Here is a 144,179-nt window from a genome sequence, read left to right on the forward strand (position 1 = left end):
AAATAGAAACTGTAGGAAAAGGGGACAGAAGGGGATTAAGAGATTCAGAATAAGTCTGGAGAAAGGGAGGAATAGAAAGAAACAGAGAAGATTCGTTTTTTTGTACCTTTCTTCTTCTAAATGAGGATTCTCAACCTCGGAACCATGGAGAAATTTCAAGGGGTTCATGAGTTGGGATTTGAAAAAATTACATACTCGTTTTCTCTCGCTTCCCACTGAAATTTGGCATTTTCCTCAACCGTAACTATACGCCAGAAATCATTGTAGTGTTAGCAACATGTTATTTCTTTAATAGAAATAACAAATATTTTCATATCACAATGGAATTATTATAGATATCTTGAAATACTACTTACATTCTCAACTACTTCGAAATTACAGTATTTACTAGAATTGCCTAGGTCTTCTTTTTTTAATGCTTTAATAAAAAGCACATATACTATATCATACATTAGGTTTTTAAATATTTTATAACTGTATTTCAATATAATCAGTTTCCTTTTCAATCATTTTCAATTTTATTTTATGTACTTAAAAATATTATTCTGAGTCTATAGACATCACTGGATACTAAAAGGGTCTATGGCCCAAAAAAGGTTAAAAATCTCTGCTGTACAGGAAAACTTCACACGTGAATAGTTCATAGCGTGCCTGGGATGTTTATGCTCTCAGTCTCCAGGGTGGCAGGTCCTCAAACAGCCTTGTCTGTACAAACATTAACTTTATGTATACTATGACATAAGAAAGGTTGGGGAACACTGATCTAAATTACTAAAGAGTGATTTCACTCTTTTAAGACTCTGGTCGTCTGAAGACATCTCAACTCAATTATAGCAGACATGGTGCTCGTGTGGGTGACTGTTGAGGACAGATGGCCGGTTATCCATGTAATCTGTATATCTCATAGAGCGTAATGCTACCAGTCTCTGTAAACATAGGTAGTTACAAAAGGGGTAATTTCTTATTAATGCACAAAACTTTTTGTGAGAGGTTTGGTGACTTTCTCTTCATGTAGTTCCCCCCCCCCTTTTTATGTAATACGTAAGGTTGAATTTTAATCCAGAGTCACACTCCAGATGTCACTTAGTCGTCTCTAGTCTAGAAAATGTTTGCGGCCAATGTCTCCTCAATTTTTGAACAATGAAATTATTAGAAAAAAGGACATTCTAGTTGATTAGATCGTTGGGTCCTTTTATGGGCTCCTGAATTTTTCTCTGTGCCACTTGGTGTCTGAGTCCCCAACTTTGCCAGTGAAAGGCTTTAAATAAAATGGAATTTTTTTTCCTCTTTAAACCGTAACCAACAACGATAGTCCAAGGACTGTACCGAAAGTGTCATGCTCAGATGAGCAGTACTGAAGTGTAGAACAAGATCACTAACTGGCCATCGATGACATATCTTGTTTCTTGGTATCTAGGAGACTGAAAATCATTTGGTTTGCTTTATCTAGGCCACAGCTGTCTTGGGCCTGATTCCAATCATTTTGATCTGGTGAGGATTCTTGTTGGCAACATAAATGCAGTTGAAGAGGGGCTGTAATGACACGGTAGTGACAGCTGAAATGCATTTCCTCATTTTGATCTACGTGAATGTTCTCAGTAGTATTGCTGGAGACCATATGCTTATTCCTCTCACACGTCTAGGAGAAGATTTTTTTTAAAGGAACCAAAAGGTATTTTTTTTTTCTTCATTTAAACTCTGGACAAAGAGCAGTTGTGAGCCAGTGTTGGTTAATCCATCATATTATAAAGTATGAAAATCAATAAATAGAAAACTTCAAATGCCCCTCTGTGTCTCCCCTTCCCCATCTCCAAGGATTTCATTCATCAGGAGAGGCAGCATCACAGCAGATTTGTTAGCCTAATTATGATGTATTTTCTTTTAACCAGTTTGTATGCAATAATTGATCAAAAGTCTTCATAAGAGGCTTCCCAGAGCAATTCATTAGTTCAGTAAAACAATGTGAGGAATAGTTGGAACATGCTTGCTTCATAATCATTTTGTTAGGGGGAAAAAAAAACCCATAGCAGCTGTAGTTCAGTGTAGATGGCCATCAGAAACAGTTGATTTATCAAAATGAATTGATCTTGGCAGTTTCCATTCTGGGGCTTAGATAGAGCAACACAATTAGAGTTCAGTGCTGTTCACATAGCCAGAACAAAGTAATGTTGGCTCATTTTCCACTACTAACATTATGGGTTACACCATAGATTGAAAATTCAGAATTTATCCAGCTGTACAGATTAATCCACAGAGCTAAGTGATCAATAAATGGAGTAAAAGCATTCCATGCTCACCTTCCTTTAGAAAATGGCAGGTCAATATCTTCTTTTAAACCTGGACCTGCTGTCTTATCCCAAAGCACAGAGCATCAATAGTGATGTAACATACCCTGGCATACCAGGAAAACGATGGATTGAGACAGTTGAAGCTAAACTTGCAAAATGACTCCCCACAACATTCCCCCAGCCTCTGCCCTGGAAATGGATTATTGCTCTGACCCTCCATAAGATAGGGTTGCCCTTTGGGAAACCCTCAATTAATTAGTGCATATAATCCTGATTTTTAACCATAGATCATAGCCTTGTACAGTTGCATGCATCCATAACTTCTATCCTTTTCCAATACACATACTCTCTCTTCTTAAGAACTATGGTTTGATTGATTTGGTTTAGCAGCTGCCTCCTTACAGCACTTGCCTCCCAGATACACAGATTATATTGATAACTGGCCATCTGTGCTCGACAGTCACCCACACCAGCTCCAAATCTTTTTGGCTTCTATTTCTAAGCTGTCAGTGGGATGCTTGACCCTCAGGTACTGGGAAACAGTCAGAGATGCAAAGAGCTTTGGATTACACACAAGGGATGCAGAGCTGAATGATGCCATGAAAGTAGCCTATATGGTAGTATCACCCCCCCCCCTTAAAATGCAGATAGATTCTGCAAATATGTTAAACTTATTTTCATATTACCTACCTTGTCTTGCCTAAGAGGAAGCAGATTTTCCAGGCCAATGCTCATTTGTTGTTGCCACCAAGCTTTTAAGATCCAAATCAGGCTCTCGCTCACACTGCCAGGAAGAATGCTCAGCTGAATATATTATCTGCTTCCAACATTTCCTCATTCTGGAGACTTTGTGGTCTGCCTAACTGTGTTGCCTTGGGTGCCAAATCTGTTCTGTGGAGACCAATTGGGGAACTTAGCAGAGAGGCAGTGAACTTACTCACTAGGAAAGTCATAGTCACAGGGCTAAGGGAAAACAAACCAAATTCCCACATCCCACAGTGAGAAGTCTGTGGCTTGCTGCTGAAGGCAGGAGTAAAAAGTCTTAGCCATGCTAAGACTGCTTTGAGGTTGGTGTGACTGAAAGAAATTTCTTGAAGGTCCAAGTCTGCTGAGTAGTCCTAGGCCCTGCCTTGACATCCATTCTACTTCAGGTTAAGCAACATTAACTCCCAAGAGCTGCCAAGTTCTTATGATCAAATGTATTCATGAACCATATTGCACTGGAAATACTATCGGAGATAAACAGAGTAAAGTCTAGAGATTTGATTTGTATACTTTTACTCTGTTTTCTGTGAGAAATAGCCATTATGGCACCTTTCACTGTGCAAAAGGCAGACTGATTAAACAAATAGTTGAGGACTAAGAACCTAGGCTTGGAGTCATAGCCTGCCTCCAGAGCTAATCTGGGATATCAGCCTCCTCTTTGTCCATGTTCTTAGGATATGGTACACAGGGATTGGTGATTACTGAGCAAGGATGAATTCCTCTCCTTAAAAGTCTTCAGATCATATGATTTCAGGGTATTTTCAGCATTTTCACCAAATCCCCTGTAGTTAATTAGTAGCTCTTGTTGCTGATTCTCTCTACTCATGCCGTTCCCCAAATTGAAATGTCCTCATGGATCTTGTTTACCACATATATAAAGACGTCAGTAATGTCCACCAGAGGAAGGCCAAAGGGAGATAGTGTGGCTTGGGGACAGAGCATTGAGTTGAGGGCAAGATGCAGTGGGTAGCTTCGCGATGTTACACAAGGCACTTAACTTTTCTGAACACAGTGCGCTGCTCTGAAAAATGAGAGGCTTCTTTTGACGGTAAGGTCCTATTGTGACCCTTAGAAAAAGCAAACAATGCCTGAAGCTTCCAAGCACATATAACAAGACTGCATTAGTGTTTGTAAATATAAACTACACCTGTTAGTACCAACATGGTATAAATAGAAAATAAATAGTGTATCTTGCTTGGCACATATTTAAAAAGTCAGTTTACTTTTTTTCAAACATTTTCCCATGATACTTCAATTTATAGTTTTGCTGTGCTTCAGGAATTTTGAGGATGTTATTTAAAATTAGCAAGATTTGGACATAATTGGGCATTTGTAGTATGGTTGTCTTTAGCAGTTTATGAGAAGCCCTGTCCCCAGTGATGTGCTTCTGATGTTGCATTCTCATCGTAGCCCAGGGCTTTTCCTCACCTCGTCTGTTTCCTTCTCCCCAGAGCCCTGTGTCAGAGGCAATGAATGCTTAAGTAGGCTCTGTCAGGAAAACTCTTGGTGACCTTGGAAACGCTATTTAACCTTTCCATGGATCAGCATCCAAGTTGCAAAGCAAAAATGACAGAAACTGCCTCTTTCAAAAATCTATGAGTTATGACTAAGAAAAAGGATTGTAAAACACTCTGCAAAACTGAAGTGCGACAGTCACGTCTGGTAATGTGAATAATTTACCAGCTCATGCCTGGCAGCCATGACCGGACCATTATAGCAGGTTGCTTTGTGGAAGTCCAGGTCACTGCCTACTGGAAATGGCAAAAAAATGGATGACAAAAACTTTCACCAGCATTAGATGATTGTTAACAGGAAAATTGTGGATATTCTGAAGTTTATGTGAGGCATATCAGTGCTATAAGAAAGTGTTTCTTCTGTGGTTATGGTCAAACACTGTTAGTGTGGCTTCTTTCTTTATAACAAAGTTTTTTTTTTTTTTTAAGAGAAGAAAACAGATTTTGCGTATGACGTATGACAGCCACAATGAGGCTTTCTTATGTATGAAAGACATTGACAATCAGCCCCACGGGGTTTATATAATTTGAGAATATAGTTTTAAAAATCATATTACAGGCGGCAGTACTTAAGATTAATACAGAGGCCATTTACCTTTTTTATTACATGTTTTAGTAGCACTTAGCAGCTTGGTTTATGAAAGAAAAAAATTGAATATAATGTGTCAAAAGAAAAAGTCTTTGCTATAAAAATTAACATAAGAAGGTGATACTACACTTCTGTTTTAGGAGAGAAAGTTGTAGAAAGTTTTCTGCAGAGTGTAGCTTATCATCTGAGAGTTGATCTTCTGCGAGAGGCTACCTAGAGAGGAATTAAGAAAGAACTTCTCTGGAAGTGGCAATTGTGGGAAGGCCAAAAGGAGTGTGTTTATAACGGGGTGTGGGGAGACCACTGGGAGACCAGTGAGAGACCAGTTTACAGAGGTAACAGCACATGCAAAGGCCTCAGACGAGAGAGGTTGACATGTTTTGGGAGCTGGTCGAATAGTGTGGCTGGGGCATCATCCATAGGACGGGGCATGGCAGAGTAGAGTTTAAGAGGTATACGGTTAAAAATTAAAAAAAATAGTTTGTAAAGTAAAAACTTAATTTACTTATTCATGCATCAAAAGTTATTGTGTCTACAATAATCTGCATAACTTGAGCCACAGAACTGGGCAGGTATGTAGTATGGATTGGTGAACTGGGGGAGAAAAGCCATGAAGGGTAGGGAGCTATTTTTGGAGAGAGGACAGAAAAAGGGGAAAGGGGGGTGCAGCACACCAGGTTCATGCAGGAAAAGCACTGGAGAGAAAGAGCAAGAGTGGAAACACTCACAAGGGACTGAACAAGAGGTCTATTCCCGAAAACCATTGATGGGTAGAAAGGAGAGGGTTTCAATACCACTAAGATTCTATAAATGGTGGAGCACAGAGTAGAAATTTCAGAGCTCAATACCTGATGGTGCACTGTTGAGGAGCAAATCCCCAGGAGCAGGCAGTGAGGTCTGAGGGTCTGTGGGCCACACAGGGAGAAATGTTCCCCTGCTTGGAGTGCATTTGGTTGAGGCCATACGGCCTCACCACAGGCAAAGGTCCCAGCAGACCCCAGAGAGCAGCCACATTTGCTGGTATTGGGACAAAGGCACCAGAGTGCAGTGAAACCTGGTGCTGGCTGTGTGTTGTGATTTACCATAATCTCTGAACCTATGCTGCTGCAAGATCTCATGAACGTTTTCTGGGGCAAGCTGGCACCAGGCCATTGCTTAGTGAGACCCTTCCCCAGAGAGTTGGAGCAGGTCCAAGCCACAAAGTTCTCTGAGATGAGGGGTTTGGAAGCACAGCCCTATCTGAGATAGAATTCGGGAGGAAGGTTTCACCTGGCAGGCTGACAGCTTGGACACAGATAGAATAGAAGTGAGGAATGGATGGAGATAAAGAAGGTGTGCTTAGGGTGCTTGATTGCAGGTCAGTGAGAACGCAAAGTTCCTGTGCCAGGGAATAGGGTGCTGAGTGAAGGCATTTCCACCACTCCCGCACACGTACATGCATGCCACAGAGATCCACTCCAGTAAGCTAAGCAGTGCCACCTAGTGGAGAAGGAGCCATTACACCAAACCCCGCCCAACTGTTACCTCCAAGCACATCTCCCTAGAAGACCAGCACAAGTCACTCCACCTCCTTAGTGTACGGAGTGTAGAGTGCTTTATAGTTTGGGTTCTAGGGGAAATGGGATATAACTTCATTTGGGTTTCATTCTATTTGCTCGTTCATCTATTTGTTTTTGTTTTTTTTTCCTTCCATGTTTTTGCTTCTGTGTTTAAATGTTGTTTTTCCCTTTTTCTTGGATACAGAAAGAGAAAAAATTTGTTTTTATTTTCTTTAAAATTTTTTTTTTAAATTCTTTTTACTATGTTTTTTATTTTTTGTAAATCTTTTTATTCTTTTTCACTTTCTTCATTTATTTTATTCTATTTTATTATATATGCTTTTTTTACTTTTTAAACTTTCTCTTACTTTTCTTTTCTTTCTCCCCCCACCTTTTTCTCTATTCTATCAAGCTTCTTTCAACAACCAGATGAAAACACACCTAGAATCTAGCTTCCTTTATTTGATTTTTGTGTTGTTTTTGATTTTTAATTTTATTAATTCCTTTTCTTCCTCTAAAATGACAAAATCAAGGAATTTACCCCAAAAGATAGAACAGGAAGAAATGACAGCCAGGGGCTTAATCAACACAGATATAAGCAAGATGTCTGAACTAGAATTAAGATTTAATTTTTAATTCTTAGCATTAAGAATTCTAGAAATAGAATTAGATGGGGTTAAAAAAAAACCAGAATCCTTTTCTGTGGAGATAAAAGAAGTGAAATCTAGTCAAGATGAAATAAAAAATGCTATAGTCAAGATGCAATCTCGAATGGCTGCCATGGTGGCAAGAATGGACAAAGGAGAATAGCAAATCAGCGATATGGAAGACAAAATTATGGAGAATAATGAAGCAGGGAAAAAGAGGGAAACTAAGGCAAAAGAGCATGATACAAGAATTAGAAAACTCAGTGACTTATTAAAAAGGAATAACATCCGAATCATAAGAGTCCCAGAAGATGAAGAGAGAGAAAAAGGGGTAGAAAATTTATGAGAGCAAATTATAGTGGAAAACTTTCCTAATCTGGGGAAAGACACAGACATCAAAATCCAAGAATCACAGAGAACTCCCAGTAGATTCAGCAAACACCGATCATCAACAAGGCACATCATGGTCAAATTCACAAAATACACAGACAAGAAAAGAGTTATGAAAGCAACAAGGGGAAAAAAAAAGTCCTTATCCTATAAGGGATGGCAGATCAGGTTCACAGCAGATCTATCCACAGAAACTTGGCAGGCCAGAAAGGAGAGGTGCAGGATATATTCAACATGCTGAATCAGAAAAATATGCAGCCAAGAATTCTTTATCCAGCAAGGCTGTCATTCAAAATAGAAGGAGAGATAAAGAGTTTCTCAGGCAAACAAAAACTAAAGGAGTTTGTGACCACTAAACCAGTCTTGCAAGAAATTTTAGGGGGGACTCTCTGAGGGGAGAAAAGATGAAACAAAACAAAAGAAGGCCAAAAGCAACAAAGACTAGAAAGGACCAAAGAACACCATGAGAAACTCCAACACTACAGGCAACACAATGGCACTAAATTCATATCTTTCAGTACTCACTGTAAATGTCAATGGGCTAAACACTCCAATCAAAAGACATAGGGTATCAGAATGGATAAGGAAACAAAATCCATCTATATGCTGTTTACAAGAGACCCATTTTAGACCTAAAGACACCTTCAGATTGAAAGTAAGGGGATGGAGAACCATCTATCATGCTAATGGTCACCAAAAGAAAGCAGGAGTAGCCATATTTACATCAGATAATGTAGATTTTAAAATAAAGATGTAACAAGAGATGAAGGACATTTATCATAATTAAGGGGTCTATTCACCATGAAGATCTAACAGTTGTAGACATTTATGCCCCCAAAGTGGAACACCCAAATATATAAATCAATCACAAACATAAACTCATTGATAATAATACCATAATAGTAGGGGACTTCAACACTCCACTTACAACAATGGACAGATCATCTAAGTAGAAAACCAACAAGGAACCAGTGGCTTTGAACGAAACACTGGACCAGATGGACTTAACAGATATATTCAGAACATTTCATCCTAAAGCAGCAGAATACATATTCTTCTAGAGTGCACATGGAGCATTCTCCAGAATAGATCACATACTGGGACACAAATCAGCCCTTAACAAGTATGAAAAGATCAAGATCATACCATGCAATTTTCAGACCACAATGCTATGAAACTTGAAATCAACCACAAGAAAAAATTTGGAAAGACCATGAATAATTGGAGATTAAAGAACATCCTACTAAAGAATGAATGGGTTAACCAGAAATTAAAGAGGAAATTAAAAAGTACATGGAAGCCAATGAAAATGAAAACACAGCAGCCCCAAACTTCTGGGATGCAGCAAAGGCTGTCATAAGAGGGAAGTATATAGCAATCCAGGCCTTCCTAAAGAAGGAAGAAAGGTCTCTGATACATAACCTACAAAAAAATCAATGATATTGAAATCAAAAAACAGTAGAACAGATCAATGAAACCAAGAGCTGGTTCTTTGAAAGAATTAACAAAATTGATAAATCCTAGCCAGATTGATCAAAAATAAAAGGAAAGGACCCAAATAAATAAGATAAATAATGAAAGAGGAGAGATAACAACCAACACTGCAGAAATATAAACAATAATAAAAGAATATTATGAGCAATTATATGCCAATAAATTGGGCAATTTGGAAGAAATGGACAGATTCTTAGAAACATATAAACTATCAAAACTGAAAGAGGAAGAAATAAAAAATTTGAACAGACCCATAACCAGTAAAGAAATTAAATAAGTAATAAAAAATCTCCCAAAAAACATGAGTCCAGGGCTGGATGGCTTCCCAGGGGAATTCTACCAAACTTTTAAAGAAGAGTTAACACCTATTCTTTTGAATCTGCTCCAAAAAATAGAAATGGAAGGAAAACTTCTAATCTCATTCTAATCAAGGCCAGCATTACCTTGATTCTAAAACCAGAGACCCCACTAAAAAGGGGAACTACAGACCAATTTCCCTGATGAACATGGATGCAAAAATTCTCAACAAAATACTAGCCAGTTGGATCCAACAATACATTAAAAGAATTATTCACCACAAACAAGTGGGATTTATACCTGGGATGCAGGCTGGTTCAATATTCACAAATCAAACAATGTGATACATCATATTAATAAAAGAAAGAATAAACACCACATGATCATCTCAATAGATGCTGAGAAAGCATTTGACAAAATACAGCATCCTTTGTTGATAAAAACCCTCAAGAAAGTAGGGATAGAAGGATCATACCTCAAGATCATAAAGGCCATATATGAAAGACCCACCCCTAATATCATCCTCAATGGGGAAAAACTGAGAGCTTTTTCCCTAAGGTCAGGAACACAACAAGGATGTCCACTCTCAACACTGTTATTCGACATAGTGTTGGAAGTCCTAGCCTCCTCAATCAGATAACACAAAGAAATAAAAGGCATCCAAATTGGCCAGGAGGAAGTCAAACTGTCACTCTTCACAGACGACATGTTACTCTATGTGGAAAACCCAAAAGATTCCACAAAAAAACTTCTAGAACAGATCTGTGAATTCAGCAAAGTCACAGGATATAAAATCAATGTACCGAAATCGGTTGCATTTCTATATACCAATAATAAAGCAGCAGAAAGAGAAATTAAGGAATGTATCCCATTTACAATTGCACCCAAACCCATCAAATACCTAGGAATAAACCTAACCAAGGCGGTGAAAAATCTATACACTGAAAACTATAGAAAGCTTATGAAAGAAATTGAAGAAGACACACAGAATAAGGAGAAAAACATTCCATGCTCATGGATTGGAAGAACAAATATTATTAAAATGTCGATACTACCCAAAGCAATCTACATATTCAATGTAATCCCTATCAAAATAACACCAGTATTCTTCACAGAGATAGAACAAACAATTCTAAAATTTGTATGGAACCAGAAAAGACCCCAAATAGCCAAAGCAATCCTGAAAAAGAAACCAAAGCTTGAGGTATCACAATTCCTTACTTCAAGCTGTATTACAAAGCTGTAATCATCGAGACATTTGGTATGGCACAAAAACAGACACATAGATTAATGGAACAGAATAGAGAACCAAGGGACTCACAAACATATGGCCAGCTAATCTTTGACAAAGCAGGAAGGAATATCCTATGGAATAAAGTAAATGGTGCTGGGAAAGCTGGACAGCGACATGCAGAAGAATGAACCTGGACCACTTTCTTACACTATACACAAAAACAAACTCAAAATAGATGAAAGACCTAAACGTAAGACAGGAAGCCATCAAAATCCCAGAGGGGAGTGCAGACAAAAACCTCTTTGACCTCAGTCGCAGCAACTGCCTTACCAGAGACAAGGGAAACAAAAGCAAAAATGAACTATTGGGACCTCATCAAGATAAAAAGCTTCTGCACAGCGAAGGAAACAATCAGCAACACTAAAAGGCAATTGATGGAATGGGAGAAGATATTTGCAAATGACACATCAGATAAAGGGTTAGTATCCAAAATCTATAAAGAACTTAACAAACTCAACACCCAAAAAACAAATAATCCAGTGAAGGAATGGACAAAAGATATGAATAGAGACTTTTCTAAAGAAGACATCCAGATGGCTAACAGACACATGAAAAGAAGCTCAACATTGCTCATCATCAGGGAAATACAAATCAAAACCACAATGAGGTACTACCACACATCTGTCAGAATGGTTAAAATGAACAACTTAAGCAACAACAGATGTTGGAGAGGATGCAGAGAAAGAAGAACCCCTTTGCACTGCTGGCGGGAATGCAAACTGGTGCAGCCACTCCAGAAAACAATATGGAGGTTCCTCAAAAAATTAAAAATAGACCCAGATATTGCACTACTAGGTATTTATCTAAAGGATACTGGCTGGTCCTTTAGCACTGGTGTGCTATTTCGAAGGGGCACATGCACCCTGATGTTTATAGCACCAGTATCAACAATAGCCAAAGTATGGAAAGAGCCCAAATGCCCATCTACTAATGAATGGGTAAAGAAGATGTGGTATATTTATATACAATGGAATATTACTTGGCAATGAAAAATGAAATCTTGCCATTTGCAACAATGTGGATAGAACTAGAATGTATTATGCTAAGTGAAATTCATCAGTCAGAGAAAGACAAATATCATATGACTTCACTCATATGTGGAATTTAAGATACAAACAGATGAACATAAGGGAAGGGAAGCAAAAATAACACAAAAATAGGGAGGGGGACAAAACACAAGAGACTCTTAAATACAGAGAACAAATTGAGGGTTGTTGGAGGCGTTTTGGATGAGGGGATGGGCTAAATGGGCAAAGAGCATTAAGGAGGACACTTGTTGGGATGAGCAATGGGTGTTCTATATAAGGGATGAATCACTGGATTGTTTGTTCTTGCTCTGTAAAGAATGCTGGTGTCATTTTGATAACATTTCAATTTTTAACTTTTTTAAAAATCTTTTTTTAAATGTTAATTTATTTTTGAGAGAGAGAGAGATAGACAGACAGAGTGGAAGTCGGGGAGAGGCAGAGAGAGAGAGAGGGAGACACAGAATCTGAAGCAGGTTCCATGCTGTGAGCTGTCAACACAGAACCCGATGCAGGGCTTGAACTCATGAACCATGAGATCATGGCCTGAGCCAAAGTTGGATGCTTAACCAACTAAGCCATCCAGGCACTCCAACATTTCAATTTTTTAAATAAAAAATAACTTCAAAACTAGGGAAAACTTTTAAGAATAGGATAAGGAACTTTTTTTTCCTGACACATTTACGAGTAAGTGATACCGTATTACATGATTATTTCAATGTGTAATTCTTATAGACAAGAAAATTCTCCTCCATAATCACAAGCAACCCAACCATCAAAATCAGGAAATTAACATAGATGCATTACTACCATCTAATCAGACTCCATTCCAGTTTTGCCAGTTGTCTCAATAATGCCCTTCTAAAAAAAAGTTTATTTATTTATTTTTGAGAGAGAGAGGGAGAGAGAGCAAATGCGAGCAGGGAGGGCCAAGGAGGGAAGGAGACAGAGAATCCCAAGCAGGCTTCATGCTGTCAGCACAGAGTCCGATGCAGGCCTCAAACCCACACTCCATGAGATCATGACCTGAGCTGAAATCAAGAGTCAGGATCTCAACCAACTGACCCACCCAGGTGCCCTGATAATTGCTGTTTATAGTAAAAGGGTTGAATGTGCAGTCATGTACTGTGTACAGTTTTCAGATCCCTTTAGCCTTCTTGAGGTGGAACAGTTCCTCAGTCTTGCTGGACTTTCATGTTGAAACTTTTGAAGCTTCTAGTCCAGTTATTTTGTGTAATGTCTTTCAGTTTTGTGTCTATGATGTTTCATCATGGTCAGGCTTATATGTATTTTGATAGGAGTATCACAGAAGTAATACCATATTCTTCTCATTGCATCTTATCGGGTAGCAAGTGGTTTTGATTTGTCCTGTTATTAGTGAATCATGATCATGATTAAGGTGGTATCTATCAGGATTTTCCACTGTTAAGGTACTGTTTATCTCTTTGTAATTAATAGGGATTTTGTGGAGAAATACTTTGAAACTATATACGTACCCCATTCTTCATTAAACTTACACCCAGTAGCTTTAGCCATTGATGTTTCTTGGCTGAATTAATTATTACTCTGATGGTTATGAAATTGTAGCTTGCTGATTTGTTTATTCTATCTCCATTTATTCATTGGATGTCTACTGTAAGGAAAAGCTTTATTTTTTTCCACATTTAGATATTCAATTATTTATAGCAGTATAGACTCATGAATTCTTATTTTATTCTGTGGATTATAATCCACTGCAATAATTCTTTATTTTGATGTCAAAATTGTCCAAAATTTGGCTAGGAATTTCTTTACACTGATGTCTCTGTCTTTGTTATTTCCCCATGATTCTTTGAGCCTTTTCTTACTTTCTGTCCTAAAGATGTTCCAGACTCACCTTATACTGTTTTTTGCCATTGTCCTTGAAGCAGCCATTTTTCCAAGGAACCTGGCTCCTTTCAGTGGAGAGTGGTTATTTAGAAACTAAGATCTGAGTGTTAGGTATAATCATTGCCACTATTCCCAAGTTCTATCACATTCTCTCTCTCTGTCTCTTTGTCTTCATTCTCTGTCTTTCCATGTACATAAATCAACATATGTATACATACTTCTATATTTACTTCCCAAATTGTCTATATTGACACCAAAGAGTTTCACTGATACCTTCATTTTCAATACATTTTATTTTATTCTCTTTCCGCATTTGCCACTACATTCTCCAACAGTGAGGAAACTGACTCCCATTATCCTCAATATATTTATTTATTGCACCAGTCTTACCTGTATGTAGCCCATTTCTCATTGTAACTGTGCCCTCCACTCAGTGACCTTTCACAGACACCCATTTGCTCAGCTGCACTGACTTTTGAACTGAAACATTAGCACTTAAAAAAAATTACATTCATCATATATTTTTATTCCTAGAATCTCTTTTTAAAAAATCTCTTAAAAAATCTGTGTGTGTGTGCATTTAGTTTATTTAAAGAAGGGATTCTTAGGAATGGGTGTGGGGGCACTGGGGAGACCAACAGGCAGAATGGGCAAAGATCTATTTCTTTGATCATTTGAAACTTACTTTCATATTGATTTGCAAGTTTATTATGGACTATTATCATCTGTTCTTTGGGTTCAGATTATCCCATTAGTTGCATCTACCCATTCTGCTTCAGCGTAGCTCATGTCTGTTTAGGGCTTATCATTTTTACTGTCAGCAGTTCTTTAATACATTTTGTTCACACAGAAGTCCAGTGTCCTGGGTTGTGGACTTGTTCCTGTGGAGTCATTCCTATGGAATGATTTTGTTTGTCTCTTCCAAGAATTTATGAGTTTTACAGGTTGGGACAAAGTATTCTAGTTATTTCTCATATTGGGATTTCCATACCCAGAGAATATGACCCTCATACCCATGAGTGACACAGCTTTGGTGTTCTGCTTTCCTGCCAGGGGTTCCTTTTCACCCTTATTCTACATGCATGACAAACTTCCTTATAGCTCTCTGAGGCTGGCAGGCAGAACTTGTAGAATAGAAAGCACAGCTGGGGTGGCTGGGTGGCTCGGTGGTTAAGCATCCTACTCTTGATTTCAGCTCAGGTCATGATCTCATCATGGTTGGTGAGATCGAGCTCTGCACTGATAGCATGGAGCCAGCTTGAGATTCTCTCTCTCCCTCTCTCTCTCCCCCGCCCCTGATCATTCTCTCTCTCTCTCTCTCTCTCTCAAAATAAATAAATAAACACTAAAAAAAAAAAAAAGAAAGAAAGCACAGCCTTTTATGGCTCCTGGTTTTATGCAAAGCTTAGTTCTGACTCTTGTGGGTTTGACTTCTCCTCTCCTATCTCCTAACATGTTAAATTCCAGCTTCCAGCCCCTATAGCCTATATCTGATTCTGATACCCCTGGTGAGTGGTTTCATCTCCTCTTTATCCTTAGTAGTTTTAGTTTTCTCTTTGGTTCTGGCACCTAGGAATTTTCCTATCTTGTATACTTGACTATGTATTAAAATAGCTTTATATTTTGATTTTTTGTTATGTATTAGTACACATTTTAATGTTTTGAGTAGGGAAGTCTGTATTGTTTTCAGTAATGAAATATTATAAATGGCTGTAAAATGTTTAACAGTAGTGGACTACTGAAATAAAGTATAATGTAGTTGTAAGATGAACTAATACATAACTATTAAAAATAATGTAGTTGAAATACAATAAAGTAGATAGGAAATGCTTATAATATTAGGTTAGGAAGCATGATATAAAATTATAGGATGTTAATTATGTAAAACAATAAAAATGTGTAAGACAAATATCAATAAGAACATACTAGAATGTTAGTATGGTTTTTGGGATTTTTATTGAATTAACTTTATTTTATGTAGAGATAACAGAAAAGTAACTTTGACAAACATTCCTAAAAATTACATAGAATTCCTTAATAATAATAATAATAATAATAATAATAACAACAACAACAACGACGACGACAACAACAATACTGGTGGTACTTTATGACTCTAATATTAGCTAATTATCTGGATATTGGTTAAAATAAAATACTCTGATGTTGAGGACTAGGGAAAACTAAGCAATTAAAATTGTGATTTCGGAACTAACTGATTTTATTCTTTCAGTTTTGATATTACTTTAAAAATAAAGAAATGCAAAGAGTATTCAAGGACTGTGAAGACTGTCTTGACTGGCTATACCTTAAAAGTAAAAATAGTTTTTAGGAGGCTTAATTGAATCATTTTCCCTATACATCTGGGATTGAATAAAAAGTTTTGAAAATGAGGAAAGTACTTTGATTTCCAACCATTGTAAACATTCTCAAAGGTATTTTGCTGTTTGAATTAGAATTGAATATTAATAAGAAATAACCTTCATATGATTATCTAAATTAAGCGTAAATAAAATTCTGTAACTTAGCCAATCTTTTGTTTTCCTTAGTGCCCCAAGGACTAAAATTTAAATTTTATACTCACTAAAATAATAAATACTACTAATTATCAGTTCATAGAATAGTATATATATTTGTATTCAAGCAGATTTTTATAGTTACCAATAAAAAAATAATGCATTTTAAAATCTGGCTGTGTATATAATTAAAAGCTGGTTAACTGTGTCCGGTTAGTGGTTTCATCTTAGGGTACATTGAAATATATGCAGTTTTGAGTTGTGTAGTTGCAAGAAAAAGGTCCAAACTGAGCCAAACCAAAATATGCATCGGCATGTATCCCAGATGCAGACTTTATAATAAAGTTGTTGTTTCAGGCACTTTACCATCGTTAGACCATTTGATGTACTTTTATGCCTGTTTAACTCTTCACCCCATTATTTTGTCTGGAAATGCTCACAACTATAAGTTATATTTCTAATCGTTGTGTTCTTTTGAATTGGCTACATCTCTATCATTACTTGCAACTGGTTTTCCAATGACTTTTTCTGCCTTCTATTTCAAATCAGTCTTCTCATCAATGTTTCTTCCATCTTCACTGTTGTTGTTTTGATGCTTTCCCATCCTTTCTCATTCCTAGAAAATTATAGAATTTTTACACATTGGGGAAACCAGCAAGGTTGCTTGGTCCAGTAGCCTTGAGGCTGAGAGGCCACTATCTCAGATCACCTGTGCCCTGCTGGCACACCTGTACCCTTGGAAGTGGCATGCCAATTGGGCAGCCTTGCATTATTCTATCTTGTCTCTGTTTCATTAGGATTTCATCTATAGGGTCTGAAATTCTCATATACTTCAGCTCTTTTCGCATTTATTAAAACTTTTGAATGAGTGAACCAACACTTAAAATGTATAAAATTATTTGATTAAGTACTGAAATCCTCAAATGCGTATAGCTCTTAAGAATGGTCCCAGCCTGCATGTCACTAGTCCTCATCCATGTTTATAAGCAAATAAGTGTGGCTTTTCTGGAATCTCTGGGTGCTTGTGGGTGAATTGTCTTGAGTAGTTAGGGGGGAAATATTGTCAACTGAATCTTGAGATCTTGAGGAAATTTATGTACAATTTTATAAATATGCACACAGGTGCTGATTTTATACAATTATATTCTACTGTCCTCTCCTTCCATTCCTTTCTCTCCTTTTCCTTTCCTCTTTCTCTTCTTATTTAAAAAAAATTTTTTTTAACATGTATTCATTTTTGAGAGTCAAAGACAGCATGAGTTAGAGGGGTGAGGAGTGCAGAGAGAGTGAGACGCAGAATCGGAAGCAGGTTCCAGGGTCTGAGCTGTTAGCACAGTGACCAGTGTGGGGCTTGAACTCACTGACCTAGAGATTATGACCTGAGCTGAAGTTAGATGCTTAACCGACTGACCCACCCAGGTGCCCCATCCTCTTTCTTTTCTTAAATCTAGTCCTTTGAGCAATTTAAGGTTATTAGGAATTTATCCCTTATTTTTTGAATTTTGTCTTACATATAGGAGTTAATTTACTTATTTTAAGGAAAGAACTGTGTTCAGGAACAATTCCCTGGAGAAAATAGTCTCAAAACCATATTATTTGAAAAAGGGATAGTACTCTTTAATCTTGAATTGTTGTGAAATAGGGAAAAAAGACTCTTTTAAGGGGAGGCAGGAAGAAGTTAAACGTTTACCAAGCAACTCATTTTATGCTAGGCACTACCTTAGCCTTTCATATATATAATATTGAACCATATATGTTATATATAGGCTCTTCTCTTCACATTATTATATAAGATATATTGTTATATGCAAATAACACTTTCTATTTTCCTTTGCTGCCAAAATGGAGCCGATAAACAAGTACAATTATGATCTTTTCTTTAGTCTCCCGATGATCTCTTACCTTCCTCTATGTGGTTCTTATTTATCTCTTTATCTTTAGTGTTCTAGTTCATCTGTCTTTTTTGTATGTTCTTTCTTTCAAATCCTTTTTCTGAATAAACAAGCATGTATCAATAAAATAAGGATTGGGGTAGATGATTGTGAAGGTACCTTTCGACCAGGAGTATTCTGTTCCTTTTTAGTGAGAGTAAAAAAAGTTACCAGATATTCAAAATTCTCCTCTTCATCTTTCAAATTGAGGGTGATTTCTCCAGTTCCTTATATCTGAATCAAAATTCCTACCAAATTTCTGTTCCTGTGAGATAATTTCACTTCAACCTAGAGAGCATCTAATTTAAGATTTTGGCATATAATGAGCATTTCACAAATTCCAAGATCTGTGGGCGCATTTTCTTCTGAAGGAAAAATATAGTAATTTTTAAGAAATAATGCTAGATACAATTTGGTAAAGGAAAAAAAAGTCTTAGAGAAGATCTTTGTTCCTTGCAATGTTTTTGTTCCATCTTAAAAAAAACCTGTGCATACCCTGGCTGTGAAATAAGATCTTGGGAAATCAATTATTTCTTTTTGGATAAAAGCAATAAATTATAAATAGTGGAGGGAATAATAGACTGAGTGAGGCACAGGGAATAATCTGAGGTGTTTGGAAGAACATGGACTTTGGAGATAGAAATATATGGGTTCAAATCCCAAATTCCCAGTTTACTGGCTACCTGGCTTCATGTAATTTCCATAACTATTGACTCTGATTTTCTTATCTATGAAAAGAAGAAAATAATACTCACTTGGGTGGGTTGTTCTGAGACATCAAGTACCTACTTCTGTGCCTGGCATCTGGTAGGCACCCTGTAAATAGTACCTGTTATTATTAATAATCAACAAAGCCCTGGTTTAAGTTCTGGTCTTGGTGCTATGTGATCTTGGGCAAATCATTTTGTTTCCCTAATGAAGTTTATAATTCTTGGCCATATCTCCCGGGGAGAATGTTGTATGATGAATGTTGAGAATCATGGCTCTGTGTGGTACATCCATCTTTAGTTATGGTCAAGAACACCTTGGATGAAACTTGAAGCTTGGCTGTCTGGATTTGAATTTGAACCTCAATGCTCACCAGTCATTTGACCTTGGGCAAAACTGTTGGTTAACTTGTTGGGTCTCACTCAGTGTTCACATTTGTGTTATGAGGATGACAGTAGCACCTATTCCACAGATTGTTGTAGGAAATATATAAGTTAATGTATGAAAACAGCTGGCATATTATAAATACTTAGTGAATATTAGGTATTAGTGATATTTGGGTCATTTTCAGAATAATATTAATGCTGATATTGAAATGAATCACAAAGAAGTATGGTTTAGAGGAGGGGGGCATGAGCTTTGGCATGAGACACAGTACAGTTCAAGTTTTTACTGTTTTCCAACCTTTCAGAGTTTCAGTCTTTTAAATGTAAATACTATTATTCACCTCTTATGGCAGTTGTGAAGGTTAAGTAACCTCTTGACTTCTTATTATTAGTGGCGAGAAACTTAGTAGGGGGTAATTCCATTTTCCTGGTACTGGAAGAGTGCAATGGGGATAGTAAATCAACTAGGAACTCATGGTGACGGGGGCTGTTTATAACCCAGGATTGATCTTTAAGCTCCATAAGACCACCCAGGGCTGGACATTTTATTCTTCCATTTTCTCAAGTTGAGGAACCAGGAAGATGCTCTCTTTTGAATCTCCCCTCTGGCACTCTTGCTTGAAACAGACAGATATCATTGATATTACTAACATTTACTGAGGGCCTGATACCTACCAAGTTCTTTGCTACACATTACTTCGCTCTACCTTTCCGATAACTCTGAGGTTGAGCCAGTATTTCTGTTTGACAGATGATTAAATTGAGGCTCAGAGAGATGAAGTGACTTGCTTTAAGAGTACATGACTCATGGCAATTGAACAAAGACTTAAACGACCCATTCCACTGCACCCAGAGTCCTCCCTATGAACCAAACATGAACCTCTCACTGTACCTGTGGGAAGACTGTGTCCATCAGTTGAGCCTGCCAAGATAGAAAAATGGAACTCTTGCAATCCACTCTAGCTTGAAGTACACAAAATTGCCCTTTAAGCTTGGAATCTAGACAGCAGGTTTGCAGAGGCAGACCCTTGATCTGGTAACATTTTTTACCTTGACCTATTTCAATCTGTTCCCATCTGGTTCTGGAATAGAACTAATGGCAAGAGTAATCTCCATGGGGGCTGCATGCCTCTGTGGTATCCAAACCAATGGCTGATGAGATAGTGGAAACAGAGGTTACAAATTCTTGATTTATACAGTCAGATGTCTTCCCTTTAGGATAATTCTGTTAAGTTTTACCATAGTATACTGTTGATACTGTTTTCTGAAGCAAAACTTGCATTTTGTGCATGTGTATTGGGTAACTGATTCTTTATCTGCTCAATTTGCATACTGGCATTTTTATGTGTAATAGACATGACTGTAATACTCAAGAATACTCACGCAATTTCATAATATGGGATTATGATAATAACACAAATGGTAGACCTTTTTGGCTATGCACAGAGTTTTGCAAATAGTGACTTAGGAAAAAGTGTGACTTTCAATGACTTATTATTGGTTGAGACATCTTCCACAGAAATATTAGAGTAGAATAATTGGTGATTTATCTTAGGTTTTCTGATCTACAGATTGCTGAATGCATATTTGTGATATTATTTATTTTTAAATACAGTTTTATTTATTTTGAGAAAGAGAGAGAGAGAATGAGAATGGGGAAGGGGCAGAGAAAGAGAAAGGGAGAGAGAGAATCCCAAGCAGGCTCCATGCTGTCTGCATGGAGCCCAACATGGGGCTCAGGGCTCAATCCCACAAACTGCGAGATCATGACCTAAGCCGAAACCAAGAGTCAGATGTTTAACTGACTGAGCCACCCAGGTGCCCCTGTGATATTATTTCTTAATAAGACTATAGGTATATTCATGTGTACTAAGACAGGCATAATGAGGAATGCATTTATGATACAGGTTTACCTTATGTCCCATTACTGGATTCCTTGAAGTATACTCTAAATTCATGTGTTCATAGTTTATGTCATTATTTTGTGAATAATGTAATTACTGCATTTCCTTGTTCTTATAAGGATTCATTTACTAAATATAATGCTTTAAAATATACCACAAACAAAAAGCTGGTTTGGCATTTTTAAATTTCAAAAATTAGGTGTCCTGGATTCCTGAATCCTGGATCCACATCCTAGTTTCCAGAACCTATATTCTTATATGAGAAATATATTACCTTACATAGCAGGGGACTTAGGATAGCAGATAGAATTAAGGTTGTTTATAAGCTGATGCTGACATGGAGATACAGGATTATCTGGGTGGGCACCATGTAAACATATAGGCCCTGAAGAGTGGAAGAGAAAGACAGAAGAGGTCAGAGTGATGCAGTGTGAGAAAGACTCCACCTGTCTGCTAGCTTTGAATACAGAAGAGGGGGCTACAAGCCAAGGAATGCAAACACCCTCTAGAAGCTGGAAAAGGCCAGGAAACAGATCCTTCACAGCTCTCATAGAAGAATGCAGACTTGCTGACTCCTAGATTTTAATTTTAGCCCAGTGAGACCTGTGTCAGACTTCTGACCTACAGAGCTGTAACATAATAAATGTGTGTGGTTAGAGCACCAAGTTCATCGTAATTTATTACAGCAGCAGCAGAAAACCAATACAGCATTTAGTATAATTATTGACAGGTGAGGGCTTGTTTTATTTATTTTTCTTCTGTTGGTTCTATGTTTTTTATTTCTGCTTTCCTTGACTTCTGTGGACTATTTGCACAGTTTTTAAGAGTTGTATCTTATTTATGTGTAGTGTTTTTGAGTGTATCATATTGTTTAGTTTTTTTTTAATGGTTGCTGTAGGTACTATATTATATGTACATAAGTGCTCACAGTCTACCCCTAATGTCCTTTTACCTTCCTCCATTTATAATTGGCTTAATATTTCCTCTATGTACATTTAGGGCCACATCAGACAGTTTTATACTTTTTCCTTCAACAGTCAAACATAATTCAGAAACCTTAATAGAAGGAGAAACTATATTGTATTTACTTACTGTTTTTTTTTTTCTTTTTTTTTTCTTACTGTGTTTTCTTACTATGTTTTTTTCTTCTTTTATGAGATTCCAAGTTTGTTCCTTTTACCATTTCCTTTCTGTTCAGAGAACCTCCTGGAGCCATTCTTTTAGGATAGGTTTGCTGGTGTCTGTAAGTTTATCACTCTTGCCAAAATATGGAAAGTGTTAAGCCATTTTGTCTTTGAGTACGTTTTCAGCTCTGCCCTCTCTCTTTCTGGAGCTCTGGTGACACGAATGTGAAATTTTTTAAATAGTCTCCCAGGCCCCTGAGGCTCGGTTTGTTTGTTTGTTTGTTTGTTTGTTTATTACCATCTGTTTTCTCACTTTTTCATATTGGGTAAGTTCTATTGTTCTTTCATTTCTCTGATGCATTCTTATGCCCCCTTCATTTTGTTGTTGAGATTATTCGCTGAGACTTTTATTTTGGTTATTTTCTGCTTCTAAAATTTCCATTTGGTTCTCCTTTATATCTTCTATTCATTTGCTGAGACTTTGTTCCTTTGCTGATGCTTCTAATTTTTTTGTTTTGTTTTGTTTTAGGAGTGTTCATAATTACTCAATGAAACGTTTCTATACAAACTGCTTTAAAATCATTGCCAGATAATTCTAACATCTTTGTCATCTCAGTGATTTTCTTTTTCATTCAATTTCAAATTTCCTGGTTCTTGGTGTGATGAGTGATTTTATATTGGAACCTGGACATTTTGAACATTATATTGTGACACTGTGGATCTTACTTAAGCCTTCTGATTTACCTGGCTTTCTCTGACACTACTCTGTCAGGGGAGGGGACAGTGCTACCTCATTGCTGCCAGAGGGAGTTAGAAGTTCAGGTTTCCCACTTAACCTCTTCTGGCACCTCAGTGGAGGGGTTGTTCTAACCTTACTGCAGGGAGGGATGGGAGTTCTGGCATACCATGTGGTCTCTACTGAGACCACAGTGTAGGTATAGTGAAATTCCTTACTTTCTGCCAGGCCTTCTGATGCTACCCCATTGGGGAGGAAGTGAGGGGGTGCCTTGTTACTATTGGAAGAAGGTAGAATTCCAAGCCTTCCAGCGGTCTTTACTGACCTTATGGGAGGAACTTATTTCTGGCCAGAGGAGATGAAAGTCCCAGCTCACTACTTGATTCTCACTGACTCCACCCTGGCAGGGCTGTTGGGGCACCTCATTACAGCCTTATGAAGCTGGAAGTCTGGTGCTCTATATTGTCCTTTGCCTGGTGTGTATGGGAGTGAGGTCATAGTTTTTTCTATGGTATTTATCTGGAGTAGAGCAGTTATTATCTAAAAGCATTATTTCTAGGCTGCCCTTTTCCTAGTCCTTTGATTAGGGAGAGCGAGCTTTCATTGGGGCTTATTTTGTTTGTGTCCATGGATGTTTCTGGGTTGTCCTATTATTCAACTTCAGAAAGAGAACCCAGGGACTCACCATCCTATCTTTCTAGGGTCCTGAAGTCCTTGTGCAGTCTGCTGCCTCTCTCCATCTTTCAGTCTTCTTGTTTTTATCTTATATATAATGTCCATGGTTTTAGTTGCACTTAGTGGGAGTAATAGGGAAAAGCACCCCTATTCCATCTTCCCTGAAGTGAATGTCCTCAGGGGCTATATTTTTATTATTCCTTTGGTATCTCCAACTGTTCCAAATGCATATATAGAGTGCCAGACACTTTTAGGAAAAAAAAATATATTTAGGAAATAATTTTTAAGAAACAATATTTGATCTCTTGTGAAGCACTTATCTATGTTCATTCATCGATTTGACAGATATTTTTCTAGGTATAGAGGCCACCACAGCAGCTTCCTAACTGGTCTCTCTGTGTCTACCCGTGCCCTCCCTAACATTTATTCTCCACATAGTTGCCAGAGTGAGCCTTTACAAAAGTAAAGCAGATCATGAACTCTTCTCCTTAAACTGCTCATGATTTCCCACCATAATCAGAATGAATTGAGAGTGTTTATTATGATTAATTCAAGTAAGAGAAAAATTCCACAGTGAGGACCCCTGGAGTTTTGACCTTGGCTCTGCCACCCAGATAAGGGTGTGACCTTGAGAAAGCATTTGATCCCTTTAGGGCTCCTTTCTCGGACTTAAAAATCAGGGAGTTTGGTGACCCATCCCAAACTTCCCACTATCCTTTAATATTCTGTGAAGGTAACAGACATGAACACTTATGTACTTATGTATATAGGATTTTTCATATTTGTGTAGATGTATATCTCTTCTTGTTTCAGAAGGAGTCCAGGAAGATTGTACTCTGATGTCACTAAGAATATAACCCTTAAATAACCTACATAACCATTGCAAACTTTGCGCATCTTCCCCACTTTGATTTGCCATTCTTTCTGCCTGGAAGGCTCCTCTCCCAGATATTACTGTGACTGACTTCTCATTACCTTTGTTCAAGGTCACCACCACAGTGAGGTCTTCCCTGATACTACCCTATTTGCAGCAGAATCCCTGTCCTACCTCTAACCCTGGCAGTCACTATCTTTTTGTCTCCTTTATTTTTCTCATAGTACTTACCACCTATATGTTCTATGTATTTTACTATTTACCTATATTCTACTTATTTTACTTACCTATCCCATTAGTTATCTTCTTACTTCTAAAATGTAATTTCTTTTTTTTAAAAAATTTTTTTTAACGTTTTATTTATTTTTGAGACAGAGAGAGACAGAACATGAACAGGGGAGGGGCAGAGAGAGAGGGAGACACAGAATCGGAAGCAGGCTCCAGGCTCTGAGCCATCAGCCCAGAGCCCGACGCGGGGCTCGAACTCACGGACCGTGAGATCGTGACCTGAGCTGAAGTCGGACGCTTAACCGACTGAGCCACCTAGGCGCCCCTCTAAAATGTAATTTCTATGATGACAAAGGTTGTTTATTATTTTTTAATGTTTCTTAAGTTCTGTATATCCAACAATTTTAGGAGTGCTAGGTGCTCAAAAATATTTGTTGAATGAATATTAAATTCATGTCTGGTTGTGCAGTTTAACTCTACTTTGTCATTAACAGTGACAGAGAGAAAGAGTTGACACTCTCAGATTTTTCTTTTTGTCAGCCTTCAGCTTTGCTTTCATAGATCAGTTGCCCAGTACGCTGAACCAGGCTTCTAAAGGTACATTTCATTTAAGTGCAATATCAAATTATTGCAAGGAATCAGATTTCAGCACCACTTGGAACATGTGAGAACAATATTTAGGCCAACAAAATGCACAACATACTAATTGTCTACTGAACCTATCAAGATTGTGTATGTTGGAGTGTGGTCTCACACAAACAAAGGCATTGATTGACACGGTGCGTAGTATTGTGATCAAGACTGACTCAGCTATGTGGATATTTCAGCTTGTGATTACTTTGCTAAGTGCAGATGCTGAGCTATGGCTGGAGATGTGGGTGGGCTTGTAGAGTCCTTTTCAGCATGTACATACACACCTGCATTTTTATGGACCCCGTCACCGTAGGTGGTGTCCTATCTGCTCTTTTGCATCTCCCCTTAGAAATGATTTTCTGGTCTGGGGAACAAGAATGGCTCAGAGGAAACGTTGGAATTATTATCTTCTTAATTTGCTTTGAGGTGCCATTAATCTTTCTATTAATAATGCTAAAATGCCAAATGAAAAGGAGCATTTTGTTTAAAAAACTGAAGACATACATGTTCAAGTTTTCAGTTTGGCCACCAACTTTGAGTCTGGTGAACATCTAGCTTAAGAGTGTAAGGAAAAAAATCGCTTTTAAAATAATAAATCTTGATTTTTTTTATGCCAGTATTTTTTATGGGCTTAACAGTCTTACTTAGCAATGACTAGCCAAATCCTGGGTCTTATTCTGAAGATGCGTAGAAAAAATAAACAACCCTGAAGGAGAATCTTCAGTTTATTTGGCGCCTGCACCTTTGGCCTCCTTCCAGTTATTCTGGGCCTGTGTAGGTTTCTGCCGAGTTTTCAGTAACAAGTGGGGCCTGACATTTCCTTAGCTTATTCATGAGGTCAGTTTTATTTCTCAGGCAGACTATTTATCTTGTTCATTACATTAACAAACTATTGGGATAAGAAACAAACTGGCCTGGACAGAGGTGACTTTCTTAATTCATGTTAGTTTATGAGACCAAGATTGCAGCATCGCCACTCTGTACAAAAAAAAAACCACAAAAAACAAAACGAAAAAGCTCCAACCACCCACCCACCCAACCAAGAAAACTAAAAGTCTTCTCAACGGACTTTGCAGAATCTCCCAAGTTGTTTTATGCTCTCCCTCAGTCAGAATGATTTTGCTCATTATGCATTGTAGATGGTGAAGCTGTTGGTAAGATTTACCTTCTTAGGTTTTTTTATTTTATTGAGAACCAGGGTCTGCACAAAATGCTATACATCATTTGAAAGAAGATAGATTGGAAATGGAAGCCATTACTAAGTCCTGAAACATGAGATCCTGAGCCTGAATGGTGGCTTAACAATTCATTCCCTCCAAGATAACCTGACTTGATAAAGCTAGATTGGTGAGAATCTCATGTACGATACGGTGTGTTTATAAAGTTACAGATCATTTCCTTTACTTTCCTGAACATGTTTTTCACATTGGTTTCAAGTTGGTCCAGCTGCCTCTAGCAGAGTATCTCAAAGGCATAACTGCCCTAAATATGATAGATAGCTAGCAGCTGTTGTTGCAAAACTGACACTGCATTGGAATGGGCTCGACAGTGAAGCTGTGCTTTTGCAGAAGCCACACACTCTGAAATACTTGTCTTTGTGATAAGCTTTTGCATGAAGTCTGTCTTGATGGTAACAGTGAGAATGTGCATCCTGCCCTCTTCGGATTTTGTTATAAATCTTTCCAAAAGAGCTAAGTAAACAAAGATGTTATATACATTTATCAACTGAGATTCAACATTTTCTACGCTGATTTCACACGTATTTTTGTTTCCTATACCCTACACCACAAATTGGACTCTCTCCCCCTTAGCCATTAACTATGTACATTTGGATTTACTTTATGATTTTTGCACTGATGAATGCATTATTTCCGTGTAGGTAGAGAATATGGCAATACATAATGTTAAGTGGGTCTTTGGGGAGGAAATGGAATTTGTAAAAATCATCTAATCCATGTGGGTATTTTCCAGCTCATCTCGGTACTCTTTTAATTCAGGCTTTTTCTTAAATACTGTATTTGCAATTTAAGCACTGCCACATGCTGCCACTGCCGTTACAAAGATACATTAGATCGATAGAATGATGCTGCATTCTTTATGACTGAAGAAAATAATGACTTCCTCTGTTCTCTCTAATCATGCTTTTATGGTTCGTTTTCCAAAATACTGCATACTTGACCTTAAAAGGGGAAAAAGACTGCACATTTCATTTAACGAGTAATAAAAAGTTGGGTTCTCATTTTGCGTTTAAACCTATGGGGAATACATTTTACTATAAGATATTTTCATCGTGATCTCTAGGTCTCAGGCAATTCTGGCTGACTCTGACTGTTTGAGGACTGTATGTCTCAATAATTGAAAATAGAGGCAGTGGACTTTGACCTATTTTACTTTCTGTGTTTCTAAGTTGAAAACTACTTTTCAGTCTTCCATGATATTTTAGGAAGCCACTCTTTTTAAGTAAGAGGAAAGAAGAAAACAAAACTCAAACTTTATCCTCTCTTCTTCATCATGAACATTTTAATGGTGCTTCTGTTACAAATTCTAAAATAAAGGGTGATAATGATATTATCTGTCGCACCTTATTTAAAAGGCAGAGCGCTTCTTACGCGCTCCTCTGAGAGAAGTACATTATTTGAACACTTTTCTGATTTAAAGAATACATTTGAGAAACCTGTTCCCCACCAAAGCTTTAGATTTCTTACATCAGGAAATATGTGTCCACCATCATTTACATAAATGGGAAGAACCCCCAAAGAACACTAAATATAGTTAAAACTATTTCAAACATAATAAAAAGTGTAACTACTGCTTTCCTTTGGAAATGAAATAGCATTGTAGATAAGATAGAAAGTTAAATTGGGACTTTCCCTTTAGTTGGCTAAGAACCCAAACTCCCCCAATTTTGGTTACATAGACCTTACTCTGAAGTTATGAGGTTAAGGAATAGCATAAGTCTTTTTGGCAGTTTCACAAAATTTCTACCTGTCAGTTTGGGCCAGGGAATTTAAATAAAAGTGCATACTATTTGTGTAATGCAGTGTCGAAAGTACTTCAGTAATGCTGGTTAATTTAGTAAACTGCAAAATTACTCATGACGCTGATAGTCCATATAGTTTAGAATTTTTACTTTCGTTATTGATAATTATACAATATTCATCTTTAAGAAGTCTTTGGAAATTTCAAGTAATATATTTTAGAGAATACATTTCAGGGAATCTGTATGCTTTATTTTATTCTGGCCAGCACTAAGTGAGTAGCAATTTGACAAATCTATTTGTTTTCTCTTGGGCTAATTGGAGAAAGATGCTCAGAGATTCTGTTAGTCTCATTATGCTTCTCTAAGCTTCAGTAGAGTATTGAATCCATGTTTCATAGCCTCCTTTCAGAATGAGTTATTAGTTTCAGTGAAACATAAAATATTCACTTAATTCATTTACTGATCATTCAAGAATTTGGTGTTCTGTTGCTAACACCGGGTAGAAAACATGTTTCACTTATCATTAGGATTTATTTGATGAATGTCAACTTGCAAAATATCCAAGTGAATCGGCATTAAAATTTAATCAGAAATTAGTGTCTAAATTGTCAGTCTATACATAATCCAGACAATTTACTGCCACTTGCTAAATAAGTTTTTCAGATTTGTTATTTTCAGTCTTTATAATTGACACTCGTAATTACAGACGCTCACTCCATAAAGGAAGGCAAACAGCAAAACTTGCTTGGAGGTTTATGTGTATATAGGAGTGGCAATGGTGGGGGGTGATTTTGCTGAGTGTCCGCTCTGCACTGAACATGCTAAGTAATTACACAGGTCTCATTTTTGTGCAATTGTATGTTTGGAAAGTGAATCACACCTTGACCATTGTGCACAATTTTAGTTCCTCAGCTCTGTCTACTGGTTTGTCCTTGCTTGCAGTAAAATCGGAGTGGGAAGCCATGGAGACTTTCTTATTCATCAGCAACAAGATTTACTTATGGGATCTTAGAGCTGTTAGAGACTTTGGAGCTCATCTAATTCAATCCCCTAATTTTATGGGGGAGGAAACTGGAACATGGGAGGTTAAACAACTTTCTCAATATCCCACAGTCACTAAGTTGTGGGCTTATTGTACTTCTGGACCATTTCCATGCATTCCAAGTCTGTGGTATGTGGATGGGCTTTCTTAGGCCTCGAATCTCTGAATTAGATGGATTTCCTTATCTGGTTTTATCTTACTATTTATTTTATTGTATATTTATTTTATTTCATTGTCTACCTCTGCTTTCAGTGCCATCTTGTTCCATCTCTTTTTGTGGTATCTGGATCTTTGCAAATATCTTACTGTTGCTGTGTTGGGCTTGGGGATTCTGAGAAATCATGCCAGAGTCCGACATTATGGGGTTTGAGTGAAAGTAAATTAAGACTTATCGAGATGTATATCAGGAAGCTCAGTCGCAAAGCTGATGGAAAGACTAAGCCTGAACATACAGCTCTTCCCATGTGTTACATGATGCATTCTTTGGTGCCTGCATTACCTATTAAACTTTTATAAGCGTTTTGTTGTTGTTGTTGTTGTTCAAGCCAGTACTAGAAGAATGAGAAGTTTACGGAAGGATCAAAGCATTTATTCCTCAATTTCCTTGAGCTGTAGTACGAATCCCTTGACATTGGTGAATCTATTCATAGAAACATGTGTTTGTCAGAGAAAAAGAAGTCACTCAGTATCCGGTCAGTGAAATACTCATTCATTGAGTGGTGTGTGTGTGTGTGTGTGTGTGTGTATGTATCAGGGTATGATAGATTATTATTTCCACAAACCTATGTTTTCTTTGGGCTGGCAAGGGGATATTACTCAACAAGTTGCTTTGAATTCATTGTGAAAATAATTTTCCCCAAACTCTCTAACAACTTCGGTTTGCAAGTTTTTCTTCAATAATTATAAATGTTGAAGATATAAGACATTTGTTACAATAATTGAAAATAACCTTCCTGGCTCCCAGTTTTCATCTTCTTGAAGCTCTTTTCTCAATGATAGTCTCAGGCATGTTTGCACCATGGTAAGGAGCGCTGCCCTCTAAAGTGTGTATTGATATACTCAGAGATGGTTTTGGTTGACACAAATTAATTAGAATTGTAAATTATTACATAACACTTCCATTCTTCATTGGGAGCTGTAGTTAAAAGGCTGGCACTGCCTAATTAACCGGCTCGATCCTGCCTTGTCAGTGAGGCTGGTCCATAAAGAATTTGATGCCTTCTTTCCTGAAACAAACAAAAATAGCTTTGGAACTGTCAGGAAAAAACAGCAGCTCTTGAAGGCTAATCATTACCAGCTTTTGTCATGTGGTTGTAATTGTTGCATGAATTCTGCTTCAATCAGGGAAAAATATGCTTAAGTGCCAGTAAAAGTTTTTATGCTGCTATGAAATTTTGCAATTTATGGCTTTGTACAGATCAGCCTGTGTTACTAGGCAACACTGTATGTGTCGTTGACTCAAATTATTCCTTAATCCCCGGCATTGCTACAAACTCCAGCTAAAAAAACAAAAAACTATAATAAACTATTGTAACATAGGGTTAAATGTGATGACAGAATTGAAGTGGAAGTTATGAAGCTGAAAAAGAAGCAGTATTTTTTTTAAAAAAATACACTGGATGGGAAACAATAAGAATATTTAGAGCTTAACCGTAGTCACTTCAGGAAAAAAAAATAGTAGTTCAAATGAATTTAATGATTATGTAGTTCTCTGATTGGCCATTAAGCCGGCCAGGTTTTTGGCACTTAAGCAATCATATTTGTGATGCTGGTTTTAATTAAGAAGTACACTGCAGGATATTCAATGACCAGGGAAGTGTGGTATTGCTGCTTGCTTGCTGTGCATCCATATGCATTTGAGAGAAGATAAAACCCTGAAAGAGATATAATGGCTCTTTCTCTCCATCTTTAAATAGACAGTCTGCTTGAGACATTGCTGTGCAGACTGAGTCTTATAATTTACATGAAGTCTAAGCATTGCCACTTAACAGGCAAGAAATCTCAACTTGTTCCTCGAAGTAATACCAAATTAAATGGCAAGGACAGAGTCATAGACACTTCAGAGATGTTTGATGACTCAGAACAAGGTTAGGGAAACCGGAGAATCCGTGTGGGAGAAGCCATAGTAACCTTAGTTTGTGGTTTGAAGTGTTTTCTGATTTGAATGCATTTAGTGTTTTGAGTTTCTCCTATTTTATTTCCCAAACAGCCTAAATGATACTTGATAGATAGTTACTATGTCAAAAGTAACAAAAGTCCAGTTTCAAGCAGAAGCTCCCCAAGGTTCATTTTTGTACACTCTCACAATGTAGGAAATGCTTCCTAGATGACAGCATGTGGCTTAAAGACCTAGGAAATAGGAAATTTAAGCTCAAACTCTGGCTGAACTCTGACCTCCCATGGTGGATCTTCACCTACAGTTTGAGAAGATAACACTTCTAAAGTAAGGTTGGATTCCTCCCTGTCACAGTCCCTTTGCTTTGCAGGTTCAGGGTCTCAGGAGCTGGGAATCATGACCCTGGGGCATGTGGAAGTTGTCACTATGAAGAAATAATGACAAGCTGCTGCTGAGCTGGGTTTGGCTTATTTGAGCAGCTTCCACATGAACCTAGGCTTCTCCTTCCTAATTACCTGCAAACCTAACTTACCTTTTCCCCCTTCCCCAGATTCCCTGGGGGGTGACTTGTCATTTCCTCTAATTGCCTTTTCCTATTATCAGGGTTGACCTATGGTGTGATTTTAAGAGTCCTAGAAACATCTTCTCCAAAGTTCTCTCCCTTCTGTCTGATATTTAAGAGTTGGAATCCCATTTTCAAATCCCATTTCTTGTAAGGCGTTGTCCTGTGTTAAAGCAGAAAGCCTCCAAGAGGGCTAGGTTTACCTTTTAGGTAATGAGGGGTTGCAGAAGATTATATTCAATGACTTTTCCTTTCCTAAAGTTGATAACGTGTGAAACTTTATTAGATCCTTTATGGTGAAACCGATAATGGACAGGGGAAGAAAATTTATAAGAGTGTAAGGTATTTGGGAAGTAAGACATTAGCCCTGAAGGTTATGAAAAGAACATATAGTTCAAGGGGACAAAAATTAATCTTTAACTTCAGTAAAATTAATCACCTGCCACCAGTATTTTTTAAAACGTGAGGTTGCATTAACACTGATAATTTTTAAGCTCACATATGGTAAATTGAGACTATTTTACTTAGAATGTGTACATTTAGGTATTAGCTACATAATGATTTATATTTTAAAATAAAGATGATGTCATTTAAAAGTTTTCAAGCAACTGTAGAATATGAGAGATCTTAGAAACTAAGCCCAGTAGATATGTTAAATGGATATAAGGGGAAAAAGGTTGAGAAGCTGGTTCTACTTAAAAATCCACTGGATGAACCCCAGGAGTGTACCTTCATGAGTGGATGTCCACACAGATCGTGAGGGCACTTCCATATACAAAACAGTAGATAGTCCCTGGCAGGTAGGAATAGCAAGAAGTGACATATCAGACTGGCAGAAAAATATGAAGATTGGTGGAGGATGAATCCTGAATAAATAAAATTATGAGACCCTCTGTTCCATGAGGAGTTTTTCTGCTTTCCACCATTTCAGACTGGTGCTGATATTGAGCATCATTAAACTATCAGTAATGGGTGAACAATTGTCTTAGTTGTATGTGTTAGAATTTCTCTAAGGAAGTATTCTGACGATCCGCTTTGGGGAGAAGACGACTCTCTGCTTCAGGTCTGGTTGATATTCAGCAGTGGGGAGCTGTTGGGATGAATGGCTAGGCTGCTTTATGTGAGAAAATAAGGGCAACTGGGTTTGCTTTCTCAAGGGAGGTGGTAATAATAGAGGAAAGTGCCGAGAAAGAGAGGGTTGTGGGTGAGATGGCATGAGGCTGCGGACTACATGGGGTCTCGGGAGAAACGTCCAGAGGGACGGAGGGCTCTTTGAATCAAAGGTGTCCTTTAATGCCTATGAATGTGGTGCGTGTGTGTAATTGGAGCTGTTTTACATGTGTATCACATGGAACAGGGGCATCCTACAGCCTGTATGGAATAGTGAGATGATGTCTAAACTGAACTGGGGGAAGCAGGTAGATAGAATGAGACCATGGAAATGTAAACTTCACAGACTTCTGCAGAAAATTTTGGAGATCTTCAACTTCCTCATGGAATGAGTCAATCTTATCTAACATTTTAATGGACCCAGAGGTCCCCACTGACATCACAAATCCATCACTACTCCTGACAAGCACACCATTGGATGACTCTTATACCACAGTACTGGATACCCTCATGTCACCACCTTCCTTGAATTGCTGGTGTCATGCTCTTGGTCTTTATGGAAATGGTACAAGACCAATCACATAAAACTCAGGGCTAAATGAAAGATGCTGCTTGAAAATGATCCATCATGTGGCTTTTTATCTGCATCAACAATCCTCTGTGAGAGATTCCCTTAAGGATTCTAGTGTCAGGAAGACTCCGCTCCATTTGGGAGCCTGGTCTGCTGTTAATAACAAGAACTGGAGGTGTTGTAATGTTCTTCTTTTCATCCCAGCTGTGAGAAGTTCAGAACCCAGTGTTTTCTTTTTCAGTCACAACTACTCTGTTAGCCTGCATTGTCAGTGGTTTTGCTTTTTCTCTTCTGTGGCCCTTGTTTCTGGTTTCTATGATATCACCCTGTTTTACTGTGCTGTTTATTGGAAGCTGCTCAAATCCTCCGTGGAAATATTTAGAGTAAAAATAAAATACACCTTTGATTTTGTTCAATAAAAATTTTCATTAGAATCACATCAAATGCTAGAAATCCTATAGAGTGCCCTGGAAGAGCTACCAGCTGTCCTGTCGTGCCCACGTCTTTCATTTTTGCACTTGGTGTCTTCTCTGAGGATTAGCTGCTCAGTGGGACCCACACCTTCATTTTGTCTCCCATGGAAGTGGAAGTGCAACCACAGGCTTTACATCTTGCTACCAGCTGCCTTTGTTCCCCACATTCATGAATGAATTTAAAATATAAAACATTTTGCACAAGCCTAATAGATTTACCTACTTAGCCCCGGAAATGATGCTGCATTTTCTATTACAGTTTTTCCACCAAATAGATTGTTTGGATGAAGTTCATGTGCAGTGCAGTTTAGAAGGTGAGTGGGAGCACATAAAAGGCGGGGGAGAGGAGGGGAGAAGCATGTAAAAGAGAGGGGGTCATAAAACCTGGGAGACCAAATGCTTTCTTATTTACCCCCATATATGGCTGCTAATACACACTGCTTGAATGGTGCTCTTCCCTTCCTTCTTGATCCCAGGGGTTCTCAACCTCGGCCCTAGTGACATTTTAGAGTAGATAATTCTTTCTTTGTGGGACTGTCCTGGGTGTTATGTAGCAGCATCTGTAGCCTCTCCCCACTGGATGCCAGTAGCAGTTTCCTCACTTGAGTTGTGATAACCAAAATTTTTTCCAGACATTGCCAAATATGCCCTGGAGCACAAAATCATCCCCAGGTGAGAATCAGTGATCTACCTCTATGCCCTCCTTTCCTATCATGATAGGTTTCATTATTACTTTCTGATTCATCTTGGCTGCTGGAACTTTCATCATGTCATGGTCATTCTTTCAGCCTGTGGCCGAATTGCCTTGTTTTTTAATGTTTCGTATGTAACTACTGCTTTCTGTCTGTCCTGCAGCTAGAAGCAAAAGGTGGAGTGGTGAGCGTGTTTTGCCTTAACAGTTGCAACTCTCTTATCTCTCAGTTTTAAGTACTATCCACTTTGTGGCGATTTTCTGTCATCCTCCTAGAACTGTCCTCAGGACTCATGGCTGTGATCTTATCACCTTTATCCTCCCATTTTCTGGGCATAGTTGAAATAAATCATACTTTGTTTTTATCCAGGTGTATTCTTCATCTAAATTTATCGTCAAATCTTAACTGTATACCTTAAAAGAAAATCTGTCTCAGAATGTAATATAGTTTCTCCACAATGCTTTTTTTTTTCTTTTCTCTTTCCTTATCCTTTTTCTTTCTTTTTTTTTTTTTTTTTTTGAGAGGGAGTGAGAGAGAGCGAGTGTGCAGGCACACATAGGGGTGGGACAGAAGAAGAGAGAGAGGGAATCCCAAGCAGGCTCCACACCCAATGTGGAGCTCAATGCAGGGCCCAATCCCATGACCCTGGGATCATGATTGGGGCTGAAATCAAGCATTGGGCACTTCAGCGACTGGGACACCCAGGTACCCCCATAATGTTTTTTTTTTAAACATTATTCCATTAGGTTGTAAGAAGGTGAAATTTGTGATGAAAATTATTTTAGGAATTTCCTTACCCCTCCCATTTAGGAAATGCTATCTAAAATCTTGGATACAGAGAAGGCCAGAGAGCACTGAACTAATTACTGTGACGGTTAGCAGTCATAGCCTGCTTATTTGCTAGACCCAGGATAAGCTCATCCAAAATCAAATTACAATAAATGTAAAATCCAGTGTTATATTGTATAAGGTCAATTAGTACTTTCCATTAATGAGCCCAACTTTCAAGGACAAAGACTATTGAAATTCTAGCCTGAAACCCAGTAAGTATGGGTTTAAGACAAAGTAAAATATTACTTACATTGATTTTGAATAAGTAGATGTGGGCAATATTTTGGAAGGTACCTATATGATTTGTGTTTATGATGCCCCCCCCTTTTTTTTGGAGGGATGCCACATAGTTTAGTAAATATGAGCATAGATGGTGAATTCAAAATGACTGTCTTAAAATTTCAACTCTAGCAGTTAACAGTCATGTTATTTTAAAATGACTGATTATACAAAATCTCTAAGCCTCTTTTCGTCTCATTGGATAATGATAGAACTGACAAGATTGGTTGTTGTGAGGATTAAATAATATAATACATATAAGCAGAGATCTCTGACGGTCCTATGTAAGCATTTGATAAATGGTGGCTGTCATTTCGATTTTGCTGAAGATTGGATTTTGGTGGATAATTGTGACAGCAATCCCATTCTCAGCTGGTTTAAGAGAAAAGAGAAGTCTGTAGGGTAATGCTATCTCCTGGAACAGATAGCGAATTTTAAAATGATGTTGTCAGGACTTGGTTTCTCTCCATTTCTTGGTCTAGACTTTCATATGTTGGTTTCATACATGGACTTTGTTCTTAGGCTTCCTGTGAAAATGCCAAGAAATTCTCACCTCTCCCTTTGGAATAATCAAATGGTTACAACCACTCCTCAGGCATTTGGCTCATAGCTCCTTTGAAAATCAGGAAATTGACCTTGATTGAGATTATTTAGGTTATGTGCCCATCCCATTGCAATCAGAGGAATATGATGGGCAGATTTGGTTAGGCCTTCTCACATTCCCCATTGGGTATACTGGCAATGGGAGTAGAGCCCTAACCATACTCTGGACTAACTGTGGGAAGGGGCGGACACTGAGTGGAGATAGGGGGCTGTTTCTGGAAGAAGGTGGAACAGATAGGGGGACTCAAGGAACAGCCATAAAAGTGATATCAGTGGAAAGTTTCCTTCTTTCCTCCCTTCCTCCCTTCCTCCCTCTCTCTTTCCCTCCCTCTCTTTTTCTTTTCTTTTCTTTTCTTTTCTTTTCTTTTCTTTTCTTTTCTCTTTTCTTTTCTTTTCTCTTTCCTTTTCTTTCTTTCTCTTTCTTTCTTTCTTTCTTTCTTTCTTTCTTTCTTTCTTTCTCTCTTTCTTTCACTTGTTCTTTCTACTATCCACTTGCTACACGAATGAATGAAAAACACAGTTACTTATTTGTAAGGGCATCAGATTATGTATCTGGGGACTCTCTTCTTCTTTGTTGGTGCATATCTTCAATGATTGAAATTGAGATGCAGTTTTAAAGAAATGCTCACATGTCCTCTGGCTAATATACTTTGCTTTGTGTCCATTCAATACTCCTTAGAAATGTGGCTATAACAATAGCAGCCAGGAGAATGCCAGATCAAAGAGAATCCAGATCTGTGGTCTTTCCCATCATACGGTGCTGGCTGATTCATAGCAACTCTGCCTAGGAGTCTGCATATATGATGTTCTCCTCTCTGTGGTGAACTCTATGAGGGCTTCTTTCTGTTGGTGAACCCCAGCATGCTTTCAATCTGCCATTTAGTAGAATTGAAGCTTATTTTGTGAAAATTATCATTTAGCAACTGTGTATACTGGATGGTACAGCAGAACTTCGTCAGGCATAGAGGTTCTGTGAGATAGATCCCAACTCATTGGGAGGGTCAGCTAGGATTACTATTTGTCATTTTGTTCAGTTTTTCAAAGGAAGCTTACTAGGACATCGAAAGAATGAAGAAATGGGCTCAGAGGCATATATGGCTCCTTACCGTTTTGATATTTGAAGCAAAATAATTATAGTAGCAAACTGGCTTTTAATAGTTTCAAAATTAACATTCATCAAATTTACATCTCTTGTGCACATAGATAAGTATTTTTCAATCATTCTGCTTGAAGGGCAAAACTTAGGGTATTTAAACTCGTAGAGGGTTATTATGCAGAGCTTAGTTGTGTATGAGTGATTTAGAATTAAACACTATTAGAGCTGAATTCTCTTCTTCTAACTTACAGTCTTTTGAAAAAAAGATAGTAATCTAATTCTGGCTCTTTCTGATTGTGAAAATTTATTCCTTTGGACCTCATTTACCTTATTTCTCAAGTAAGTTAGATCAACTCACTGAACGAAGGTCTTGTCCATTCATTGGATTTAGGGTAGGAAGTGGTACTCAGAGGTTCGATGAGACTTAGAGAACATGCAGGTCATTTGAGCTCTCAGGTGATATGGGGTGCTCATTTCCTCTCTGTACTTACCATTTCACATGGTCTAGATCATATAATTGTTTTGGCAACACAAGAGTGTTTTATCAGTGTGCCGCCTCAGGGGGAGATCTCCATTTACAATAATGTATAATAGTAAGTACTATCAATAAGTACCCTTAGTTCCATCCAACTGCAAATCCTTCTATATCACCACACCTCTTTCCCTCTAACATACACACTACGCTGGATGTCCTGTCCCCACCCTGTCATGAGGAGACCTATGAAAGAGGGACAGCCCATATGACCCCTTACTTTTTAAAATGTTTTTAAAGTTTATAAATGTTTATAAATGTTTTTAAAGTCTGTTTATTTTGAGAGAGGGGGAGAGAGCAGGGGAGGGGCAGAGAGAGAGAGAGAGAGAGAGAGAGAGAGAGAGGGAATCGTAAGCAGACCCCACACTGTCAGCACAGAGCCCCACGTGGAGCTTGAACTCATAAACTATGAGATCATGACCTGAGCCGAAATCAACACCAGATGCTTAACCAACTGAGCCACCTAGGTGCCCTATATGACCCTTTAAGTTAAGGACCAAGAATATATTTTGGGACCTAGACTGGTATCATTCCTGCTGGATGGCAAATGAATGATGTCCTGGCTGCTACAAAAAAGAAAAAAATACATGTTTTTAATTAAGCATTTTTTTAATTTTTAAAATTTATTTGTTAATTGAAGTATAGTTGACACACAATGTTACGTTAGTTTCAAGTGTACAACATAGTGATTCAGTAAGTCTATATGTTATACTGTGCTCACCACAAGTGTAGTTACCATCTGTTACCATACAACATTATTACAGTACCATTGACTATATTCCCTATGCTGTACCTTTTATTCCTCTGACTTATTCCATCACTAGAAACCTGTATCTTCCACTCCACTTCACCCATTTTGCCCATCCCCCTACCTACCTCCCCTCTGGCAGCCATCAGTTTATTCTCTGTATTTATGGGTCTGTTTTTCCTTTTTGTTTGTTATTTTTTAGATTTCACATATAAGTGAAATCACATAGTATTTGTCTTTCTCTGTCTGACATATTTCTCTTCGCATAATACCCTCAAGGTTCATCCATGTTGTTGCAAATAGCAAGGTTCATTCTTTTATGGCTGAATAATATTCCATTGTGTGTGTGTGTGTGTGTGTGTGTGTACACACATATATCAAATCATCTTTATCCATATCACTGGACACTTGGGTTGCTGCCATATCTTGGCTATTATAAATAATGCTGCTGTAAACATAGTGGTGCATATATCTTTTTGAATTAGTTTTTTTTTTATTCCTTTGGGTAAATTCCCAGGGGTTTAATTACTGGATCATTTGGTATTTCTATTTTTAACTTTCTGAGGAACCTCCCTGCTGTTTTCATCAGTGGCCACACCAATTCACATATCCATCAGTGGTACATGAGGGATCCTTGTTCTCCACATCCTTGTCAACACTTGTTATTTCTAGAATCAAAAAGATTCTAGCCATTCTGATAGGTTTAAGGTGATATCTCATTGTGGTTTTGATTTGCATTTTCCTAATAATGAGTGATGTTGAGTATCTTTTCATGTGTCTCTTGGCCATCAGAGAGGAAATTCTTATTGGTCAAGCAGGAAGGAACACATATAGATATTAGCTATGCACGCTGGTTCTGAAGTATGACATGGGCATCAGACACAGGTAGAATCAAGGACTCAAGCATCTCAGGACTTTTTGTCTTTTCTGTTAACTTCACTCTCACTGGGGACATGGTTACTAATAGATTCCAAACTTAATTTCACAAGTTTCAGCAGTGGGGAAGGACCAACTGTTCATCAGTATCTGTTTGAAGGATTCTTAGGGAAAAATATATGTAATTGGTTCACTTCAAGCCTGGGCCAATAAATGGTGGTGGTCCTGTCCTTGGGTGAGGTGGGGAAATTCCTATGATAAAGGGTGAAGGCACCCTGTGTAGATAGTTGCACAGGTGTTCACTACACAAATATATCAGACAATGGTGAATATAGTTACAGAATCATATTTTAACTTTCAAATTTTTAAATTTTAAAAATCTGACTCTCTGACCACTAGCTCAAATATTCCACCTCTTCCATTTTCTTATTCCCATTACATTTATTTTTCAGTCTTATCAAAGCCTCCAGTCTGGTTCTAGAGAGGACCTTTTCCTTCCTAACATGCAGCCTGAAATAAATAAAAATCATACAGTTGAGTGTTGCCCCATACTATTGTCTACTGTTTATAACTTGCCTCCCTCCTTAATATTTAGGTCTCATCTTCTGGTTGGTCTGGGTCCGGGGGATACAACATGGCTCTGGGGACCTAAACATCCCTATGCACCTCTTTTATGAGGGTTGCATCCTGACCATTGAGGCAGTGGGTGGCTGCCTCCAGACTTCTTTTCACTCCTCAGTGTCATCAGCTCCTGATTTATTTCCTTCTCTACCCTCAGGGAAATCACCTTTTGTTCCAATATCCAAAATTCCCTGGGACTCATTTGCTTCATTCACTTCACTTTTGTGATTTGTCTGAATCTGTTTTCTCTTGTCTGGTTCCCCATTTTGGCATGTTTTCTTGGGGGAAGAAAAGTGGCCCAGTGTATAGAGTTATAAAACTGAGACTGTGGTATCAGATCTCTGTGAGTCTTTCCATGGCTGCCAATCAGGGTACTTCACACTTGGCTCGATCTCATACTGCCCATGGAAGCTGATTGAAACGTTTGCTGTTGGACTGTACATGGGGATGGGTGGGCACCTGTCTTTCTGCATAGTTTTATTCCTTTATGCTTAAATTTTAAAATATCCCAGAATATGTCCATGAAGCGTAAATTATGGCATCTCATCCTAACATTTTGGTAAGTGGAGTCTCCACTTCAATATTAAGTTGTTCTTACTGAAGAAGCAAGATTAATCACTGAAGTTACCAATGTCCATTTCACAAAATGGGATTGGGAAAAAAATCACAATATAATTTGATGAAATTGAAGTGAAAATGAGGCTTGGAACATGTTATTCATGCCAGTTAATAAATACATGAGATAGAGGGTATCTAAATATAGTTATCTGCCAGAAATCTTATCAACTGTAATTTATCAAATGGTTCCGCAAGTTTGAAGTACTTGTAATCACTTAGTTTGGGATGACTATTGAATAAAAAAAATGAACAGTCATATGTTTGATTTGGAGGGAATTCAAATAGGATAAGTTTACACTATAATTTGGGATGAGCTAGAATTTATTTTTTAGAGGTAATACTTTGTGAAAATAGTAACAGAACTTTGGAGAGTTAGCGGCTGGTATTATATTAATGAAATTAAAAACAATGTAAAGGGAAAATAATATGAGACATATGTAACCACACTTATTCTCAAAATAAATTCTCTGTCCTTTGGAATGTGAATGTAATAGGCTGCTTTGTGGAGATTCTGGCCGGCCCACTAAGGGCTCTCTGAATGCCCCCCCTTGCCTGTAGCTTCCATCAACTATTTCATACATCACCCCAGTCTTTTGATCACTGTTCATTGAGTCAGATAATCACATCAGCCTGTTCCAGGTGGACTCTAAAGCCAACGATGCCTCCAGTGAGAAAAAGTAGGCAACTTCCCAAGGGGAGCAGAAATGTTACTGTACTTTCTTTAGGGCAGGTGCATCCCTGTTTGTGCATGTAGAATGTGGATCCTTACAGTAAATTTTACTTTTCTGTTTAAATCTAGTAAATATTTCATGCTGCTGGGACTGTGGTGAGATATGTTCAGACATATAACAATTGTAAATTGTTATAAGGTTTCTGGAAAATATTTGATAAAATGTATTAAGAGTATTAAAAATGTTCATAAAGTTGTACCACATCTAGAACAATATGAGGAATTTATCACGTTCATTACTTGAACATTTACCACAGTGCAATTTATAATACCGAAAAATCAGAAAAAGCTAAATGTCCCAATTTGAGGACTAGCTAACTGTATCAGAATGTGTCTTTCTCTATTTTGTAATGTTATGCAATTATTAAAATATCTTAGGAAAATATTTAACGGTGTAGCAAGCTACTATGCTATGACATTATGGGAAAAATCTGTATACAAAGTACATATTCTGACTCCAATATCATAATTTATGTATGGATATGTGTATAATGAATACAAAAATGTAGAAGAAAATGCACCCCAATGTTAAAGATCATAATTTTTAATAAGGAGAACTAAATATAACTTATTATTTAATACTTTCCTTATATCTTGTACATTTCCTACAATGATCATGTATGTAATCAGAAAAGTCCTACTATTAAAAATATTATGTGGGGGTGCCTGGGTGGCTCAGTTGGTTAAGCGTCTGCCTTCAGCTCAGATCATGATCTGACAGTTCATGGGTTCGAGCCCTGTGTCAGGCTCTGTGCTGACAGCTTGAAGCCTGGAGCCTGCTTTGGATTGTTTCTCCCCTTCTCTCTTTCCCTCCCCCATTTGTGTTCTGTCTGTCTCTCTCTCTCAAAAATAAACATTAAAAAAATTAAAAATAATTATGTGTAAAATAATGTTTTATTTTAGTGTTATAAAAATTAATTTTTTCTTTGTTGTATGAAAAGCTTTGAAAAACTCAAAAGGGTCTATTTATTCCATGCTGTGGATATAAAATCTATAAGCAATAGTATTAAACTATCTGTTGTATTAAAAATTTAAATGGAATTGGGTTCATAATTACACTTGTTTGAAAAATAAATCAGCATATATTTTAAGCATTGAAGATTAAACACATTACAATAACAGTATTTTAATGTAAATATAACTTTGCCAGATTTTAATCAAGTAGCAACAGTTTAGAGATATAGAATACATATACAAGTAGAACATATACTTTCTAAAACATAAGGCATACTTTACGGTATACAATCTTTTTTTTTTTTTTACCACAAAATATCTATACTTCTCAGATATGAAACAAAACTCATATGACTGGGAAGACACTACTGCCTGGGACCGGAGTAACACTTTTACAAGTAGTTTAACTTTAATACATGACTTTAGTAATATCCGTATACAAATAGGCCAATTAGCTGGCGTGTTTCGGCCGTGTGAATCTATAAGACACTAGCTGAATTTCGCAAAAGTGTCTGAAAGTTGACAAGTACTGCTTAGCAAGTCTCTGCACAAAAAGTGCAGTGGCAGGTCCAGGTGGGCCACAGCTGCTAGTAACGCCATAGGCACAAAAAAGCTTTACTGCCCCTTGGAAACTGGGCAGAGCAATCTTAAGCTCTGACCTCCTGTCGCTCCTCTCAAGGTTGAACACATTCCAAATACCTTCATGTGGAAGAGTCAAAAATAACAGAACAGGAGCCGGCTGCGGAGACGGCATTTCTGCCAGTAAAATTTTCCCAGTGAACACATTCATCTAGCTTCTGACATCATTCTTTGAGTGGCCGTCGTCTGTCTGATGCAAAATGTGGCAAAATGTGGCTTCACTTTATGTTTTGTTGCACAGGGAAAGAAAAGGTTTTGTTCAGAGCTTTAGAAAGGTTTGTTGAGACCACATAACCTTTTTCTTCTTAAATTCTGGAAAGTAGCTAATGTTCCTTTGGTAGTGAGGTGCCGTAGAGGAATGTGTTTCTTGCTTCTCCTTTCACAGGATTACTTCACAGATAGGCTTCAAGTGTGTGACTCAACCTCAATACATGAGGCAGGCTTCTTGGCGGATGTGTTTCCATTATCTGAGGGGCGGTAGGAAAGTGTGCTCATTTTTGTTGATAGGTTTGAGTGGGATTTGGCCTTTGGAGGGATGTATTTCAGAAGCTGGAGAAAATATTTTTTAAATTTTTTCCCCAGAAAGCCATAAAAGAGAGGATTCAGGCAATTGTTGAAATAAGCTATGCAAATAGTGATGGGCATGGCGGTGTCCACAATATCTGCAATTTTACAGTCATGTATGATGCCCAGCTGAATCAGTACATCCAGAAAAGTGAATATTTGGTGGGGAACCCAGGAAAAGAAAAAGAAAAGCACAATTGCCATAATTATCTTGAAAATATCATCATTTCTTGGCTTGTTCTTTTGAATCTCATAAGCCCTCTTCAGAGTCTTCCAAATAAGAGTGTAACTTGTAAGAATGATCAGAAAAGGAAACAAGAAACCCAGTATATTCTTAGTTAAGCCCAGCCCAATGGGGAGGGTTGAATTTTGGGATTCATAATGGAAAGCACAAACCGTGATATTGGTGTTCTCAACGAAAAACACGTTTCGGTGGATTATAGTTGGCAAACTGGCCAAGCCAGCCAACAGCCAAATAATGATGCAGGTGACTTTGGCCATAAGCATTGTGCGCCGAAGGCGGGCTTTCATTGGATGAACAATAGCCAGGTAACGGTCGATGCTTAGACATGTGAGTAGAAACACACTGGCATAGAGGTTGAAACTGACACTGGCTGAAGCGATCTTGCACAGGTAATTGCCAAAGGGCCAGCGATATTCCATGGCAGTGTAGACAGCCCACAGTGGTAAGGTTAGTAAAAAGCATAAGTCAGCCAGTGCTAAATTCAAAAGAAAAACACTGGCCACAGTCTTGAGTTTCATGTAAAAGTAAATGACAATCACTACCAAGCTGTTTCCAAATATTCCCACCACAAAAATGATACTGTATAAAGTAGGGATCATGACAAATATGTAATTGTGCCTTCCGGCTTTGGGACAGTCATCTTGGATTCTTTTAATACCATCTTCAGTGGAAGAGTTGAGGATCATTTTGATCTCCTGGGTTAATTAGTCTTAGACACTATGCCAGATGCACCTGGAGAAAATAAAAATGAAAAGGTAAAAAAAAAAAAAGAACTTTCAGTTATAAACAAATAGTTTTATTTTTCAGTCATAAATACAGTAACTCCACTTTAGTCTTAGGAAAAAATAGATCATATTTTCTGGAGAAAAACTGAACCAAGAAAGGGTAGGATTACACATTTAAATTAATTTTTAGAACATATTGCTTTTCTAGAAAGTAATAAATATCCTCCAGGTAAACAGAAATGCGGGTGCTATGTGAATAAACTTATCTAGGTTCTTTGCATTTTTTCTAGAAGTAAATCCTAGCTTCCACATTGATTAAGAAAGCATAGTCTGAATCTCAGAAAATGCTACTGAATTAAATTAGTTATTCAGGAAGACTTGAGTTTTTCCAGAAGCTTCTGCAAATATTTGCTTCAATATTTTACATAATCAGTAAACAAGCTATTCACTTACATGATTTAGAAAATCAACATACTCTCCCCTAGCAGAGTCCATCAGAAAACCCTTGGGAGGGAGGCTGAGGATGCTGTGGGGGTAACATCACAGGATGAGGTACAGGCCTACTCTGAGGTAAAAGCTCAGCGTATGCCATAGGCAAGTCTGTCTGGGCAGGGCACGGGTGCTGGGTAAAGATCCTCTTGCCACCCCAGGAGCAGGTCCCTAGATGAGCATGGCTGTGCATTCTTTTTGTAGGAAAGTGTCCCGGGCCACATGAGGAACAGGAATAAGACTTCCCAGGATAGCTACGCTTGGCATCCAGGAGAGCTGCATGAACACACACACCTAAGGTAGTGTCCATCTTGGTGTAAAGTGGTGCTGTGAGAGGGATGAGACTCAGGCAGCCAGGTTTTAATGTTTCGAATAATCTCATTTACTAATGTAGGCCCCAGCCAATTCCAGGGGACAGATGATACACGTCTGAGGAATACGACAGCCAATGGATGAATGAATGAGTAAATAGCATATAACTTCAAAGCTAGGAGTATAGCATAATGAGACTAGTTTCTGTGGGGCTAATAACACAGTTTACATTTTGCTCCTGAGAGGATCAAGATAGAAAATAGTCATTGTTAACCTAGGCTTCACCTTGGATTAAAAAATCGAAACCCAAACTAAGCAAAACAGACAAAAAAATCCTTGGTACTTTTAGAAATATGTGGTTTCTAAAACAGAAGATGAAAAGAGGGAATAATATAATGGAAACTAGGGCTAGGCTCTCAGGGAGATATGACCTATTTCTTTCTCACCCAGAAGGATTTCCCTACATTTTGCTGATTTTTCAGTTTATTTTATTATAGTTATTGAAATTATGCCAGTTTAGAAGTATAAATTCCTTTAGGTAAACAAATATTCTCTATTAAAAACTAAATACTTCATGAAAGGTTTATGTGCTAGCAGTCATTTACACCTTAATGTGTATTAATTTACTTATTCTTCTTCTAACATCTGGTTGATTTCAGTTGGATTTTGCCTAGGAAAAAAGTGGAAATGTCAAGGTTAAAGAATCTCAAAGATTAAAAAGTAGCCTGGGTGAACTGCATAACTGAAAACCAGGGCAGAGGTAAATATTTGTTTCAGCTTGGGCACAAGGACGCTACTAACAGATAGGAAGGGATAAACTTAATGCATTGGAATCCCTTTGGTGCCCTGAGCTTGAGTGCTTGAAAGCAGGGAGGAAATTCTCCTCTTTTTCTTCTTTTCTCTCTTGAGCCTAACTCTAAGACTATATATCTCAGGCCGGTTCCACTAATACTGTATCTGGAATGAGTAGAATTTTATTGACAAGGCGAGAATTGTAACCATCATTTATTAAAAAAAAAAATCCATGGGAAAAAGTTTGCATTTGAAAGGACCAAGTTTTAAACATAGTTTTGGACTCCAATTCCATCACAATCTGAGGTCAGTTTCTTCTTCAGTTCCCATTGATCCATATCGACTAATATGTAATACATAAAAGGTTGCTCTGAACATCTAGGGGAGCATCCCTGCAAATTTTAGTAAGGAATTTATTATTTAAATGAGAATATCACTGGAGAAACTCTGGACGTCACATTAAATATACTAATAATACTTTACACAAATGTTTATATAAGTAATGACCAAGACTTCCTGCCAGGAAAGGAAACAAATTCTCACATACTGGAGGGTAGAAGAAAGGGGAGAGGAATTTTAGGTTATAGGACCAGTGGGAACAAGCACAGGGAAGCATATAAATGAAAATAGTGCATCCAGTGGGCTGTCATCCATTTATCCCATATTCATGGAACATCTACTAGGTGCTGGAGTGAGGGATGCAAAGTGAAAAAGTTCACAGTCCTTCTCCTCCTTTGAGGCATTTGAGTCTAGTTGTGGGGGGACAAGAGCTTTAAAGGCAGAATTACCTCCAGTGTTGAATACTATACCATAACAGGGTCATGTGGAATGTTCTGTATTTATCATTGACCCAGTTTGTTGGTGGGGGACTTGGGTAGTGATCAGGGGCACTTCCCAAAGAAGATGGCATTTGGACTTTGGAGAATACATGGAAAACAAAGTGGTTAGAACTTAAAGGCAACAGCTGGCCAGCTGAGGTAGAGTAGAAATTGTCATCACTTGAACTTCTCTCTCCTTACAGATGTCTGCAGCATCAGCTATGGGAGGCTGCTCTTGTAAATTTACAGATATCGCACAACCCTCTTGGCAGTGGTGTGGGGAAAATGGAACCCTTGTGACTGGTAGGCACCTATGACTGATGCTAAGTGAGTGGGAAAGAGTAGGGTTCTTTTCCCTTTGAAGCTGAAAGGATGCTGTTTTGATGAGCTGAAGGAAAGAGATGTGATCTATTAGGAACAGCAAACTTATGAGTCCCAGAAAGCAGCTACATTTCATTCTTCTCCCAGTAGAGTTTTAGGCAGGGAGGATATACTGATCAAAAACACAGGAGGATCCACCTCTCCCTATTTTTGGGTCTCACCATAGCTTTTACATAAACTCTGTGGCTTATATGAATTCCATAGCACCATTTCTTCTTGGGGAAAAGAAGGTGGGATTTGGACTCAAAATACTTATAATAGACTCTTTCTTTGCCAATTACAAATATGTATGGCTCTGGGTAAATCACCCCATTTCTCTGAACATGAGCCTCAGTTTCCTTATCTGTAAGAAGTGGGAACAGAGATTTTTATTGCACATGATTGTTGTAGGAATTAAATGAGATAGTATGAAAGTATTGGGCATATCTTTCAAAAAGTAAGTGTTTAATTAGATGTGTTTTTTAAAAATCTCTATTATTTTTTGAATGCAAGTTAAACATTGACTTAGCCATGGCTTAAAAAAACATGAAAGATTTTTTTTTTAAGGTTTATCATTGGTAAGCTCCTTCTTGTGCCATTAAAAGGCCAAAAATACCAGGATGTTGTTCTTTCAAACTGTGAGTAAAAAAATCATCTTAAGCAGCTGAATACATTGGCCATGAGTCAGGTGGGAACTTTCAGTCTGCTGTAAACACAAGGTTGGCTCCTGGTGACTGCACTATTTATCCACAGATTGCTTTCATACCAGATACCTTGTATTTCTTGACAGCTTCCCTCATTCTTAAAAACAAGCCTAAGAAAGAAGATCCCTCCCTCCCTCCCTCCCTTCCTTCCTTCCATCCATCCATCCTTCCAAGAATATTTCGCCAAGACTTTTGATTAGAATATTAATACCTTCTTAAGCTTTTAGGCAAGCCAAAACCAATCTAATTAAATTGTTCATTACATGCTCCTTTTTTAATGAGTTTGCAATCTAAGGAAAAAAAATACCACATAGTTTCCTATGATAATAAAGAGAGAACTAAAAGACAAAGTAATTATATTTTAGAATAATCTTCTATCAAAGTATCTTTCTCAAATATCTAAAAGAGTAGACTAGTGTTTGTAGGTCATTTGCTTGTAGTGCTGGGCAGCGCAATAAACCATCCTGTTCAAAAGTCATTGTCTTTATTGCTTTTATTTTATAATTCAGACTTTAGAAAGCAAGTGTTTCTGTTCCTGTGTGTTTTTCCCCCTCAGTAATGAATGAGGCATTCTACAGGGAGCAACTGTTAGTATCCATTTGTGAATTCACTGAATCATAGAAGTTGGCAGTAAAATTTTTATGGTTTCTACTTGTTTCTTTTTCAAATTCACTTGTTCTTATTTCTTAACCTTCTGTTCTTATTTTATGGGGTCTATTTGTACCCTTTTCTCTTTAAACATGTTGAACATCTGTATGTTAAGAGCCCCTATCAATTGCTTTACTATTTGTAGGTTGTAGTTCTTGTATGAATTCTATTTGTTTCATCCGTGGACACTCCTTCTTGGCATTTGCTTTCATCTTGGGTTTTATAATCTTTGACTACGAGTTAATCTGTAGTGGGAATTAACTCCTTTAGGAGGCCTGGCATCTGGATGGTGGTGGCCTGTGAAATTTCTGCTTGGGCATACAACACTCACTTGATCTGGAAAAGTCTTTAATGCTAGTTCTCAGCCTAGTTTCCAATGCTGTATTTTTTCTTCAGATACTGCAAATGAGGCCCCCACCCATTCTCAAATTTATGTGGTCTGCAGAAATTATCTAGTCTTTGGTCACAATAGGCAGTGATTGTCCAGTTTCTGGCTTTAACCAAGAAAGCCAGTTTCATTTGTCTTCAGTATGCGTGTCTAATGATCTTGACTTCCATCCTGGTAGACTTGTTGAAACTTTATCTTAGCTGTGTAACTGGTATTGGTTCTTTTCTGGCCCATGTGGTCTCAATTCTTATTCAGAGCTGTGATTTTCTATTTTATGTGTTTCGAGAAAGAAGGGTAGTGTTCATTATGCTTACGTTCATTGTCTTCATCTTGACTGGAATTTGTCCTACACATTATTTGGAGATAATGGTTAAATTGCTTGGACCCCCAAATCTTTAGATTATAGTCTCGCCCCTATTCATGCCCACCCAACCCCCATCATGCCTTTCAATGAATAATCCAAGCCCTTCTGGTGGTACTCTCCTCCATGGTGGTAATCCTGGCAGCCATGAAGAAGAGAGCATGGCAGAGAGCTTGGCACCATGGGGTAAATGACCAGAACTGCTTTTAAATCAGATGCATGAGAAAATGGCTGGCAATCCCAACCTAACTTCTCTATGTTGTTTTATTTTTAATTATTTTTTCATGTTTACTTATTTTGAGAGAGACAGGCAGAGAGTCAGAGAGAGAGGGAGGGAGGGAGGGAGGGAGGGAGGAAGGGGCAGAATGAGAGGGAGAGAGAATCCCAAGCAAGCTCCACACTGTCAGCACAGAGCCCAATGAGGGGCTGGATCCCATGAACCTGAGCCGAAATCAAGAGTTGGACGCTTAACCGATTGAGCCACCCAGGCACCCCTAATCTATGTTAAATACTTTTCTTGGAGCTGATTTTGCTCACCTGTGCAATTCCTAGGTGAATGTTTCTCTTAGCACACACAATATATTTGATTACAATTACTAATGCCATACTAAATAAGTACTCAAGATTCAGTGTCCTTAATGAATGGCTGCATGATATGTGTAAGTGGTAAACGGTGGTATCTGGCCCTCTTCCCAAGTCGACAGCATCCACTATGGCCTGCCCTCACAGGAAATGAAAACAGCACAAGCTGCCATCTTATTTCTACACACACCAATTGTAACCACCTGTGGTGATGGTGGTTCAATGTCCTGTCATCCTCAACTAGCCCCTCCCCTTTGCTTTCCAAAATATCCCCCAAGAATAGGAAGAACTTAGCTTTATGAAAGGAAATTCAGTAGTTCCTTCCAAGTTAGGGTATACATTTCAAGGAAAGTAAATTGTGATCCTAAATTTTTGCTTGTTAGAAATTATTCAATACTTTAATATCTAGTAATGTAACACTAAATTACAATTAAATTTCTCTCTGCTTCAGAAGCTTCTACTTATCATAAGTTATAGTTTAAGCAACCTACTTGTCATGAATATCCCAAGCCCCCAAAGAGCTCCTTTCATTCCTATGATATTTCTTCCCATTCTTTTCTATTCTAAACTCTTGGCTGTTTTTGTTGTATGCTTTTTTTTTTTTTTCCCCAAAAAGAAAAGAGAAGCAGGCAGGGATGAGATATATGTCATTAACTCTAATCATATGCTAGAAATCTTCCTCTGACATATTGGTGTTAGTAGAAAATATTGTTATGTTCAATATAGAGGCCCATTGAAGGCTTTAGTGAGCCTCAAAAGAGCTGTGCTCTGCAGACTAGGAGAAAAATAAAATAAATATAACTTGGAAAAAAAGCTTGTATATAAATAAACTCTTGTCCTCTTATACTTCCAAATTCCTCAAACTTAGGGACTTGGAGAATTTCCTCAAGGGAATTATAACCACATTTTAAAGAATCAGCATCTCCGCCATTCATCAAAGGGGAGGAACCATAATTTTTAATAATATGGCTCTTGGAGACTGTTCACAAGCTTTTCTTTTTCAACAGATGAAAAAGGCAGCTTCTATGTGGGCATCTCAGTCAACAGCTGTTTTATCTGACTTGTGAGCAAAACCCACAATTTCATATGTTAAGCCACTGCATATTTGCTTCTCTGAGACTCTAGATCAGCAGCATAAACTGCTTATCTCATTTCAGATTCCACTTTAAGGGGTATGAGGGAAGTTACTGGGAAGGAGAGGAAGCACCAATTAATTTATATTTTTAAGAAATTATGAAATTTTTATAGAATTTCTATGTGTTATGAGCTTTATGTTAGAAATTACTGGCCACATGACAATTCATTTCAGATTAAAGTTTTTAACATTTTGGAGCCCCTGGGTGGCTCAGTCAGGTACGTGTCCGACTGTAGCTCAGGTCATGATCTCGTGGTTCATGAGTTCGAGCCTTGCGTCAGGCTCTGCTGACAGCTCAGAGCCTGGAGCCTGCTTCAGATTCTGTGTCTCTCTCTCTCTGCCCCTCCCCTGCTCATGCTCTCTCTCTCTCTCTCTGTCTCTCTCTCTCAAAAATAAACATTGAAAGAGTTTTAAAAAATAAAGTTTTTAACATTATAGAAATCACATAATCATAAATTTTAAGGGGCACCTGGGTGGCTTGGTCGGTTAAGCGTCCGACTTCGGCTCAGGTCACGATCTCGCGGTCGGTGGGTTCGAGCCCCGCGTCGGGCTCTGTGCTGACAGCTCAGAGCCTGGAGCCTGTTTCAGATTCTGTGTCTCCCTCTCTCTGTGACCCTCCCCCGTTCATGCTCTGTCTCTCTCTGTCTCAAAAATAAATAAACGTTAAAAAAAAAAAAATTAAAAAAAAAAAAATTTTAAGTGAAGCTAGAAGGATCAAATATTCCCTGTATTATACATGTTTCCCCCAATTGCCCAACGTTCAAATTGGTCCTACGCAATGTATAAGGAGACTAGGGTTCTAATTTTGGTTTTCTTATTCACTAGCAAGGTGACCTTGAACCAGTCACTTAGCTTTTCTACACCTCTGCATTCTCAGGGAGCTGACACATGGCTAAAGAAATCTCCTGAAACACTGAAATTTTATAATCTTTTTTTTGGAATAGGTATTTATCTTTTGAAGATAAAGGCAATGATGGCTTGACAAGTAGAAATGACCTGATAAATCATTAAATCAGCCAAAATCTATCAATTGATATAGATGTTATTAATGCCACAATGATTTAATAACATTCTCTAGTTCGATACAAGAAGTCTTTTTCTTAAAAACAAAATGAATTTTACCTTTTACTGGGGATAAATAAATTCCACATAAGAGTCCACGTAAGAGTATTATATTACAGTGATATTCCCCCCCCCCCCCATTTTTTAGATTATCTACTTAAAGAAATGTTTTCCCAGCACAGCATTTGGATAGCTGGTTGTGACCCTAGGTTATCGAGGTCAAGGTTATCGAGGTCAACTATCTAGACTAGCTAGATTAGTTTCTAGACTGTGAATCTCTCAGGCATCCCCTGTGTTATTCATTGGCAATTCCACCTGAAAAGGTAGAGACAGATTGTTTCATGGCTGCAAATCAAAATTAGAAGCAGGCCCTGCAGTTAGGGAGTCAGGATTATGTTATTTTATGAAGAAGGTGGCAGAATGTGTTATTGTTAAAATAACTCCTACAAAACAAACCTACTTTCAGGTAATTTTTTTTTTTTTTTGGTGGGGAAAATACAACTTTTTAAAGTTTAGTAAATAGTTAATGTGATTCATTTGCCCAAATAAAAACACACAGATGAGGACAGAGAATTATAAAAGAACCCACGGTAATATATTATTTAGAATAACATTTTCAAGTATTATATTAGTCAATATTTTGAAGTGCTAAGTGAACTTTTGTCCTAAGAAAATGAATTCTGTAAGGTAATGTTTGATTTTATCATAGAGTTACTTTTTGTTTTTTGAAACACAGTTTTATATGCTTCATTTTTTTTTTTAAACATTAAAATGCTATAAAAACTGAGAGCAGAATAGTCTGGCAGAGAAAGCACTGGACTAGAGTCCGGTCAAAGAGCCTGCTCTGTCAGTAACTAGTGACACAATCAGACACAGGTAATTTAATCTCTTACTTTGTTATCTCTTAAATATTACAAAATACTTAGAATGGAAATACTAACACTTGTTGTCACCTCTGTTTCATAGGTTGTTAAAGGTAAACAGTGAGGTCTTAGGAAAAGATGAAAGCACTTTGAAAATATAAATTTTATAATATCATTTATGTAATGCAAGGGTACGTAAAATTTAATGAAAGAAAGCTCAGAACTTCAAAAATAAATAGAATTATTTTCATTCAAAAATTCAGCAGAAGTATTTTTCATTATTTTCGTCTAATGCATTTATTTCAAGCATTATAATGAGGCACTTGATGAATGTGGAAAGAAAGGTAAAATGGTGGATCTTGCATGGCTTCCACAGTTAATAGTTGTGGCAACAAATGTTTAGGTACAAAGTGGAGCCCTAAGGTTAGATCTGACCAACACATATATTTTCCTTGGCGCCCAAAAAACTCTATAATATATCTTGTGGAATTTGAATTTTCTGTAGTTTACTAACCGCTGCCACTCTCTGTTTTCTGATTCTGTTGGTCAGTGCTGTCTAAAAGAAACTTGATGTGAACCACATACATAATTAAAAATTTCCTAGTAGCCACACTAAAAAAGTAAAATCAAACTCCTAAATAGTAGACTCCTGAAATACAGCTTGGGAATTATTCATTAGACTGTGGATTTCTTTCAAACATTCAGGACTGGTATAGTTAAAGGGTGCCCAGCAGGGTGTTATCTAGTAAAATACTCCTTGCGCTCATTCATAAATGTCTAGAATTTCTTTAACTGGGATTGGGTTGGCAATACCCACTTCCATGCCTCCAAGATCTACCTGAGGAAGGAGATACACTGACTCAGATGAAAGCCAGACTAGCAGTAGAAGGGCATGGTGATGGTAACCAAAAAATCTGAAGCCGTATGTGATTTACCTCTTCTGACCTATGGGGTCTTTTGCTTTTCTCTTAACCTGTGACTCGTTTTCTTCATCTGGAAAATTATAATAATAATAATGAAGTTAATGATTATGAAGTAAGAAAAATATCTGTCTTGTCAGGCTCACAACGTTGTTGGGAACATCATGAGGTGATACATGTGGAGATATCAAAAGATCCTGTAGATTTGAGACTTTTGTTAGTGTTCTTAACTTCATACTATGGTGTAAATGACTAACTTCCCCTGTACCAGCAAATCTGGATAAGGAGAATTGGGAAATTGCACTCAGAGCTGGAAGTGGAAGAAGAGGCTAATGTACCAGAAAGAGGTAGAGCGGCTCAGAGAGGGAGGCTGATGCACTGACAAGCTACTTGGATTGGACACCTCTGCTAGCTCTAATCGTTCTCTTCAATACCTATATGATTTTTAAGTATAAATTACAATGATACTACACCACTGATTATAATGAAAAGTTTAGACCATTCTGTCTGCTGTTATATTACCACTCCATTCATTTCTATGTGGGACTACTTGTGTTTTCTAACGAAACAGCCTGTGACGGGTGGCACAAATGCTGGGCCAATAAAAGGTAACAACGCTTTGCCAATTGAAAACTACGATGAGATACTGGTGACTGCTGCTTCCTGTGAAAACTTCATTAGCAATAAATGGGTTACCAGATGTCACATGTCAGATTTGAAATTAAAATATATTCCCAGTATTTTTGTGCAGTCTGAGCGGCGGGAAAAAAACGAACTCTTTCCAAGAGAGCTGCATAAGATACTGTACCACTTTTGCCTTTGATTGTTTGTTTCTCCTCGAAATGTAAAATGAAAGCATCCCTTGGTTTGTAAAGTGGAAATATAGCATTTCTGCATAGAGGGGCTATGTACTGAAGTGGCACATTACCCGTGCAGCAACAACTCTTTAAGGACAAGGAGAGTATTTTTGAATATTCTCTGCCGCACCAAGACCACCATCTCCTCTTGTTTTGCCATAGCAATTTCTCCTTTTCTTGGCTTCCCTTTCATCAAGCCATTTCTGCTTTTATTACTGACAACAAAACTGTTTAAGTCAGCAGCTGTCAACGTTGACTCCACTCTTCCTGAACCTGCTGTAACAACAATGCTTCCCCCCTTCGTGATAGTAAAACTCTCTTCTTGTTCTTCGAGCTAGCTAAGTCACTCTGTTCTGGTCCTCAGAGTTGCAAGCCTCCAATCCGAAATCAACTGTGGTTAGGGAGGGAACCCCACAATTGGAAATAGGACAGCACAATTGCGCTTGAACCAGCAGAAATTTCAAATGCTAAGCCGGTGTGACAGAAGTATCTAACACCCTCTAGTTTTTATAAACAAGTATTTTTGGCTAAAGAGGGTCCATGTTCCTTTGCAATTTCAAAATCTCCACAGTTACTCAGTTCCAGCTGAAGACCATGGCTGTTTGAAACTATTTATTGTTTTTTTCCCCTATTTATTTTTGTTCTGTCTTCTGTAAGATAGATGAAGCTTACAAATCAAATTAAGAGGGTAAAAGTGAATTATCACTCTTAAGCATCTTCTTGGAGAAATATTTACAGTACTCCTCCCTTATTTGTTGGGATACATTCCAAGACCCCCAGTAGATTCCTGAAACCACAGATAGTATCAAACCCTATATATAGTGTGTTTTTTCCTCTACAAAATTACTTATGTTTTCTCTACAAAATTACCAATTACCTATGATGAAGTTTATAAATTAGGCATAGTGAGAGATTTACAACAATAACTAAAAATAAAATAGAACAATGATAACAATATACTGTAATAAAAGTTATGTGAATGTGGTCTCTCTCTAAAATATCTTGTACTCTATTGACTTTTCTTCTAATGATGGGAGATGATCAAGTACCCATGTGGTAAGATGAAATGACGTGAATGACATAGGCATTGTGACCTAGCATCAGGCCACTCTTGACCTTCTGATGGTATGTCAGGAGGAGGATCACTTGCTTCTGAACCACGGCTGACTGCAGGTAACTGCACTGCAGAAAGCGAATCCACATGTAAAGGGGGAACTACTGTACCTAGAATTTCTTTACACACAGAAATTCCCCAAAGTACTTACAAGTTTGTTTCTGGAACATTAATTACTCATCAGATGCTGGGGATGCAAGAGCTACTGCCCTTTGACCTTCGCATAAAGGAAGACAGAGCACCCATTAAGTGATTAGGTATGTCGGTGGGGAAAATGTCAGTTTCAACTTTTCAGTTACATAACTTCAGCACAAAGTGACACACAAGAGTTCAAATAAGCTTATTTAATGTACAGTTGTTCTATGCTCCTCTAGGATTTTACTGGTATCTGTTTCACAAAGAGGACTTATAAAAGTGGCTTAGTATTAACATTAGTAATATTTATGAGTTGTGATTAATTGAATGTTTATTATGTGCCAAGCATTGTGATAATTGCTTTCATATCTGCAAGAACCCTGTTATGGACTGGATTGTGTCCTTTCAAAAGCCATAGTACCCAATACGACTGTAATAGATATAGATGTAATTATGGGTAAATGAGGTCATGAGGTTGGGGCCCTAATCCAATGTGACAGGTGTCTTCATAAGAGGAAGAACACATCAGGAATGTGCTTGTACAGAGCAGAAGCTATGTGAGGTTAATGAGAAGGTGGCTATCTGCAAGGGAGGGAGAGAGGTCTCACCAGACACCAACCCTGCCAGCACCTTGATCTTGAACTTTTAGCTTCCAGAACCATGAGAAAGTAAATTTCTGTAGTTGAAGCCACCCAATCTGTGGTATTTTATGAAGGTAAACATAACAAACTACCACAAGGCCTATGAGGATAAGCACAATTATTCCCATTCTTCAGATGAGGAAACTGAGGCTTAGAGAACAGGTCCTTTTTTATCAAAAATAGAATCTGTATTTTTGAGATTTTAAAGTTTCAAGGTTCAGTTATTTTTTTGAGGGGTAAGGTCATCATTTCATATTCTAGTTCAATGCTTCTCAATGGGGGATAATTTTTCCCTCTAGGGACATTTGGCAATGTCTGGAGACACTTTTGGTTCTTACAACAGGGGGGAGTTGGGAGAGGACAACGTTACTTGCATTTAGTAACTGCTTAGATGAGATACTGCTACTCATCTTACAAGGCACAACGCATGACCCCACAACAAAAAATTATCTGGTCTAAGATGTTAATTGTGCTGCTTGAGAAACCTTATTCTAGTCCCTACTTTTTTTTTTTTTTTTAATTCTTGATAATCTGTAGTTCCTGTCTTTTATGGCATAAGTTAACTGTATACTATATTGGTAATGCTTTTTTCGTGTATTATATTAATATCATCCCAGGGAAACTACAGATCAAAAGATAAAATCCTGTTGAGTAACCTTCAGATATCCAAGACCATGTTGAGTACTTAGTAGGAGCTCTGAAACTGCGAGTTGACTAAATATTTGTTGTGTCAGATCATTCTAGAAATTACCCTCTCTAAGCATTTTCCAGAACTCTAGGATTCTGCACCAGAAAAGAGAATTTGAGCTTGGATTCGTTATAAGGTCTTTAACGGGTTTGATGGCTATTGTAGCGGCCCCAAAGTTGCTTCTAGAAATAGGAAGCCACCATGTCCGGAAGTCAAACCCTGCCCTCTGGTGGCATCACTGCCATAGACACTACTGGGAATCTGACAGGGCCAGAGTCAATCTGCAGTGTTAGGTTCTAAACTGACTGCAATATTTAAATGGAAATTTAACTTTATATTCACATGAGGGCTTTTCTCCCCCCTGCAGAATAACATATTAAGTGTAGTCTGTCATTGAGGCTCTCATTAGAATAAAACCAAGTACACTCATTTTTGTGAGAGAGGATGAACATATCATTAGTTACAAGTCATAGTGTGCAAGTTTGGCAACCCGAGAGTTTCAGTTACTTAGTTTGTCTTTCTTACTTGCCTCCTCTACCCAACTGCTTTTCTGATCCATAAAGGCACTAAGTAATTGTTTTTGTAGCCAAAGAAGAACATTTCTGGAAAAAGGATTTCTAAAGGAGTAATATTGATAGAGTCCCATGACCAGAATTTTAAGTATTGGTTCATGTGGTATTGTCTCTACAAATTCCTTATAGGCTAGTTCTAGAAGACAAGTACCATTGTGTTTGAAATACCAGCTAAATCTGAGGAAATTATATTGCCCCCTTTGCCCATGAAGAGCTCTATTCTCTCACTAGGAAAACACCACTGTACTTCTTATCACAGAGTGCAGCCTTTTCTGTATACTGATGCCAAACGGGTAACATTTTAGTGAGGCATTTGAAGTTGTGATATGCAACTCCATGGGAGACAAACAAGGTCATTTAGAAGGTCTTTTCATTGAGAACATCAGAGCTTTAAAAAGATGCAGGCAGCCTTTCCTGGATAATTGGGGTAAAGTAAATAAAAAAAAACAACAAAGTACAAAAATAAACGATCAGATGGAAACATTCAGAATTAAGAGTGAAATGATAGCGAATGCTAATGTCAAATCTTAATAATACATATAACCAAAAGCAATAAGTGAAAAAGCAACATAATTTAAGAAGTTGAAGAGTAGAAATCAGATGATTGCAGGATTTAGCAAGGGTAAAAAAAGACTTAGTACAAACACTAATCTAGAACTGGGGGTAGGGGATTTGGAGGCTTTTTCTTTGTCTCTCTAGAAATTGAGACCTCAGGCAAATTATTAAACCTTCATTCAATGTTGATCTGACAAATGGGAATGAGACCATAAAGCCTCTACCTTGCCCTCGGAAGAATGTTGTTAAGATGATATGTTTAACATAATTTCCTCAAAAGACAGTATATCATACCCATTCATTATGAATAGACTAGATATAGTAAAAACAAGTTTAACACATGACTGAAGTGGAAAGCTAATGGCATATATTCAACATTTAGAATTTTAAAAGGAAGCATTAACTTTAGCAGAGTCTGTTGGCTATCAAGTACCGTAGAAAATAACCCAGAAGCTTTGCAGTCACAAAGGTCAGTTAAGATCCTGGCTTCACCTCTGACTAATCATGTAAATGGTTAAAATACTTACCCTCTTTGAGCCTTAGTCTTCTCATCTTTAAAATGGGATAAAAACTTAGTATATACTGTTATTGCGAGGATTAAATAAAACATGGCGGGGTGGGGTGGAAGATTTCCATATAGTAAACAGTAAATGTTATCTGTTGTTATTACCATTATTTATATTCTCAATATATATTCATATGTCCCCACACTAAGTAAATTACCCCATAAAATTCTACTTTACATATGTGTAATTTGTCACATAACCTATGGTTATTACACATAGCCAAGAAGCAGATTGGAATGATGTGAGGAGCCCTGTCCATACAATACAATATGGTGATACAATCTGTTATTAATACCATAAAGCAATATAAAGGACCTAGGAAGGACCCAGTTTTTAAAAGAAGTGAAAGTGTGAACATCTGAAGGGCAGATGATTTTAACATTACTTTAAGTTGGAGGAGGAAAAAATATCACACTATAGACCTTTGGTTGGTGAATCAAACCTCAACTAATTAAATGGGAAAATTTTTCCTCAAAATGAAGATTTCAGAGAAAAAAATTTCTTTGCCAGCAACTCCCCTAGTATTCATATAAGTCTCTTCCTTGAATTATCTGACTTAACATGTGGTAATTGTTGTTCTTTAATATGATTTCACGAGATTCACTTTCTAATAATTATACAACACTATTGTTTCTGGTAATAACATTTTTGGTATTACTTTATTACTATATAAAATAATGGAAAAACAAATTAGGCTAAATATTTTGTACTCAGAATAGAGCAGGCAGATTTGTGAAGTTCATTAGAACTTTGTGAGAATAACGTAATGTGCTAATAATTTTGGTTATATTGATATGAAGACATCTAATTCAAAGGAAGTGTTTAGAAATCAGTCTGTTTCAGTAGGCATAGTTGTACACAGGTCAGTGATCAGTTTAAAGCCATTGTCTAGATAAACTACACGATTTATGTTATACCAACAAATTAAAATGTTCTCTTTACATAAAAAGTCATTCTGCTGTGGTCTTTCAGCAGCTTTATCTCAATGTGGATCAGAAAGTCACAGAAATTTCTGCTATAGAGGGAAATTGATAAGTCATATTTATTCCTTTTCTTCTTCAGAAAAATACAGAAAATACAGAAAAATATATATGTATGCCCTTTGTCCCTGTAAAAATGCACAATTACTGTACTCTAAATGGTGTTTTTGTTGTCAGGTTCTTCAAGCCAGGTCTATTTTCACCTATAATGTAGTTGAACTGTTATTATCTACAGTCTTGCTTTTATTGAAACAACTTAAGTCAGAGATTCATAACATTTTATTGCTGGAATAGTCTCTAGAAATTACATGCTCCAAGGTTCACATATGCAAATACTTACAGGGGCTGGGAATAACAGAGTTGAGTGAAGCAGTCATGTTGGTGAATGGAGGATCCTTCCTTTTTCTCAGAGGAGGTGGGGGTTGGGGAGCCTCACTTCTCAGGTGTAGCCACTTATGCTAATTATGATATGGGGAGATGCAAGCCGATTTTTTAAAAAAATGAAGCTGGAAATTTCAAATTTTATTTGAAATCTCCTATTTTGAAATGTTTTCAGTTAATGCAAATAACGATAATTAGTAGTAGTAGTAGTAATAATAATAATAATAATAATAGCAGCACTGTAGAACTAAATAGAACTCTTTTGCAGATCAAGTTGGGTCCAAGGGCTGTCAATTTATAACCTAGGATCCAGGCCAACTACTTAATTTTACAACTGAGTAAACAGACTCCAACCACCAGCAAGATTCTACAGACCCCCATATTTCAGTGTTTTTATATTACACTAAATATGTGAAGCATACCTCTTTTAGAAATCCCCCCTTCCATTTCCACATTCAACAACAATCTGTGATGGAGGAATTAGAGACAGTGGGAAAACAGAGATGCGATGAGCTGAGGTTATTGTTCATCCTTGCTCTCTTGCAGCCAGGCTGCCCCACCTGGGTGTGCAGGAGGGTAGTCCAGCTCAGAGTATGAGAGCTGTCTCGGAATGTCTAGATGTCACTACCTGCTACGCTGTTCCAGACAGAAACTTATTTTTCCCTTTTAATTGTTCCATATTGTTTAAGGTACTATTAGCCTTTTAGAGCTGTTGGTGCATTTCGCCAAAGTGATGTCTCCAGATGGGTGAATACAACATTGAATCTGTGCTATTTGGGTATTCTTGCATATTACTTTAACATTTATTCAAAAAAATATCATCTAGTACCAAAAGGATGACCAATAATGAAAGGGACTGATGTTATTTCATAGAGCCATATTGACCTAATGACCCTGGTTACATAACTATTAATGAGGTTAAATTTTAAAATATTTTTAATAAGTGCTGAAAAATATTTATCTTCATTGTCAAGTAAAGTGTTTCTAAAGTGAACTGTGATGCTCCAAGCATGGAATTATCTACACACTGGGTGTATGTGTGGTTTTACTGTTTATTTATTTTTTGAGAGAGAGAGCATGAGCAGAGGAGGGGGAGAGAGAGAGGGAGACAGAATCCGAAGCAGGCTCCGGGCTCTGAGGTGTCAGCACAGAGCCCTAGCAGGGCTTGAACTCACAAACTGTGAGATCATGACCTGAGCTGAAGTCAGACGCTTAACCGACCGAGCCACCCAGGCGCCCCTACACATTTATGTTTTTGATACTAATATATTTTCTAAATTAATTCAATACAGGTTTAAAAATACATACAAAAAGTACATAAAAAGAATATATCTGGCATTGACTGAGGGAGTTATACAGGATTAATAATGAACATGGAGTATTTCTGGTGAATGGTAACACTTGGCTAGCAGATACATTTCTTTGGCTTCTAGCCCTAATATAACTTCCTGGACAAGCCGATTTTTCACTTTTGTGGGAAAAGTAGTTTAGTTCTCGTGAGCATGTTTTGCATTCTGTAATAAAAGGACAGCATGTGCATTTTGGGTAATTGCTTGGTTAGCTGGAAGAACACAGTTTGTGATTTTATACATAAGACCTTAGATGGGTAGAGTGAGAAGTTGGAAAAATACTAAACTGTGTTTTAATTTTATTTTGTGTGAAAAGATCAAACTTCATGCTTTTTCAAACTATATAGTTTTCAAGGTAAGACAGAAAACAAATATAGAAAATGTTGGTCTGATAATGTAAACTTCCTTATAACTCAGGAGATGTCATGCTAAGGACTGTTAGCAGTTATTTTTTTGATAAATCTCTTTGCTAGAATGAAGGAGTAGCAGTCCCTGGAAGGTAGTGGAATTTGCTCCACAGGCAGAGACAGGCAGGGAGGTAGGGGCATCAAAGTGAGGCGGGAAAGGGCCACATGGCCCATGAAGGCTCTATGCCTTCAGGAATGCTGCTGTCTTTAGCTGGTAATCACTTCTTAAAGGAAACATTCACCTAAGAATTTTAGTAAATAAGCAAGCATTCAGTATTAGGCTGCTGGGATCAAACTCAGGGCCCAGGAAAGAGTATTGTGGGTACAGTGGAAGGAACATCTTAGTATCTTGAGTCTTGATGTGTGTTTTCGTCTGAGATTACTGTAGTTTTCATCTCCAGAAATGCAATTGCTGTCTTTTTTATATCTTCCATGTCTCTACCTTTGGTGTTCAAACTTTCCTCTAGCTTCTTGAACATGTGAAGTACAGTTATAATAACCACTTAATATCCTTGTGTACTAATTCTATCATCTGTATCATTACTGAGTCTGTTTCCATGGATTGATTTTTTTCTCTTTATGGATTGTACTTTCCTGCTTCTTTGCTTGCCTGGTAATTTTTGAATGGGATGCTAAACACTGTGAATTTTGCCTTGTTGGTTATTGGACGTTTTGTATCTTATTAAAATTTTCCTTCTTTGTTCTGGGAAGTAGTTAAATTACTCGCAACGAGTTTGATCCCCTCAGATCTGGCTTTTATGCTTTGTCAGGTGGGACCAGAGCAGCATCTAGTCTAGGGCCATTTTTTTTTCTTATTCTGGAGGCAAAAAACCCTTCTGAGTATACTACCCGATGCCCCATGAATTATACATATGCGCTGAAATGCAAGGGGGATACTTTGCAGATTATCGGGCTCTTCCTTTGCAAAGCTTTCTACTCTCTGGTGCTCTGCCCTGTGAACTCTAGCTCCTTACCTCTCTGGACTCCCAGTTCCATCTCCTCAACTCAGGGATACCTGGGAGCTCCTTCTTAATTCTTCTTTGTGCCATGGCTGGAAACTACCCCCAGGTAGTGAGCTCGGACAATCATAGGTTTTATTTCATTTGTTTCTCATCCCTCAGAGATTACTGCCCTTTGTTGCCTGATGTATACTGTCTTGGAAACCATTGTTTCTCATATATTGTTTCATATATATATATATATATATATATATATATATACACATATATATGTATATATATATACACACACATATATATATATGTATATACATATACATATATATACACACACATATATATATAATATGCAATGTATATACATATATATATATGCATATATTACATATAATATATGTATACATATATATACACACACACATATATACACACATACCATTGTTTCATATATATGTGTGTCTGTTAGACTCTATCATCCATCCATCTAGCTATCTATCTAGTTGTAGTTTTAGGTAAGAAGATAAGTCTCTGTTACTCTATCTTGATTGGAAGCAGAAGTTTCTGGGTTTGAGTTTTGACCCTACATCTTGTATGCTATTTGATTTTGGAAGAATGCTCAACCTCTTCCTCTTCTTTGTCTATTTATGACATGACGATAATAATATAATGATTAACCAATGGAATTCTATAGGGGAGAATATGTCATAGTCTATGAGATTAGGCAAAGGAGTATCTGTCCATACACTGAAAGTGAACTTAAAAAACAAAACAAAGCAAAAAAACACCTCAGTGGGATGAACTTTCTCTCTAGCACAAATCACCTGAACCTTTTTCTCTTGCCCGAACACTTGCCTTATTTTTTGCCCTCACTCCAACTTAATGACCCTGCCCTTTATCTTGCAGACCTACTGGTAAGGGGTCTAAAGGCCAAAAGGCAACATGTCTCCTCTGAGAACCCATGGGTCAAAAAACAGGTTTATCTGAAACATTTTGCCAAAACTACACCACCATATAATTATAGTACCATTAAGAGAGTCTGTGTAATTTGTGGTTAAAAAATTGATTTTTTTTCTTATTTCACATTAAAGTAATCACCAAATTCCTGTGAAGTAAAATGCATAAGTATAAATTGAGAACATCTGCCCACGATTATAAATATGTAGAACTCATTCAGCTTATGATCAGTATGTTGACATTTGAAAAGAAAGTGATTTTTTTTAAAGAAAAGATATCTTTTTCTGACATATTAAAATTCCAACTCAGTAAAGTAATGTGAGGAAATAATAAAATTGTATGGTTTTCTTTATTGCATGTTTATTTAGGCCAAACCAGTATGAGGCAGCTAGATTAATTACTTTTTTTTACCGTTAAGTACTGTACATAGTTAATTATTTCATCTAAGTCATGTCTGAGCCAAACCTGTGAATTACTGTTCATGCAGGGCAATGATGATAATTTATGTACTCCCTCCATGCTATGGCTTGTTAGTATATTATTTTTGATTTGAAACTAGATGTTAAAAGTTTGCAAGAGGCTTTTAAAGACTACTCTGTGACATAAGTTCTAAAATTATGGATTTCAAAATTAAGGTTGACAACATGCTATAATAGGAAGTTATTTAGATGATGGAATTATAATACATTCTGTCTGAAAAATATATTTTCCTGTTTTCTGCTCTGATCTGTTGACTCTTATGGTTTCAGCTTGTGCTTTTTTTTCTGCCTGATTTTATGATCTAGATATTACGTTGGGCCCTTAGTAGTTTTTCAACATGCACAAAACCTGATCTCATCCACTGTCCCAATATAGCTAATCAGATATTTAACTGTGGCTACATGTGCCCAGTGACTACCAGTGCTTAGAAAGGTGCCCATAACCACCAAGAACCGACTGAGCTAAACAGATGACATGGAATCCATTTTTAAAATGTATGATCATCTTTATGAAACTTGAGTAACAGGTTCCCAGTGATAATTGTACATAGTCAAGTGAAAGAGAACTTTAAAAAGTTTTATAAATTCAAAAATTAATTTTTAACAGATGCCATTAAAGTAAAAAAAAGATAAAGCATCAGTAAAAATAAAAAGTATAATTAAAAAAAATAAAGAGAGATGTTATAAAGTCTCCTTGCTACTCCCAGAATAGTTCTGGATGAGCCACATTAGCACCACTGGGAGTTCACCAGGAAAGCCATCTCAGGTTCCATCCACCCCTACTGAGCCAGAATCTGCATTTCAACAAGATTCTGCAGGTGATTTGTGCATTTATTCAAGTTTGAGAAACCTAGTCTAGAGGGACCTTTAAGCTTGTGCATGGGTCCAGTACTTTGCCCTTCACGTAGACTGGAGAGCACCCCAATCAGTGAGCCCATTCCAGTGGAGTGTGGCTGCCCTTGAAGAGACCTGGGAACATCAAGGTAAGTTTCAGTTGTGTGAGGGTTTCTTGCATTTTCATGGGAACTTTAGAGGAAGAAGAGTCCCAGTGAGCAAAACTGTGTACCAAGGAAAAGCAATCTTTTTCACATGACACAAATATCTGTCAGGGCCATTCATATAAGAAATGAATTGTATGTTAATCTTTTAGAGGAAAATCAATACCAATCCAGACTTTTTGCTGGGACTTTGGTGGGAAGGTCCTTGCTTATTTTAGGAGAACCAAGGAGCACCGATGAGGATGGAAGGTGCCTCACGTTCCCTTGGAGCTATGCTTACCTTTTTATTGTTTGTGTGAAATATATGAATTTCATGAGTAATTTTACCTACTAGCTGTTTGTTTTCTCCTCAAAATGCCTGCACTTGCCTTGCAATTTCCTTTCCTTGCAGAGGCTTTCAAACTGTTCAACCACTAGAGGTCTGTATTACCTATTTAAAAAATCATACCCAACTGGCTGAACAGTTCAGTTCTCAATTTCAGTATATGTTTCTATATTTTAAACTTTAAAATCTTTTTAAGACCTAACACCTGGGAATTAAAAAATCACAACATTTTAGGAAATGAAGGGGAAAACCTAATAGGAACCCTTCCATTTGGAAGGGTATTGAGTCTCCCCCGCTATTTCTAATAGACAGCTGAGCACACCTTCATACTCTGAAACTCAGAACTCCATGGCCAGTCACAAATCAGAGGAACACCATTTATTTTCTGCAAAATAGTTTCCCTGATTTATTTGAAGATGTCCGTGTTTTGTAACTTTAAATTTTAAAGCATTTATTTTTCTCTTTCAACAAAAGTTATTCTCAGATTTAAGACACTGATTTTACATCTTTTATGAAGGTTTTGAAAATAAGATTTTCTTTTATTGGTCACCTGAGATTAGATGAAGAATTAATGTTCTTTCAGACTTACTTGATAAAGTTCTGCTGCAATCTTCTAAACTAACACATCAGCCTGGGTTTGCATGGTTCAAGCTGTAATAGAGGTGATGACTGTTAGTGGTACCTAGTGCAGATTGGGTCCCCCAGGTTTTCACTGTGTTCCATGTTTACCCAGGGATTTTCACTAGAATAGCCCATTTGGGTCTGCCCTCTGCCAGTAGCAGTACAGGCTCTGAACCTTCCAGAAATCTAAAAATGAGGTGTCCTGTTTACAAGACACCTGATTAATAACAGTAAAACCTTTCCATAGCCTCATAGAGCAGGCCTCCTGAAACAGAGCGCATTCATATATTCACATATTTAAATGGAGTGGTTGAAAATATTACAGACATAAAAGCTGTAATTTACAGTGTATTGCACCAGGGGTTTGGGATTCTGATGCTAGATTTTCATAGCTTCTAATTATGTCTACATTTGGAGTAAGTGGCTACATTTGTTGCCAGGCAAGGTGTAATGCTAAGAGGCTCCCTTCTTTTAAAAGGCATTATTGCATAATGTTCCTGGCCTGCACTGCTTCCAGAAGCATAAGCAGGTCTAGTGTGGCTTCTCTCTCAGTCTGTCACTTTATTAAAACACAACAATTTGCAAGTGTTATTTAGCAGATCAGCTGGGTTCATTTCAAAGGCTAATATTTAACAGAGAGGGAAATAACCCATCCCAATCCTTTTAAAAAGTATTTTCTGTGTATTCTTAGGCAAATTGCCTAGTGTCTTACATAGATCTCAAAGCTAGGATTCAAGGATAATTTTAGTAATGTCTTACCCTGCTTGCCAACATAATTCAAATGATCGATTCGATAGCAGAAGGAATCTAATTCACAGAGCACTCATTTGTACTACAGACCACATTATTTAAAGTAGTTAAATTTTTCTTCATTTCCTGTTGCATTTCTGTGTATGGCTGGTGGCATGTGAATTCACAATTAATTTCCTCACTGAAATGTGACAGAAAAATATCTGCTTTACCTTGTCTTCAGCATTCCTGTCAGAGCTTTGGACTCTCCTATTCAATATGATGCTAGCTTAAACAGGCACCTGGTATCACTATAAACAAATATTGACACGGTGTTCACTTATATACATATATGTAAAAAAAAGTGCTGATGGTGTAGCAGTTAATTAAAAGCAACAGCAGGAAGAACTCAGCCTCTGGAGAATTTGATGAGTTACATCTGGGAAAAAAATGGTCAGAACCAGGGTGTTGGAGTCAGTCCCAAATTCCAGTTCTGTTCCTGACATTGGTTAGCAAAGCGGGCCCCCTAGGCTCAGTGTCTGTGAAGAAATGAAGCCAATAAGACCACCTGGCCTATGGGGTTTGTTTGTTGGAGGATTAAGTAACAAAATGCGGATGAAGTGCGTGACCCAGTGCCTGATCCAGTAAGTGTCCAGTTAATGGATGTTAACTATTATTTTCTCTGCTTCTTTGGGTCCACATTTATAAAATAGCAATGTAAGACTATGGCAACAATCATAGTTATCTCTTAAGTGTTGCTGTGAGAAGTAAGATTATATACATGAAATAGTACCTGGCATGGTTGCTTCCCCAAACTGGTCTCCCAAAGTTTTCACCCATAAAACTAAATTGCAAGTTGGGAGAATTTCAAGGATGATTCATTCCTGAATTTGAGACTTTTTTTTTTTTTTTTTTTTTTTTTTTTTTTTTACTTTTTTGAGTGAGAAGATTTGTCATTTAGATTCTTTTAAGTTTTACTTACTTTTTCTGATCTGGATGATGACTTAAATTTGTGAGCCTACCAGATTTAGAAGATAAAATACTGCATTGAAACAATAGTTAACTAGAGACAGGAATTATTTTCAGGGAAGTTAAAAAACTGAAATTAAGAATCTGTTCAACCTCAGGGAATGGAAAGCAAAAACATGATGGTGCTGAAAATACTGTTTTCAAACCTTTCATTATTCTGGCCCTAGCAATTGAGGAAACTTTGTTTTCCCCTAAATGCTGTATAGTAAGTATCTCCTTTCAGGAGAGAAATCTGTGGGAGAGGGATTTGATGGAAGCTGTGACTAACTAGCTTTTTATTAGGGACCGAATACTGATTAAATTACAGGCATTATTTTAACTCAACTTGTCTTCCCAATACTATTGGGATTTAGAATTAGAATTGCTGTATTTTGCAATGAGTGCTGAAGAGAACAAAGACCAGCTACTGACATACAACTGAAAAGGTTTTTCTCAGCAAAGGACTAGACTTGGCAGTTTGGCCTTTATGCAGCGATTTCCAAGGACACACTGGAGTTACAAAAGAGGTACATGCTTTCTGAAATCAGAGGCACTCACCTGGGCAGAAGTCCACATCAGTTCAAACTGACTTTCATGTTTTTGTGTGAGAAAAGGAAAACCTCTCATTTAAAGTTATGTATTGGATATTCTTAAAATGTTCTAGTTCCTTGCCAGGCTGATTTTATGGGATGTCATTGACACGAGGGGTACTGGGAAATAAATTCCTGTACTGTTATAAATGAATAACTATCTGTACTATTAACTAGCCTTAGGACCTGAAATTATACCAGAAGTTCTTTTTGGATCATATTTCAGTTTAGAGAGCCAGCCACACATCAGCAGTTAAGGACTGAACCCCCATATCTTTCTGTCAACTCAGCACCACCCCATTTCCAGGAACCTCCTGAAATTACCGCCACTTTGGAAATCAAATCATCATTTCCACTTCTGAGTACATACCCTAAAACTCTCCACATGTGCAGGAGAATATACAAAAACATTCACTGTAGCGTTGTTAACCAGTCATTGAGTACTGCTTTTTTAGAATAAAGGAAGTTGCATTTTTTTTTTTTTCTCGTTCTGGTCATGATCACTTTAATTTATTACTCTTGGGGAAGTCTCTAATGGAGACCTATGGAGCAGCTGGCCCATTTGGGAGAAGCGTGACATCAGAGATGCTTGTCTCTTCCTTGGCTTCATCTGCTAGAAATAGTAACTAAGTCCTTTGCCTATGCTGGTAGGAGAGGAGCTGTAGAAAATCAGATTAGCAGGAAAGAAACTATTAGTCTTCATTTTCTTGTTTCCAACCTGCAAATACAGATTGTTAAATACACTTGTTCCCTAATGCTCATTAGGAAATCTTGAAGAATAGCCGGACAGGAAAAAAGCATGGGGATTATGAGCAAACAATACCACTAAAATATAATGCAAAGTCAGGATCGTTGCTTCTCATTCAGACGATCTTACATGTTTAAGATTGGTTGAATTTGAAATTTTCCATTAAATAATTTCATACCTAGTTATATGTAGACTAATGTCACATTTACAATCCCAAATGTATCTTTTTATTCAGAGTTTTCTTTTTGTTGGACTTGAAGATAAAATAGCTGAAATGGGATAATCAATATATGAAATCATTTTACATCTGGTAGTATCCCTAGGACTCGTTAAGTTCACTGGTGTTAAGTTCACTGGAATATTTGTTTGCCTAAGAATGCAGAGCTTTTACTAAAAATAATCTAACGGCAATGTTGTGTAGCCCCAACTCTTTATTGCTTGAGGAGTTTTACTTTCAGAGACAATGGATTACAGGTTAGTGATAGGCAAAGCATTTTTGGAGTATACCAAAGGCCCCAAACATATCATTTGGGTGTCCAGGAGGAAGTGACATTAAATACAGGATTTTAATATTTAGAGTTTGAGTTATAGCCATAGAACCATCCACTGGGGATTGAATCATAGACCTGACTTCTTGTAAGATTAAAATCTTCGATTTTGGAAACATTTTACTACATTTCAAAGTATGTTGTCTTTAAACCATTTAGGTTTAATCATTTGTTTCTTCTCTTGTAGCATCCATTCTTAATGTCTCTGGTTTTTACCTATTAGTCCTGCTAGCCTTTGATAACTTGATCTCCCTTTTGTTATCCATTCTTCTTTTGTGGTTTCTAAGAATATTGGCCTGTTTGCTGTGCCTTGAACTTGCTGGTGTCGTACTGCCAAGGCCTTTGCTTTTGCTTTATGCTTTGCTTCTGCCTAGAAGAGTCCTTCCCCAGATGTCCATAGAGTTCCTTCCTTCTTACTATAAGGAGGCTTTCTCTAAATACCCTTTTAAAACTGCACTTTCCCCTCTCATTTCTAGCTCTAGTCTCCATTTTATGCAACATATTGCATATTTTACTTGATTGTTTTTCTGTGTACATGCACTAGAATGTAAGTTCTGTGAGGCCAGGGGTTTTTGTCTTCTGTTCACACTTTGTCCTCAGGGCTGAGAACAGGGACTGGCACGTGGGTATCCAACAAAACTACTTATTAAATGAATCACAGCAGATTATGTTGCAAACTGCAACCCTAAATAGGAATAAATTATATTTAATTAATTCTCATTCAGAAGGATTCTTATGGTCATGACATTTGATATTTTTATTTTATTTAAAATTTTTTTAATGTTTGCTTTTTTTTTTTTTTTTAAGAGAGAGAGACAGAGACAGAGCACTAGCAGGGGAGGGGCAGAGAGAGGGAGACACAGAATCCAAGGCAGGCTCCAGGCTCTGAGTTGTCAGCACAGAGCCCAACGCAGGGCTCAAACCCACAAACCGTAAGATCATGACCTGAACTGAAATAGGATGCTTAACCGACCGAGCCCCTGATATTTTTATTTTAGAGTCAGAGGAAAGAAACTTTACGATTAACCAATACCCATTCAATAATATGTAAGATCACAATAGTTGTAAACTGAAATGTCATCAGGATTTGGGCAGTTAAATAAATGTGTGAAGCACCCTATCAGGGAATGATGGGGTCTGTGATAAACAAGAGAGTTTATATACTGTCCTTCTTAAAGGCATTTGGATTTGAAAGAGAAATTTAAAACACAGCACTACCTGAAGGAAACGTATCTACCTGTGGTTTCAAAGGCCCGCTTCAGCTGTCAGTATGTGGCTGACAGGACCATGAAGACATTTTCTAAGTCACACTGTTTTTGAACTGCGTTTTAACTATATATTCAGGTTTGGGTATGTGCCTGACTCCACATCAGGACAGAAATACTCAACTGATCAAATCTAATTACATTTGCTTCCCAACTAAATTGTGTATCACCTTCCCCTCTTGTGAGAGATATGGCCCCTCTTGGGTCCTCAGCATCTGATTATTGCAAACCTAATTGATTTGCGACATTTCATTAATAAAGTTAACTAAAACTAATTATACATATTGAATAAAAGTTTCCTGTGAAATGAATTATTCTATTTAGCTTAAGGGTTCTTAATTGGCAGAATGAATTGCTGAGGAGGACTGCAGAATTGGTTTCTCTTGGGATCTTTATATCTATCTATATCTAAAAAATATATATATGTATATGTATATTTATATAAACTTAACCAATATGGGTTGATGGATAGTGACACCGTAGAAAATAAAAACAGAAAAAAATTAATAAAATGTGAAAATTAAAGATGTCAGACATATTCCTAAGAAGATAAAAATCATAAAATAGGTTACATAGATCTCTTCCTTTTAAGATGTTAAATTAGGTCTGTTAAACTTGTCATATATCTTAAAGAAGCTAAAATAAATATTTTAAAAATATTTATTTATTTTTGAGAGCGCGAGAGACAGAGAGTGTGTGAGTGGGGGAGGAGCAGAGAGGGGGAGACCCAGAATCTGAAGCAGGCTCCAGGCTCTGAGCTGTCAGTACAGATCCCAATGTGGGGTTCAAACTCGGGAAGAGCGAGATCATGACCTGAACCAAAGTAGGATGCTTAACCGACTGAGCCACCCAGGCGCCCCTAAAATAAAAATTTTTAATTTATTGACATTTATTGTTTTATTCATAATTATGAATCTTCCTTCACTTATTTGGTACATATTCTATTTCTTACTCTTTAATTCAGATGGCATGTTCTATCTAACTCACCCATCTAATTAAGTCTACATTCTAGCAGAAATCCAGGGGTTGCTTACTACTACTTCAGTTATCCCAAAGCAAGCTGATGTGCTGTGGGCAGTACTTCTCACAAATAGGGCCGTTTCCAAAGCTCCTTAATTGTTCAGCTGTATACAGATAAACATGTTCTATGTAAAATGAAGACTAGCATTCTTGGTTTAGAGATGAATAAAGTACGTCTGGTCCATTAGTGTTATATGTATCACATAAGAAGCTGTTGTCATTACCGACTTGAATTTGCATTGCTTTCACATTGCCAAAACGGGTTGGACTTCTGGCTTTACATCGCTGAGACAATTGTTTTATCCTCCTGCTCTGGACACTGACCATACTAGAGGGACCAGAAGCAGTGAAATGCCTATCTTGTTCTTCCTCTTTGACTTGGGAGCATCGCTGAGGAGCCAAGGTTCAGGGTCTATGTCAAGAGACAGCCTTTACCCACTGCCTGGTTTTATCTACAGCAGCTCTGTTTGCTTTCCGTAGTGACCCATACTGTGTATAGAAGTATTTTGGCCTTGCCTGGATGAGAGGAGGAGGAAGGCTGCTCCTGATTGGATTTTGGGCTTGAAATATGACATTGTTCCTGTTGTCCCAGGGCCCCCAGCATTTGTTTGAATTCTGGAAAGGTGCCAAAGACATAGTCCCAGATAACTGGTTACATTCTACCAGGTCTGTGCTTTATTATTACATTTCTAAGATATCCCACACCTTTCTGAAATTAAAAAAAGAAAATTCCTATATGTATAAATCTTGTTAAAAGCCTTTTAAAAAAAATGTTTATTTATTTTGAGAGAGAGAGAGAGAGAGAGAGAGAGAGAGAGAGAGAACGAGGGAGGGAGGAGCACAGAGGGAGGGAGAGAGAGAATCCCAAACAGGCTCCATGCTCACAGCACAGAGCCTGACATGGGGCTAAATCTCACAAACCCATGAGATCATGACCTGAGCCGAAATCAAGAGTTGGACACTGACTGAACCATCCAGGTGCCTCTAAATCTTAAAAGTCTTAAAAGGAATGACTAGTTGAAGGGGTAGGATGACAATTTTTTGGTACTAATCAAAAGTTCTCCCTGCCAGCAAAATAGCCTCTACATTTAGATGCTAATTCTCTGAGTTCTTTTAATTGTTATTATCTACAAAAAAAACTTTTTTAATGTTTATTTTTCAAGGAGAGAGAGACAGAGCGTGAGTGGGGGAAGGGCAGAGAGAGAGGGAGACACAGAATCTGAAGCAGGCTCCAGGCTCTGGGCTGTCAGACAAAGCCCAATGTGGGGCTTGAACTCACGGGCTGTGAGATCATGACATGAGCTGAAGTTGGACGCTTAACCGACTGAGCCACCCAGGCACCCCTGAGCTCTTTTAATTATTAAAAATAGTAACAGTAATCCAAATGTGAGTCTCCTACCTAGTCAGTTAGGTGCTAAGCATATCTAGTTCTATTTTTTTTCAAGCTTAGGAACAGTGTTTCTATACATATATTGTAAATAATAGGTTATTTGGAGTAAACCTGTTACTCTATAAAGAAACCTTTTTTTGTTTATTTATTGAAAGAACCACCCCTCAAATGGCTACCCTTTACTTTGCCTTTTTTCATTGCTAAGACTCTAGGATTCATACTTGATAATTCCAAACTGGGTGCAAATTTCTATTATATATGCTTTTATTGAAAAATAATATTAAATGTGTAAAGGGAATATAGTGTGGATATTTAAATGCTTATCTCACAGTTAGTTATATAGCTGTTTCAAATCCTTGATGCTTCGATGACTCAAAGACAAAGTTGTTTTTAATTTTTTGCCTTGTGTAACACACAATCATTAGTCCAGGAACCAAATGTAATTGAACTACTAGGTATAAGTTTCTAGAAAGTAATTGAGACTGACATTTTAATAATGGGATCATATTAGTGGAAAAATGGTGACTAAGAACTTTAAGAATATACTATAATGGGGTGGTTACATTAATTAAAAACTGAAAACAAACTACTCTTCTCTGTGATACATATAATTTGGAAATAAAAATAGGGACTTCTAATACCTTGTACATTTCTATAAAAAGAGAAGAAAAGAAATAAGTGGTCTAATACTTATTTTTCTTGACTCTCCAATTTCTTAAAATATGTGAAGTCAGCTGTAGTTAGGTCAGTACAAATGAGACATATCTATTGCTGCAGGAAAAACAAACCTCACAGAATATACAGAATAAAAAAAATATGGGTCATTAAGATGACCCTACATCTTTTCTAGTTTTCTTTACTTGGAGTTGTCAATGATGCGGGTAAAGAACCCAACAGCTGTATATTATTAGTTCAGTATAATTACATGTACCTCTTCTCACGATTTTTAAGAAAACCAAGAACTTCTAACTTTAGAAGAGTACATAAGATACTTAATCCCATGTATCTTAATACACAAATAAATAAGAACAAGAGAAAGTTACTGCGAGAACTATATACCAGATACCCTGCAACTGAGAAAATTAGAATTTAAAAAATACTTTAAAATTTCCAAATAAGTTTAAAAGAGCATAACAATTGCTTACCAAGTAGCAGTGGAAGAGTCCACTGTGTTGTTAGTACTATCAATAGAATACTATCCAATAGAACTTTCTATGATGATAGAAATGTTGTAAATCTGTGCTGTCCACTAGAGTAACCACTGGCTGCATGTATCTACTGGAATTCTTGAAATATGCCTAGGACAACTGAGGAACTGAATTTTTAGTGTCATTGTATTATATAGTTAATTTACATTTACACTTGAGTAGCCACACATGACACAGGAATACCACACTGGATAGTGCAGGCCTACAGATTTTAAGCCACGGAATATGGTCTTTATTGATTCTTTTAAATGTCCTGGTTTTCCCCATTTGTCCTAAGTAGATTTCAACTTAAATTCTTTTGGTCCTATAAAACAAGCCCTGAAATGCTGTTTACACATTACTGGTTTAAATCAATAAGAGATCAGAGTTCTCTGGTCGTAAGTTGGTAAAAGAGACATTGCAATGTTCAGAAGGTCCTTCTGAACACACCTTTTGCATTTCAGTATAGTGCCCATGGATGGCATGGGGCCTTGGAGATTGTTTTACAGGAAACCCAAAGCAAAGTTTTGGCAGTTAGTGGCCAAATTGGTATAGCATCAGTTCTTTAGCAAACAAAAAATAACTTAGAATTAAGCATGTTTTGCTTATTCATCTGAAACTAAAAGTTTGAAAAGGTTAATTTTATGGAGGGTTTTTTTCCCCCACTGTTTTGTTATTTGTAAGCAAAAAAAATCATATTTATTTTGCTATAAATGTGTGAATGTTAGAAAGCGGGGGCTTCCAAAACACAGGAGAAGGGAGGCTGTTATATAGAAATTTCTATCAGGAACTCCCCTGGATTACTGTCTTGCTTCTTCTGTTACAAGGTTGATGGCATATTATGGACAAAGAGTTTCTTCTGTTCAGTACTCTTAGGATGTAAAATAAAGCTTCCTATCTTAGTGCCTTTCTAATTAGGACATACATTTCAGTGTACTTTTCCCAGAGCTGGATTTTTACTGAAAACATGTACAGCCCAACTTTCTAAGCTTATCTGTACCTCAAAAACAAAAACAGAACAAAACAAAACAAAACGAAAAATCCCTAAAACCTAAAGATTTCCAGTGGCAGAACTCTGTAGAATGTACCCATTTTTGTCACCAAGATTAAAGCAGTCCTCAATAGTTTCCTAACTCCACCATGGAGTGCCTTCTAGCAACTGTTTCCTCCTTGCCAATGAAACAAAGAAGAATAAAATCAACATTTGTCTACCCACCCACCACTTATCCTATCTATCTTCTGCTTTGATAAAATGTAATCCCAAGATATTCAGAAGGAGATAAACTACTCGTTTCATTCTCCCTGGAGGGACTAGGGGATGTCTTCCCTGTTAATTTAGGAAGTTGAGGGCTTGTTCCTTGAGCTGAGTTTTTGTCAGGAGAAAAAAGGCTTTTGATCTGGAAAATCCAGGAGTCTTTTTATGAAAAATATCAGGCAGGGCCATGTGACAGGAAATGGATGGACAGAGCAGTCCCTGATTACTCATGCTGCCCTCTCAGGTTCTGACTGTAATGCCCAGCGGCATGATTCATACCTACCAGAGGGCTAGGCTATGTGGGGATTAAAGGGTACCTTGTCTCCAACTCCACATTGCCCTTTTCCCTATATCTTACTGGAGTAAGGGCAACTTTCATGAAAATAAGACTGAGAGACATCTGGATTTTCTGAAGGTGAGCAGGTCAAGTTTTAAGGCTTATGTTCTTTGGACATATGGTCTTTGGGCATGGCTTTTGGAAGTGAGTGCTTCACAGAGCCCCATTGGGTGGCTGAGGAGAGAATACAATCTCCTGTTTCTCTTAAAGCCCTACATAGTGTGAAGAGTACCGTTCAGAGCAATCCATCCGTGGCCACAAGGAGATCCTTGCCGAGGGGTTGCAGATCTCTCATATGGTTTATATTAATACATGAATATCTTGGTAATATTCTAACACGGTTTACCTTTAAAATCATATAAATATATGCTCTTAGGCTGCATATAAGGAATGAGATTAAGAGTGGAATTTCATTTTTTTCTGCATCCTCTGTTTCTGTCACTAGACAATGATATATGTGACTTGTGCTGCCTCCACTATTGACACATTAGAGAAAACAACCGCCCAATACCGTGCTATAAGTGTAAGACATTTACCTGGATGCAGAACTTCTAGGATGGCTTCAGTGTCTTATTCAGATGAAAACTCGGCCATTTTAGACCAATTTACCATGTATTAAATCTGGAAAGACAAAAAGATTAATGTGATTCACTGAATATGGCCAGATTTTCATTTTTTAATTGACAGAGTAAGTATTAACACTACATCTTAAAAATGTTTTTGAAGGGAATGAAACCATCTGGTCCACATCAAGAATATATTTTTCCTTATGTAGAGTTAGGCCGTACTAAGTGGCAGTCTGTCGTGGGGTTACGTCCTCTTCCTGGTTGTAGTCGACGTCTTCCCTCATACCCTTGTAGATACTCACCGGAGAAGGAGAAAACGTGTTTTTGGGTAAAATAGTGCAATCTTATTCTAAGACACTTCTGTAGACATAGCTCCTAGTATAAGAAGTATCATAATAGATTAGATTTTTCATTGTGAATCTACAGGTAAACTTTGATAAATGATCCTTTTTAATAGAAACCTATATGAGTGTTATTTTACCATAATTTAAAAAATCTTCTTAAAAAGAGATCTTTTTTCTGTATTTCTGTTTTTATTTTTCATTGTAGTAATACATACATGTGGTTTAAATGTCAAGTTACAAAGGAGTGTAAAATCAAAGTACGTGTCTCCTAGCTGTCTGTAATGGTCTCTCTAGATCCACTTCCTAGAGATCCTTACTACTAATAGTTTCACGTGTATCCTTTTAAGACTTTTAAAAATGTATACACATGCATACAGATGTGTATATCCACGGTTTTTCATTTTACACCTCCTACTATTCTGTTGTGTGTGTTTTTTTTTTTAACTTAACATGGCTAGATCTGTAATATATGCATAAATCTACCTCGTTTATTTTGATGACTACACAGTATTCATTGCACTGATTCATGATAATTTATTTAACCAGCCCCCTGTTAATGGATCTTAAGGTTTTCTTTTTTTAGTTTCTCATTTTGGCTGCTTAAAAACATGCGTCAATGATTCTATTTATATGTGTGCATTTTTTAAGTGGTATACCAGTAGAAAAGTTTCAAATGTGATTGTTAAAGCAAACTGCATACTCCAAGTTTTCGAAAGATACTTAAAAATGTCCTGTACAAAGGCCATACCAATTTTTGATACCCCAAATCTGGCTTTTATCAAATCTTAAATTTTTTTTGTCAGTCTTATAAATGAAAAGTACATATTTGTCCTGATTTGCATTTCTTTAGTTATAAATGAGGTTGAGCTTTTTCTGTTGTTGTTTCCTTATTGTATGTAGTTACTCTTCTACTAGTTTGCCCATTAATGGGCTTTGCTTATTTATTTTTTTTTAAGTTTATTTATTTTGAGAGATGGGAGAGCGGGGAGGAGCAAAGAGAAAGAGAGAGAGAGAAATCCAAGCGGCTGTGTGTGCAGTCAGCGTTCCTGAGTGGAAATCAAACCTTAACTGACTGAACCACCCACACACCTGGGTTTTGCTTATTTTTTAGTTGGGCTGTTCATTGCTTCTCATGTTAAAGAGCTCACGTTCTATTCAGGAAACTGGCATTTTACATGTAATGTGTGGCAAGTAGCTTTCTCAAGTTCCTGTTTCTCTTTTGACTTTGTTTATGGGTCCTTTTTACCATATGATATTTTAATTTTCTTATGTAGCCAAATTAAGCAATATTTGTCATTATGGATTTGGGGGACACTTTTCAGTAAGAATATTATTAAAGCTGAAAAGTTATTCAGGAAGACTATAGGTGTGGTGTAGGTTACCTTTTAAACCACAGTGTATACCAACTTTACTATAATGGTGTTATATGGAAGGATTTTGGCCTTAGAGAATCTCTTTTTATCCCTATATTTCAGTGGTTTTGTTGTTATAGCAAAAGAAATTTCCCATAAGATTATTTCTCTCTTAAAAATACTACCATGATATTAATTATCTAAATTCTTGTAGGGCACTAGTGTCCCTCAGGAAAAAAAAAATTAGAGAAAGTATCAGATTTACCAATTATCATTCTCTACACAGTTAATGGCAGTTGTCTAAAGATCTGAAATCTAGAGTGGGTTAGATCGAAAGTAGTAGTAATTCCGAGACAAACTGAAAGCACATACAAAAAAAAGGAAAGAAAAAAGTCACTTTTGATCTTAGCCTTGATCTTAATAACCCTCAAAAGCTTCCAAGATTTGTTATATATTTTTCCTAGTCTTATCTGGTTCACAGTGATGCAGACATTTAAAAAAATATATCGGTTATTTTAATCACAAATCAGTGCTAATAGAACTGTTTCCATTAGAATACCAATGACCCAAGTAAGGCCTTAATGGCAACTTGACAGTAATCTAAACACCCACACGCACACACTGGACCACACTCATGATTTATGTTTACATATTGCTCTATAATGATTATCTTTCCTTGCCATTAAATATTATTAAATATGTAAAAATGGCTATATAATGTCACATCATATGGCTTAACCTAACAGAAATGTAAAAGAATAGATTTGTGTTCCTCTCAAAAATGTATTCTGTTAACTCAGTAGACCAAATGCCACAACACATTCAAGAAATCATTACGTAGGAATCACATCAGATTCTTTTCCATTCCTGATAAAGTGGCAGCAATTAACTGTGTGAAGGTTAAGGGCTGGGATCCATCATGGTACAACATGTTTTACGTGAAGTGACATCATTTGAATGGAAAGATTACTAAAGCTGGGTTAATGGAACATTCTTGTTCTAGCAGCATACTACACAGATTTAGAAGCATGTAAAATACATTTAATTGGATATCGAGAAGAGTTTGGGTCAAAAAGTGAAGGGAATAATAAAAGTATAAATGTATAAAGTTTACTAGAAGAAATGCTGTGAGGTCATTCATTCATTCATTCATTCAATTTGTTTAGGAAAAAACCTGGTGCAGATTCTATGCAGCCCCAGTCACAAATATTTGGGCTCATTGAGACCAGCAGGACTGTAAAAGGTCATAAGACAGTCACTGCTGTATCATTTATCACTTATTAGCTTTAAGAAACTCTGCTGCTACATGCAGGATGTCTCCTGGGCACTACCGCCCCTCTAAGCCCCAGGTGCTTGGCATTATGGCAGCTTGGGTTGGTTGTGTCCTAAGCCTTAAGTTACAAATTAGACACTGTACTGTTAGGGCTGCTTAAAGTTCTCGATCTAAGCAGCTGGTGAAGTTCCATCTCCCAAGGATGTCCCTTTATCGCTGAGAAAATTATAGCTGCTCAGTCCTGTTGACACACCTCTCCTCTCAAACGTGATCACAGGGAACCCAGACTCACTTCAGTCTTTTGACCAACATCAATGAGCCCCTGTCAGAACAACAGGCTTTTGGCCAAATCCAACTGACAGCTCTCAGAAAATCTACATGCACTGGGAGAAATCGTTCAGAGACTGAATCATCTGGGGAGTCACTGGCTTAACATAAGTCACCATTTGCTTGCAAACTGACTAGTAAGTAACTATATTCAACTAGTTTTGTGAACCATGCTTGTAGATAAGTGTTTATATTAAAAGCTGAAAGAGTGATATATAATTTGAGTTGGAAGGCTTAATAGTTTGTATACGTAGGGAATGACTTGTTCAAGAGAAAACATTTTTTATAGCATCAGAATACTCAAAGATAAAATGAGTAAATTATAGGTAAGTTATGAGAAAAACAGAGATATTGAATCTTAAGTTTTAAATAATGAGCTTTCATAATTTTAGTATTTATTTCCCAACTAAAGAAAGAATTTTTAGAATTCTCCATTATTTCACTTAAAGGTGAATATGACAGGCAAATGTTGCAACTAAAATAGAATAGATCTTATTTTTTCTATGAGGGAAACAGAACTTGATTTCAAATGATAATGTGAAATAAATTCTCAAATAATTAGTTGGCCTTAAAAAGCAGGCAGTGTAGTGTAGAGCAGACAGTGCGGCGTGGCAGGTAAGAGGACAGGAATCAAAATTCCTGTGTTTCAATCTTGACTCTACCAGTTACCACATTTGGGTGAGTTTCTTATCTTGTTATTACTCAGTATCCCAGCCTATAAAATGAGGATAAAGCAGTGATTATTTCATAGGGATGTTGTGAGGATTATATAAAAACAATATTAAAGGCTGAACATTGTGTCTGGCATATTATTATATGTGCTCAATAAATGTTAGCTTTATGTAAAAATGTTAATTTATTAAAAAGCCAATATAACCTCTAGGCAATTATTCCTAACAAGTCCTGGGTGCTGTATGCACACTTGGACTTCTCTAACTTCATTTTGCATTTGAATCACTTGGGGTTTTTGTTAAAAATGCAGATTTCAATGGGTCTGGGTGGAGTCAGAAAGTCTGCATTTCTCACAAGTTCCCACGTGTTGCCCACAAGGCTGGTCTTTGCCTTAACACCTGAGACAATGGTGGATGGTTGCTCCTAATTTATAATACAGTGGTTCTCAGTAGGGAAAATGGGAATAAGGGAAGTGTAGACAATATGTACAGATTTAAAATCCCAAGTGATTGTAATATGCTTGCCTTGCCTTTTCCCTAATGCCTAAAGAACCACTGATTTGCTATTTCAACTTCTATTTTGTTTCTCCATTTCTTACTCTATTCTCTACTTTCCCCCTTGCCATTATTGTTTTAGACTAAAAAAACAGTATTAATAATTCCCCAGTTACTAAGAATAAAGCATCAATTTCAAGCCATTTTATTGTGTATAATAGGATACTCTACTCAAATGAGATTAGACAAATGGTTTCTCTCTAATATATCTCTTCTAAACTATAGGGATCTGAAAAATATATTTTCCATAGCTTTAGCTGAAAACAAACAGACAACAAACAGGCAAGAAAGTGATGTGTGGAGTATTCAGTAATAGAATACAAAGATGAATTGGATGTGGTTCATAGTATCAAAGGAGGTATACTCCCATAAGGAAGGGAAAGTTGTGGTAGATATTATGGAAGTGGCTGAAATCAAACAGTGTGACCCCAGCATACGTTCCACCTGCTCTGAAAGGTAGGACAGAAGGAGGCTTATTTTTAAATGGCTTTCCACCCCAGTGGCACTAAGATGTTTGGAGAGACTCATAGCCAAATATATACTCAGTTTGACCAACATCTCTCTAGGGCCAAGACCATTTTTATACTTTCATGTGTTCGTAAGGATCTAACATCACTCAGATCCATAGTATTCCCTCTATAAGTATCTTCTACATATAATTCTTTATTTCCCAAGTTGGATAAGAGGAGCTTTGATTAATATTAATTGGTAAATAGCTAAAGACATCTTAGAGAGCAAATTAGCAATCATAAACTCTCTTTAATAGTACACAAACATGTATTTGACTCCAATATTCCTACTCTGAAGTTAACCAAAGTATTAAATCCACTGATCTAAATAAGTTTTAACATAATTTGGTGAAGAATAAAACAGCTTATATGTGTATAAAAGGAACAAGAAATCACATAAAATTTCACCCCAACTGAAGGATTATTAATCTATAATTTAAAATTTTAAGGACATTTAGACCTAGGACTTTGAATATGAAGGCTCAGTGTGATTAGGAAAAACAAAGCATACCCATTTCTTCACCCATTTTCTAAACTAGTAAATGTTAGAAAAATAATTAAATGTGATACTAGCAACACAATTTAAAATACTCTTAGATCTATGAAGGAAACTCTAATGATCATTTGCAAATTCTAGACATTTATTTCCACTTAAGACATTTGAATGATGCACCTATTTAGGAACCAGACAAATAAAATCTCTTTTAAACTGAGCTATAAGAATAACGTAAAATATAGCAGTCATACAATATTTACAGCATGTAGTGAATTCTATGTTAGTAAAATATTTGAAAGATGATTTTGTTTTTAATACTCAATGGAATCTTCTTCCCTTGTGACCATATGCTATGAAGAGAAGGAATCAAAAATCAGCAAAACTTTTAATGTTAATACAACTACTAATATCAAGATTCACTTATTTCCATTTCTATCACTGTTCTAGATATAAACTTTTGTTTTCTATTTCCACTTGTCAAATATCATTAAAATTATCACTGACTAATAAAACATTTGGCAAATTTATAGCTTTTTTTTTCTTTTTTTGATGTCATTTATTTTGGATGTATTTTAGAGCTTTAAGAGGATAATGGTGGTCATTTGCCAGTTCAGTTAAATAGTACTTTAAATCCCTAACGGACTACTTGATTTAAGATGGTTTTATGTATTAAGCTATCAAAAAGTTGAATTTTGGTAGCTAAAATTCACATAATGAATAAAATATAAAATAATAGCTAAATTTAGGCTAGAAATGGAACAAAACTTACTTTTACTTATGGGAACTATGGCATACTATTTTAATAAGTACCTACATGACAAGATACACAAACCATGTAATCCAATGACTTTAGGCAGTTTTGTAAGGGAAACTTAGACATAATTTGAAGAAAAATAATAGCACTTTCCAGTGGTAATGAATTTAATAGGTGATTTACCCGGTTTACTAGATAACCTGGGAGAAGAGCATTCCTAACCTGGCCTTGACTGCTTTGTCATAGTTTGCTGGTCTGGCTCTATATTTGTTTATTGCCACAGTGTGTCTTCAGGACAGCTTTCTAACCCTCACAACACTTGGATTTATGTCCAACAGCTAAGTAAAATTCCTAATTTGCTAGCTTACTTGGGAGACTCTCTGGCATAGCCCAGTCATGACTGAGTAAGGCAAAGCACTAGGTAAACTAATGAGTGTGGGGCCAGAGGCCGGGAGCCTGCATCAGGCAGCCAAAACATGCAAGCATTATGGGACTGGTCTAGGTCCCTGTAACAAATTTGAAAACAAAACATAGCAAGTCCGTTATCTGTTTGAAAAGGACATGGAGATATTCACCATATGATTAAACTCTTAGTTTTAAATGCCTCTCAGCTAAGTATTTTACCTGGGCTTTTGTTAAGTCGCAGATTAAATTTTCTTTCATTTATTTTCCCTCTCGAATTGGGCAAATTATTAGTGATAGTAACAACAACAGTAATAAGCAGCAGCAACAGACCAAAAAATGCACACACACCCCCACACCCACACACTTCTTACCTCAAACTAGAACACACACACACACACACACACACACACACACACACACGGCAAGAAACCTGAACAATCCGTAAATTTGCTTTTTTTTTTTTTTTTTTTTTTAACACAACCAGGGTTAGAGAATGACAGTAAAGATTTAAGCTCAGAACTCTTGAGATGGGGAGCATTGGCAAAGCGATGTAGTGACTGAAAGACATTTTATAAATCTCAAGGAAGGTAATTCTTTCTTTGGCATCAGTGGAACCAGTAGAAGAACACTAGGTTTCTTCTGAGTTGGATGATGGGGCAAGTGATTCAGTTTAAGATCAAAGAAGAGCCGAACCAGGAATCGAGGCTTCGGGATGGCCACAAAGAACAAGGAAGTCAGGAAAAAAAGGGAGAGACAGAGTAGATGACAGACTTGACACTCATAAATGTGAAACTTTAGCAAATGCTGAGACCTGGCAACTTAGGGTACACTCCCTGAGCTTTACACCACGTTATAGGAACTGCCAGCCATTATCAGGAGGGATGGACTTTTGGAGCCAGCGCTGGAAACCTAATGGTTTTCCAGAATAGGTAATATACCAGGAGAGTTATTTAGAGAGTTTTGAGGGTCCTAAGCATGGGCAAAAGGGTAATTATTTTAGACTACTATTTTTTAAGCAAATAAATAGGAAACAAAAGGAATCAAGGAATTTTATCACTGGAGGGAACCTTATGGTCAGGGACCTGAGGTTCAGGGTTGTGAAATAACTCTCCTGAAAGCAAGCAGCCAGTTAAGTGGGTCTCTCCATTCGCCGGCTTCCTGTGCTTCCCTGCCCCTGCACTGTCTGCCAGGAGGGTGGCAGAATCCACCACAGCCTGAGACAGATGACCTAGGTGGGGCCTTTAGAGCTAGGGAAACACTACAGGAGGCAGGGGAGCAGGCAGTTTCTTCGAGAAGACTTACAAAAGGGTTATAGCTAATGCTAAAGGAAATAAACACCCGGGGACCCAGGACACTCAGATGGTGTCTATCAAGAGAATCATGTTGGGGATGAGGTACCTAATAGGAGAAACAAGTTGCTCAACAAAGTTATAAAACAGAACAGTGTGTGCCAGATTTCTTGCATCCTTCACTGTTACTTTCTCTTCTCTGAATGACACTAGACATAAATATAGCCAACTCCCAAATTTGATCCCAGGGGAAAATGAGCACCCAAACTTTTACTGAGAAGAGGAGGCTCGGAGGGCTCCAGTAGTGGGATTCTGATACACCGCCAGAAAACAAAGATTAGGTAAAGAAGCCCTAGATGGATACAATAACGGGGTTTCTACTGGGTGCCCAAAGACGATGGGGCAGGAGACACTTTGGGAAAGACTCGCTGAGGTCTTGGGGAGAAGTAGCAGGCTGGCGCTGTAGAGAGACTGGGCTGCACAGTTAAGAGAATTGGAGAATGGGGTGCTAGATAGGTGGTGTGGAGGGAAGGGGCCAACCAGAAGCTTCTCTTAAAATCGCGCCTCAGTTACAAATGTGGACTGACCAGGGCTATGGAGATTGGGGTGTCGAGACACCCCAGCTTCTCCCCCTCACCAATCTGATGAATCAGAGGGCACCTGGGGACACCTGAAGGTGGGACAGTTTGTCCCTGGTGGGGGCGGCGCACAGTACCAAGGACACACAGGGTTTGAGGGGAGGGGTGAGGGGAAGAAGAGCCATGCTGGGCGTTTCCTGGGAAGCAGAGGGGGAGGGTGGGACACTCTTAACTTCACCTTCGGAGTAGCGTAACTTTTAAATGGACGCCCCGCGGAGTTCTACCGGCTTCTTACTCAGGACACGGTTAAAGGACAAGAGTTAGCTAAAAGCCTCGGGAAGAAAGTTTATTTGGTTGGATCCCATTTCTGCAGATTTCTGGCTTGTAGTCGAAAGAGTCTGGTCAAATCAGAATGACCTTTTGGGGGCACGCAGCGAGCAATCTCAAATTGTTCCCTGCAACCCAGGCGCCCCTCACCTGATTTGGGGAAAGGCAGCCAGTTCCCGGTGGGCGCCGACCGGAACTGAGCTCTCTCTCTCCTTCGTCCCCGGGAGCCCACCAGCACAGCACCCGCGGTGAGGACACCTTGACAGGAAACTGACCAGCCCCGCCCCGCGGCCCCCGAATCTGCCTGGGCAGTCCTGGTCGACTTACCCGCGCCCGGGGCCCTGAGCTCACGTCGGACAGCGAGTTGGCAGCGCTGGTGCGGGGCTTCCGCCCGCGTCTTCCGCGTCCCGGCGGTGCGCCCTCACTCCCGGGGTTCGCTCGGGCTGCTCCCCATCAGTCGCCGTCCCAGTCCGAAACAGATGCTCGCCGTGCCTGCCACCACTGCCTGGGGCCCTGGGCTGACGAGCGCGCTGGAATCATCTGCGACGCGGCAGCTCTGAATTTATAGCGAGGGGCGTTGCTGCTCGGTAGGTTCCAGGGATGAGGCACTGTTTTGCATTCTCTCCTCCTCCGCCCCGCCCCTGGAGACCCTCTTGGCCCAACCCCCTCCCTCTCCAGATGCTGACGGAAGCGGGAGGATGCCACAGTCATCCCCAGTGTCACCTACCAGATCCCTGCGCACGAGGCTCGGAGCCCTGCGTTGGGGAGGGTCGCTAAATGGAAGAGAACTGGGGGTACAGGAGAAACAGTTCATGCCCGAGATAAATGTTTCCCTACTGTCTCTCTCTCTCTTTTTAACTTGGAAAACTTTTTAAGGACGAATTCGGGGACTTCTTTTTCCTGTGACTAACTCAAACTTTGACAATAGGGTTGTGGATCATAAATGCCATAGATTAATTTCAGGTTTACAGAGTGAAAGAGTGGACATTTATATCCTCCCATTGGGCATGCTATCAGAGTTGCATGTTTAAAACTGTAAAAATAGAAAAACTTGAAGAACAAAATATGACCAAATATTTAAGGAAGAATTAGTATAGTTTCTTCACAAGCTATTCCAAAAAACAAAAGAGGATCATTTCCCAACTCATGCTATGAGGCCAGTATTGCCCTGATCCTAAAACCAGATAAGACATTAGGAAAAAAAGAAAACTCAAACAAATTATTTTTTATGAATGTAGATTCAAATCCTCAATAAAATCAACAAATCAAATCTAGTAACATATAAAAATACCCATGATCAGGTGAGATTTATCCCAGGACTGCAAGATGAGTTTACTGAAAATCATTTGAGGGACTGCATCATATCAATAGAATAAAGGACAAAAACCACGGGATCATCTTAATCAGAAGAAGCATTTGACAAAACTCATCACCCTTTCATGATAAAAATACTCAACAAACTAGGACTGGAAAGGAACTTTCTCAGTCTGTAAAGTCCACCTGTAAAAAACTAACATGATACTTAGTGGTGAAAACTGAATGTTTTTGTATCTAAGATCAAGAATAAGACAAGGATGTTGGTTCTCCTCACTCCTATTCACCATTGTTCTAGCCAGGGCAATTGGGCAAGAAAAATAAATAAAAGCCATCTATGTGAGAGTGGAAGTAAAAGTATTTTTATGTGCAAATGACATGATCTTATATTTAGAAAATCCTAAGGAATCAGTGGAAAAAAAAACTAGTAGAGCTAATAAATTCAGCAGGGCTTTCAGATACAAGATCAATATACAAAATCAGTTGTGTTTCTGTGCACCAACAATGAACAATCCAAAAGTGAAATTAAGAAAAATTGCATTTACCACAGATCAGAAAAAATAAAATACTTAGGAATAATTTAACAAAAAAGGTAGAAAACTTATATTCTAAAGACCGTAAGGCATTGAAAAAAATTAAATTAGACCTAAACAAATGGAATGACATTCTATGTTCATGAATTGGAAGATTTCATATTGTTAAAATGGTAATACTCTCTAAATAATATACAGATTAAACAGAATTTGTATAAAAATCCCAACAATCTGTTTTTGAAGAAATTAACAAGATGATCCTAAAATTCGCCTGGAAGTGCAAGGGACCCAGAATCACCAAAACAATCCTGAAGAAGAAGAGCAAATTTGGAGGACTCATTTTCCTGGTTTCCAAATTTACTATGAAGCTGTAATAATGAAAACAGTGTTTTACTGTCATAACGATTGATATACAGATCAATAGAATAAGAATTGAGTCCAGAAATTCTAGCATATTAATGGTCAATTTTTGACAAAGGTACCAAGACAATTCAATGGGGAATGAATAGTCTTTTCAACAGTGTGACGACCAGTGCCAGTCTGTGAGTGAAATTTGGAAATGCTCCTGTAATTATTGTGTGAGATTCAGGACTGCTTTATATCTTTATATCTAAATTTAGTGCTATAAATAATTAACCATAGTCCGATCTGTACTAAATTCCAGCTTAGTTTTAGAAATGATGATATTTTTGAGGACCAGAAGTCTCTTAGAGAGTCAGCTGTTTTGGGTGCAACCTCTTCAAAGGGTGGGCTTTGCTCTTAGGAATATTATATTATCAGAAACAAGCAGATGAGAAGGAAAAGTTCCCAAGAAATTAATGGCATCGTTATTACTGTGATCAATCAGCTGAGTAATGGTATGGTTTAAGCATTGGCTTTTCTGGATATAATAACACATTAATACTATTCAAAAAGATGGACATTAGAGTTCACTAGAGACAAGGATTTGAAGCCCAGCTGCAAATATATATATGCATGCATATGCATAGAAAAAAATGAATGTACTTTCAGTAAAATGCATGCAGTGGTTGTTCTGAAGTTAGTACTTATGGAAAATTTTAGATTATATTTGCTTTTTATGCTTGTGTTTATTACCCAAATTTTTTATAACAAATATACCAGTATATCAGGGTAGACTAGAAGGCAGGGAGCTTAGCATAGGAACTATTTGGAGAGCAAGAAATGTCTATGTGGACACGTTTTGCTCCCACTAAACTTGAAGGTCTGATGGCTGCAACCACATGAGTATGCCTATACCTGAACTTTAGGGTATTCCTGTAGAATATGCAATTGGTTCAATCACTTATGACAATTCAGTACTTAGCATTTATATAAGGAGGAAGTGTTATAAACCTATGTAAATATTCACAATATTCAGGTTTGTTTCCAAATAGAGGTCCATCCTTGTGACTGTAGAGTAGTCTATTCTAAGAGAATAGAGCCAGGCTTTTGACATGGATACCATGGCAGACATTAACCTAGTCTGCTATTGCATGTGCTTCAGCTTATTGTCTCAGAGAGAATATTGGGTAAGACTGATGACATTGTATACTCTTATCCTATGTGTACTTTCAAATGAATTCATAGTATATATCTGCTGGTGATTGTAAATTGGAACTCACACATATGGCCACTTACATTACTCAAAATGGAAAAAAAGAACATTTTCTGTATTTCTCTTGTTCTAAAATTTAATATATCATTAAGCCTCATCAACTTTAAACTTACCGAAGGAACTTCATTCCAATTTCTCTGTCTCCACTTTTTAAAATTTTTACCTCTATGCCTAGATTCTCTCAGATGCCTTTCACATCTCTTCAGGTTTTTTATTTCCATCATTTTGCCCATGATGATCCATTTCCAGACTACCTTCCGATCTTTGCCACTTGAAAACTTGCCTATCCTCAAAGACTCAGATCACATGCCAGTTTTTAATTTTCCCACTCACATCTGCCAGAAGTTACCACTCTCTCCTTTGAACTTTGTGTGACTGTTTCTGAAAATATAAAGTAGCATGAATTTATGGAAAGAGATGTTCACTAGATGTTTAGAGACCTGGAGTCCATTTTCTATTCTCTCAAGAGGTATCAGTGAAGGTTGGCCAAACCAATGGATATCTAGATCTTTCCTTAGATTTAGTTTTTCCGATATCCAGTTTACAAGTTATGTGAACTTGGGCAACATATTTAACCTTTTTATGCTTCAGTTTAATTATTAGTAAAATGTGAGTACCAATAGACCTAATTCATTGTGAATGAGGATCAAATGAATTAATACATGTAAAGCAAATAGAACAATGCCCGTTCTATATTAGTGCTTAAAAAAATGTTAGCTTTAAAAGAGAATAGCCCCAATAATTCTAAACAGGTGTGTTGTCCAATTATCCAAATATAGTCCCTACTCTAAGAAATATTTTTGATAAGATAGGGATCTTACTCAATGTACTTTATCACAATTGATACCCCTGCTTTTTAAATAGTTTTATAGGAATATAGAGAAAGAGAAGACTATGACAACAAAAGAACATTGTTGAGTATTTTTTTTTTTCATTGTTGAATATTCTTGATTGGGGCATGTAGATAGCCTCATTAAGTATAACTAAGTTTTACAATGCTATGTATTATAGTGAGGATCTATGTCTCAGGAAGTTTATTTAAATTGTCCATATGGTGTTTTCACTCTTATGTGGATCCTGAGAAACTTAACAGAAACCCATGGGGGAGGGGAAGGAAAAAAAAAAAGAGGTCAGAGTGGGAGAGAGCCAAAGCATATGAGACTCTTAAAAACTGAGAACAAACTGGGGGTTGATGGGGGGTGGGAGGGAAGGGAGGGTGGGTGATGGGTATTGAAGAGGGCATCTTTTGGGGTGAGCACTGGGTGTTGTATGGAAACCAATTTGACAATAAATTTCATATACTGAAAAAAAAATTGTCCATATGGTATACTGTAAGGAACTAACATGTAGAGTGAGTAAACAACTGTTTTACCCCTCTTATTTTCTATGTTTTACTTAAGTAACTTCTTAAAAAAACAAATTAGAAATATCACATCTCATTAACTAGACAACTTTTCTACTATTTCTTATCACCTTCATTTATAAAGAGAGAATGGACATTTGCAAGGTTCTGTAACTCACTCGAATATAAGGGTATTCCAGTAATTGTTATTCAGTAAGCTGGCGAGTGTGATATAATCTGTAGAGGCTTGGAACAGTCTAAAAGAGTAAAATATTTTATTCTAAGTTATATTTGGCTTTATGAGTAAGACATTTAGCAATTATTTAAATATTCACAAGGAATGAGGGAACAACTCATAGGAATAAAACTATTCTTAACTTTAGAGATAAACTCAGGTGTAGTAAATGAAGATGGATCAATTTAGTACTGAATTAATTTCACTTTCTAAAAAAAAAAAAGACAAGGTTAGTAAACTCACCAATAAAAGTGTTGATAGATGATAGGAAAGAATGAAAAAATACTACACAAAGTTCCCAACAAGAGACTTGTAATATGCGTTTTAAATCTATGAACATCATTATTAATAATCATTGAATAAATACATGCTCGGAATAAATGAACTGACACACATAAGAATTATATCAATTTATTAAATATTTAATTGAAAAGAAGGAAGTTTTATATAATTGCTAAAAAGATGGAGGTGCTGAGAAATGAAGTGTCTGGGAAGAACAAGGTAAGTGTTTAGGGTGCCAAACAGGCTATATTTTGACCCATATAAAGAATTCAACAGACTTTCAGATTAAAAACTATAGAAAAATGAATGACATTTGTAGAATTGTGTTTGAATTTAACTGGTTGAGGAAAGATAAGGAGATTAGGCTATCTCAACTTTATTTAAATTCTCATTGTCTTCAGAATAGTATAATCTAAATATTTCCCACCATATTTCTTATTTTGGTTCCATTTTGGTGGTTGGCCCCTTATTTACTGTCAGATTGTTCACTCACACAATCCTGCTGGCTGTCCTTTACTCACCACAGAGGTCATGATATCAGGCTGCCCACTTGGCTGCTGCTTCTTTGGCATCCAGCCACCGTGACAACACCCATGTTGGCCCAGGATATGCTCCCACCCTGCTGATTGAGCTGCAGGATTCCTGGTCCAAGCAGAAGGCTCCTCCCTGACCAGTGAAGGGCATGTCTTTGACAAGGGAGATGCTTATAGCTGATCTGAGCTCCACTGGGTTAGAGACAATTCCTAAAGTATGAAGCTTCCTCTGGCCCATTTAGAATTTTTAACTTGACCATGCAGTCCAAAAATACTTCCCTATACATAAGCCAGTTATCCTTAAAAGAGTAAAACTTGATGCACTCACCTGCCACCCCTGTGTTGCTAACAGCTGTCATTTGTCAGGATTTCATCTATACTAGGTTACATGCTGGAGGCATTCACAAAGACAGCCTATATAAAAAGTCCACATTTGGAGGGCTTGAAAACCACTTGTTAGCAAAGTTTGAGCAATTGTTTGTTGGGAGATGGAGTAAGAGTACTGAAGTAATACCATCAGCACTCATATGTACCACTTGGAGTCCAGTGGTGGAAATGTGGTTGGTGGAAGGTATCTTCTGGCTAGCAGATTTTTTTTTTTTTATTTTTTAAATTAAGTCCTTTCTTTTCTAGTATATCAGCCAAAAGTTCATTTTATATTCATCCTTGTAGGATTATTTTAAGACACTTTTTCAATGGCTATTGTATAATTTTAAAGGGACAAATTCAGGTTCCTTTGGCTGACTCTGCTTGTACTCACACTTTCTGTCTGGTTAATATTCCACAATCTTTCTACATGAACTCATGCTGCTAGTTGTTCATTAAATTGTTCTTGCCTAAGTACTTCTTGATCAATTCTATTATTATTTGTTCTTATTCTTTCCTAGTATTGATGTTAACTGCTCAGTAATTTCCTGGATCTCCCCTTTGGCACATCTTAAAGATTAGAATAGTTATTATTATAATTATTTTCTTGAATCTTTCTGCAGCCCATCCATCATTTTCTTATTTTCTGCATTGTTTATGACTTGAAGATATACAGGATGTAAATATATTATTCATGTAAAACAAATATCTTACTGTGAGGATAATATTCTCAAATATTTCTTATCAAAGAGATGTATACTTTATTAAAATATACTTTGAACATACTAGAATAAGAAATAAAGTTAGCAGATAAAAATTAAGGATTAACAGCTAAAATATACTATTATAGGCAAATTATTTGGCTTTTCCTGAGTGAACAAAATGTAAAAGTAAAATTCTTGAAATTAATTACTTAAAAATGTAAATAAAGTACTATTTTATTCATATCAATTATCCTTGAGCAACGTATGTTGTCTCTTTAAATATTTTCTTACTATTTGATTTTTTTTTCATATACAGCCTATTATAGTATAGACATAAACCAGTTTGGGGTCTTTAGTCACAGAAGAGACATAATTAATCAGAGTACCTATGATAACTGCTGCATTAGGCATGAGGACATCAGTAAGACACAGCTATTGAATGTAAAGTGTTCATAGTGCAGGGAGGTACAGTTAGCAGGGATGTATAACACTATGTTTAAATATTAAAGATATGTTCAGAGAATGCAAAGAAGTCTAGGATTAACTCTGATAGCCACAAGCTAGAGAAAGTTACCATGCCAATGGAGATGTTTGAGCTATGCTTTGGTGAGGGCGTTCTAGACAGAGGTCACTACATGTGCAGATGACACTATGACCGTTGGGTCTCTTCCATTATGGGTAGAAGGGAAATGGTTCTTTTTTCTAAATCTTGATCTCTTCTTCTGGGTCAGAATCTCCCAGCAAGCGAAGATTGTGGTGACTTTATTTACTCCTGTCCCCATAGTCTGGCATAGCAGTTGGCACATAGCACTTGCTTAGTAAATGTTTGTTGAAGGGATGAATGGATGAGGTGAGGGTAAGATTTTGAAAGGCCAGGTTCAAGTATTTGGACTTACCCTATGGGTAATGAGAGTCATGGGGGTCATTGGGGAGTGAGTCCTGTGATCTCATTGGTTATGTCAGAAGGTAAAAAGTAATTCTAGTGGAAATAGAAAGGATACATCCAAATGGGACCAGATTGTGGGCCCATTGAGTTAGAAATTCCAGGAGATGAATTAAAACTATTAGAAGAAAAACGAAGAGGACTTAAACTAACGTGGTAGCTCTATGGATGGGGGAAAAAGCTTCTGAAATGCAGTGGAAATAATTCATTGACTGACTAGTTGGATATGAAGGGTGAGAAAGAGACAGAAAGGAAACAATGAAATTTCTGGGTTGGAAGGTTGGGTGGATGGCATTGCTATTAACTGAGATCAGGAATACCAAAAGGGAACATATTTTAGAGAAGGGATGAATTTAATTTTGGATGTGTGCAGCTTGTTTTCCTGAAGGGCATCCAAATAAAGCAGAATCTGGGCTGAGATATGTAGTTTGGGGACTCACGAGTGTGGAAATGATGCTTGAGGTTATGGGAGAAAATGAGGTATACAGAAGAGAGTGAAGACAAAAGGAGGATAAAAATGAAGATGAAATCCAGGAACACACATCTAAATGATAGAGGGGGGAAGAGTCGGCAGACAAGAGAGCTAACATTGATTTGAACACAAACTGTGAGACAGATGCTGTCTTAGTTACTTTGCATATGTTGTCTAGTTTAATCTTCACAACAACTCTGGGAGAGCTTATCAGAAGAGTAGGAGCTTTTCCAGGAAAGGCATCCAGAAACCTTGGTTGGAGTAAATTTTAAGTAGGTATTGGCAAACTTTTTCTCCAAAGGACCAGATAGTAAATATTTTAAGCTTATCAGACAAACTCTGAGGTGCCTGGGAAGCCATAGATAAGCAAGTAGGTATGACTGTGTTCCAATAAAACTTTATTTATGGACACTGACATTCAAATTTCTTATAATTTTCATATGTCAAAATGTTATTCTTCTTTTGATTTCTTAGAACCATTTTAAAATGTGAAAACTATTCTAGGCTCATGGGTCCTATAAAAACAAGGAGCAGGCTGCGGTTTAAAGAAAAAGCGCTGTTAAGTGTGGGATGCAAACATGTGAGCCCAAGAAATATCACTGAATTTTGCAAATAGGAGGTAGTTGATGACCCAGAAAAACTGGTTTTGGTAGAAGGAAGGGGCAAAACACCATTGTAACAGGTTGGGGAATAACCAGGAGGTTGACAGAATAAGTATAAACTTTCTTAACAAGTTTGTCATGAAAGGAAAAGACAGTGTTAAGGTGATACCTTAAGGGAAAGGTGATGACTAAGGGAGTATTTTTGTGTTATTTTTTCATCTTAGGATTTGGTTTCTAGGGTAAGTCATTTAAAAGAAAAATATGATTTTTGTAAAAATACGAAAAAAGTTGGGACTACATCAAAATAAAAAGCTTCTGCACAGCAAAGGAAACGGTCAACAAAACTAAAAGGCAGCCTACTGAATGGGAAATGATATTTGCAAAGGCTTAGTATCCAAAATATATAAAAGATAAAAGTCAACACCCCAAAACAAATAATCCCATTAAAAATGGGCAGAAGACATGAACAGACATTTCTCCAAAGAAGACATACAGGTGGACAACAGACACATGAAAAGAGACTCAACATCTCTGATCATCAGGGAAATGCAAATCAAAACTACAATGAAATATCACCTCACATCTGTCAGAATATATAAAATAAAAAAAAAAACACAAGAAAAAACAAGTGTTGGTGAGGATGTAGAAAAAAAGGAACCCTCTTGTAGTTGGTGGGAATGCAAACTGGTGCAGCCACTGTGGAAAACAACTTGGAGATTCTTCAAAAAGTTAAAAATAGAACTACCCTGTGATTCAGGAATCACACTACTGGCTATTTACCCACAGAATATAAAAACACTAAATCAAAGGGATACATGCTCCCATATGTTTATTGCAGCATTATTTACAGATTATGAAAGCAGCCCAAGTGTCCATTGATAGATGAATGGATAAAGAAGATGTGGTGTATATATACAATAGCATATTATTCAGCCATAAAAAAGAATGAAATCTTGCCATTTACAACAACATGGATAGAGTTAGAGAGTATAATGCTAAGCAACATAAGTCAGTCAGAGAAAGACAAATGCTATCTGGTCGTACTCACATGTAGAGTTTAACAAACAAAACAAATGAACAAAGGGGAAACAAAGAGGACAAACCAAGAAACAAATTATTTTTTAAGTTTTATTTATTTTGAGAGAGAGAGAGTGCACCCATGGGCACAAGGTCCTCAAGTGGGTGAGGGGCAGAGAGAGAAGGAGAGACAGAATCCCAAGTGACTCGGCTTAATCTCATGAATCCGTGAGCTTGATCTCAGGAACCTGTGAGGTCATGACCTGAGCAGAAATCAAGAGTTGGTTGCTTAACTGACTGAGCCACCAGGTGCCCCAGAAGGATTATTAACTATAGAGAACAAACTGGTGGTTACTTGAGTGAAATAGGTGGTGGTGATTAAGGAGTGCACTTACCATGATGAGCACTGAGTAATATATAGAATTATTGAATGATTATATTGTACACCTGAAACTAATATTACACTGTATGTTAACTATGCTGGAATTAAAATTAAAAGTGCAAAAAAAAAGTTAAAGAAAATTGACAGAAAAGGTTAATACTCAAGCCCTCTAAATTATTACTTCAGTATTTCTTATTACCTGTAATATATGACATCTCCAACATGTTTGCATATGAAAGGAAAATAATGTCAAGGTGAATTAGAACTTTTCTAAATTTCAAGGAATAGAAATCAAATATGTCATATTAAGCCTAGATTATTCTTTGAATAAATTATTTCACAGCTCTAATTAAGACTAAGTTACATTTAATTTCAGAAGTCCTTTTCCTCCTGCCCTAGAGTTGCTTTCTCTCCGCTTCTCTGTCCCTGAGGACATCACCTTCTCATCAGTAAGCTTGACCCTCACTGTGATAAATCCCAGTCCAAAGTCACCCAAAACCAACTTTTATATATATTTGGCACATTGGTATTATTTTAATTATTATTTATGATGTTTTTACACTATAATTCTTCCCTTCTGAGATTAAACCATGCAGTTATATTTTCTATGCTGTATCTCCTTCCAAAAACAGCTGTTTTGCACACGTGTTCTGGGACAGTCTTCATCGATAAAGATATACCTATGATGTCTTTCCCAAAGAGGTTTCAGAAACAAAATGTTTTGGATTTTTCCTTCTAATTTATTACATCTGGGGAGTGCTCTAATTAAAGATTAGGAACCAAAGGAAATTATTTCAAAGCATAAAATTTCCTGGAAAGGAATTATCTAATTAAGAAGAAATCTCTTTATTGTAAAACTCAAAATATTCAAGTAAAAGAAACTCAGGTAATAATTTAAAAAACAATTTTGTTGTGAAATGTTACACACGTATAGAAGAATACATAAAATAAACATACACTGTAGTGAATAAATATAAAGCAAACATCCATGTAAGGACCATCAGTTATGACACTGAACTTTGTTCTCCCAAAATTCGTATGTTGACCCCCTTACCCCAGTGTGACGGTATTTGGAGATAGAGCCAACAAGTAGGTAATAAAAGTGAGGTCATAAGGGTGGGGCCTTAATCCAATATGACTGGTGTCCTTACAAGAAGGAGGAAAGGCACAAGAGAGCTCTGTCCCCCTCCATGAGTACACAGAGGAAAGGCCATGTGAGGACACAGTGAGAAGGCAGACCTATAAAAGCCAGGAAGAGGGAGGCCTTAATCAATTCTGACAGCACCTTAATCTTGGACTTTCAGCCTCCAGAATTATGAGAAAATAAATGTCTGTTATTTAAGCCACCAAGTCTGTGGTATTTTGTTAAGGCATCCCTAGCTAACCAATACACCAAGCAAGCAAAAACAGTACATTGCCAGAATGTCAGAAGCCCTCAGTGTGTCTCCTTTTTATCAGATTCCCTTTAGAGGTCACCAGCATGCTGATCTTTATGGTAATTGTTACCTTGTGTTACTTTATACTTTTTCCACATATGAATGTATCTTTAAACAATTTAGATTTTAAACTTCATATAGATAGAACCATACGTATTTGCCTACATCTTTCTACTTTTGCTCGCATAAAGTTGGTATGAATTTTCCATGTTGCTACGTATAATGGTAGTCTGTTCATTTTCATTATGATAGAGTATTTCAATGTGTGAATGTACCTACCACATGAATTCTTCTGTGGCTAGCTATTTTGATTGGCATTTTGGCTAATATGAATATTATTTGAATGAACATCTTGTATATGGCTCCACTTACATACACATTTCTCAAGGGTGCATACCTAGAATGGAATAAGCTGGCTCACAGGGTCTGTTGAAGTAATTTTCAAGTACAAATTATTTTAGAAATGTGACTTCATACTTAGTTCTTCACACCAGAAGGTGGTAAAAGCATTGATTTTAGTTTGGCCATTTTGTGATAGCTTTGTATAACCACTCTCTTAGGGAATAAATTTGAATGCTTTTTCTCTTCATGCTGTTGTCACTTTATGTGAACTCCATAAAGGACCCTGTTAATGTCTCCAATTGCTGTTTTAAATCTAAGGTCACTTAGCTATCCTAATGTGAAGATTAATCTCCATTTGCAACCCTAAACCACTCAAATCCATTTTGTGTCCTTCTCTATCCTGTTCTATGCCTGGGGAGATTCACTACTACTGGAGACATCATCTCGGTCTTCTGACTGGCTGATGGGCTTTTGGTTAAAATTGGTCAATGATAGATTGGGTTTGGCTCCTGGTTCCGGCACGTTGTTGGATTAGGTTAAGAGGGGGCATAGGCAGGAAATCTGAGGGGTGAGAGGTTGGGATATTTCTTCTCAGCTCCCTCCCTGTTTTGGTATTGAGTCTCTGGCATTAGTGCCACTCCTTCATGTGTCTAGTTCATTATGGGAGACTCCTTTTTTATGTCTCCAGTTTTCACTTGGTTCCAGGACCACCATTTCCTTTTCATCTCTTTAGTCCTAGAGGTGGTAATGGTTTCCTACTATTGATTGTCTCTAAGTACCTTATTTGTTCCTTACTCCTACCCACACTTCTGTAAGGAATTTGAAAGTCTTCATTGATCCTTCTAGGGAAAATTCTGTTTCTTACTGGGACCCTGCCTGGTAACGTGTATTTTAAATTTCTATTAAATAGAAATTGTGTTTCTTTAAACACAATGCCTATTCAAATTTTCTGAATAGTCGTCACATTTTATTTTAGGTTTAAGTAGAAAGTGTTGCTAAAAATGAAAAACCATCCAAATATAAAGAGATATCAGAGACTGACTAGTGTATAATTAAACATTAGGTGACGTGCATGAAAGTGAATCAAAATATGAAATATATGATTTAATCTAGAATCATAAATCAGAGCCCATATGCCTTGTCTGAAAGTTGGTGACTAATCAAATTATTCATGGTTTTCTAAATCTCTAATACTCAGGTTTTATCATTTGCCCCACTTTTATAATTGTGTTTAAGAGACTTTTTTTGAGACCAACTAAATTATTCCCCTGCATTTTATCTAATGTCCTTTTGTTCTGGTCTCCGAAGAGAGTAGCAAAGCTGAAACTGTGGAAAGAACCACAATTTTCAACATTTCACTGGTCATAGATTCAACCTCAGTTTTCCAGCATTTAAGCTTGGAAGAGGGAAATATGCACAGCCTTTCCAGAATTCCTGCTCTGTTGACCTTAGAAGAGCATATAATCCTAGTTTAGCTTTCATAGGCATTGGGGTTGATAGCTCTAAGCTTGGTAGGCATTCTTAAGTCTACATTGAGGAAACACATGCTTGCTAATCTGTTTTTGTTTTGGATATTTTGATTTTATCAAATTTTAGCCAAATGGTTAAAAGAATTAATTTTAAAAAAACAGTTATAGTTTAATTTGAACATAATATAAAACACTCTCTTTTCCTATCACTATTATGTTACATCAAATGTATAAGCATACAAACATGAAATATTTAAGCACAAACACTCAAAGGCTGTAGACCTTTATAGGAAGCAAAACCAAAAATAAGGGTGAGTCTATTCATTTGACTCCAGAGGTACTGTTTTACTCTTGGGTAGGTATAAGTGGTGAAGATTTTATTTGTTGCAATAATTTAGTTGACTGCCTTTGAATACATAAACCGGAGTAAAACTGAAACAATAGAAGAAACCTTGGTCTTGGCATGTTATTGCCAAGGAAAAGGATGGTATAATATTGCCCTTGATATTCCTGTTGCTCAGAACAGTGCCTGGCACGTGTTAGATGCTTCATAAAGACCATATGTTGTTGAAAAAGCCAAATGTCATCAGTTCATTGAAGAGATCCATTCTGATTCTTTATACCTGCTAAATATTTATTAATATACAAGCCTCATTTGCTGTTCTAACAGTTCTGTTGCTTATAGCTTTAGTGTTTTGCATGCAGTTTGAAACAGATTGTAAAGAAGAACTCCTATGGAATATGTTGTGATTGAGGCTAATTCCCAAACACCAAGATGTTGTTTGTATTGTTTAATAGCCTTTGAAATCAGTGTGAGACTAATGTACAGTTAATAATTTTACAACTGTCCTTTCCTAACACAAAACACAAGGCTTTTAAATAAAGAGAACAAGTTTAAATATAATTTGCATTAACACATGATAGTAAGATTTGTACCTAGGGAAAAGATAAAAAATGAAATGGGTTTTAATGCATACTGCAGTATGAATAGATGCTCAGTGTTGCTTTGACATTGCAGTATCTTTACAGTTTTCAAAATTAATTGTTTTTCCTTTTCTATTAACTTTTAATTGCTTAAAGTTCTAAATAAGTGAAATTTCTGAGCATTTAGAATGCATCTATTGTTTTCTATGTGTGTGGAGTGTGTGTGTGGGTATGTGTATGTAAATATATATATATATATATATATATATGCATCTATCTATATCTGTATCTCTCCCTATATATATAATTTTTAATGCTACGTAATTACTGACTCTGGTTTCTGATCCTTGACTATATTTTAATTGAATGTGTTCAGTACGTTGAAAAATACATGATGAAACCAATTAACATCATAGAAAAAAATCAGTACTAAGGTAAGATGCCAAAGCGAAAGTAGAGCATAATTAACATTGGCAATGGAAGGAGCAGGTTTAGCAGTACCCAATCATCATTTCCAGGTGAACTGATTAAAGTTCTTGGGATGATTTTGATCTGTATGACATGAGAGTATGCATAGGAAAACATTTAGTACAGTATCTGAAAAATAGGAAGAGCTCAATGCATTGTTAGCAACATCCCTCTCCCTTCTTTTAGGGGGACAATATTCCATCAATGTGATATGTTGTAGTTAACCCATACATTCTTTAAAAGTTCCCTGTTGAATACATTTGTATAGATTTCTTTCTTTACTTGCCACGAACTTAGTAAAGCACATGGAAAGTGTCCTATTAAAATATACTAATTTATCACAATTCTTAGAGCTGTAGGGAGCTGAAAGAATTTAGAGGACCCTCTCATTATATAGGTGAGAAAATTGAAGCCGAGAGCAGTGAAATGACTCATCCAGATTCACTTGTTACTGATAAAACCAGGACCAGGAGTCAAATCTTCTAAAGAATTATAATTGATCAGAAAATACTCTATTTTTATCATAAAGGTTTTAATTCCCAACCTGACCCCCATATGCATTATTAGAGTGTAAATATCTTCACACATGCAAAAAGAAGCACTAAATGAAATGAGTAAATCCTGGATATTTTAAAGGAAACAGCATGATTTGACCAGGAAATAAGAATTTACACTATATCCATGCATTTCACAGGTTGATAATTTCAACTTCTTTTATAAGGAAGCAGAATATAGAAGAAGGAATGCAGATCGGAAGAAAACTGGAGTTCTTGTCCTGGATTTATCACATCTCAGCTGTTAGACTTTGGAAAGGTTACTTAACTTTTCTGAGTCTCAGCAACTTCAGTTTGAAATTGGATATATTTACTTCTTGGTTTGGTGAGAAGATTATGTGATAGCATTTTGTAAACTGCCAAGCATCACATAATGTTATTATGACATGGCAGACCACAGTAGTTGAGAGTGACCTTTGAGCTACACCATCTGTGTTGTAGTAGTGTTTTGCCATTTTTTGGCAAGTAACTTCCCTAGGCCCCGGTTTCCTCATCTATAAAATGGACGTAATAATAGTACGTTCAGATTTTATGAAGAATAAATTGGTTAATTAACATGAAACTAACATAGTGCCATGATATTTTCTATTTGTAATACAATTTTATATATTAGCTTTATGTGTGAAGAGCTAAAACAACTTGAAACAACTGAAATGTCTATCCACAGGCAGGTACGTAAATAAACAATTTGTGGTATATCAAGACAGTAGAATACTGGTTTGCAAAAAAGGAAAAGAAGCTATTGTTGATGATTTTATTGGTGGTTGATCATGATTGAGAAGGATAATTATCAATACTGATATTAAGATAAATCTTCATTTCCAGTTTATTGAGAAATAATTGACATATTACTGTATAAGCTCGAGTTGTACAGTATGAGGTTTGACTTACAAATATTGTGAAATGATAACCACAATAGACTTAATCAACTTCTGTCATCTCATATAGATACAATAAAAACAAAAAATAAATTCTCCTTTTGATGAGAACTCTTTGGATCTACTCTTTTAACAATTTTCCTATACACCATGTAGTGTGTTAACTATCGTCATCATGTACTTCATCAAATAACTGGAAGTTTGTATCTTTTGACCACCTTCCTCCAATTCTCCTTCCCTCCACCCAGTGTCACTGTGTTTTCAACATATTGATAATGACCTCAAAATGTTTTTATATTTTAAAATCAATTTTAACTGACTAATTAATAATATGATATCATGAGGGTAGTTATTAATAAATAAAAATATTAAATATTCTAAAATGGCTTACCTATTAAAATATATGAAATATTGGCAAAAATTAAGCAAAAGAGGAATTTCCTTCAATAAATTCATGTAGAGTGCTTTGAGGATGCACATGGCTATTTAAAAATCAGGCTAATAACTATCCTTGTGTATCATTCTTCTCATTTCTTGGCTTAAGTGACTGTTATAAACTTTTTGGTCTTAAGGTAATTCCTCATTTTATTCTTAGCTCTTCACTATGTCCCAGAATTATAGAGGAGAAAAAGTTGACAGATTTTGGCCTAAGTCCACTGTTCAGAGAGAGCAATTAAACATGTGAAGATTAGTAAAGCAGTTTGTACTTTGCATCTGAAAAAGAAGGAAATCAGAATCAATAAGTAACAGGTAAATAGGATTTTAAATAGAGCAGTGAGATTTTTGATTGCTGGATAAATCTGCCTCCATAGTTTACCACTATAACCTATTTAGTTTAACTTTTTTCATACAAAAGATACATATTTTTAAAATGTTTATTTATTTTGAGTGAGTGTGTGTGTGTGTGTGTGTGTGTGAGCACAAGCAGAGGAGAGGAGAGAAAGAGAGAGAGCGAGAGAGAGAGAATGAACCCCAAACAGACTCCATGCTCAATGCAGAGCCTGATGCAGGACTTGATCTCAGGACCCTGAGGTCATGACCTGAGCCAAAATCCAGAGTAGGATGCTCAAGTGACTGAGCCACCCAGCTGCCCCACAAAAGATATTCTGAATAGGGAGAAAGACATTGTTTGCAGAAGAGAAGTTTCAGGAACTCAGACTGAAAAGTCTTTGAATTGATAGAAGTATAGATTCTTTAATTTGGGGGAAATCATATACTTGCTTGAGATCTTTTTAGTGAACAATCATGAAGATATTATCCTCAATGCAATTTTAGGAAATTTTAATTCTTAATTGACTCATTATAGTTCATTGATTTTGAAAGAACACATTGTTGGGCAAAGAAGGGGCAGTTTTCTGTGAGCACACACTAGGCCTCAGAGAGGGGCACTTATTTGAGGAAACTCACAGCGATAGGACACGTGCAGGCGTGTTGCTCCTGGCAGCCCGAGGAAGCACACAGGGATCTAGCAGTATCGTATGCTATTGCCAGACTCTAAGAGAAGGAACCTTGGGCTGAGGACTTTTTGTTTTTTAATGTTTTTATTTATTTTTGAAACAGAGAGAGACAGAACATGAGCAGGGGAGGGGCAGAGAGAGAGGGAGACACAGAATCGGAAGCAGGCTCCAGGCTCTGAGCTGTCAGCACGGAGCCTGATGCGGGGCTCGAACTCACAGACTGAGATCATGACCTGAGCTGAAGTTGGACGCTCAACCGACTGAGCCACCCAGGCGCCCCTGGGCTGAGGACTTTTAAACTGAGTGATTAGAAAACTGGCCCTCACAATGCCATAAGTAGGAGCTGAATAAACATCCCTCAAAGACTGTGAAAGGACTTCACATTCTCTTTTCAGTTGTGCATGGGATAGTCCTAACGTATTAGCTGGAATTATGGCTTTGCTATTATCTTTATTTGGAAGTTAAATATGGTTTAAAGGTGTGTATGAGTGCCATAATGACTAGGGATAGACTGCGGTGTCTTTGTGAATTGTCAGCTTGGCCAGGCTCAGCTTTATTTCTTAGAATTCCCTTCACCACGTTTCCAGTAGGGATGAGCCACAGGAGACTTTGCAAGGTTTGGAGGATGGAAGAGCAGCGCGCTTATTGCTTTTATGCTCAGGAGGTCAGTGCAGGTGCCATTATGGCTCACTCCTGTTGTCAGTGGCTGGTATGGGGCAGCGACCTGTCCTACAGCCACTTCACCTTCCTCTGTATCCTCTTTCAGCTTCCTCAACTCCTGGGCAACATACATGTTGAGTTCCATGATGAAGAGCTCTAGCTTTTTTTGTAAGACATTATCAAAGTCAGGGGTAGTCAGAGCCTGATTGGGTTGCAGTCCTCTTGGGTTCCAGTTTGAGCTTGTGGATTACAGTTTCTCCTCTCTCTCCCTCATTTTACATCCATCTTCTTAATAGCTTGCCCTGTAGACTTCAACCACCAATATCAGAGGTGAAGACCAACTCCTACAATTGCATAAAATCACATTCTGTCATAAATCATATATATCTCATAGTGTTTCTGCTTCTTGTATTAAACTCTGGTTGATACAGAATTTAGTACCAAGAGTGGAATATGTTTTGGAAGAATTATGCTCCCTGTAGAGGGGCAGAGAAATGATTTGATGTCAGAGAGAGTGAGATGTGCTCCAAATAATTTATCTAGAATGTTCAGGAGATAAAGAGATTAGTTTGGGCAGGCACCAGAAAATACTCCTTGGGAAGGACAGTATTTAAGCTGTCCCTGAACTGTTTGTACTTAGACATATAACGTTAGAGGAGTATAACATTTTAATAGAGGGAATAGCATTAGTAAAGTGACAGAATACTTCCTGTTTTTTCTTCTTATATTTTCTACTGTATATCTAGTCACTCAGACCAGTGGGAATTGTTTTTGATTTCTCTTCTCCATTGAAGTAACAAGATAGTCAAACTCAGAGGGGGAGGGGACCATAAAATTACAGCTCAAAGGGCTGAGTACAGGAAGATCAATTACTGGAGCCATCAGTATCATGAGTGTACCATTCTATATATCTAATCAAGTCATTAAACCCAATTGATTATATCTTCTCCAACTCTCTTGAACCTATTTCCTTATTTTTGGTTCCCTGTCACTACTTTAGTTTTAACCCATTCTCATCTTTTAACTGGGATATTGCAATAGCTCCTGTACTGGGTTTAATAATGTCCCTCCCAAATTCATGTTCACCCAGAGACTCAGAATGTAACCTTATGCGGAAAGAAGATCTTGCAGATGTAATCAAGTTAACTCATACTGGATTAGGGTGGGCCCTGATCCAATGACTGATGTTCTTATAAGGAGAGGGAAATGTGGACACAGACACAGATAGGAGAGAATGTCAATTAAAGATAGAGACACAGGAAAACTGTCATGTGGAGATGAGATAGCATTTGGAGTTATGCATTTGTAAGCCAAGGAATATCCGGGATTGCTGGCAACAGACTAGAAGCTAGGAAGAAACAAGGAAAGATCCACTTCTAGAGGCTTCAGAGAGAGAATGCAGCTCTGACACCTTGATTTTAAACTTCTATTCTTCAGAAAAGTGAGAAAATACGTTTCTGTTCTTTTAAGTTACCTGGTTTGTCTTAGTTTGCTATGGCAGCCCTAGCAAATTAATACAGCTATGAAACTACTCTTCTTCCCTCCAGTTTTACCCTTGGTGTGTCTGAGAATCCGTCCTCTACATTACCTAAAATGGAACTTCCCAAAATAGAAATCTTTTCATGGGATTCCTCTACTTCAGCATTTTGTTGGAGATTTCAGAAAAACTATCATATCCTTAGCATGGCATGGAGAGACCTTCATAATTAAGTCTTCTACAAACCTCTCCAGTTGTGACTCTTTCCACACCTATGCAAACATCCTAAGGCCTACCCATTCCTAAAGATACTAGAAATTCATCACATACTCTCAACTCCTGGTCAGTTTTAAGATCAGCTCAACAATCCCTTGTGGATTTTCTTGGATCATTTAAGATTGGCCGAGATCTTTATACCATTTTAATGGAACATTTTATATTGTACTTTAATTTTTCAATTACTTCTTTGTCTCACACACCAGAAACTAGGCTTTTTGGCATCTGATATTCTTGAATATAGTATGAGTTCAATAAGCAGTTTTTGTTTGAAGACACATAAATAGATGGATGGGATTACATGGGAAATGGAGCACAGCTTGGTTTGGCTGAGGAATCAGAGTCTTCCTTGGGAACTCTCCAGATTGTCTCTTTATTTTCTTCTCTGAGATAAAATTAGTACATAAGTCTACCCAATATTCTGCCCTTAAGGGACTTCAGCTTAGTCCTGTTTCTTGCAAAAATGCTAAAATTTTTAAAACATTGGAACAAATGTTTTTTTTTTCCTCACAGATATGCAGTGATTTCTTCATAATGCTTAGGCATTAGCCAAGTGGAGTGGTCATTCTCCTCAGGCTCGAATCCCCAATAGGATTTTACTTATTTACTGATGTCTTCCCAGCACACAGAACCACACCTGGCATATAGGGGACACTCAATAAGTATTTGTGCAATGATAACTTTGCTCATTATGCTGTTTTGACTTTATTAATGAGATTGAATTGTTAAATTTTTTTAAAGAGAAGTTTGATTTTTTGGTTCTATTTTAGGGTTCTTATAGTCTACTTTTTCGTGTTTAATAACTTTTGGGGGGCTTGTAAGTCTAATTGAGGACAGCTTTTATTAAATAGAGACACACAGCAGCATGCCATTTTGTAGACTGGTGTTTGAAGTAGACTTACTCCCTTTCTGTTGATATTTTCAATCATAGCAGATATATTATGTTACTTTAGAAAGTGGAGTCTGATTTTCAACCTTTTTTTTCTTTTGTTTTTCATGTATGGGTGTATGTCTATGTGTATACATACCTTTCTGTGTGTGTGTGTGTGTGTGTGTGTGTGTGTGTGTGTGTGTGTTAGGGAGGAACAGACTAGTTACAGGAGAACATCAAAATGTGGCAATAGTTATTTCATAGTTAACACACATTTTTGCTAAGTCATCCTGTCACCTTGCCTTTGCTATATTTAAATTCATGAACAATCATATATACCTGGTCAGCACTTAAAATTCAATGAATACACAATTATAAAAGTTCTTCACAGAAACAAGTATGAATCATTGAGAATCTCTCTCATTTTTAAATTATTTAATTCATTCATTTTTTATATGTTCTACTTGAAACTAATTCATATAATTTTACTCACCCATGTGCTATGTATTTATAAATTGGTAAGTTGTATTTTCTTAGAATTAGGATGTCACTGTAAACAAGTTATCAGTAAAACTAAGCACCCACAGTGCTAGTAATTTATTCATAAAATGCTTAAGGTCTTTAGGTTTATGTGTAAAGTCTCAGAGACTTGAAAGATGGACAGCTCCCTAGGATGTAGATCATTTCTTACCCTGCAGTAATAAAACTCTGCCTTGGAGAAACAAAATAAGTTGTGAAAATTCAGGAAATAAAGTCACTTATCAAAAATTTCTCCTTTATTGCTTTCTTAGGATTCTATCCTCCAATATCATCACTACAGTCATATAGATCATATGTCACTTCTTATAGGCAGAGTGACTAGAGATATCCCAAGATTATAATTTGCTTTATCCATCATTCATCCATCCATCAATCTATCTGTCCATTCCTCCCTCCCTCCATCTATCCATTTTGCTTGCTTATTAGTTAACTGCAAATATTTATTAGTCACAAGCTATATGCCAAGCACTGTACTAGGGACTTTTTATCTCATTTAATCTTTATAAAAACTTAATACCCATCCATTTTACAGATGAGGAAACTGAGGCTCAGAATGGTCAAGTAATTTGTCTGAGGTCCTAGTCTATGAGCACTTGAGCTGGGATTAAATTCAGGTATGTCTGACACCAGACACTACACATAAAAAAAGGAGATCAGCAGTAGTTTGACAGGATCAACTTGTCTCAAATGTTTTTGAGTTGGAGGTTCAGCACTGGATTATGAATTATGTCTTTGTATTATTTATATTATGCCTTTGTATTAATTAGAAAAAGCTACTTCTTCCTCTAAGCCAGAGCATACAGGTCAGAGAGCAGAGCAGGCCCACTCAATTCTTGCTTGCCCCTACTTACTTCCTTGCTAGGTGCTCTTTTGCATGGAGCAGCCTGTGCAAACATTTGTGGTGGCCCTGAAGAGAGGCATGTACCATGGAGGGTTGACAGGGTTGCATACAGGGAGACACAGCAGAAGACTTGCCTTGCAACTGACTCCCACTTAGTCCTTGCACTCTGACCTCCAACTCTCTGCTTCTTTTACAGATGGAGATAGAAAGTATAATATTATAAATGTATAGTTAAAAATTAGATAATTTTGGGTGTGCCTGGGTGACTTAGTTGGTTGAGTGTCTGACTGCAGCTCAGATCATGATCTCACAGTTAGTGGGTTCAAGCCCTGCATCAGGCTCTGTGCTGACAGCTCAGAGCCTGGAGCCTGCTTCAGATTCTGTATCTCCCTCTTCCTCTGCCCCTCCCCTGCTCACACACTGTCTCTCTCAAAAATAAATAAACATATAAAAAATACTTTACAGATTAGCTAATTTTCCCCATGTGGCAAGCCAGGGACCTGCATTGTTCAGAATCCATGATTGGGCTTGCAGTCAGGCTGAAAACCATCTTATCTATATCTTCAGCATGAATTCTGCTCTGCATGGCATTTTCAAGTACACGGTATTTTACACCAAATAGTTAAGAAAATCAAAATAAATAATAAATGGGAAAGTCATCTAAAAATTAAAATATAATTAAACATAGCAGATGAAAAATAACATGTGAGATAAATGTATCATGTTGTATTCCAAGTTAAATATTGGAATAAAACAGCAAAAATAAAGTTGATTTTTTGCCACATGGGTTCTATGGAGAGATAATGTTCAAGGGAGTTGAGAATATTGTTAAGCGATTGTTGTGGAACTGAAATATTGAGGCTCATTTTTTAAAATGTTTATTTATTTTGAGAGAGAGAGAGAGAGATCGCAAGCAGGGGAGGGGCAGAGAGAAAGGGAGATACAGAATCCCAAGCAGGCTTTGCACTGTTAGTGAACTGACTGAGCCACCCAGTCAATCCTATTGAGGCTCAGATTAAAAGGAAGATGATGAAGTAAGGAGGGATTGGTAGCTTGGGATGAAGTGGAAGGGCCGTGGGACTGGAGGGTTCAGAAAGTTACAGGAACAGGAGTAACTGCAGCAGGTGGGTCGTAGGAATGAAGATTGTATTGCCAAAGCAGGATGCTTTAATTTAATCTTTGGAAGTGCCTATTTAGAGTCCATGGAGGCTGTGAGTGAACTGAATATGCACGTCCCTAGCAATGAGAAGACCAAGGAAAGAGGTCAAGGTGCTGGGTGGTTCATGGGATGTTACTATGCCCTAGGGCAACAACAGATATTGAGGTAGAGAAATACACCAAAATAGGTGCTTATGTCTTCCAACAGTGATGGTGACGTGGCAGATATTGCCAGAGCGGGAAAGCCTTGAAGAGGCAGACATTTGCTGCACACATTAGAAAGAGGTATAGAGGTCTGGAGGTGGCCCTGGGAAGTGAGATGACACTGTCTCTCATTGTGAAACCCCAGGGAATGTGGTGTGTGATGAGAAAAGCCAGTTTCAATATGGGGAGGTGGGAGATGAAATGTTCAGTCAAGAAATGGAGGACAGAGGACAGTCTGTTTATGATTCCACAGATATTCCAGAGGGTATAGCAGAAAGATCTGAAGGGAATAATCTGTGGGTGTGGGAGCCCCGAGCAGACAGGGGATTAGTGAAGGAAAGATGTGAGACAAGAAGGTTTTCACGGCTCCTAAGTTTCTCACCAAGTGTTCCCAGCTGTCTCTGGTGTCTGATAGGAAGAGAGAAGGATCAGTCCTCTCCAGAGGGGTCAGCTGCTCCTGAGGTGAATCACTTGTTCTGGGAACTCTTAGTACAGATGATCAAACTGGTCCCAGGACTTTTGCTGCTCTTATATCCAGTAATTAAAGTGTTTTGAGTTTTGCACTAAAAATTTGCATTTCTTACTTGGAGATGTCATGGGAGATAAAGCAAAGTGCACACAAGACAAGGTAGCTAATTCCAAGCCCCTTGACTTGTAAGACTGAATTTCAACCATGTGTAGTATTTCTAAAGAAGAGTTAACTTCTCAGGTTAGTCTTAGACTAGAGATAAATCCCATGAATGGAAAATGACACATGGGCATTCAGAGGGCAGTAACTCCCTTATGTGGGCACTTCTGTCCATGGGACAGAAGAACATGTGCAAGTGAGAGATGGTGTGAGAGATGGTTAGAGTGTAGAGCTGGTTGAAATTTAGAGGAAGAGTGAGTCAGTAGTTCTACCAGTGAGAGGAAGAAGTGCAAGTAGATAAGTGAAAATGCCTTGGAGTATCTTCCTGAGTTGTCTGAATTGAGGATGACTTGGGGAGGGGCTGGGCAGCCAGTCCCGTTGATCAGATGTAGACTGAATGGGAATAAAAGCTGTTCTGAAACACAATATCTGACTCACAAATAGTTTTGTATCTCTGAGACCATAAGAGATAAAGAGATATGGGCATTCCGTCATGAATTCAGTAGGTGAGTCCTAGTTCTCCAGGTAGAGTAAGGGGGCAAGGGCACTGCATCAGAAGGGAGTGTATATAGTACCACTCAGGAGTGGAATATCATGAAATGCCTGGGAACACTGGGACAATACAGAAGTCACACTGGGAATATAAATCAAATAAGATAGTGGACAGCCAGATTGTGAGACTAGCCTAGGGATCTGAACTTCATGCCTATGCTTTATAAAGAAGACATCAGGTGATATAACAGTGTAGTTGCTTGTATATGAATGGAGTTGGCAGGACTCTGAGTCTCTGGAAACAGAAGGAGGTCACAGAACACTTTCTCAATATTCGTAAGCAATGAGTTAGTCACTGGTATGTCCAAAAGACCCAAATTGCTTCTCATACAAATTGCCTATTCTGATGAAATCCCTGCCCATCCCTGCAGTCTCAAACCACTTTTGCTATCAAGAGAAAGAGCAGTGTTGTTGTGGATACTTGAGAATCTGTCAAGGTTTAATCTGGGTAGTTTAGCAATCCAACAGGGAGGGATAAATAAAACATTGCTATCTTAGGGCAAGGAAGAGATTATGGATCATATAAAACTTTTACAAAGCAGATTTGAAGGGGCATCTGGGTGGCTCAGTTGGTTGAGTGGCTGACTTTTGGTTTCTGCTCAGGTCATGATCCCAGGGTCATGGGATCGAGCCCGCATCGGACTCCACACTGCCTGCTTAAGATGCTGTCTCCCTCTTCCCACTCATGTGCTTGCTCTCTCTCTCTCTCTCTCTCTCTCTCTCTCAAAAAGCATATTTGGAAAGAAAGATTATATCAGAAAATAATTTTAACTCTTTACTAGGCAAAGCATAGAGATAATTTTTAAAGACTGGAAATGAGAATACTTTCGGAAGTTAGGAATGTGAACATTTCTCCTTGAAAATTTGAAGACCTGATACATTCAAATATTCTCCTTAACACTGACTACAAAGTTTTAAAATAGATGGACTCTGTCTTAATGATTTCTACAGCAACCAAGAGCAGTGGCCATTAATCAATATTTATTAGTTGAACCTAGTTGAATTAGAAAAAAGCACAGTGACAAATTCAGTTAGATAAAACAGACTGCAGGGGCGCCTGGGTGGCTCAGTCGGTTAAGTGTCCAACTTTGGCTCAGGTCATAATCTCACGGTTTGTGGGTTCGAGCCCCACATCGGGTTCTGTGCTGACAGCTCAGAGCCTGGACCGTGCTTCGGAATCTGTGTGTCTCTCTCTCTCCGTTTCTCCCCCATTCGCATTCTCTCTCTCTCTCTCTCTCTCTCTCTGTGTGTGTCCCTGTCTCTCTCTCTCTCTCTCTCTCTCAAAAATAAATAGCTTAAAAAATTAAAAAAAAAAACAGACTGCATATTGTTGTGCCTAGAATTATGCAGATATCAAAACATGTGAGATACATTCTGAAGGAAATCCATTATTCAGTTCCTATGCTAAAGTTGTATTTCTCTGTTCTTATGTGTTAGTGACGTTACTACATACTCTCAGCATTTGCCAAAAGAGTTCAGGCTCAAATGCTTTTGGCAGCTTTGATACTGACTGGAAGGTTTTCAAATTATTCATGGTAAAAGGTTGGGTGGCGAATGGGCAGGGGGAGATGCAGTCAAGCAGAGAGAAGGAAAGGCAGGACCCAGCTAAAGTAATAAATTCAGCATTACTTACAAATTTCCAATTTCGAATAGTAGAAATAAGGATGGCCCAGACCTATAAAAACCAACTGGGATTTTACCTTCCTCAAACTTTTCAAGTTGACCTCTTGGGAGGTAAAAGAATATTCAAACAACAAATGTTAAGGAAAGAACAATCTGATCCCCGAATACATTTGCATAGTTTGAGATAAGAATTTGCTTAAAAGAATTATCTAACGACCTGTCTGTATGTTTATTGATTTTTGGATGTCAGGTATACAGTGTGGAGTTAACCACAGCCCTCAATTCATGTCATAGTATCTACATTGGTCTGTGCAAGTCCTTTCTTTTATTTTGCTTATTTATTCTGTTTTATGCCATTCCCCACTGAAGCACTGTTTCTAATGTGTTTGATATGCTTCCTTTTATTTATGTGTGGTCTTGAAAATATGCATTGTTGGTGGTGTGCATGTGTACTTAATTTATGTAAATAGTATCTTACATTGGGCTTTCTGGAAGCAGAGCCTGAGACAGGAATTCTTATTCAAGTGATTTACTGAGGGGACAATCTCAGAAGAAGGGGAGCAAGGGAAGTGGGATGGGTCAGGGGAAAAAGCTAACCAAGGATGTAGTCTCATAGACTAGCTTCAGTCTGATTCCACAAGGAAGCTCTGGAGCCCAAATTACAGTACTGAGGTAATCTACTTTGAAGCAAGGGGGGGTGACCTCTTGTGGGCACTGCCAGTCAGTCACTGTCTGAGGTCCTCTCATTCCTGGCTATGTGAGGGAAGTACTGATTTCCAGAACCCGGAGGCTCCCAGAAGGGGGCATCTGTGAGCCATTAGCAGCCAACAGGCAACCACTAGGAGAGGGGTGTATTGGCCGGAAAGAGAGTCTAGGCTAGGCATTAGTAGTGTTCATTACAGACTTACCCTTGCACAACACAGTAACACTTGCTTTTCACCTTAATTTTACTCTATCCAAGCACAGCTTCTCCAAGATTCTTGTTTGGTTACAATTTCTGAAAACTGACAAGAGGAACATTATCAGGTCATCAGCCCTGTTTGCTGTAGTGGGTCCCAGGCTATAACTGATCCTCCTCATTTTCCCCTCCATCACTTATTCTAGCTCCCTTCCACTTTGGTTAGCACTTCTACTGGGCCAGCTTTAAGCTTAGCTTTCCTGACTGGAAATCAAGACCTTCAGTCCTACATTGTCAAAAGCTGCAGGGACAGGAAACACAAATTACTCAAGTGGGTCACTGGGACTGATGGTGGCCAGTGCTACTCCTACTTCTACCACTTGGTTTCTAGAGCCATGTATTTTACCAATGGAGGACCCAGCACCATGTAATGGCTTTGGTTTGGTGTATATCCTCATAGGATGTCATAACCAAGCTGGTACCTTATTTATGCCTTTAAGAAGCCATCTCCTTACTTGGTCATTCTGACACCTTCTGAATTGTGTGCTATGTGATAGAATCATTATATCACACACTTATTTACTCATCACAGCACTTTCTTTGCTTTAAAGTAGATTTCCTGGTTTAAGACATTGTTATGTGGGATTCCATGAGGGTAGAGCAGACACTTTATGATGCCTTATATAGTGGTGCTGGCTGAGGCACTGCAGGCAGAAAAGTCAGCCATACCTAAACTACATGTACTCTTGGAGATCAGGAAACCAAGGTGCAAGGGGCTCAATGTAATCAACTTGCTACCAAATGGCTGGGTATTGTCCATGAGGGATGGTCCTCAGACAGGGAGCTCAGCATTAGTCTCTGTTGCTGGCAAGTCAGTAGTGTCAGTAGCTAGATCAACTTTGGTGAGAGTGAGCCTAGGCTGTTGGGACCAGGCAGCATACCTCCAGCTCTGCCACTATGGCTACTCTGTTTATGATAATTGTGCAAATACTGTGGTAATCAAGGATAGAGGTTGACTGGCATTTGTAGAGTAAGTCCCCTTGGCTTAATTAGTGCCTTTTGCAGAATGCTATTTGGTGAGCATTAATTGCAATAAAAATATCTTCATACTTTGTGGTCACTCTCATAGGTCTCTTCATATACCTCTTTCTTTGATGTCTCTTTTTCCAGTATTGTTTCTTCTAGGCCTTTGATCAACCACCCAAGCCATTCTACATAGGCCATGAATCTGTGCGGACCCTTACTTTGGGCAACTTCTCTCTTCACACAAAGTGAAAGACCAGGTACGCTGCCCAGTGGGATGACTTCCCCTCATTATTTTAGGACCACCCTGAGTGAGGCCTTAGTGAACCACCAGTCTGCTTGTGTCCTAAAATCACTTAGTAAGCCAGCTCATTCATGATCCAAGCTCAGGCGTTTTCCTTCTTCATTCACTGGTCATAAATGTGAGAGGAAGAAGTGATGTCAGTGCAACAGTGACAGGTGACATGAAGTATGGGACACCTGGTGACTTTTAGCTGACTTTTCCCTCTGAACTTCATCCCCAAACCAGCCCGTTTGGGTCACTATAACAAAAAACCATAGACTGGGTAGCTTATAAACAACAGAAATTTATTTCTTATGGTCTGGATGCTGGGAAGTCCATCAATGCTTCAGCAGATTTGGTGTTCTTGAGGGCCTGATTTCTGAATCATAGGTGGAGACTTCTCACAATGTTCTGACAGGATGGAAGGGGCATGGGAACTCTGCATGGTATCTTTTATAAGAACACTGATCCCATTCATGGAGGTTCTCTCCACATGGCCTAAGAACCTCCCAAAGCCTCCAGTTTCTAGTACCATTATCTTTGGGGGTTAAGATTTCAACATATGAATTTTGGGGGACACATTCAGACCATAGCCTCAGAAATGCCACTTCCACAATCCATTAGTAATGGATTACTACTGCTCTCCCAACTTTATTAATTTATTGGTTTGATAGCAGGCTGTATGATCACTTGATGTGCAGTTTCTATCACCAGGCTAGGGCTGGTGATACATTTTTGAATGATATATTTTTCTCTGCTATAGATGACCTCATCTTGCTCTAATACTCTAGAGGTCTTTACAACAGATCTTCTAGCATGCCAAAGACTTCCTATGATGTTTTCGTTGCCACTGCTTGGATCTGTTGCAAAGCCCTAATCTGCTTGGGGCACCATTCAAAGCGACCAGCCTTCTGTATGACCCAATGAAAGAGTTATTATAGTATTCCCAAGCGTGGAATATGCTGCTTCCAAAATCCAAAACGGCCCACCAAGTATTGTGCTTTTGTTTTCTTAGTGGTAGGAGGTAGTTTTTACTTTAAAAAGGATATTCCAGTATGCCTCAGACCACCAGATGCCTATGTTGAAGGTCCTTGATCATTACAGGATTTTTCTTCCACCCTCTAAATCTTATGTGTCTTATCAAGGCATCCAGAGTACTTGACATTTCCTGCCTATCAGGTCTAACAAACATGATTCATCAATATAATGGACCAAAGTTATATTCTGTATGATCAGATCATACAGTCTCCTTTGAACTATATTATAATAGAGAATGGGAGAATTAATGTAGATCTTGGGCAAAATTGTGAATATGCTCTGCTGTCCATTCCAAATAGACTTGAACTGCTTCTGATCCTTCCTTCTAATGTGTATGGAGAAAATGCATTTGTCATATCAGTAGCTGAATATCATGTACCTGAGGCTGTGTTAATCTCTTCCAGTAGAGATACCATATTCAATATAGCTGTTGTAACTGGAGCTGTGATTTGTTTAAGTTTATGGTAGTTCACTGTCACCCACCATGATATATCTAGTTTCTGTGAAGGCCAGATTGGTGAATTAAATAGTGGTGTTACAGAGCCTGCAACTCCAACATCTTTTAGATCCTTGAGAGTGGCATTAATCTCCTATTCTCCTGGGTTGCAGCATTGGTTTTGATTTAGTATCTTGGCGGTATAGAAGGGTATTCTCAGGGGCTTCTATTTGGTGTTTCTTACTGTATTCTATAGGTCAAAGGATCATTCTGACAATTTTACCAATGCTTAGTATACATATCCATTCCAAATATTTATTTGAGAAATGGAGAAATGACCATGAGATGGATCCTTGGACTCCCTATGAGATGGATCTGGGCCAGGACTGTAGTTATTACCTGTCACCCATGTGTACCTGCTTTAACAGAGGAGCCGTTATGGTGCTTTAGATGCCTGAATCAGCATAACTTGGGCCCTGTGTCCAACAAGTATTCCCTTCCCTCAGTATATTGATACCTAAGTAAGCGGCTGTAAGACCCTTTGGAGGAGAACTTGGGGAATCACTGCTATGCTCATTTGCCTGGTGTTGCAGGGTCATTTATTATGGGATGTCACCTCTCCTTTAGTTGACAGATTTGTGTTTGAGAATTAGTCATCTAGTTCATACTAATGCTCCAAAGGTTATTTTTCAAGTTAAAAAAATAATTGGAAACTCTTCAGAAACCAACAGTCTGGTTAGAAAATGGGCCAAAGACCTTAATAGATGCCTCACCAAAGAAGAAATATAGATGGCAAACAGCATGAAAAAATGCTCCACATTATATGTCATCAGGGAAATGTAAATTAAAACAACATTGAAGTACTACGATATGTGTTTTAGAATGGCTGAAACCTAGACACTGAAAACACCAAATGCTAGTGAGCATGTGGAGCAGTAGGAAGTCTTATTTGTTGCTGGTGAAAATGCAAAATGGTACAGTCACTGTAGAAGACAGTGTGGTGGTTTCTTACAAAGCTAAACATACTTTTACCAGAAGATCTCGCAATGATGTTACTTGGTATTTACTCAAAGGAGTTGAAAACTTCTGTCTGCACAAAAACCTGCATGTGGCTCTTTATAGCAATGGTAGTTTTATTCATAACTGCTCAAAGTTGCAAGCAACTAAGATGTCCCTCAGCAGGTGAATGGGTAACTAAACTGTGGTGCATACAGACAATGGAACATTATTCAGTGCTTAAAAGGAAATGTGCTACCGAGCCATGAAAAGATGTGGAGGGACCTTAAATGTGTATTGGTAAGTGTAAGAAGCCAATATGAAAAGGCTACATACTATATGATTTCAACTATTTAATATTCTGTAAAAGGCAAAACACTGGATACAGTAAAAAGATTAGTGATTGCCAGTGTTTGGGGATGAGAAGGGGAGAGATGAATAGGTGGAACACAGAGGATTTCTAGGGCAGTGAAAATACTCTCATATCATAATGGTGAATACATGCCATTATACATTTGTCCAAACCTATAGAATGTATAATACCAAGAGTGAACCCTAGTGCAAACTATGGACTTTGAGTGATTCTAATGTGTTAAGGTAGGTTCATCAATTGTGATAAATGTACCATTTCTAATGGGGGGTGTTGATAATGAGGGAGGCTGTGCATGTGTGAAGGTAGGGGATTTATGGGAAATTCCTTTATCTTCTCAATTTTGCTTGTGAACCTTAAACTGCTCAAAAAAGATGAAATCTTAATAAAAAAAATTGGATAGTAACCAGAATATTTTGAAAAATGGGAAAATGGGAAGAATCTGTACTAGATTCTTCTAGAGGAAAAGTCAGTTTCTGAGATGGTATACAGTATAGTAATTCCTACCTTCACGGAGTTCACAATCCAATTATGGAATCAATATCTATCCATATGGAAAGGTTACTGAAATGTGTTAACTAGGTTGCCTATTATAGTTTATCATAAAGGGGTTTTCTGAACATTTTTGAGCCTACCCAACATTGTTGTGGTTGGGGAAATGAGGTTTTCAGAATCTGCTCTTGCAAGATTAACACTGGTCCTAGCATTACATTCCACCTATAAAATGAGAATCTTCTGCAGACTCAACTCCTCTGACAAAATGTAAATTATTTTCTCCTTCAATTTAGAAAGCTTTATTTAGAAAAGCCACGTATAATCACTTGCTAGGAATTGGAATAAATTCAAATGCACATAATTCCTGAAATTGAGTGGATTAAAAATGAGGAAATAAGAAATGAACCTCTTCTTTTAACAAGTAAATATTATACTGTCAGCACAGAAAACCCCAAGGAACGACAAACTACGTTTTCTTTGTAGTAGGGGTATGCTTCCCCAATATTAGTCATATCTCTTTTGGTTCCCAGGAGATGCTATTTCCAGGGAAATATCTGAAGGAATCTATAGGAGGTAATTTTCATTTGGCTCAAATGATGCACCAGGGATTTCTTAAATCTAAGCTTAAATAGATTAAATTTACTTTTATTTACAGTCTCTTCAAATAACTTTCTTTAAAGTCATCATTCTTTTAAATAAAGATTCTTCACTCACCCCAAGTTCTCCCTTAATTGTAAAAAGCCATGTAAAATGCCTCTAAGTAAAAAAGTTTTCTTAGTTTTGATGATCACTTTTTAAAAAAGGAAACCTTAGTTTTTTCAATGTGTTCCTTTTTCTTTCCAAGGCTTTCACAATTGATCAGATGCCTCAGAGTCTTGTATATAAATGTAGTAAATACAAATATAACAAATGGTAGATTTCCTTGTGTAACAAGGGACATTAGAGTTTTCCATGTTTCCGTCTTCAACGTTATGTATACTTAAAAACACGGTTTAACCACATGAACGTCCGGCTAAAGAACTAGGAGTGGAAAAGATGTAATTCCTAGAAACAATGCCCTTAAATGCCATCCAGAAAAGGAAGTTAAGACATGTTCTCGCAGTATAGAAATAGTTGTAATCTCTCTTGCACACGTTGCTGTGTCACACCTGGCAAACTTGGTTTGTACTTTTCTCTCTGACAGAATTCCTTTTCTCTACGTCCCTTGTTGCCAGCTGCTTCCTTTGTATCCTCACATTCTTTAAAACCATTTCCATTGCCATATAATCCAAGAAAGGCCCCCTGAAACCCACCCTGGGCTGATTTCTCTCTCTTTGTATCGCTGGCACATTCGTGTGGCCTTTTCCATTGGACCACAATCTCTGGACCCTCGGGGACTGGATGTCTAGTGAGGTGCCCTTCACAGAGTTCTGCCAACAAGAGAGGAAGTTTTCAATTTGTTGCCTATTGTCTAAGGAAATTTATTGTGTTAAGTAGTTCCTGAGGATTTTCTGAAAGTTAAGCAAATATTGCTGATCATATGGTAGAAGTCATTTGGAATATAAATATGACTTTAAAATATAGTAGGTGCTAACTATAAAGGACATAGAAGCTAAAGAAAATGCCACTAGCTCCCCCATGGTTTGTTTTTCCCTTTGAGAGTTATTCTCTGTGAAATAAGCAAGCCAGGAAAACTGTTTGTTTTTCCCTAAGCTGTGTTTATGAAATACTGTGTTTAACACAGATATTTTTCTGAGTTAGATAAATTCCATACAAGTTTATCCATTGAAGCACAAAACACTTGACCCTCATTTCATTTCAGTCTCCTAATCAATTTAAATGTACCACTGGCCTCACTCTCACATATTTCAAAATTGATTCCACTCTTTCAGCCACCCCTTCCCCTCAAATAACCCTCAGAGGAAGAACAATTATTTGAGAAAATGAAATCAAGTAAATACACGCTATTAAAAGAGAAACCAACTAGCCAGCCATATTAAAGATATGCCGGGTTTGTGTGTCTGGGTGAAACAACAATAAATATTTATTGTGATGCTTTTTTTTTTATGAGCATTTCAGGGCCCATCTGTGGTATTAATGGCTTCTCCAGCAAACCTATGCATTAAGGGAAACTGTTTTCATTTAGATAAATGAAAGCAGAGGCAAAGGAAAATGATGCAAGGTTCACCTTGTAAAAGTCACAAATTAGATACCAAGCACTGCCACAGGCAAATTTGAATTCAATAGAATAAAGCTGGCAGCCATGAACATAAGGTAATAGGCTTATCAAATGAGGTTTTTTATTTTTTTATAATGTACATTTTATTGGGACCAGTGTAAAACTAGTGACTAGAATAAAATATAATTTAAAAAGAAAAATTCAGCGAGAGGTTCTCCTTCTGAATTGAAAAAACAACCTGTCTCATATTTGCACCAAATGAAGGGCACAGAAAAGTTTTTAAACATGTCCTCTCACCTCCCAGTGCCTTATGACTATCCACAGTGTCTCATATTCTCCTCCCATGTATCATTTTCTAACCCTGTGTCAAGAAAGGATTAAGAGGATAAAAAACCTAGGTCAACACTTAGGATGTAAAACCAGATGGATTTGGCTTAAAAAATAGTTATTGTTTTGGTCCTTGACATAATTCTGTAAGTACATCGGTCCAACATTTATTGAACACTCATTATGTTCTAGGCCCTGTTCTAGGTGCTTTCACGTGTATTATCTCATTTGATCCTCACAAAAATGCCAGAAAAAAATGGGATTATGTCTTTTAAAATAAAATCCACTTATATGAAAACACAAACAGTGCATGCCATAAACGCCTTCTATTGAACCACTTGGCTTTAACCTAAAAAATCAGGCCTTGCCCCATATCAGGATCTGTGTTTCCCTTGAACTTCTGCCAGATTTAGAAATCTATAGAAGTGCATGTGTTCTCTTGTTGTTTTTTTTTTTTTTATTTGCAAGCTTGCATTGCTATTATTCTGTGAGTAATTAGCAACATACAACAGGATTCCTTTCCTTCATTGCTGGCCTCATCTTCCAGTGGTCAATAGATTCTGTTTCTGATCCTCCATGGATCAGATTAATTTAATATAAACAAAGTCCTAATTAGATAGGAAGCTAGCATACTATTACCACTGTAGTAGGAGCCTGAGAATATGGAAACATGACAGATGTGTATGCTGTAAGGTTGACATATTTATAGACAGAGTATCCTAAAATATTGTGACATGTGCAAAAGTGGAATCATATACAATCTAGGGAAGTACATGGCAGGAATGGATCCCACTGACAGAGTAATTCTTCACAGAAGCTTAGGAGCTGCACTTTTAAGGATTAATACAAGTATATCAAAGACAAAGTTGGGGGGTACCTGGGTGGCTCAGTCAGTTAAGCGTCCGACTTCAGCTCAGCTCATGATCTCATGGCTTGTGAGTTCAAGTCCTGCGTCGGGCTCTGTGCTGACAGCTCAGGGCCTGGAGCCTGCTTCAGATTCGGTGTCTCCCTCTCTCTCTGCCCCTCCCCCGCTTGTGCGCTCGTGCTCTCTCTCTCTCTCTCTCTCTCTCTCAAAAATAAATAAACACTAAAAAAAAAAAAAAAGACAAAGGGTCAGACAGGTAGAGAAAATTAGGGATTATAAGCAGAAGCACCAGCATGTATAAACACATGGGGGCATGTGGGGCATGTTCAACCTAGGACTTTGTACATAGATCGTTATTGCTGAAGCATAAAGTGCAAAAGGTAGGGGAATGTATTTATTATTATAATTCCTGCTGTTCTAATAAATGAGTCTTCAAATTTCAGTGGCTTAACATAACACAGATTATTTCTTATTCATGTAAGGGGGCAGCGAGGGCATTCTTGATGGGAAGTGCCTTTCTTTTATCCCCATATAGTGATTCAAGGGTCCATGCTCCTTCCATCTTGTGGTTTTACAAACATCCCTCGAGATTTAGTTTTTGTGTCCAGCTGGCGAAAGTGGAAAGAGGCAGTGAGGAGAAGGTACACCTACTTCTTCACATGCCTTAGCCTAGAAGTGACACATCTCACTTCTGCAGAGATCCCGTTGGCAAGGACTAGTCACGCTGGTCCCACTTCAATTCAAGGAGAGCTGGGAAATACAATCCCTGACTGGGCAGCCACTTCTCAACAGGAGCTTATATTCTGAAAGGGAGAACTACCACGTGTGTTGGAGAGCTAGCCGTCTCAGCCACGAGGAACAACTTATCGCTTTAGCCACATTGACTTCTCACTGATCAGATTGATTAAGGCTGTAATTAGAACTGAAGAGATGTGGTAGATAGCTTGTAGAGGGAGCATAGATGGTAGAAACCCCTTGTTTTTTTTTCAGAGCAAGTGTAGATCCACTGAAGGGAAGATTGATTCAGAGGATGCACAGATGTGGCCCTAGGAGACAAGGAGATTTAGTTATCGAGAGAGCAAAATTATAACCTTTGATTACATCAAATCCTCATTGGAGATGTCAAAGAATTGGTACTCACTTTACTAATTCACTGATGGAGATCTCAGATTGTTTTGTTTAGAAGCTGTATGAAATCACCTGTCCCACAATGATTTCAAGAATTTAGACTTTAAATCAAATGTTAAAATTATCAGTTTATGTGAAAAGCTTACAATTGATCCATAAATTGATTCACTCATTTATTTAACATCATCTATGCACTTGTTGTATACTAGGCATGGTGCTTGAAGAGGAAAAGAACGGTGAGTATTTTTCTGAGTGGGTGGTATTTAGAAGAGGAGTCCTCAACTTTTTCTATACCAGCAATCTAAGGGATACCACATATTCACAGGCAACAACAGTAGCTCATGGTGGCACTGATTTCTAACTGTAGAATGTACTGTTTTCTCCCATTCCTACCTGCCAGGGAAGCAATGTCAGATCTCCCATGATGGATGTCTATATGTGCAGCGTGACAAAGTTCTATAGATGATTCTGATATGACACTCCTTGTCAGGTCATGTCTCTTTCCTGTGTTCCACCAATAATTACTGGTTCTGAGATTAAGTTACCATCTCAATAAGAATAAATGGATTCCACATGAGTAAGCCAGAGATCTCCTTAGTTAGAATCCAGGGTCTCTAGAGAGGAGAAAAGGCAATAGGAAACACAGTGTTGTAACAGAGACAGGTACATCCCAATAAAGAATTGTTTTAAAAATATTATGTGCCAACTCTAGCTAAACCATCTGACTGTGCAATAGCTACCTAATTACTAAAGACAGCTTTTTGACAGATATAATCTGTGTGGGTATTTTTTGCACCTGAAATCAAAAGAAAAAAAGTCCTAATATGCAAATTTAAGATAAAAAAAATACAAGGAGAACGTTTCAGAACGTGATGTTCTTATCCAGCTTGACAATGCTAATGCGCTTGAACACTGTTGAATAAAATGGCCCAATTACAATGGATGTTGAAAAGAAATAGGTTCCTGGTGAGTCTTAGGTCCTTTGAAAAGTGTACATCACACAATCACTGAGAACTGTTTGCACAAAACCAAGTACCTGGTCTACTTATACTTTGGTATATAAAACTTCCTCACATCATTTAGATTAATTAATAACTAGTATAGCATGTAGCTTCATAAGAGGCAGAGACTCTATCTTGAATTTTTATAGAAGGAAACAATTTGCTACTATTGTGGATAGATATCAACTGTCGACTCAGGTTCTACAGGCCTGAAATAGTTTTTTACCTTCTGTCACTTTGGGGTCAGTTTCTTATTATGAATGAGAAGCTGCCTTTGCCCTTCAAGAAAATGAAATAAAACTGGAATAACCTTCCTGCTTCTACTGCCTGCCTCCCAGACTAGTATTTCAGCATCTGAAGAGTTTATTTTTGGATGTCATTAAATATAGCTAGTGATCCTTTAAATGAAATGGATTAAATGGCAAATGGCTTACTATCTTCTACCCTTCAGTTTAGTCACCTGAAAAAATTCACAATTCAAAATATGACTTATAAAATAACACTAGCTCATTTCTATTTCTATTATTTCTTGGGAAAAAAGTTTCACTGGTGATAATGCTGCATTGTATGCTGATGTGAGTATCTCTCATCAGTATCTTTTGGTGGAAAAGAGACTACCCTCGGTTGTCTCACTTGAGGTTTGGAAATTGCCATGGTTTCCAAGACTTTATTGGAGAAGGAGACATGTAATTTCTCCCAGGATATATTTTGCCAATGGAAAGTTTCTTGCCTTTAGGAATTTTCATAAATGTGTGATATTTGGAGATATTTTTGTTAATTCCGACAATTCCTTGCAAATAGCCCTGTTTGTAAAACCTAAGGATGTACTGTAGCTGTGACTACGATTTAAGTAATAGTACATATGTATATCTATATCTATACACACACATATATAGTTGTGTATTTGTGTAAGTGTATGTAAACATATATGTGTATATAAACATCTGATGAAATTATGTGAACGTACTATGAATTGTAAAGTGTTTTTATTTATTTATAAATTTTTACTGAATACATTTGACATACAACATTACATAAATCTAAGGCATACCACTCGTGGCTTTGATACATTTATATATTGTAATATGATTGCTATTGTAACAATATTTTTCATACGACATATAGTATAACATTTCTGTCTATGTTTATTCGACTGTGCATTAGACATATCTGGTAAGAAGTTGCTATGGCTGATGTCAAAGAGGCTGCTGCCTGTGTTCTTCTCTAGGATTTTAATTGTTTCCTGTCTCACATTTTTAAGTCTTTCATTCATCCATTTTGAGTTTATTTTTGTGTATGGTGTAACAAAGTTGTACAGTTTAATTCTTTTGCTTGTTGCTGTCCAATTTCCCCAAAACCATTTGCTGAAGGGACGGTCTTGTTTACAATGGATATTCGTTCCTTATTTGCCAGAGATTAGTTCACTACATAATTGCGGGTCTATTTCATTTTTTTTTTTTATTCTGGTACATTAATATATATGTCTTTTTTTTAAAACATTTATTTATTTTTGACAGAGAGAGACAGAGCATGAGCAGGGGAGGGTCAGAGAGAGAGGGAGACACAGAATCCGAAACAGGCTCCAGGCTCTGAGCTGTCAGCACAGAGCCCAACGCGGGGCTCGAACTCACGGACCGCGAGATCATGACCTGAGCCGAAGTCGGACACCCAACCGACTGAGCCACCCAGGCACCCCTGTATGTTTGTTTTTGTGCCAGTACCATATTGTCTTGATCACTACAGTTTTGTAATATAACTTGAAGTCCAGAATTGTGATGCCTCTAGCTTTGCTTTGCTTTTTCAAAATTTCTCTGGCTATTTGGCGTCTTTTGTGGTTCCATACAAATTTTAGGATTGTTTGTTCTAGCTCTGAGAAAAATGCTGGAAGTCTTAGAAACTGTCATCTAATAGGAGAGTTAAATGAATACTTATAATGTAGGCAAACTGCAAGAGAAATACTGATTTATGCAAGAATGGGATATCCCACTTCTGTCTCACTCTTGTTATAATAATTACTTTGCTTATCCTTTCCAGATCAATAAAACATAAGTAGACTATCGTGGGCTGCTTGGATAGGAGAGAGGAGGGCTAGTGGGTAGAAACATTCACAGGATCTGATGGTAGGCATGTTCAACTCTAAAATTTTCTGAAGAGTAATTTGGTGATAGGAATCAAGTCTTAAAAATATGCTTTTGCCCAGCAATTCCACTATGAGGAATTTATCTTCGTTAAAAAAAATCAGAAGACTGTACAAAGATAAATGTATAAAAATGATTATTTATCATAAGGCAACGGAATAATGAAAAGTCCTTTCAAACAGAGAATTATTAAATCAGAGGCACTAACCCAAACGAAAGGTGACTGAAATTAGCGAAGTAGGCAGGGTATGGGATGAGAGGGAGTGGTGGCAAATCATACACGTAGCTTTAGTGGACGGTTGCCATGTGTGGGTATTGCGTCAGGCTTGCTAGAGTTTTTGATTTGTCAAAATAGACTGGAAATCTATATTTCTTTTAAGACATTTCTAAATTTTAAAATTATATGCAGGAAAAAAACGAGTCTAGTTGTGGGCCCTATGTCATGGGGTGCTACTATACAACATTTTAATGAATACGTTGATTGAAAACAAAGCAAACTGCCCCCCCCCAAATAAATGATATGAAAATCTGTAGTAGAACAAAATGCCATTACTAAAAACATTGCTATGTTTGCATCTTTACTGACATACAAAGATGTTCCCGATATTGCAAATAAGCATGTGTAGTTTAATCCCAAGTTTTACAAATATATACAACATGTATTTGTTGCATTTGTAGGTAGAGAGAAAAAGATTTGCAATATGTTCGCTAAAATCATCATGGCTATCTCTGGGTGAGGAATTCAGGGAGAATTTGATTTTATATTTTTTATTTTTCTCCTTTGATTATTGTATAATGAAATTTAATTAAAAATAGCAAAATGTGTTTTATTCTACAATGGAGAATGCAAAAGAAAATGTAGCAGGAGAACAGAATGAGAAGAACCTGAAGATGGCAGAGAATTTAATAGGAAATTAAGAATGCAGTAAAACTGTTGGAGAAAATAATTAATGCGTTCAAAAGTCAATTTGACAAATATGTTTTCTATTACTAGCAGGGTTATTTTCCAAAAGGGTACAAGATAAATAAGACAGAGTCTCTTCCTGCTAGGAGCCCACAGTCTAATGAGGATCTCCCAGTGTTACCTTTTAATTGTGTAACTTAGAAATGTAATCACAGAGTAAAATAAGGACAGAAGAACAAAGGGATTTAGAAATTGAGAAAACTATAATTTTATTTTTGTTCCCTGATTTAGAATAAGAGGATAATAGTAGTCACAGAAATCAATATCATTATGGAATTATACTTGATTTTAACTGGGAAAATGTCATGACATAATTTAGAGGTATTTCAAAATACAGAGGAAAAATTGAATACTAATAATTTTATAAGAAAATTCTACACAGAAAAGTTACAACTGATTTATGTAATTTGTTTTCCTGGGATTCCACACATTATTAGATACGATTCTATGTTCCAGATATCATGGTTGCTCCCTTTTGGCTAGTGTCAAAATCTATATAAGGCAGGTGTATCTTGGACAAAAATATAAAGACGTTTAGTTGCTATAAAGGCTCCCAGTCATGAAAAGATGTTACAAAAGTTACATACCCCAAAGATGATTCTTTTAGGAGACTGATATATTTTTTATTGCAATGAAAAACATGGGAGAATTAAAAAATGAAGATTTCAGCAAGTTAAAATTTTAATTTGTGCTTTGTAAAAGCATCTTGTAGAACTTCACCAGACGCATTAGAGACAATTAAAATAGACACCTAGAGCAATCACTTGCAAAATGAAATGGGATGAAATGTGCAGATGACATAACATGGTGGTGGGGGATGCTAAACATAAAGGACACAATGAAACTGAGGGAATTGACACTAGAAAGAGCACATGTGAATAAATGGTATCTGTTGTTCAATATATAGGGATATACGGTAAGGATCCTAGACACTGAATTCAAAAGGAATGCGCTGTCAGTAGCTATATGCTGCAAAGCATTTAAGAGGGAAAGAATCTCTGGGTCCTAGTAGAAAAGCACATTAAAAGTTCCTCCATAGGTTTGCGTAAACAATAACCCCCTGCATGGTTCCCAGAGGCACTAATAAAAACATCAGGTGTAAGTAGAGGGAATTAGGAAAGGAGTTTTTTAAATGTTGGTGGGATCGTGTATAGAAAGCCACATGCACTTTCTTTTACTTAATTTTAAAGTAGAGAGATGATAAGGCTTAGAAAAACAACAGCATAATACCCAAATGATAAAATCTAAGATTTACTGAAGATTGAAAAAGAGATACATGAAAGAGTACCAGTCACAATCAAGGCTCAAAGAAAAAGTTTAGGTCACAATTCTGTGCTTTTCTAGTGATATCTCTTTTTACAAATCACATTTTCAAACTTGTGTTATTTTTATAAATACACTTTCTGCAGTGTTTTTATTATACTGATGTGGACATTGCACTCCTTTCAAACAAAACTAGATTGGTCCTGAATAAAAAAGCTCTTAAACCTTTTTCCTTAAAGACTATACCTGGTGGCGCGGAGCTGAATGTTTATCATTCTTGTGCACATTTTTTCCATTAACTTCCTCATCAGACCCAGGTTTCCAGGCACACTGGGCTTGCAGGAAGGGAACACTGGCCTCAGTTCCAGCTCACTTTGGGCAGAGGCCAGGATGACAATACTTGCTGAACCACGTCAGGTTTCAGGGCCCAAACCTTTTTCTTCTCTTTGACCTTTGCTGTCACTTCCTCTTCCTCCTCTTTCAGAACGAACTCTTTCCCCAATGTGATGTTGGACCTATAACCTCCATTTCACAGGCCGTACTGTGGGGAAGAAAATCAGGGTGCTTGCTCTGTAGGGGGTCCGGGGATTGATCACATTTTATACAAACTTGAGTTAATGATCATTTGAAATATTATGACTTAAAATATTAATGAAATTTCACTGCCACGTCAAATTGGAAATCAAGTGACATTGCTACAGTAACTTTTCTTGTATCTATTTTGAAACCCAGAAGTTCAGGGTGATCTCAGGCTCTGCTTGCCTGTTTTGCATTTATGCTAAAAATCAAGATCAAGAGTTTGTCCCATGCTCCAAATTAAAAGTAAAAACAAAAGCAACAAAATCAATACTTGTGTAATTTCAATGACTGACAGGTCCAGTAATTTGCAAACTAGTCTATTTCTATAGCTGGTAAACAGAAATGACAGCTAACCGTGTCACAGTCTTACAGAACCTGGTACTTCTTAGGGAGTGGGGTTTGGTCACTATATAACTCCTCTTTTCACTTTCATGGTTATTATCCTTTGAAATCTTAAAAATTATCCTCTGAAAATACCAAGAATATTCACTAAGTGGTGGAGATAGAGCAATTTTGGAACCAAAGCTAGATGTCTAAAAACACTACGAAGAAGGCCAAATATTGCCATGGTAATTTAGGAGAGAGCTCTTTGCAAAATATCAGGGATAATATTGAGACAATAAAAAAAAAAGCAGCATTAAGCAAAACTACATTCTAAAGATTGTAGATATATGCAGGCTGGATGTATCCCCAATACTTTCCATTCATTCCATTGGGAGAAATAACCTTGAATAATGCCAGTTTTGAATCATGGGGGAGGGGGAACCTTCAAGAATGCATGCCTCCATTTCATAGAACTCAACTACCCTGTAACCCTGAGGTTGCCATGAGAGGTAACCTTAACCACAGCCCTGCCTCTCCCACTGTACTCTGACTCCTCTGAAGCCTTCAGCTTACTTGAAATTTCTGAGCTCTAATAACCCAGACAACACAAACTCCAGGAGGCCAGCAGTATTTGAAAGTCTGCCCGCAGCGTCACTTGTCTCGCTGCTGCATGCTGTCATGCAAGCAAACTTGGTTCCATTTCTCTAGTAATAGAAGATAAACCCATATACTGGATTGTGTACTGTTCAAAACTTACCTTGTTTTAGGTTGAATTATCTATGCAGATTTTTGGGAGGGTGGTATGTTCGTATAGCACACTGCTGAAAAGCCTGGATATATGTCCCTGGTACAAATTCTGAGTTTCTTTTCTGTTATACTAGAATCCACAGTTTCTTAGATTGTGCCTGATTGGTACTTGATAAACACATAACGGAAGGATGGGAAGTATGAAATAAGTTTTGTGATCTTGCCTAGCTGGCTAAAGAATATTCGTAATATTTCATCCACAGTAAAATACACTCTGAGCTCCCAATAACTGAGTTACAAGGGCGCTGTTGGAACTTATTCTGATGGTTTAAATTAAAGCTGGTTTATAAACAATAAGTTGAGAACCATTGCTGCAAATGGATTATTTGTGTCCACAATTACACTGCAGAAAGCAAATTATGCCATATCTCTTAGGCAGCAAAAATCCTTTTCTAGTCAACTTATGACGACTGTGTTTTAACTTCCCCATCTTCAAGAAATGAATCCATTCTTTTTAGCTGTAATTATGTTGGCTCAAAAGACCTAGGCATTTTTTTTTTTTTTTGCAGAGGCTGTATGATTCATCATAAGGAACAGAAACTGGCCAAAATAAATTGTGCAAAGATTCCTCAGGGGAAAGAGCTACATAACTGATTGTGGATTCAATTTTGCAGCCAGTATTCTTTCAGTAAGTTAGTTGTGTCCATTTAAGGTCATCAAAACAAAAAGAGCACAACAAATAAACAAAATACATTTCACTTAGGACATTTTGTTCATGATAGTTTTGTATCTTTAGTAAAGATGCGCGTGTATCCCCTTCAATCTTGGGCTAATGATGCCGCATCTATGAAATTGCAGCCTCTGAAAAGACATATGCATCACTGTCATGCTGTTTCTTGACCTCACACTGGTTCAGAAAGGTAAATACATCTAATGATTATTGTACCACTTAATGGCCTACTAGATCCATAAGAGATTGCATAGATCAGTTTCAAAGGATTGTTAAAAGCAAAATTATTATTCGAATATGAAATCAAAATCTTCTGGTTTTAGCAGAAGAAGCTTAAAGATGGAGGGCAGCTTGCAGACTGGTGAATGTCTGTGGTTCATGGCATGTTTCCTTTTTTTTTTTTTTCCTGCATAGAAAATCTAGCTAGAACTTAAAAAATTTACAAAAGGAACTCCTATATAGCAAGAATATACGCTAACATGGAGGATGTTAATAGTGCTATTAGCCAGTGTGATTTCTATCATTATCAGCCATTATTCTAAGAATGGTAAGTGGCAGATAAAGAGCTCAGCTGAAATTTCCATCTTTTTTGTAGTCAGCATGTAAAATGCATATACTGTCTCTAAACTGTCACCCTTTTATCACAAATTGCTCATTATATTTGCTTAGACTTGTGAAATGGAAAATATTTTATTTAAAGGAAATAAAGGCAGAAAACACTGAGTAAAAGACCTGTGACTGTTTCTAGAGTGTGTATTTTAAAATCTTTAGTAGTGGTCCTAGACTATGAATGAGTCAATAGGAGCCAGGAATTCTCCTAGCAATTAAAAAAAAAAAAAAAAAAAAAGAACAAAAAGAAAAGAAAAAAAATGAGAAAAAAGAAAAAAAAAAAAGCTGAACGGTGACTAATGTGACCTGGAGAGAAGCTCTAAAATTTTTTTTTTAATTAGAAGTAATTTTGAAAGTCTCATTTAAAGGAGCCTCAATGAAGCATTTCAGGAAGCTCTTGGAATCATCTGTAAGTGACATTTTGATCAGAAGTTATACTGGTTAATATTTACTGATTGTGCATACAAGAGTGAGTATAATGCTACCCACGAAAAGTTGTTAATTCTTACACGTCACATTCAAAAATTAAAATGCAGATAGAATATACAAGAATTTTGGTCTGATCTAAAGACTGGAAGACAGAAAAGGAAGTAAGGAAAAACGGGTAGTTTATATTCTCTTCAGGAGAGAATGTGGCAATATTAATTTATTCCAGGATAATATGGTCTAGTCTTTGACATTTAGTTGCTCTTCCATTGGTGAAGCTGTTTCTTAGATACTTAATGTTAGAACAGTGCCTGGACATCCCAAAGCCAGGGGATACCATGCTGCAGAATTTGAATTTATGTTAAACTTTTCTTTATACAGATTTCAAACAGTTTGTACTTCGTAAATGTCCAGTATATAGAATTTAAATTCAGATAGTGTGCGATGAGAATGGCTGCACATAGTGAAAACCCACAGATTACCATACCTTCCAGTGGTTTTTGCACCACCATCATAGAAAAATTAAATTTTGTTCCTGAGTGGCTTTAGTGCAAAACATATATTGACTGGACTTGAATTCTATAAGAAGTTTGAATATGTATATAACATGTATGAAAGCTCTCAGCTTATCGAAAAAAAAAATTAGCTATCTCCTGCCAGTCTGAATGCATTAGAATTGACTGCATTATATTATGGTCTCTAAAAAATGCTATGTAAAGGCAAAATGTTTCATGAGTGAGTAGACTTTTATATTATAGAGAGCATTATTATAAACATTAAAATGTATTTATTAAAAATAAACATTTTATTTACTAGAAATACTTTAAAAGAATAACTGTTTGACATCCACCATTTTAAACCAGTGCACTAAAACATTGCATCAGTAGTGTGTGCAGTTTCTAATATACGCTTTTTAATCATGCTTCTTGCTTCTTCAAGCAAAAACAACAACATACACTCATTGGCATTAAATGACAGAAATCACAGTTAGTAATTCTGGTTGAAGTCTTTTGTTAATACCTCATATTTATCAAAAAAATTCCCTGTTCTAGGTTATAATGTATACTGCAATTGAAAAAACACAAATGGTACCAGAGAGCATACGGTTTTTTAATTTCCTTAAAAATAAAAAGCTAGGGAATTAAATGCCTGCTAATGAAGTGTTACATTTCTTAGTTTTCTGCAACTCATTTTAATTGAAAAAATCCCTTAAAGTGTCTCCCATTTTCCAATTCTCAGAAGAGAAATAAGAATGATCTATAAAAGAACATGCAGTTCAATGACTAAAATACGGAGGCAAAAGGAGCCTTTCTTTTAAAAATTTGCCTTCCTCATATATACGTGAGAAGAGGTACAGAGTTCAGATGTTCAGATTCATTTTTTAACAGATTTCTCAAACACTCAGATAGATATTTCTGTAGAATAATCTTAGTAGTTTATGGGAGTGACAAATGAACATTTTAGGCTCACCTGACCCCTGGCAACACTGAACTAAATTACCTGTTCTCCAAACAGAGCCCTCTATATATCTCTTTCTTCCTTGAAATGCCAATTAAAACAGCAAGAGGCTGATGAAAAATATGTTGTGTTGACACAGGCATAAAGCAATAATGGAAATGTGTGAAATCATAGTGTGATTCTGGGACCAGGTACAATTTGGATTGTACAGTATGAGTAGACTTCCTGAGGCTCAGTGCCATCCACAGGGAAGGGCAATTGTCTGAGGACTGGGGAAAGGTTGAGGTGCTTAGTCCAATGGGGGGCAGGGTAACCTCATATCTGTAAGGGAGGTTGGATGACCTGGGACATCTAGTTTCTCCTCTATCCTCTGCCTTTTACTCAAGGAAATGATTGTGCTGTTCATGAAGGAAAATGTTACATCATCCCTTAGTTTTTAAAAACTTTGTTATTAGCCATGAAATGAATGTAAGAAGCCCAGAGAAGTGCTCCCACATATTCAGGATGTTGTTTCTACAGCCCTATCAGAAGCTAAAGAGAGGAAGGTGATGGGGAATGTGGAAGAAAGGGGAGGGAGAGGCATGCCTGAAGGGAAAGCAGGGAGAGAGGAAGAAGAGAGAGAAGAAGGAAAAAGTGGGAGAGAAGGTGGAGAAGAAAAGAAGAAATAGAGTGGGAAAAGGCTAATGTCTCTGTCTTTTCAAGCATGCTCACCTAGAATCATGTATGCAAAAGTGCCATTTAAATGGTGTCAAATACTATGTACACGTGCACCTATGTGTACATGAAAGTACTCTTGAGCCCCCGTGCAATGGTATGTGCAGTTTTTACTCAAACATCCTCTAAAAACGCAGAGTGGGCACTTGGCCTCAGGATGACGGGGACCTCCACGGTACAATGGACAGGGCTCTGTAGTCTCTGAGAAGACTGTGGACTGGCCTGCTAAGCCAGTGGAGCTTTTCACACTGAGAAAATGTTTTTTCCCACTTCCCCCAAATCCTCTGCTATTTGGCTGACCAGTCTCCAAAATTCTGAAGATGCCTGTAACTTTGTTATAAAGGAATATCAGTACTTGAGATGTCTTGGTATCCAACCACGCAACACAGCTGTTTTATTTATCTAGATAGACGCTGTCTTTTTCTTGAAGGATGTTGTATCTCATAACCGGAAGAGGGAAACTGTTTAGTATCTGCTTCAGAAACATGGAAAGCAATGAGGACTACATCTGAATGAACTTATCTTTTTGATGGGAATACTCTTCTAGAAAATATGAAACATTTACAGTGTGCAACTTTTACACATTTCCACGGAGTACACGTATTTGTTTTACTCATTTATATACTAGTTTTTGCCACTTGGGATTCAGAGCGACAGTGGAGACCATCTGCATCAGGCTCCCATTTTTAGAAAACGGGTCATGAGAATGGTAGAGCAGGAAACAAAGTAAGGGTGAATAATCCTATAATAAAATAATTATCCCCTTTATAAATCAGTTCATCAAGGAATTCTTTAAATTCAAGCTGATTGCATACAATAATCATTGATTTATCTGACCCAGATGAAGAAAGGCTAACATGCGAAGTTAAAATTTAGGTACCACTAGTGGGTGAAGATCAGTAAAAATAAGGGTGAGGGAGGGGAAAAGATTATTGATTGCCATATTTTTAATTCACATACATTCTCCCCTTCCAACCTCTAGAGCTAAATTCTGAGACTATTTTTTTGGAAATAAATCACAAATTGATTAGACAAGTTCACCAGAGGCCTTTATGCGTGGGGGCTGAGGATTCTCCTTGGAAAACGCTAACCCTGAAGAAAAAGGCACCTGGATCAAGACCATGGATGAGTGAGAAAGTCTTTTTGAGTACAACACAGTAACTGACCCTCAGCTGTATCATCTTGCTCAAGCATCTTTACCCCCATACTCATGGGTGAGTCCTATGCAGATTAGAGCAGCTACAAGAGAGACCTGTTTACCTGAAAACTTTGCAAGTCATTGGAACACAGATAACACAGCTTTAGAGGTGCCTGTAGACATCATGAAGCAGGTAGGGTAATAGGCACATTTGAGCCCACGATGGACAATGCTTTCTTGAACAATGGGACATCAGTTGGCAAGTTTGGTTCCTGGGGAAAGATGGAAGAACAGCTTGTTAGAGATTGTGATGCCCCATTGGAGTATTCTTGTTTGTGAGGTATCCTTTGGGAATTACCACAAATATTTGATGGGGATTTTGTAGGGCACTGAAGGTTTTCTGTCAAAGGCCTGAGCCAGTGAAATGTGAGTTACAGTTTTTGCTGTGATCCTGTTCTTTCATGAAGCCCCAGAATATTGAGTTTAAACAGAAATTTATATGTTGGGTAAGATGAGCTGGAAATTTTGGCCAGGTTTGACATTTCAGGGGGCTTACAACAATGTTATTGGCTTGCAGGCATTTTGGATGACCCTTGTGGTGGGGAAGAGACTCCTGTTTTAACCTTGGAAACTGTCAGAGTGATTTAGCACTTTAGGGGATCTGCATAGAGGGTTATGTACTTGCCAATGGAAATTGGGATATAAAATACTCTAGGATTATGGTTAAACAAGCTCAAACCACGGCCAATATTCTAGGAGTTTTCCTGGAATGTGTCTTGAAAATGTTTCTGCATGAGCCGGTTGCCACAATAGCCACACTCACCTGGCAGCACAATAACGTGGCATCGTTGGTGAAACCCCTTGTTAGTAGATCTTTACAAAGTTTTTACATGGTAATGTCTTATTTGGCCAGAGGTCAGGCTCCCAGCACCCTCTGTTCCTTGGAATGCAAACTTAGAAGTAAGCAAAAAAGGTCCTTGTGTACCCAAAATAGACTATGTCCCCAGACTAAAGCCATGGACTTCCCTTCTTGAAGGCTTATGTGCTCTCACTTAGAGATTGTTTATTCTTACTTAGCTGAGGTCATAATAATAGTGGGTTTTCTGGTTTCCCAGCTCAAAGTAGATTAGAAGTAAGTTAGAAAGGGGCAAGGGAATGATAGATGCAAACAAACTGGCAATAATGAAGTGCCAATTATTAGGTAAGAAAGGGAGAAGCAAAAAATTAAGAACACAGACACAGAACTGTGTGTGTTTTACAGAATTGTGCAGTGATAACGATTCATAATGATGGCACAGTTATCAAAAAGGCCATTTTATGTTCAGCAGTTGCTATTTTAAAAAGGCAGAGAAGAATTTAATATAGTTTTCAAAAATTTACATAAGATGATATAAAAAATAGGTTTGAGCATCCAAAGGTGTAAGTTTGAGCTATCTGGATGAAATGCATGGTCTGCCTCTTTCCCAAAGATGATTACTATATTTGAATTCTCAGAGCACATTATTTGTACCTTTCTAATGGCACTTGCTGTTTTCATCATTGTATTACAGTCATTTGAGTTCATGCTAAATGCCATTTAACTCACTTGGAGGCATGGAGGAAGCTGGATTTAGTCTCTATCATGCCATGATGTATGTGACTTTGATGAACCAATCTCTCTGTGCTTTAGCTTTTTTTATTTATAAGACATGGGATTTGGAACAAATGAACTTGAAGTCCTTCCAGTTTGTAAATTGTATTCCTTTATTTAGTAAATTATAAGAATTTTATAGTGATGTGCAGAAGTATAGATGGATCCCGGTTTTACACACTGAGGACATCTGTAGTCACAACCAAAGCAATTACATGAGCCTATTGCCTGATAAATACTCATCCCTTGAAACATAAATAAAGGCATTTTTCCTCCCAGTGTTTCTTGGCTTCCGTTGTTCTTACTTGCTTCACAACAATTTTCCCTCCTGATATTACTTCGGAAAAAATGCCTTTGCTATTGTCTCAGTCCTAGTGAAAGTGACCTCATCCATTGGCCCTATGGTGGTCGAATGACCCAGGCTGACAAATCAGCATAAGCTAACCTTTAGGGCAGAGTGATTGGTTCAGTGATGGACATGTGACCTGAGCTGATAGAATAGAATAGAAGTCACTTCCAGGACTTTTTTGGGAGGTATTCACACATTCAAGAAATATGTAGAAGTTGTACCTTGTTAGTGTTTTATATTTTCTAAAAGAGTGTATTCCTAATACAAGTGCATTGAGATATAGCTCTCATTAATATATAAACCAACCTATGTCAGCACATATATTTCTTTAGTTTTCCAAGTAAATTAGGTTATTTAGTAACACAAATTGGTCATAAATCATCCTAACGAGTTCCAAATTTTTGTTGATTTTAGGTATTATCGATGTGACTTTTTTGCATGCATCTGTCCCTTGCTAAATAATATTCCACTCAGGTGATGAGTTGAAATAGGAAATGACAGTAGCCCTTTCAATGACTTCCCCATTCTCACACTCTAATTTTAGAACATTTTCATCATCCCCAAAAGAAACCTCATGTCCATTAGTTGTCATGCCTCATTCCTCTGCCACCTATCACCACCCACCCTCACACCCTGGCCTGCACCCTGCTAGCCATAAGCAACTACTAATTTACTTTTTCTGTCTATCAGTTTGCCTCTTTTGGACATTTTATATAGATGGAATCAGACCACATGAAGTCTTTTTGACGGACTTCTTTTACTTAGCTTAATGTTTTTAAAGTTCCTCAATGTTGTAGTATGCATAAGTACTTCATTCCTTTGGGTTGTTGTTGTTGTTGTTGTTGTTGTTGTTTTGTTTTTTTGCTCAATAATATTCTGTATGGATAAGATATATTTTGTGTTTCCATTCATCAGTGAATGGAAATTTTGCTGTTCCCATTGTGGGGATACTATGCATAATGCTGCTATAAACATTTGCATCTGTTTTTGTGTGGACAAATGTTTTCATTTCTTTTGGGTATATATACCTAGGAATGGGATTGCTGGGCACATGGACTCAGAGATCTTAAACCCAGGTCTGTCTGACTGTGAGCCCTGTTCTGTTCTCTTCCAATTACTCAAGACTGCTTTTTCATCTTCCATATAATTTATGTAGAAGGATGTTCTACTGAGATTGTAACTTCCACTTTGTTCTTGGTTCTATGGGAAGTTGAATGAATAGTAATTTTCTTCCCTCTGTCCCTCACATTACCCAACATACCACCTTCAGAAAACAGTCTTGCCAATCTGTTCTGGGATCTCTTGTCGTGAGGGAAATTGAAGCTATTTTGTGTTTCAAAGGCAATAAACAAACCCCATTAGGGGGAAAGGATAGGAGAATGGAGGGTTTGGGTTTAGTGAATTTCTAAGACATATTTAGGATGTGTTTTCTAAACGGAGGGAATAGTTGTGTATATTTGCTGGGAGAATTCTGAGGAGCAAGGTGTGAGGTGCCCCTATGACTATGAATAGCTATCAAGGGCATCTCTGTGACCTGTCTGGAGATAACAGTGAAGGACCAGAAGGTCGCAATAATAAATGCAATTGTGATAAAAGTGGTGACCACCAAAGTTCAGGCCCATTCCCTGGTCTTCTGGAGCCACATAAATTCCCAGGGTCCATGCATAATCTTGAAGGTGACAGACCCAATAATGACCAGAACTGGACTGATTCTGCCAAACCTGGTGGAAGCAGCCATATTGATTTAGGGGAAAACATGTTACTTATTAGTTACATCTGTTATAAGTTTATAAAAGGTGCCAAGCTATATACCAGTCTTTTAAGATATATGCTTTTAAATAGCATAAGTAACTTTTAAAGCCATCAAGCTTTTATGTAGTATAAGTAACACTATTATTGACCACATAATATCCCTTGTTTCAAATAAATAATAACTGATTGTGTCATTTCACTGAGCCAGAGAGAAAATAATTACCAGTATAAGGACTATCTAACATTCTATGATGTCCAGATGTGAAAATTGGCAGCCATAGTCATTACTTTTTCTTTCATGCCCTTGGAAAGGCATTTTAAAATCAGGAAATGGTTATGAAACCTGTTTAGCAGGAGGCATTTAGCAAGTTACATTAAAATGAGCACAACTTTCAATGACTTTTTCCCCTCTTTGAAAGTATATTTTGGTCTCAACATTTTTCACGATCTGAATATAGCTACATATGTGTATATATAAACAATCACTTTAGAAAACAGTAATAGTTGATCATTTATGGATTGCCTAGTAGTTCTTGCTTGATATTTACTGGGTGCTTGACATAAATTGTCTCTTCTGACTTTTACGACGGAAGTTTTTGGTGGATGTGATTTTCATCCTTTTATTGATGAAAAACAGGAGCTTAGAAGATCAAGGAAGGAGGGATGCCTGGGTGGCTCAGTCAGTTAAGTGTCCAACTTCGGCTCAGGTCATGATTTCATGGTTTGTGGGTTTGAGCCCAGCGTCAGGCTCTGTGCTGACAGCTCAGAGCCTGGAGCCTGCTTCGGATTCTGTATCTCCCTCTCTCTCTACCCCTCCCCTGCTCATTCTCTGTCTCTCAAAAATAAATAAATGTAAAAAAAAATAAATAAATAAAAAATAAAACTAAGACCAAGGAAGCTGCCCAAAGTCGTACAAGTTAGCTTTTGATCTTGGTCTTTCTACCATGTTTTGTTCTGAGAATCATTGATTATGGTAGTAATTAACATTATATTATTGTATGCTTACTCTGTGCCAGGCACTTGCAATTATAGGTAGGTTCTCCCATATTGTCACTTAAACTTAACTCTCGTCAATATTTCCCTCTCCTCTCCTCCTTGACTACTTGTTTCTTCTCGTCTCCCTGTTTATATTCCACCAGCACCACCACCTTTTTCATGGTGTCCTGACAGTACATATCCTGCTCAAGATGATCTAGTAAAACAAGTTATATATGGTATAAAGCAAGGAAAGAAAAACATCAAAGGGTCATTGCATTCACCAAGCTTCCTGGGAACGGCTGAGTGTGAACATTAACCACAGGTTTAGGTTTAAGGAATTAAGGAGAAAAATAATTTACAGTGTCAAATACTGTATGGACACATGTACATTTTATGCCACAATCAATCCAAACATATCAATAAGACCTTTGAAGCAAAGTCTTAATATAATAACATGCAGTTTCAGAAATGCAGAGTAACATTGAAGATAGATTTAGCAATTTCAAAGTACCAGTCACTTAAGGAATTAACTCCAAACTCAGTGGACTCTAAACCACATGGATTCATCCTCTTTCTTCCAAATATGGAAACCAAGAAGTTAACTTATTACTTGATTAGATTTTGACCAAATACATGAAAAACCAGGAGAAATCAACCAAAAATATGAAAGTGAAATGCCAGTTCTCAGCAGGTTGGACTTTCAAAACCCTTATACATACATACATACGTACATGCATACATACATACATACGAAGCAAAACAAAAACCTCTAATGTCAAAAATAAACCAAAGTAAAATACCATGTAAAGTATTTCTTCCTTCTACTCTGTTTCTGTCGGGTAAGTTAACTTGAAGGAATTCAAATTCTGTTTTGATTCTATCACCACTTACATTGCCTGCCCCAGGGATTTATGCCTTTCCTGACTTAGCACCAAAATCCTGAAAATAGAGTGAACATTTGGCTTATATACCCCCACTTGAAGAGTATTAGAAGCATTAAACTCTGGACTGAGACCAAATGCTCTGATTGGGTCTGCAGATGAAGGATGATTATGTCTGAACTTGTTTATTTTTGTGGTGGGGCAATTAAATTTTATTTCGTGTGTTACTGTATACCAAGAATGAATCAGTACTGTTTCAAAGCAAATGCCTAACATGTTCACTTTTCAGTAACTCCCATAGTTTGTCATTTTTTTTCATGTTCCTTTTCCATTAGTGGGAACATTTTATATAACAATAGAACTGTAAAAACACTGTGTTTTCATTTTACATTGGTTTAATCCCTTATCTAAATGTTCTTCATTGTTTTATTACTTACACACATTTTCCTTCATGACTGCTTCCTTAAGTGAAAGAAGAATGCATTGAAATGATCCAAGTCAATCTATGGAGTTGTAATATATGAGTTTCTCTGGCTGTGTGGAGAGTGTCACATTCATATCTTTTTCCAGCAAGTTAATAGAGGAAAGCATTTTGGAGATAATTAACCAGGGCTGAGGTCTAAGTTCGTTATTTCATTTACCAATACATTAACATACTCTTAAGTTTTATTTCTTTTCCACTGTTGACTTGTTCTAGCCATTCCAAGTTAACATTTAACATATAACTGATATATATATATACATGTAACTAATATATATATGTAATATATATATATATATATACATGTAACTATTATATATACATGTAATATATATATGTAATATATACACATGCAATATATATGTGTATATATATATACATATACATACACACATATATATAAATCATGGTGACTTGAAAGAATATAGATTCTGTGATTGTTTTGGAACGTTTATTGAAGATACCCAATTCAAGAAATAAAGCATTGTCAACACCCTAGAAACCCTCATGGCTCTTCCCAGTAGTATCCCCTCCCTCCTTCCAAAGGTGATACCATTCTGGCTTATAACGCCAGAATAATCTAGAACATTTTAAAATTTACCTACTAGCCTAGTAACGTTTGGGTCTGGCTATTTTCTCTCAACGTATGCTGTACAATCATTCATGTTCTTTGTAGAAGTCGTGCATTTGCATTTCTATTGTATTCCATAGTAGGGCTTCGGTGAATTATTTAATTTTGTATCATTTTTACTATTGAATTGTTTCTAGTTTTTATCCATTACCATTATTGCTACTCTGAATATTTTTTTACATGTCTTCTCATGAACATACGTACCTTTTTCTGTTGGCACATCCCTAGGCGTGAAATTACTATGTCAAAGGGTGTACATATATTCATTCATCTTAAGTAGATTTTGCCAGTTTTTTGAAATAGCCCCAGTGTACACTTCTGCTGGCAGAGTATTAGACTCCAGCTGGTCTATATTCTCAATATCACTTGATGTTGTTAGTCTGTTTGAAAAAAAATTACCTATTTTGATGTGTGTAGAGTGATACCATATTTGGACTTAATTTTCATTTCTTTGATGATTAATGAAGTTGAACACTTTTTAATATATTTATCGTGCATTTGAATATCTTGTGAAGAGCCTATTCCAACCTTTTGCCCATTTTTCTATTTTCTTGTCTTTTTTGTATGATTTGTAGGTGTCTTTTATATATTTGATATAGAAGTCCTTAGTCAATTATATATATATTATAATTAATCTTCTGTACTTTTGTGTCTTGATTATTCACACACTTGAAAAGAAGTTCTAAATTTTCATATAATCCAATTCATCAACTTTAATTTTATGGTGTTCTTTGGTTTTTACGTTAGTAATTTTTGCTGCCCTAAGATCATTACTATATTCTCCGATGTTATTTTCTTGAAGCTCGGTTATTATCCTTCATCTCTAGATCTGTGATCTACTTGGAATTAATTTTTCTGTGTGGTATAAGGAAGGGTTATAGTTTCTTCATTTTCCATATGGACAGCTAATCCAGCACCATATAAGAAGTCTTTAACCATTGCTCTACAATGCCACATTCCCCAGATGTGTGAGTCTGCTTCTGAAATTTTATTCTGCTCCATTGGTTTGTATTTGTCCATTTTTGCAGAAGAAAAACTGTCTTTTATTACGTGTTAGTAGTAAGTCCTAATGTCTAATAAAATAAGTTAGAGTTGTGTCCCAACTTGTTTCTTCCTGAAGATTGTTTTTTGGCTCTTCTTGGCCATTTAAATTTATGTGCTTTCAAGAATCAGATTGCTATACAACCGTTCTGCTAGAATTTTATTTTGTATTGCACTGAATCTAAAAAGTAATTTGGGAAGAACTCACATCTTTTATAATCTTGAGTCTTCTAAGTCCAACAGCTTAGTTTTAATGTATTTTTCTATTTATTTAAATATTATTTATTTTAAATGATGTTATATACATACATATATATATAAAACCATATATATATATATATATATATATATATATATATATATATATGATGGAGAAATCTGTTATATTTTTGTTGGAAGATCCCCACTTCTTGAGTACTAAAAGCCTTTTTATTCTACTCTAAATTATTTTTAAAATTTAATTTTCAATTATTACACCTCATTTATAGAAATAAAATTGATTTTATAGTGATTTTGTATCCAGTACCCTTGCTAAATTGATGTATTAATTCTAAACATATATTCTTTTGAATTATCTACATAGAGAATTATGTCAATCATGTTTTTTTTTTTATTGTTTTCTGGAAAAGTCTGCATAAAATGGGCATAATTTCTTAAAAGTTTGACAGAATTCATGAGTGCAGCATATCTGGCCTTAACATCATCTTTGTGTAGAGTTTTAATAATCATTTTAATTTTGTTTATTAGGTACAGAAATATTCAGATTTTCTATTTCTTATGTCAATTTTGGTAACTGTTTATTTTTTATTTCTTTTTAGAAATTTATTTTTTAATTATTCTGGATATAATTCCTTTCTTTTTCTAGCTCTTTGAGATGAAACTTAGATTGTTAATTTTAGCCCTTTTCTTTTATGATTTTATAAATTTCCCTTTAATACTGTTAATTTCCCTTTATGCTCAGTTTGCTGCATCTACACATTAGATTTAAAATATTTTCTTTATTTTTTTTAACATTTATTTTTGAGACAGAGAGAGACAGAACATGAACAGGGGAGGGTCAG

At 37.3% G+C, this 144,179-nt stretch overlaps 1 protein-coding gene across 2 annotated transcripts; it reads right to left on the reverse strand.

Moving 5' to 3' along the window:
* Positions 1-42,939: 42,939 nt before the first annotated feature.
* AGTR1 (angiotensin II receptor type 1) lies at positions 42,940-87,162 on the reverse strand. 2 transcript variants are annotated; one of them, XM_042999289.1, is made up of 4 exons: positions 86,897-87,162; positions 77,660-77,744; positions 67,015-67,076; positions 42,940-45,038 (listed from the first exon to the last, which is right to left on the reverse strand). In XM_042999289.1, the coding sequence occupies exon 4, from the start codon at positions 44,990-44,992 to the stop codon at positions 43,904-43,906; it is 1,089 nt and encodes a 362-aa protein (XP_042855223.1). In that variant the 5' UTR covers positions 44,993-45,038; positions 67,015-67,076; positions 77,660-77,744; positions 86,897-87,162; the 3' UTR covers positions 42,940-43,903. The 2 variants fall into 2 exon arrangements, with proteins under 2 accessions (XP_042855223.1, XP_042855222.1); XM_042999288.1 differs by lacking the exon at positions 67,015-67,076.
* Positions 87,163-144,179: the final 57,017 nt, after the last annotated feature.

Source organism: Panthera tigris, chromosome C2 (assembly GCF_018350195.1).
Source record: "Panthera tigris isolate Pti1 chromosome C2, P.tigris_Pti1_mat1.1, whole genome shotgun sequence".
In the NCBI taxonomy this organism is placed as follows: Eukaryota; Metazoa; Chordata; class Mammalia; order Carnivora; family Felidae; genus Panthera; species Panthera tigris.

What these genes read in the sequence shown, in the direction of transcription:
- AGTR1 (XM_042999288.1), bottom strand. Translation starts at nt 44,992, where the DNA reads ATGATCCTCAACTCTTCCACTGAAGATGGTATTAAAAGAATCCAAGAT.